This window comes from Eretmochelys imbricata, chromosome 6 (assembly GCF_965152235.1).
Source record: "Eretmochelys imbricata isolate rEreImb1 chromosome 6, rEreImb1.hap1, whole genome shotgun sequence".
NCBI lineage: Eukaryota > Metazoa > Chordata > Testudines > Cheloniidae > Eretmochelys > Eretmochelys imbricata.
The window spans coordinates 58,349,033-58,470,928 of NC_135577.1; the positions used below are offsets into that span (position 1 = coordinate 58,349,033).

Genomic DNA, 121,896 nt, shown 5'->3' on the forward strand with positions numbered 1-121,896 from the left:
GAATGTGAGTTCTTTTCATGCATCTTCTGGTTTCTGAGTCTTTAAGGTACACTTAGTTCATATTTTCAAGTTTTTCTCTGCAACCATCAGGACTAGAAACTTTTTTAAGACAGACAGAAAGCAATCAGAGGCGTTAAGGAAAATATCAAATCTCACAAGAGCTGACAACGCTGCATGATTTGTGTGCCCTTGTATTATTTTTAGGTCCTACTTTTTGACTAAAAACAAAAAGCTGCAACATCATAGTTATTTCTTGATACTGGAGTTGTAATTGTAGACTGCAAAAAAAGACACGATTGGGTTAAAAAAAACATACTTATGTCATTAACAACACCTGAGATTAATAAAAATTAAAGACTTTTAAATAACCAATTTTCTTTTCTCTACTTATTCTGGTTTACTTTTTATGTTTCTTTCAGTGTGGACAATGAGATTAGAATAGCCAGTTTCCTGGTTGTTTATAATTAGCTTCTAGTCAGTATCACTTCAGACTCTTATGCAGTAGTGCAATGTGGAGCTGTTTGGATTGCAAACATTACAGGAGAACATTTATTTACTTCAAAAATCTATTTCTGCTCGGATTTTCAAAATGCATTAAAGCATATTTATTGGTTGTAGATTTGTTTGTTTTAAACAAAACCTAAATTTGGAGCTAAATTTGACCTACATGTCTCTAATTTAGAAGAGACAGTTCTGAGATTTTGATATCACGTGCTCATGATTTAATGCTTGTAATTTAATACCCTTTGTAGAGCACTGTATGATTAGAGTTGTCTGTGAAAACCTTCCAAAACCGGTTTCTTCTGCTTAGAGAACGTTCCAGCTCTCTAGCCTGATACATGCTGTTAAATTAATCTCTCTGCATAAAAGTATCTGTTGTTTTTAATCTGTGTCTGAACTGAGTGTGTATTGTATTAACATTTCTTGAGTACAAAACACACTCCAGAATAAAATGATATATTGAGAACTGGCTTGGCTTTGGCTATATGTCTCCACCTGACATATTACAGATTTCTAGAAACAAACTGCCTGAGGCATCTTAGTATTGAAGTAGTTGTGATTATAAGCATAACCACCTCAGAGCTTAGTGGCTAACTTTGAAGACCTTAAAAAGAAGTTCTGGTAATGAAACTTCTTATACAAGAACAGCTTGGAGTCTCTACTCTTGGTATTTTAAGAAGAGTATGCACCTATTTTTATATGACAATCACATACCTCATCCAGTCCAGAAGTGAGTAAAAGCCAGGATTTAGATTTGACTATGAGCAGATCACTTAAGCCCAGATCCACAAAGCTATTTAGGCATCGACCTAAACCCCAGATTCAGACACCTAAATCCCAGTTTCAGGCTTCATTGCAATCTACAAAACCCGCAGTTGGCTGCCACTGAAACCGTAGGCGTCTAAACTCACTCCGAGACCAAATTTTTGCAATAAAAGTTCCCTAGGTGCCTACATTTCTGCCTCTGGCCATGGGTATTGCTTCCTCCCTCTAGCTGTCTGGATGCCTATCTCCTGGCATCTGTAAAACTCTTTAAGACCCTCACATAGAAGCTACTAATGTATAATTTTAAAGGGTTATAATTCATCTCTCATTTACAAAGAAAGACACTCAGTAATGGAGATAGACCAGAGTTACAGTATTACTGTATAGAAGGCCCTCACCAGTCCTATTATAAAATAAGAAGAAGACCTCCAGTCTCTAACACTTTGTTGCCCTTTTCTAAGAACTTTTTCCCAGAATGTCTTTTTGAATCTGGCCTTTTAAATATAGCAGAGTCAAGCAGCAACCTGCCCTTTTGTAGCCGGTTGAAACTAGTAGCTTCTGGATGTGTTTCTTTCTTTTTCAGCTAGTAAGTGCCTGTTATATTTTTCTTTCCTTCATGCTGAGATGGTCCATTCTTACAATTTCTTAGTGGGAATCCTATCAGATTGTCAAAGAGAAAACTGTACATTTTTGGTTCTTTCTTCCTCCTCCACAGATCTCCCAGGCAGAAAAGAAATGCCTTAAATGAAGTTTTGGTGGACTTTCTTGTTGTTAGAAGAAAAGGAGTACTTGTGGCACCTTAGAGACTAACCAATTTATTTGAGCATAAGCTTTCGTGAGCTACAGCTCACTTCATCGGATACTTCACTATTTCTGGAAGTCAGAGTCACAGAGACGTAATTGTTAGTAAATTTCATGCTGGTGAATAGTGCCAATTTGATAGTGGTGAAGATTTTAATCTTCTCTTTGTACCCAGAATGGATATAGGCTGGGTAATAATGATACAATTTCTTCCCCATCCATAAGCTGAAGAGACCACTGTGAGAGAAAGGTGATTCAGCCTCCAGGAAGTCATTCTGTCTTTGCCTTGTTTGTGAATGCAGCAACCAATGGGGTTAATGTGTAAGCATGTGCTCTGGACGAATATCCACTTGGATCTACACTACACGGAAAAGTTATATCCGCATTGGTCAGGTGTGTGAAAGAACACACCCTGACTGATGTAGTTATGCTGAAATAACCCTCAAGAGCTATATCCATGGAAGAGGGCTTCTGTCAACATAGCTATCCTCGTTCAGGGAGGTGGTGATCTTGCACTGACAGAAAAATCCCTTCTGTTGGACATTACACCAGCATAGTATCCATAGTGTGGACATATGCTGAGACCCCCCACTCCGCCTCTGACCCCAACTTATTTCACACAAGCCATCAAAATGGTAATGACTATCAGTAAATATCAGTCTAGTACCTGATTAACGCTGGTAACCTAGAAGTGAAAAACCTCTCAGCCATAACCAGCACCCTGAATTATTTCAGTTCTCCCAGGTAATGCTGTTAAAGGGAGAACAACCTCATTTACCCTCAATAGTGCATATAATTGGCATGCTAGCCAAGGATCAGTGCAGGTTAACTTTATATCTGAACCTGGTTTCATTCAAGTCAATGGAAATTCTACTATTGATTTCAGTGGGAGCAAGACTAGTCTCTTTATATACACAGAGATCACACTGACTTCAGTGAAAATACGATCTATTCCTTTGTGTTCTGAAAGTTTGGGCCTTCAAGGTGCTGCATAGCTTTTGGGAGGTACTGAGTGCCCTTAACCCAGACTTCATTCAGAGCTGAGGGTACTTGCCATCTCCCACTGTTGGGCCCTGAAAGCTGTTCAAACATAATTGTTATTAGGTTCTTCTTTGTTTACTTCAGTGTGCAAACTGTTTTCTCCTGCAGCCCCAAAGCTAAGTTCCAGTAAAATATTTAATATTTCAGTAAAATATTTAATGTATTTAATATCTAATACATCCTCTGTTAGGAGACTGTCCTGCTCCCGTAGGGCAATGCAGTTGATAACCTAATACTGCAAGGTCTTTGCCAACTCTAGCTACCTGGACCTGAATGAGGGCTGTTTGCAAAGCTTTTCTGAGAGCACAGGAGAAACAATGACACTTAGAGGTATAGTGCAGCACTTCAGAACACTAGGGAACCCATGGAGATGGTCAGGAAGACTGCCTAGGGAATCATTTTAAACAAATTACCACGGCTTAGTAATAAGTGAGGGGGAAATGGATTGGAAGAGGGGACTTTCTCTTCAGCAGGGAGGGGAGGCTTTTTGCAGGTGTTGCTCAAATTTCCACTGGATTCCTCCTATAATGATTATTATTATGATTATTTTCTATACAGGAAAGATCTCTGTCACAAGGATTTTACAATCTGAACAGGGAACACAGAGGGAAAGGGCAAGTGGCAATGAGACAAGAAGCACAAAAATGGGCAGTGCCATTTAGCAGCTGTCTTTATGAATTCCATATCTTAGGGGAAGTTTTTCATTATTACTTTTTCCTTTCAGCTTATGTAATAAATCATAGAAATGTAGGGCTGGAAGGAACCACAAGAAGTCATCAAGTGCAGCTCCCTGTGCTGTTTGTTAATCATCTTTACAAGCCCAATATTGCATATGATGCAAATTGTATTCACACATACACCCCTCAACACATAAACAGAAATTGCAAACCAGAGGCAGCCTACACTGGGATCTGATATATTTCTGAAGAGTCTGAAGGTGCTGATAGCTCGTGGTATTTCTTTCCCATGCTTATTTATTCAACTGCCTTAAAGTTATTTGTCATCAGAAGTTAGGGATAAAACTATAGAGCAGAATTATCCTCTTTGTAGGAGCATATTCTTGAATGGCTGGAAATGGGGAGCACAAAGCATACCCACAATCGGAGAGACCACAAAGTGATCTACATTTGGACTTCAGTGTAGCAATTTGATCCACAGGGGCCTCATTTTGTAAATTAAGCTCCTTTTGGACCTCAATTGATCACCTCCAGATTATATTGCCAGACAGCTGATTTTTTTTTACATTTGAGCAACATATTGGGGCCTGATTCTACCAACCATGCACACCGTAAATTCCCACTGAAATCAGTAAGGTGCAGAGGGTACAGATTGGGTTGTTATTTTTGTCAGAGTGCACTTCTTTATTCCCTTTTTTCCCCATACACTTTCTTTGTTTCTCAACTCAGCTCATCCTTTTTCCAACACACATCTGGGGATATTCCATAACGGAAAAGAATCTCATTTATCAGGACAGCAAAAAGGGAGGTACGCCAGTGTTTATATTGTCATCATAGCCCTGTTCACATACAAGCCTGTGGTCAAACCAGGAATTGGAAAACTAGTCGTCTATCCTTCCCTTCATCCTCACTATGTCCCACTTGGCATAGCAGCCAGGCAGTCTACATTGTTTAGTTTAAAATTTAATGTCTACAGATGGCTTTAGCGGGAATGTTTATTTTATTGACAAAATATGCTTCATGTGATTATTAAATTATGCCTAGTTCTCTTTCCTTTGTCATATTGTCCTTAATTTGTACACAGAGCTCCTGGCCATATAACACTTCAAATCTTTTTTTTTTTTTAATCAGCTTTGAATAGCAGCTATGCATTGCAATTTCACTGCAAAGTTATTTTTTCCAAGCTGAAGAAGATTCCAAAGAATCATGGGAATTAGTGAGGGAATATATGTACATGTCCCCGACTTGCTGAGTTTTGCTACTTGGAGGAAGATTCCTCACTTTTGGATTCACCTTGAGGCCATTAAAAAAAAGTACTTCCTTTGGGTGACAAAGGATTTTCATGTTTCAATTAGACACTTAAAATCACCTTCTTCCAAATGGCTGGCTTGATAGCTCCCCTGCCAGTCAGCATATGCTGCCCTAAGGGATATTTCCTAGTGTTTTGTCCGTTTTTCTTTAAGAATGTCCAGAGTGATGGAATTTCCACCAACTTTCCTTCAATAGCACTAAACAGGACCCAACAATGCGAATGCCTTTGCATGTAAATAACTTTACACATGTAAAGAGATCCAGTTTTAAAATCAATGGCCTCAGTCCTCCGAGAACACAAGCTTAATTGTATGCACTCAAATAGTCCCAATAACTTCAATAAGCACTCACAGTGCAGAAAGTTACAGGCATCTCTTATAAGGTTTTGCAGGATCAGCACGTAAAACAATAAAGTGTAATGAATGGGGGAGAGAATGTTTATCTTTTTCTGCAAACTTTATTTCAAACAGTCATTGATCTAAGACACCTCCTCCCCAAAAGTCACATGTGACTGTGAATATTTTTTAGAAGTCAAAAGTGGGATGAGTTTGCAAGGCAGCAGGCGACAGCAGAGACCCAGGGAGTAAAAGAAATGTGGAGCCCGAAGGGCACAGAAAGAAGCCAGAGAAAAGCCCAGCAACTCGGCTTTGCAATTTTTTTTTCTTTCCCCAAAGTTGCTTTTAACCCTTTTCAAGTCCTCCTCCTTTTTCCAGTTTTCGTGCCCATTCCTGCTGCTTTTCTGCTGAAAGTGCCGGATCAGGAGGGGGTGGCAATGAGGTTCTGGGCTCCCGGCTGGGCGGCTATTCGGAGGGAAGGGGGGAGCGCAGGGGCACTGGGAGATCCCCGGGCCCGGGCGGCTGCGCCTCCCTCCCCCGGTTCGGGGGGTCCCCGGGCTCGGCCCCCGAACGCCCCTCTCTTCCGTTCTCCATGTCATTTCCTGTGCTAATAAGATGGTGGTCACGGCCGGGAGGGAGGGAGCCGCCGCCGCCGAGCCCGGCCCGGCCACGGGACCCGTCCTCGCCTGGGACTAGCGAGCCGGGCTGGCCGGGCCGGCGGGGAGGGAGGGGGCAGCGAGCCGGGGGCCCCGGGGCAGAGCGGGCCCCCCTACGCCGAGGCGGGGCCCCCGAGCCCGCAGCGCCGAGGTGAGTCAGCCCCTTTGGTAGCCAAGGTGGCCACGAAAATGGCTGCGGAGCGCGGGGGCGGAGGGGGGCGGAGCGCGGGGACGGAGCCGCGCTGGGCGGGGGGCCGCGGCTCCCTGCGGAGGGGGCGCTGGGGGGAAAGGGGCCTCCCCCCACCCACCGGCCTGCCCCGGGGTCCGCGAGCGGGCAGGTAGGTGCCTCCCCCTCCCCTTCCCCCGGGCGGGCGCTGGGCTCGGCCCCCTCCTCTCCCGCCCGCTCCGATGTTGCCTTTTTTCTTGCCCGCCCCTTCCTCCCCTAGTTGTTACATTGTATCCGGTGAGTGACGCGGCCGCGGGCCTATGGGCGGTGGGGGAGGGTAGCGAGCGTTCGAGGTTGGAACGCGGGGGCGGGTCCGCTAAAGGATAGGGGGGCGGTGAGAGGAGGTGAGGTGCTGGTTTGGTGGGGATTGGAGTGGGAGGCTGTGGGGTAGTAACTATGTGTTATGGGGGTAATTGGTTATGGGCGGGGTGCGGAACATAGTTAAATGTTGTGGGAGAGGGGGCTGAGGCTATGTGTCGGATGAGGGAGTGTGTTACAGTCTCCCCCACTGTCGCCGCTTAATTTCTGGTTAATTTCTGTTCAGGTTCTTATACCATGCCCATCAGTGTCTTCCCCTAGTCCCCTTGAGCTAACGGTATAACTCAGAATGATACTGCTGGGTTAGCTTTGCATTTTCTTTGCTTGTTAAGGACCTTTCTGTGCTGACTCTGCCCATCCCCGAGATTCTGGGATGCACCACTGGGTAGTGTCATGCCTTGCCAGCATTTCGCAGCTGGCCTCCTCAGCTACTGCAGAATTTAAAATTTCATTAAGTAATTATAGCTTTCACTGCGAAGCAAACCTCTGAACCTGAGCAAATCCTATCTTATGTAAGTGCAGCTACACTGACATAGCAAATTCTGAGAGGTGTGAAATGGCCCCGTTTGTGTAAAGGTGTCATTGACTCTGAAGCCTAAGGATGTCAGTTTAAATGTCAGCAGTAATTACTCTATTGCTTACTGTTTTAACAAAAACTTCAGGCTGGTTTGAGATTATAGGTAGGGTGTGAGTAGTGTACTATCACTTCTTTGTTCCCAAAATAACCACTGTTAAATAGGTATGGCACAGAGAAATTCTCAAATAAAAAGTTAAGGTTTTTTGTTTTTGTGGAGTTAGATGTAGTGTTCCTGAGTATTGAGACAGCCATTGCAAATCCCAAACTTTTTACAAATGATCATCCAGCAATTGGCTATTCTATTTGCTGTTGATTATTCATTTATATTTCTGCGTAAACCATTTGTTGCCACTCAGGAAACAGACACAATATCATGTGGTTTTTGTGATGAACCACACATCATGCATAGCCCAAGTTAGCTGCTCACAAATACCCCAGAGGCTGAAACTTGTTCTCATAAGTCACTGGTCAGATACTTCCAAATAACAGATTTTCGGAAATCACAGTTTGGTTGTGAATGATTTGAAGCCAGAAAAAGTGTGAAATCTTCAACAATAAAATAGTTGCCGGGAATAATTCAAGAAGGCCTAGCTATATGCTTTTATAGTGCCTGGTAAATCCAGACAGCACACTAACACTTAGAAATAATTTACGTTTTCAAACCATTTTACAAAGTAAGCCTCACCACCCCGTACCCTCAGTAATTAAGCTCTATCCCCTACTAAGAGAAACAAGTTTCAGAAGTGAAGTCACTAACTCAAGATCTCACAGCAAGTAAGCACCAGAGCAGCCAGAATTTGAATTTGTGAAATCCCGGCTCCAAGTTCAGTCTATTGGATTCTGATCCATCCATATAGGGTGACCAGATAACAAATGTGAAAAATCAGGGTTGGGGGCTATAGGTGCCTATACACGAAAAAAGCCCCAAATATTGTGACTGTCCCTATAAAATTGGGACATCTAGTCACCCTGGATCCATGTATGTATTAAAAAAATTAGAAGTTATTTAAACAAGGATGGTGGGCCAAAATACAAGGTTAAAAACTTTGAACTTGGTGATCCTGTGTTGCATACTGGAAAAAGAAGAGTGGCTTGAAGTCAGAATTGGAAGGTGTGAAATATTGTTTAGGATTAAGAAGGTTTTTGGTACTAAAAATAAGAGTGGAGAGAGAAGACAAAGAGCTATGTAGTGCAACATATAAAAAACAATGTTATCAGCTGTATTTTGAAATCATTTAAACACCATAAATAAATTAACAAATAACTGACTCTTGCTACAAGAATTAGAAGTTATGCTGTTGTCTGGACAGATGAGCCCTCAAGGTATGTAATATGTTTGCTAAAAGCTAAGTCCATGTGGAGTACATTTCCTTGGGAGGAACTAAAACTTGTACTATCCAGGGATCTACTTATGTAAAAGAATAAGATCTGCATTTTCCATTTTGAGTCAAAGCTGGTTTCTGCATATTCATTTACCCAGTATTAATGTTAGTAAGGTTCACGTTGTCTGGTTTTAAAATTAAAACTGAGAAACACTCTTTCCCCTGCCCTAGATCCCCCACAGAGTGGAAATGGAAAAGTTGTTGCAGTGCTTTGCTGAAGTAGTTATTTACCATATAGAAAACTTTCACCTTGTTTGTTTGAGCTGAATGCATATTGTTGATAGGAGCAGTGAAATTCCTTTTATTGTTATTAAATCCTTGGGGCTTCCTTCTGACCCCCCCCAAGAAATGAGGACTACGGCTTCTCAGGTTGGGAGGAAATCAATACCTTTGATTCTCCAGGCATTCTGGTTGGGGAAGTGAGATAACTGTACCAAACCAGGATAGAACCCTGGTTTGTTGAATTAGGAAAGCTATAGTTCAGCCTCTACGCAAAACTCTTGGGCCCCTGTGTTCCCTTCCCTTTTCAATGACTAGGATCTTATATAAATTGAAGAGAAAAAAGGACTGACTTAAATAAAACAACCCAAAACCTATCACAGCAAATCATTGTTCCTCTAGCACTGTGAGTGCATAAAGTGTTTTACATTAGGTGCAGCGTACTTAAAAAATATTGATCCCTGCCCCAAAAAGCGGACAGTCCAAGGATCCAACCTGCTAAGCAGTTCCTGGGAAGTAAAGAAGAACTTCAACTCCCACTTGACTCAGTAGAAGTTAAGGGTACTTGGCACCTGACAGAAATGGACCCTAAATGTCATCTTGGTATGGAGTGAAATGTTACAAGGCAATGAAAGCAGGGAGGAAAGTGGCTCTATTTTTTTAAGCTCTCTAATGACATATAAAAATTAGGACAGAGCATTTTTGCTTCAAATTGAAGATTATGATCTGAAACAAAACACAATATTAGGACGTATGTTTATTTTCAGTCAAAGGACACTTGTATCTAAGACACTCTTCTCTGCTGGCCTACAAACAACAGTCTAGCATTTCCCTGAAATATAGTTCACACACGTATATCAAGCACAATATCGTCTTAACATTTCATGGATTGCTCTTTATCTTTCTGGTTCTGAGTCACATTAGCTGCTCTAAGGCTGGCAACAATCACTCGCTTTTTGGATAGTTTAGTCGAAAGGATTTTGGTGACAGTGACTTTTGCACTGAAAACTAGTTTTAAGAAAACTTGATTTCTGCAGTTAATTATTTTATTGCTTGCCATTTAATGTAGTAATGCAAGGTTTTTTTGTTGAGATTTTTTACTTTTATTTGTTTTTTATCCCCAGCAATAAAATGAAGGAGCTTCTTAAAATCTTCTCCAGAAGATTTGCCTGGAGAAGTTAAACATAGCCCCATATGCACCACATGAGGGGGTGCACGTACCTACCATTCAGAACAATCTATTGCTTTCACAAGAGAAGCCAAAATAAAGAAAAAGACACTTTGCTGAATATGTTGTGCAGCTCTTTGGAATCTTAAGAAGGTGGTAGTCCCTTAGATTCTGTTTGCCATTTGTCTAGATGTAATTCACATGCTTTCCCAGTGCAGAGTTTGGGTTCTCTCGTCTCTAATACTTGCCCTTTGGTTAACGTCAAGCTCACTGAGTAGAGGTTCTTCTGACTCCAGGTATGTGCCTCCCAAAGACACCTTGTCTGTTATAAAGGTAGTCTGTGCATTCAGCAACTGCCATTATTAGGCAAACCACAGAAACATTACCACATGGTAATATTGATTAGACTAGTGCCCACTCATTTTGCTAAGGTCTGTACAGGCACAAAATAAGCGATGTGTGTGTCCCAAAGTGCTTACAAGCTAAATCAACCTGACAGACAAGGGTTTGGAGGAGAAACAGAGTAATAGAAAGGTGAAGTAAATTGCCTCGATTACACAGTGGATCTGTGTTAGATCTGGGAATAGAAGCCAGCTCATCTGACTCCCAGTCCACTGCCCTATCTAGACTGTGCTGGCTTTGGTTGGGCTGCTTAGCTTTTCTGCATCTAATCACATTCTACCCTCCTTCTCGTTATATTTACATTTGCAACACATTCCACCAAAAAGGGCACTAACTAGTTTTTGCTTGAAAAATGAAGTCACCTCTGCAGCCCTGGCTTTTGGAATGAGAAGCGTAAGGCTTCATGGACCAAGGACTCCTGCACAATTATAGGAGGTTGTAGTGTCTCCCTTAGCATTGGCCTTTTCCCTAATAATGGGGCAAGTGGATGCTCATTTTACAGGCTTTGGCTCTTTTCCCCCATTTTCTCTCTGCTGCTGAAAGCTTTCCCCCTCCCCGTCCCGAGTGGAAAGGTTCCTTCTATACCGATGGTCCCTTTTAAAACTGCCCAGTGCAATGTTGTGTTTTAAGGATTCCCTCTTGGTTGAGCTCATGGAGGGAAGATTGGGAGCTGATCACCTGATTCCACGGCCTAGAAGAAACGTTAGAGAGGAGAACATGCTGGGAGAATCTTCAGAATAGAGGGGATCCCCAAGAGAGCAATCATACTGCATACTGAAAAGGCCAAATAGAGAACTCAGAAAAGCTCTGCATGTGGCCTCTCGAGGGACAGGGTGAGAACAGAGAAGTGGGTGAAAGAATAACAGAGAAAAGCACTTCAAGGGCAGGGAGCTTATGTTTTATTTGTTCTCCAAAGTGCCTATTTCATGTCAAGCACTGTATTAATAATAGGAAAGACTGGGTAGGTGAGAGAATGGGAAAGGAAAAGGTGGTAATTCTGAGGTGCTGCATGTGAAAATATTTACCTTTTAGAAATACTTCGTATATAATATAGACTAATGGAAACTGGTCTGTGAACAGTTTTCACACTTTAGACTGCTCATTAAGTAAGATTCAGGCTACAGCAAGGGGCAGTGTGGTGGGGTAAGAGAAGGTATTTGAGCTCCCAAAATCTCAAGTTCTTTTGGCTGAAAGAGTGAGGCTGTTCAGAATGCTGATGCTTAAACAGTTACCCTTAGGCTTCAGAGTCAACACCTCATTGAGAGGAATGGGATTCATAGACATTAAGGCAAAAAGGGCCCATCATGATCATCTAGTCTGACCTCCTACACATGCAAGCCACAGAACCTCATCCACCCACTCCTGTAATAGGCCCATAACCTCTGGCTGAGTTACTGAAGTCCTGAAATCATAATTTAAAGAGGTCAAGTTACAGAGAATCCAGCACTTACTCTAGTTTAAACCAGCAAGTGACCTGCGCCCTACGCTGCAGAGGAAGGGAAAAAACCCTGTCGGTCTCTGCCAGTCTCACACTTCACATTTCTCAGAACTATTGCTTAAAAGCTTCGTGTCTTCAGCCTCCAGAAGACAACATTCCAAGTGTTTCACATTCAAAACATTTTCTTTGCATTCAGAAGGTGAAAACATATATATATATATATATATATGTTTTTAAATGAAAGTTAAAATCTTCAGGTTTCAGAGTAGCAGTCGTGTTAAAAACTGATGGTCTCCAAAGAAATGTCAATGAAATATATACTACAGGCTACCATCTCAGTCCAATCCATAGGTCACAAATAGCTTTTTATAATGTGCCCATCGTCAGGGTATCTAGGTGTATACATCTAATCTAACTTCACACAAAAGGCATGCCTACACAGCAGCTGGGAGGTATGCTTCACAGCTCGTGTAGACATATGTTAGCTCTGCTTGAGCTAGCCTGAGCCTCCACCCTTGTTGGTGCAGCCATGCCACTATTTTTAGCACACTAGCTTGAGCTAAACTAGAGTGTATGGGTCTGTGTGAGCTGGGAACCAAACTTCTTAGCTGTTGTGTGGGCATAAGCAAAAGGACTAGTTTCTCCACCCCTCTCTCATTATGCTGCTGTTTCTTAGATTACAGTTTTACTTCAGTTGTCTGCCTGCGTCAGCAACATAGCCCAGCCATTCTACAGCTGCTATTAGGCAAACCACAGCATGCCCCATATGATGGTATTTATTTGTAATGTCAGCTTATACAGTGTGCCTGACAAAAATATTGTAGGCTTTTGAACTCTTAATAAAAACGTATCAGTAAAGAAATTAAAGTTGACGTAGTGTTTACCTACAGAGCTAAGATCTTCCCTGTTTCATTAAAAGCCTTGGTAAAAGGCTGGCAATAGAGGCCTAGCAATAGATTACTTTGGAGGCCAATGGATTGAATTTGTGTTGGACCAAGTTGGGAAGCAAATTACAGAATCAAGGTTCTCTGCCAAGTACATCATGTCCCCATCCCCTCTCTTCTCCAGTACCTCAGCTGGAGGTATAACATGCCATTGTATAACATGGAGAGAGGCAGATTTCTAGGGTATGTCTACACTAGGGATGTAAATATGGTTTGAAAAAGTACCCATTTAAACTATTAAAATTATATCAATTAACCGTTTAATTGTTAACATGACGGGGTCGGGGGCCATCGCCTGCTCCCACATGGTGAGGTCTAGGGTCCAGGCTGCTGCCAATCTGTTTTAAACATTAACTGCAATATATTAACAGTAAGCTAATACTTCTTCGTTAACTGTATAACCATTTGATATTTTGCATCCCTAGTCTATACAGCAAAGAAAATCCCGCAGCTGGCCTGAGCCAGTGGACTCGAGCTCATGGCTGCGGGGCTGTAGATTTCCAGGCCCTGGCTGGAGCCTGAGATCTGGGACCGTCCCACCTCACAGGGTCATAGAGCCCACACGCCAGCCCAAGCCCAGATGTTTACACAGTAGTGAAACAGCCCCACAGCCCAAGCCCTGCTCGCCTGAGTTGGCTGGCACAGGCCAGCCACGGGTGTCTAGTTGCTGTGTAGAATACCCTATGACACACAGGACCCAAAGCATAACAGGCTTTATCAGTTAAACCAGCAGTTTGAATTACACCTCACATTTAACAGAAAGTCGGTGTAGATCATAGATCACATGGCAGCCCCCTGGGCAAGATGCCCAGCTGAGCAAGTGGAGAACCATATTGTGCATTAATTAAAGCTTCAGAGTGGTCTTGACAGTTGGATTAGCCCTTGTAGCCACAACGTTGTGACCACTTGGGTGCTAACTAATGTGCCAGGTATGTCACATATGAAGTTCTGATGTCCCAAATGGATTGGAGAGCAGAACTAAAATAGAAAGGCATGCTGTCTGTCGTTACTTAGGGGCATCATCAGAGGTGTGTGAAGGGAACCCAAGACTGGTATAGCAGGGGGTGCTGTGGGTCAGAAATAATCTGTACTGGCAAAGCTGAGTGCCTGTAGTTTTGTGGATCCTGATTTTGGGCAAGCCCCTGTGGTTGGCTTAGCTCTCAAATTAATTGCCAAAGTCAGTGGAGGCTCATAAGGGTGTATCTGGGGTGATACATGAGTACAAACTGGTGACAATGCATGAGCTGATGGTATGAAACACTATCTCACATTTAGGCATTTTTTCTTACCTTCCACTGAAAGCCACACACATTTCTGTATGTATTACACTAGCATAAAGCTAAGTGAACCTATTTGTTTTCACTCCTATCTGAATTCATGAGCCAGGACACAGATATATGTTTGGGAATCCCACACTTGTGAACAATAAACAGGAGTGTTACAGACCTGAAACTTTTACAAATTCCTGATGAGTCCTATTTCTAAGTTCACCCACTCAAGGTCAGTAATTGGAGCTATTATTGCTAAGGGACACCAAATGTTTCCATGCTGACAATTAAAGGCAACAGCTGAAACACTGTATAGCACATTCGCTTTCAGTACAATGAAGCTTTATTTTGATCACCTTTCATACAAACTGTATCCTAAACTGTTGTATTAAGTTAAATAAATATAGTTGCAGAATCAAATAATAACTAATAAAACAAGAATAAATAACTAAGAAGAAGAAACTAATAAGAGAGGAATATGCAAGGGAGAAAATACGTTTTCAGTTGCAATTGTTTTAAGGATGAAAATTCTAAACTCATTTGTACCTTTCACTCTGGGTTCCCAAAATGCTCCTTTGATTGCTGGCTTCTCTTTTACACCTAGTCTGTGCAGCCTGTCTCCTTATTGTAGTCTGCCATTTTCTTTGGAAGAGGAGACATTTTGCTTGGAAGGTACCAGGACAGATGTTAGATATGGCTACAGTTAGTGATTGGCCTTTTAACCCACCTTAAGAAGCAATTACTGAACTCTGCCAATAAACTTGGAAAACTGACCTCAACAGAAATCAATACTGGTGATTGTTTCTACTCATTCATCATAGTACATTCTCATTATATAAATATATATTAGAGACTGCACATGTACTTGTTTCATGAGGGCTTGAAAAATCCACCTGCCTAGGCAAGTAGGAAGTGTCCCTGAATAGGTACCATCAACTTTGGCAGAATCTAAGCTTTCACTTTTTTAACTACTGAGTTTCTGTCACTTATGGTTATGAAGAAGATTTACAAATGTGAATAGCATGTAACCAAATGCATTGACATCTGCCTGAATTTTCATGGTACCCAGGCTTCTGCTTCTTATAGGTTTTGTAGGGAAGGAGGTATGGCAGTGCAAAAGTAACTTTCATAATCCTGGCTAGTAGGCAAAGTCCTTGGGCCATTGGGAACTTTATGAATTCTTCAAGCCTTGTGCATTGTTTAGCCCTCCAGAACCATCATTCATATATGGTTAAATATCCCTACCTGCATGGTGTGTTGCTTTGTTCCTTGAGAAATCTGTTCTGTATACTGTGGAAATGTATCAAAAGAGAAACTGACAGGATTCCAGTGCTATAGGGTCTGCTCAATACAGAGCAATTGCAGGGGTTGTGCTCTCTTTATCTTGTGTATCCAGAGGTTGTAACTGCTTATTGGATTGCTTTCTTTGTGGCATTAGCGCCAAGTAAATCAATGCTATTTCTTTCATGATTCTGTGGATTTCGCTGGTATTTGTTGAGTAGGATTATTCTGTGGTCATGTGTTTGAAAGGCTTTTCTGGGAGTTACTGGATATTCTGGGCTAGCTTGTGGGTTTCTGTGGTCAATGAGATAGTTTGTTCTTCTGAAGTATTGTAAGGTTTTTCATTAACTTTGCTATGAATTGGATTAAGCCCTTCAAGTCTTTTTTTTGTTTCCACTAGTGTGTGTTCTTAAAATTTTGTCCGTGTCATAAAGGAGCTGCAGCTATTCTTGCATAAACTGCTTGCTTTGGGGATAGAATGCACCCTCAGAACAGAGGTATGAGGGAATATAACTTCAAAAGTTCCCTGTCTCTGTGAGAGGCTCTGGGTTAGGGAATGCAGTGCCCAAACTTCCCCTTCTCTATATAGAAGGGAATGTGCAGATAGAATTATAGCGTTGATGAATTCAGCACACGGATATCTGATTTCTTGGCAGATTTGATCCCAGGCATAGCTGGCCTGCAGCCTACGCTGAGGAAAAGGCGGTCAAAATGACCACACTCAGGCAACATGGATGCAAGCTGTGTAACATGAACCCCTAACCTACAGGCAGCTTTACCAGCTCTGAATAATGTCTGTTGTACTGTGAGATCTTATCTTCCTAATGGCCTACAAGAAGGTACAAATGAGGAAGAACAAATATGATTCTTGCTTTGGTTTCCATTTTATAGAAGAGTTTATTTGCTCTTGTTATAACTGGTGCTATTGTTATGCTTTTAAAGAGCTGAGTGAGTTTGTTAGAATTTTAGAAATTCATGTCAGTTATGTCAGGAGTTTTGGTTACTTTTGCCCTCTTCCTTTCTAAAGCTACACCTCCCCCATTCATTTGGAGAATGAAGCTAGAGCCTGGTCAACACTGGAAAATTAGGTCGGTTTAACTATGTAGGTCGGGGTGTGAATAATCCACACCCTCTGAGCAGCATAATTAAACTGACCAAAGTCCCCCTGTAGAAGGCACTGTTTGTCAGAAAAATTCTTCTGTCAATCTAGCTACCACCTCTCTGGAAGATGGATTACCTACTCTGACGGGAGAATCCCTCCCATCAACATAGGTAGTGTTTACACTGAAGCTACACAGCTGTGGTGCTGTAGCATTTTAAGTGTAGACAAGCCTTAAATCTCTGGAAAGGAGGCAGCTGCATGATATGTAACATCCTGTAATATTGATAGTGGTTTTTCTTTATAATAACTGTAAAGAGCCTATCAAATATCATCATCCTAGAAGTCATAGATGAAAAAGCTCTGTTGGGTCCTACCCAGTTAATCTCTCTGGAGCCAGGAGTGTTATTCAATATTTATATTACAGTAGTGCCCAGAAGCCTGACTTGGATTGGGAGCCTGCTGCATGAGGTGCTGTATGAACAGAAGTAGAAATGGTCCCTGCTGCAAAAAATTTTAAATCTGAGAATTTTTTCCAACAGTACACTTTTGATTTGGGTGTTTGATAACCGCCCTTCTCTATATCTGTGTGTCTATTGCTATGACTAACTCTACAACTGTAGATGGTTGTGTAAGTGACCTGAGATCTCTTCCTACTCCTCCACCTTTTTAAGATGAAGGACTTGAGGTTGCAAAAGGTAAATTATATAGTTTACCTCTAGAGACCTCATTTCACATGATCATGAATGGAAGTTAGTTTTGTACTTAGTCTCTACTTAGTCCCTAGTGGGCATTTGTCTAGACAGTATGACAATATCATCAATCTACTTAGGAGAAGCCAAAGACTGAAAAAATAGGGCACACTCAGGGCTATGTACATTGTCAGAATTGTGTGGAATCCCAGCAGCGGTACATCTGTGGAGGCTGCACTGAAGTACATTGTCAGAGCAGCAAGATGGATAGAGGTGAATTGATCAAGCTCCATGTGGGAAGTTTTCACAGAATCTGCCAATGCTTCACCTGTCTCTCAGCTGTGCTCTGTCCATCCCTTTCATCAGCACTCAACATTCACCTGAATAAGGGAAAAGAAAATATTATTGATAAAGTAATGAATGGCTTGAACTTCTAGAAACAGAAAGAGTGAAAGGCTAACTCTTTGTAATTGCTCTTCAGAGGGACTAATACATATAAAACCTTGATCATTGCCTGGGTGTCCTTCTGATGGGCACTGGAGGGTGAGATGCCAGGCAGTGCTGGTACTGCGGGCAGTTCTGCCCATGACAGTTGGGCCATATGAATTATCTCTGTGCCTTTCAGCTAATTCTTTTCTGTTGATTTTCATGAATCACTTCCCATATCTGTGGGTAAGAAATTAAAATGGCAGTTTACCAGCTGGGATAGCCACATCTGCTATTTAAAATGGTATCTCTGGGGTCTGCTTCCTGCCCACACTCTTTCTTTTGGGGTAGATGTTGAAATACATCAAGAACTGGTGTCACTTATCTAGGTCATTTCGTGGGCTAGCCAGAAGAAGTGCACACTGAGTGAGTGTTTAGAACCTGCATGAAAATACCTTTGAAATGCATTGGAGATTTCATTTGAGAGGCAGAGAAGCACTTTGATCCTTGTCTATAACATGTTGGGTGTAATGTGTCAGGGTCTCAGGTTCACAGCTGGGTTGGTTGATGGAACCTCTTGGACTTGACGTGTGTGTTATAAAATGCTAAAGGCACTTGGGTGCCCTCCCTTTCCCCCCCAACACCCAGCGTAAGAATCTAGACAAGAGAAATCCATTACTCTAGCCCAGTTTACGGGTACCAGTCATTCCCTGATTCTGCCCCACCTTCCCAAAGCAAACAAACACAAACCCCACAGGTGAGAATGCTGTTGATGCTAAGGAACTTTGAGCCTTGACAATGGTTCATAGGGGAGGTGGTCAGGAGAAAACTTTTAGCTTAGGACCAAAATCTAAAACCCATATTGAAGACATTAATTTTTATGAGTGAGAACTGGCTGGACTCACAAAGATTAAAATTGGCAAGTGTTGCAGGAGGTATGTGGAGCAGTATAAAGACTAGTAAAACCAGATTTTCAAACAAGCTGAGCCTATTGGATGCCAGCTCTTTTGAAAATCTGGCCCTTACAGACCCCAAACATAACTTCCCTTTGGCTAATTGTGTGTCTATTGCCACCTACCGGGGCTGTAATGTGTGTGGTAGCAAGAGCAAGCGGGACATGTATTGTGTTTCAGGAATTGGTAAAACTAAAAGTGACACTGTAGTAGTATGGCTCCTACAGATAAGCAAAGCTGTGTGCAGCTATGCTCAGGACAGGGCATGCTCATCCGCAGGAGCATCAGAAGCTCCCTAGAATTTGGGGGGCCATCGGTACCCGAACTATGGCCCCGCCCCGCCTCTTCCCCCTAAGTTTCCACCCTCGCTCCACCTCTTCCCCTGAGTCCTGCCCCCTGCTCGCTTCTCTCCACCTCTTGCTTGCCGTTGAGGCAGGTAAAAAGTGGGAAGGGCTCCTTTGAGATAAGGTGACTCATAGCTTAATAAAGTAATGAGACGAGATCAGTGTGTATGGGGCAGGATGGCATACACAAAGTGCTAAGGTTTTCAGTTTGTGAGTTTGGGGTTTAAATTTAATACTGGAAGGGCAAAACATTTTAAATCTCAGTCCTATCACCTGCAACGAGGAGCTCTTTTCCATCTAGAGAATATGGTACCACCTTAAAGGGCTGTTCAGCTGGAGCTCTATCTTGTCTGCATCCCTGTGTTCTGTTTCAGTAGCTCAGGTCTATTGAAGACCTATCGTAACTGTGAGCCTAACCAGTGGAAAATAGGTAAAGGTCCATGAACTGTCACAATAACCTGTTATATAAATCCAAAGAGGAAACAAAAAACTAAACTAATTGAAACAAAGAGGATTTTCTAATATTATCCGGCTAGGACTGTATTAAAATTATGACTGGTAAACAAAAGAAATAAGGGATTGAAAATTAATAAACCAAAATTGGTGCTTTGAAAACTAGGCCTAAGTGATAGACAGAATAATAAGAGGATGGACCATTCCACCCATTATCCCTTTTCAGGGTGCTTTTTAAAAAAAAAAAAAGAAAAAAAAGCATGGTTGGTGGGGGGAGGGAAAAAACTTTTACCATCACTACAGCTGTGGAGGAAGGATTTTTGCTGTGACCTCAAACATCAATTCACTAGAAGGAATGGTTGCTGGTGCAACGATGATTGTCAATGACCCTAGCCTAATACACATGAGATCATAGAATATCAGGGTTGGAAGGGACCTCAGGAGGTCATCTAGTCCAACCCCCTGCTCAAAGCAGGACCAATCCCCAACTAAATCATCCCAGCCAGGGCTTTGTCCAGCCTGACCTTAAAAACCTCTAAGGAAGGAGATTCCACCACCTCCCTCGGTAACCCATTCCAGTGCTTCACCACCCTCCTAGTGAAAAAGTTTTTCCTAATATCCAACCTAAACCTCCCCCACTGCAACTTGAGACCATTACTCTTTGTTCTGTCATCTGCTACCACTGAGGACAGTCTAAATCCATCCTCTTTGGAATCCCCTTTCAGGTAGTTGAAAGCAGCTATCAAATCCCCCCTCATTCTTCTCTTCTGCAGAGTAAATAATCCCAGTTCCCTCAGCCTCTCCTCATAAATCATGTGCTCCAGCCCCCTAATCATTTTTGTTGCCCTCCACTGGACTCTCTCTAATTTGTCCACATCCTTTCTGTAATGGGGGGCCCAAAACTGGATACTATACTCCAGATGAGGCCTCACCAGTGCTGAATAGAGGGGAATGATCATGTCCCTCGATCTGCTGGCAATGCCCCTACTTATACAGCCCAAACTACCGTTAGCCTTTTTGGCAACAAGGGCACACTGTTGACTCATATCCAGCTTCTTGTCCACTGTAACCCCTAGATTCTTTTCTGCAGAACTGCTGCCTAGCTGCTCAGTTCCTAGTCTGTAGCAGTGCATGGGATTCTTCCATCCTAAGTGCAGGACTCTGCACTTGTCCTTGCTGAACCTCATCAGATTTCTTTTGGCCCAATCCTCCAGTTTGTCTAGGTCCCTCTGTATCCTCTCCCTACCCTCCAGCGTATCTACCACTCCTCCCAGTTTAATGTCATATGCAAACTTGCTGAGGGTGCAATCCACACCATCCTCCAGATCGTTAATGAAGATATTGAACAAAACCAGCCCCAGGACTGACCCTTGGGGCACTCCGCTTGATACCAGCTGCCAACTAGACATGGAGCTATTGATCACTACCCGTTGAGCCCAACAATCTAGCCAACTTTCTATCCACTTTATAGTCCGTTCATCCAGCCATTCTACTTTAACTTGCTGGCAAGAATACTGTGGGAGACCGTATCAAAAGCTTTGCTAAAGTCAAGGAGTAACATGTCCACTGCTTTCCCCTCATCCACAGAGCCAGTTATCTCGTCATGGAAGGCAATTAAGTTAGTTAGGCATGACTTGCTCTTGGTGAATCCATGTTGACTGTTCCTGGTCACTTTCCTCTCCTCTAAGTTGCTTCAGAACTGATTCCTTGAGGACTTGCTCCATGATTTTTCCAGGGACTGAAGTGAGGCTGACTGGCCTGTAGTTCCCTGAATCCTCCTCCTTCCCTTTTTTTAAAGATGGACACTACATTAGTCTTTTTCCAGTGATCCGGGACCTCCCCTGATCACCATGAGTTTTCAGAGATAATGGCCAATGGCTCTGCAATCACATCAGCCAACTCCTTTAGCACCCTCAGATGCAGTGCATCCGGCCCCATGGACTTGCAGCGGTGCATAGACAATCCAGGAAGTTTTTGGAAAGCGTAGGGGACAATTTCCTGGTGCAAGTGCCAGAGGAGCCAACTGTGGGGGAGCTTTTCTTGACCTGCTGCTCACAAACCGGGAAGAATTAGTGGGGGAAGCAAAAGTGGATGGGAATCTGGGAGGCAGTGACCATGAGTTGGTTGAGTTCAGGATCCTGACACAGGGAAGAAAGGTAAGCAGCAGGATACGGACCCTGGACTTCAGGAAAGCAGACTTCGACTCCCTCAGAGAACAGATGGGTAGGATCCCCTGGGGGACTAACATGAAGGGGAAAGGAGTCCAGGAGAGCTGGCTGTATTTGAAGGAATCCCTGTTGAGGTTACAGGGACAAACCATCCCGATGTGTTGAAAGAATAGTAAATATGGCAGGCGACCAGCTTGGCTTAACGGTGAAATCCTTGCTGATCTTAAACATAAAAAAGAAGCTTACAAGAAGTGGAAGGTTGGACATATGACCAGGGAAGAGTATAAAAATATTGCTCGGGCATGTAGGAATGAAATCAGGAGGGCCAAATCGCACCTGGAGCTGCAGCTAGCGAGAGATGTCAAGAGTAACAAGAAGGGTTTCTTCAGGTATGTTGGCAACAAGAAGAAAGCCAAGGAAAGTGTGGGCCCCTTAATGAATGAGGGAGGCAACCTAGTGACAGAGGATGTGGAAAAGCTAATGTACTCAATGCTTTTTTTGCCTCTGTCTTCACGAACAAGGTCAGCTCCCAGACTGCTGCTCTGCGCATCACAACATGGGGAATAGATGGCCAGCCCTCTGTGGAGAAAGAGGTGGTTAGGCACTATTTAGAAAAGCTGGACGTGCACAAGTCCACGGGGCCGGACGAGTTGCATCCGAGAGTGCTAAAGGAATTGGCGGCTGTGATTGCAGAGCCATTGGCCATTATCTTTGAAAACTCGTGGCGAACAGGGGAAGTCCCAGGTGACTGGAAAAAGGCTAATGTAGTGCCAATCTTTAAAAAAGGGAAGAAGGAGGATCCTGGGAACTGCAGGCCAGTCAGCCTCACCTCAGTCCCCGGAAAAATCATGGAGCAGGTCCTCAAAGAATCAATCCTGAAGCACTTACATGAGAGGAAAGTGATCAGGGACAGTCAGCATGGATTCACCAAGGGAAGGTCATGACTGACTAATCTAATCGCCTTCTATGATGAGATTACTGGTTCTGTGGATGAAGGGAAAGCAGTGGATGTATTGTTTCTTGACTTTAGCAAAGCTTTTGACACGGTCTCCCACAGTATTCTTGTCAGCAAGTTAAAGAAGTATGGGCTGGATGAATGCACTATAAGGTGGGTAGAAAGTTGGCTAGATTGTCGGGCTCAACGGGTAGTGATCAATGGCTCCATGTCTAGTTGGCAGCCGGTGTCAAGTGGAGTGCCCCAGGGGTCGGTCCTGGGGCCGGTTTTGTTCAATATCTTCATAAATGATCTGGAGGATGGTGTGGATTGCACTCTCAGCAAATTTGTGGATGATCCTAAACTAGGAGGAGTGGTAGATACGCTGGAGGGCAGGGATAGGATACAGAGGGACCTAGACAAATTGGAGGATTGGGCCAAAAGAAATCTGATGAGGTTCAATAAGGATAAGTGCAGGGTCCTGCACTTAGGACGGAAGAACCCAAGGCACAGCTACAGACTAGGGACCGAATGGCTAGGCAGCAGTTCTGCGGAAAAGGACCTAGGGGTGACAGTGGACGAGAAGCTGGATATGAGTCAGCAGTGTGCCCTTGTTGCCAAGAAGGCCAATGGCATTTTGGGATGTATAAGTAGGGGCATAGAGAGCAGATCGAGGGACGAGATCGTCCCCCTCTATTCGACATTGGTGAGGCCTCATCTGGAGTACTGTGTCCAGTTTTGGGCCCCCCATTACAGAAAGGATGTGGACAAATTAGAGAGAGTCCAGCGAAGGGCAACAAAAATGATTAGGGGTCTGGAACACATGACTTATGAGGAGAGGCTGAGGGAACTGGGATTGTTTAGTCTGCAGAAGAGAAGAATGAGGGGGGATTTGATAGCTGCTTTCAACTACCTGAGAGGTGGTTCCAGAGAGGATGGTTCTAGACTATTCTCAGTGGTAGAAGAGGACAGGACAAGGAGTAACGGTCTCAAGTTGCAGTGGGGGAGGTTTAGGTTGGATATTAGGAAAAACTTTTTCACTAGGAGGGTGGTGAAACACTGGAATGCGTTACCTAGGGAGGTGGTAGAATCTCCTTCCTTAGAAGTTTTTAAGGTCAGGCTTGACAAAGCCCTGGCTGGGATGATTTAATTGGGGATTGGTCCTGCTTTGAGCAGGGGGTTGGACTAGATGACCTCCTGAGGTCCCTTCCAACCCTGATATTCTATGATTCTATGACTTGTACTCGTCCAGCTTTTCTAAATAGTCCTGAACCACTTTTTTCTCCACACAGGGTTCGTCACCTCCTCCCCATACTGTGCTGCCCAGTGCAGTAGTCTGGGAACTGACTTAGTTCGTGAAGACAGAGGCAAAAAAAGTATTGAGTACATTAGCTTTTTCCACATCCTCTGTCACTAGGTTGCCTCTCTCATTCAGTAAGGGGCCCATGCTTTCCTTGACTACCTTCTTGTTGCTAACATACCTGAAGAAACCCTTCTTGTTACTCTTAACATCCCTTGCTAGCTGCAACTCCCAAGTGTGGTTTGGCCATCCTGATTTCGCTCCGGCATGCCTGAGCAATATTTTTACTGGTCATTTGTCCAGTCTTCTACTTCTTGTAAGCTTCTTTTTTGTGTTTAAGATCAGCAAGGATTTCACTGTTAAGCCAAGCTGGTCGACTGCCATATTTACTCTTCTTTCTACACATTGGGATGGATTGTTCCTGCAACCTCAATAAGGATTCTTTAAAATACAGTCAGCTATCCTGGACTCCTTTCCCCCTCATGTTATTCTCCCAGGGGATCCTGCCCATCAGTTCCCTGAGGGAGTCAAAGTCTGCTTTTCTGAAGTCCAGGGTGCATATTCTGCTGCTCTCCTTTCTTCCTTGTGTCAGGATCCTGAACTTGACCATCTCATGCTCACTGTCTCCCAGGTTCCCATCCACTTTTGCTTCCCCTACTAATTCTTCCCGGTTTGTGAGCAGCAAGTCAAGAAGAGCTCTGCCCCTAGTTGGTTCCTCCAGCACTTGCACCCGGAAATTGTCCCCTACACTTTCCAAAAACTTCCTGGATTGTCTGTGCACCGCTGTATTGCTCTCCCAGGAGATAATGGGGTGATTGAAGTCCCCCATGAGAACCAGGGCCTGCAATATAGTAATTTCTGTTAGTTGCCGGAAGAAAGCCTTGTCCACCTCATCCCCCTGGTCTGGTAGTCTATAGCAGACTCCCACCACGACATCACCCTTGTTGCTCACACTTCTAAACTTAATCCAGAGACTCTCTGGTTTCTCTGCAGTTTCATACTGGAGCTCTGAGCAGTCATACTGCTCTCTTACATACAGTGCAACTCCCCCACCTTTTCTGCCCTGCCTGTCCTTCCTGAACAGTTTATATCCATCCATGGCAGTACTCCAGTCATGTGAGTTATCCCACCAAGTCTCTGTTATTCCAATCACATCATAATTATTTGACTGTGCCGGGACATCCAGTTCTCACTGCTTGTTTCCCAGGCTTCTTGCATTTGTGTATGGGCACTTAAGATAACCCGCTGATCATCCTGCTTTCTCAGTATGAGGCAGGAGTCTTCCCTTCTTGCACTGTCCTGCACGTGCTTCCTCCTGGTATCCCACTTACCTCAGGGCTTTGGTCTCCTTCCCTCGGTGAACCTAGTTTAAAGCCCTCCTCACTAGGTTAGCCAGCCTGCTTGCAAAGATGCTCTTCCCTCTCTTCGTTAGGTGGAGCCCGTCTATGCCTAGCAATCCTCTTCTTGGAACACCATCCCATGGTCAAAAAATCCAAAGCCTTCTCTCCGGCACCACCTGCATACCATTCATTGACTTCCACGATTCAACGGTCTCTACCTGGGCCTTTTCCTTCCACAGGGAGGATGGACGAGAACACCACTTGCACGAGAAACTCCTTTATCCTTCTTCCTAGAGCCACGTAGTCTGCAGTCATCCGCTCAAGGTCATTCTTGGCATTATCATTGGTGCCCACAGGGAGAAGCAGGAAGGGGTAGTGATCCGAGGGCTTGATGAGTCTCGGCAGTCTCTCCGTCTCATTGTGAATCCTAGCTCCTGGCAAGCAGCATACGTCTCAGCTTTCCCAGTCAGGACGGCAGTTAGATGACTCAGTCCCCCTTAGGAGGGAGTCCCTGACCACCACCACCCATCTCCTTTTCTGGAGAGCGGCGGTCATGGAACCCCCATCCCTATGACAGTGCATCTCATGCAATCCAATCGGTGGAGTCTCCTTCAGCTCCCTTCCCTCAGATGTATCATCTAATCCACTCTCCACATTAGTACCTGTGGAGAGAACATAAAATCGGTTGCTCACCTGTATCTGCATTGCTGGTACATGGATGCGTCTCTTTCTTCTTCTGGAGGTCACATGCTGCCAATTTTCTTCACCGTCCTTATGTCCCCGGTGTGCAGCCTGCTCTGAATCTTCAGAACGTTGTGCCCGTAGAAGCATATCCTGATGTCTGTCCAGAAAATCTTCATTTTCTCTTATGCAACGCAGGGTTGATATTTGTTTCTCCAGACCTTGAACCTTCTCTTCCAATATGGAGACCAGCTTGCACTTTGTACAATCATACTCTGTCTTCCCCATTGGGCACAAGGCAGATGTGCAGTCTGATCACAAGCCATTGGAAAGCGGCACAAAGAAGGTGCTGCTAAGTGCACCCAAGTGACTGCAGCACGGTGCTGAGGGCTGATATACAGCAGTTAATTGAAAGCTGGCTTCCTCTGTCTTCATATCGTTATCCTGGATCTGAGAAGGAACTTTAAATCCCTCCTTGAAAGGGAAAAAGAGACAAGACAATGTCTGTTCACGCAGCCACGTGTCTGCTCCGTGCATGAGAGCAGGCAGTCTGACGTTTTTCCCGCTGAGGGGCTTTGGAGTTGTGGGTGTTGACCTGTCCTCAGGGCTTCCTCTTGCATGCAATCACTGGAAAGTTAAGTTGAATGTCTGCCCCAGTGCCAACAACATCACATGCCTCCCCTCAGGGAGGCTTTGTGGGAAAGAGCTCCTTACAGCCCTCTGCTTCCTCTACATTAGTTCTGCTTTTTCTTTTTGCTCTGATGCATTTTTAAAGCACACTCTTCAGGCAAAATATTTTCTGTTTCTCTGGAGAAGGCTGGTAGCCTCTATCTTCAGCCCAGGTACCTAGAATTGGTTATTAGAATTCTTTCCCTTCTCTGTGTGTGGATGTGCAGACAGAGCTCTGAGCCCCAAGAAATACCCAAGCCCATTGAGGGCAGTGACTTGCAATGTCTTGCTTTCCCTGGAATTAGCTGGGTCTTGAAGGAAGTTCTCTGTTTTGTTGGTTTGGGATTGGCAGTGTTTTATAAAGAAACAAAAGTGTCTGTGCCTAAAGATGCACTTACATTGTGGCTTCACCTCCAAAATCCACGGAGTATTAACTGATGAATTCTCAATATGAATCAATGATTCCTCCAGTTTAGATTGACAGGTGGGAAATTGAAGCTGAAAAATTGTGACTTCCTCAAAATTACAAAGAATATCTGTTAAAACTAGGAATACTATTATTTATTTTTATTGCAGTGCCACACACACACCCCAGTGTTAGACCGGAATCCCATTGTGCTGTGTTATGGACAAGAGTTTACATTCTAAGAATCCAGAACCTAATCTTGAATAGGACCCAGAAGTATTGTTTCTGATTCTGTGCTCAGACCGCTGTTCCTAGGTGGGCACTTCGGAAAGAAGGGTTCTGATTGACTATTGAATGTTGTTTGTGCAGAGATCAAGTGTACTGAGCCCTGGTTTACGCTACACAGTTAGGTTGACATAAGGCAGCTTATGTTCACCTAACTACATCAGTGTACACACTACAACCTTTTCCTGTTGACCTTTTCCTGTTGATGTAAGTGCCCTACTATATTGACATAACTCCACTTCCTGGAGAGGCATAGGGCTTATGTTGGTGTAGGTAGGGTGACACAGTGGCAATGTAGACACTGCATTACTTACATCAGCTGTTGGCTGTCTTGTCAATTTCATGACTCTGCTGAAGCTCTGCTCCCCAGCTGCTGCCAGGTGGCTTGCGCTGCCCCCGCCGGGTCCGAGCCCCCCTCTCCCGGGGCTCTCAGTTCCCTGCCAGAAGCATGGCTGCCAACCAGACTCTGAGCGTGGATCTCCCTACTGGAGGCAAGAAGCTCGGGGGGCAGCTGGGCTCCTGGCGGGGAGCTGCATAGAGCTGAGAATTCTGCCTCTCAATCCTCTACACTGCCTCTCTTCAGTCGGGTGGAAGGGCTCCCGGTGAGGATGCGCGCCACCGACAGAAGGAGAGTCGTGTGGACGTCAGCCACCACAGTAATTATTGCGGTGGCTGTGAGTTGACCTAACTTAGGTTGATTTAAGATTGTAGTGTAGACATGCCCTGAGTGTGGCATGAGTGTGATGATTTCAATCTGTGATGTAAAAGAATTGCCATGTTGGATCAGAACTGAGTTCTGTCTAGTCCAGTCTCCTTTCTCTGATAGTGGCCAGCACCAGATGTATTAGAGGAGGGCGTAAGAACTCCACAGTAGGCATATGTGGGGTAATCCTGATCCCTATCCTGATCCCTAATAGTCACAAATTGGCTGAAGCCCTGAAGCATCAAGTTTAATCCCCCTTCCAAAATTTTTCTTAGCATTAATTATAACAACTCTGAATATTCTTGACATCAATATGTATGTCCAGTGTCTTTGTGAATCTTCCTCAGTGGGATCCTGTGACAATGGGCTGTGTGAAAAAGCATTTGAATTAGCCACCTTTTAATTTAATTGAATATTCCCTTATTCTTGTGCTGAGACAGGGGAGCAGCATTTTAATTAAAACAATATGCCTCTAAGAGGGTGGTGGTAACCAATCCCCATTAATCACAAAGGGTGGAGAGAGAAGTGCCTGCTAGGCATAATGCCGTTCTGTTGGATTCCTGCATGCCTTTGGCACTGAGGACACGTGACTTTGTGTCATAGTACCCAAAGCATAGGAGGACTTCAGTGAGCCCATATCCTCACTCCACCCTCTGTGGCACACTGAGACATGGTGCAGCCATACAGCTAGACAAGTCATGGCTCATTGCCCACCTATAGACTTCTTCTGTTTCTAAGCATTATTTAAAAACAAGTCTTTGGTTATATAATCATACTCTGCACTACTATAGTGTCTTTTCATCTGATGACAAAGCATGTAGCCCTATATTAGCTTTTTTTTCTGCAGATTTTGTGTAGCATAGTCCTTCTGCCTTGAATCCTTATTCCCAGTGCCCCATGTTACTCTCTGTATCTTGCACCTAGACCGGACCTGTGATAGAATTACTATTGCCTCTTTGTCCAAGAAGGGATTTTTGTTTGTGCCCCAGATAGGTGTTTCTAGTGGCTGGATATACAATTCAGGGGGAGTGTTGTGATTTCTCCATCATTCACTTCTCTCCCTGTCCCTATTTTTTCATTCTCTTTCAGAACATGAGTGAAAACCTGAAGGACTGTTTGATCCAGACCCACACTTCGTTAGGGGAGATGGTGACAATAAAGACTGAGGCCTGCTCTCCGTGCCGGGACCAGGAGTATGGGCAACCCTGGTAAGAGACTATACCTCTGCCTAATATGTTCCTTCATCTTGTCTCCATTTCAGCCATAGGTTGAGATGGGTTGGATTGATGGTGCTCCCCTTGAGTCTCCCTGACCCGCAGCAGACATGGCAGATTTCTGCCAGACATGGTGGTTCTCCACCAAAAGCTCCCAGGCGATGTAAGCATTAGCCACTTGATGCCATTGGAGCACCTTGTTCTGGCAGGATAGCCTGGGGCACTATGTATCAGCAATTTAGATGGCAAAATCAAGTTTGACACTTTAGGCTTGGGAAGCAGGGTATGACTGTTCACACAGCTTTTGCCTCATTGTCTGTTCTTTTCTATTCTTTCTCCAGCATATCACAGTCTTAAGTTCTTTATTCTCTTGCTTTCTCTCCCCAGCTCTGGGAGGGCTGACTCTCAATCCATGGAAGTGGAGCCTAAGAAACTGAAAGGGAAACGGGATTTGATCATGACCAAGAGCTTTCAGCAAGTGGATTTCTGGTGTAAGTGTCTTATCAATGGAGGGAGAATTCTCCTGCTCTCTCAGTCCATCTGCTTCCCCCTGGATAGGAAAGGAGCGTCTGGGACAGAATTTACTCGTAAACCTGTCACTTTAGTTAAACTCCCGAGGACCCTGAAATACTTGGTGATGAAGCCGTCAGGCAGGGATTCGTGACAGCCAGTCTCCAAAGTTCTGGGTTTGTAGTGGGGCTGTGTGGAGAAATAGATAGAAAATGTGCTAGGGCCTCTGAAGCATAAGGATTGGGTAACTGTGGAGTTGGCCTGGCAGCCTAATAGAGAGCCTACAAAGTCCAGATTTATGAGTTTTGGAACCATCATTCTCAAGCAAGGGAGCATTGCATGGGTAACTCCTTTTTTCGTTCTCCACATCCTGGGAGGGAAAAGTGTCCTGGCATACACTTGCACACCCTGAGTGTTGTTGGCCTCCTAAGGAAGCCACAGCCCCTTCCTGTCACAGGAGAAGTATATGATGCTGTCTGTCGCTGAGGCATATGACAAAGGTAGTGGGATTATGTGGGCAAGGGTATTTACTGGGTGTATACAATGGGTCATATACCCAACAAGCAAATGAGAGTGCTGCCTCCAAGAGCTAGTAGTTTTAAGGTGTAAGACAGCACAGAATATGGCTGACATGTTCTCGGGAACAGGTAGGCTTTCAAGAGGAACTTGCAGAATAAAATGCTTGGCAAACTGCTCTGGGTGTAAGCTGTGACATGGGAGGAGCCACAAAAAGAGCTGTTGGCAGGGAGCTTGGGAAGAGAAAGGGTATAGGAGGGGATATGGGAAGAGACATAAGTGGGAGTAGAATTGTATACATCCTGGACTGGAAGGAGGATTAACTTGATACAAAAAGTGAGTGGAAGCTAGTGAAGGGCTTGAAGCGGTGGGGAGATGTGGTCAGAGCAGCAGGAGAAGAAGGCAGTCTTGTTCCTCTTTTAATGAACTGGCTTTTTGTGTGCACATGCATCCATATGAACACATTTCTGCCCCCTGCTGAATGGAGGCAGGACTGCTAGACTGTGTCATAGGCCCTGTATTGCTGAAAGATTCTCCCTTTCCTCAGTGGCAGGGTTCTTTGCTTTTGGAGTAGAAAAATGTGAGTTCTGTCCTTATTGTTGAAGGTTGTATAAGCTAATAATTGCTTTCAGATGTTGGCATTTCTGCCAATGGAAGTTTCAGCTCACAAGTTAATTCCTGTTTCCTCCAGTTTGTGAGTCCTGCCAGGAGTATTTTGTGGATGAATGCCCAAACCATGGTCCCCCCGTATTTGTGTCAGACACTCCGGTACCTGTTGGTATCCCTGACCGGGCAGCACTGACCATCCCGCCTGGCATGGAGGTGGTGAAAGAACCCAGCGGGGAGAATGACGTACGCTGTGTGAACGAGGTTATCCCCAAAGGTCATGTCTTCGGGCCGTATGAGGGGCAGATCTCCAGCCAGGACAAGTCAGCAGGATTCTTCTCTTGGCTGGTGAGTGTCCTAACTGCCTCCCTAATTGTGACAATCCAACCACACAGCCTAGAGCAGCGAGTTATGGGGTGATGGTACTAGCTCTGCTAAAAGAGTGAGTGCCTTTCTGTTGATATTCATTTGCAGCAGCTCCAGGTCCACCTATTGTAATTATTATTTTTTTAGGGATACAGATTAGAGAAGGGGGCTGGGAGTCAAGATTCCTGAATTGTATTTCCAGATCTGGGTGGGAATGTGGTCTAGTGCAGGACTTCTCAACTGATGGGGCAAAACCCACAAATGGTCCACAAAGGGGTGCCTTCTGGGTCACAGCCAAGGGGCTGAGAAAGCATCGAAGTCCAACCGTCACTGGAACTTAGAAGAAATGAATGAATAGCTTACTCCCTCTCCTCTGCCTCTTGCTGTTCTCTCTGGCATGCCCTCCAGCCAATCCTGAGGAAGCTCCTCAGTGTATCTTCCTCGACTCTAAGGGTTGGGGAGGATCACTTCTGGAGATTACAGAACTGTTTCCATGACCTCTTGAAACAGCACTTCCCCCTCCCCTGAACCAGAGCACTGTGAAGAGCGAAGGAGGGAGAAGCCCGCCAACCAAGATTCAAGAGTCCCAGCACTCCCTAAATCTGTCATCCACCAGGAGCAGCTCCACTACCACACACAGTCTTCAGCATTAAAAACCATCCTGCTATTATCCCAATCCCACAACACTTTTCAGCCATAAAGAAACCACAAGGTGGATTTGAGGTTGTGGGTATGAAACACTGAGAACTGCTTGTGAGTGATTAAACCTACAACCAGGACCCCCAAGTTCAGCTCACAGCTCTGCTATTGATATGCTTTGTGACCTTGACGCAAGGTCCTTATCTCTGTGCCTCAGTCTAGCCAGCTGCAAAGTGGGGATATGCCTCAGTTCTGAGGGAGAAGAGGAAGAGGGGCATTCAGTCTCTGGCATCTTAGCTGAGACTGTCAACAATTGTACAAAATAGTACCAGCTGCAGTGGTAGTTTTGTGCTGTGGATATTTATACACTGGACAATGGACTGATACCACCAAGCTCATTTCACAGAGGGGACCACAAACACATATCCAGTGGGAGCAAGCTAGATGCTCTACTGGTCAGGGCTAGATGTGAAACCATGACCCAGAGGTAAAATGCTTTATATCCCAGTACCCCCTGACCAGGAGCTAGAATGGAAATTTGATCTAGATGTGAATAGTTCTGTATTCCCTGATTCTCTCTGAGCCAGCCAGTCTTCCTGTTACTTTTATTTTATTATTCTACAGATTGTTGATAAGAATAACCGCTACAAATCTATAGATGGGACAGATGAAACCAAAGCAAATTGGATGAGGTGAGTCTGGCTCTCTTCTGACTTCCCTGAAAAGGGCTTATGATCCAGAGAAAAGGCAGGATGCGCTTCTCATCCTTCTGTGTGACAGTTACAAAAGAGGCCCTTTCTTACAGGATTCAACTCTTGTGTTCTTCTATTAAGTGCTCTTGTGAGAGTCCTCTGCTGTCAGATTGAATGGTCGGATCTAACGGAGGGAGGTGTGTGCAGAGAATGGCTGTTCTTTGTGATGAGCAAGCACAGTAAAAATAGTGAACAGATATACGCTTCCCCCTTCTTACAAACATTAACAAGTCTCACTCCAGTTTTCTTTAATTTTTTTCCCCCCATTTTACTTTCCAGTGTTTGCAAATAATCTTGCAGAAAGTATTCCATATTAATTTTATCCTTTCCCATTTTCCAGACATAGAGAGAGAGAGAGAGAGAGAGAGAGAGACTTTTTCCTTAGGTTTCTAATGGAGCAAATTCTGCTATGGCGCTCTTCTGTTTGTTTTTCTTGTTTGTGTCACTAGTATGATTGATTATATAGGTACAGCTCATGTTATTGAACTCTACTGGCTGAGTGGCTTCATAGCATCAGAACACAGAGCAGTGTAGGTACTGGACAAAAAGTGGATCTGGTTCTTGAATGGAACAGTGAGAAATGAAGATGTTTAGCATTTATACAGCACTGTTTAGTTTCAGAGTTCTTTACAAGTATTGATGTACTCTTTGCAGCCCCCTATGATGTTATAAGCAGGTAGCACTTACTTTGTATAAATTGGGAAGCTACTCCAAAGAGGTGAAGTGGCCCAAGGCCACGGATATATCAGTAGCAGAGTTAACAGAGGGCATGAGAACTTGTGGATTTCTTGCTACTTCTATGTTCTTACCAATCAATAACACTGCCTTCAGTGGTGGATTTTTGAAGAGCTAGATAGATGGTGTCAGGAAAGCATTCCAGACAAGATCAAAATAACTTTGGGGTTAATTGGATTGTTGACCCAAATTAATAGTTCCCTTATTAGCTTCACCAAGAAAAGAGGCGTAGTGTGGAACACATATGGAGACACTACAAAGGCAACCAATCCAGCCTATATTCTGGCACTGCTCTTCCTTTTTGTCTGCTTGCATGAATGGAGGGTGTCCTGACACTTGTATCCAGGATGCCAATGAGACAAGAAAGGCTGGAGTTCTTAATACTGTCATGTGGTCTTCTGTGTGTCTTTACTCCAGTAGGACTGATCTCTAGTCTGGAGTTATGTAATTCGTGGAAAAGAGAAGGGGTGGGAGAAGGAATGGATGGATATTTGGATGTAGCTCTTACAGCAAAGATTTCAAAGATCAGAAACCATAGTAGAGATTTCCATGGTCAGAAGCCACGGAGAGATTTTTCTGCTATTGTTACCATTTCTCATAACCCAATCAGGGGCAAAAGTGGGAGTAGAGAGAATATGGTCCCATGAAACAAGAACCTTATAACAATATCTTCCTCCTGGATTTGACTTGCATGGCCCTACCACTACCAATTTTCATGGTGGCCCTATCCGGGACCAGTTACCAGCACAGTGCCATCGGACAGAATGACCTCACAGGAACCTTTTCACAAAGCAGCATTTGCCTTGGTTATGTCCTGATGGAATGGCCAAACCATTCTGCTCAGCCTGGTAGAGTGAGTAGACTATAAAAGGTTGGATGGAGAGAATCGGAACAACAATGGAGATAAGGTGCAAGTAGGGTGACCAGACAGCAAGTGTGAAAAATCGGGACAGGGGATGGGGAGTAATAGGCACCTATAGAAGAAAATGCCCCAAATATCAGGACTGTCCCTACAAAATAGGGACATCTGGTCGTCTAGGTGCAAGAGGGTCACCAGACTCCTTTAGGGGTTGTTTATTGGGGGACCCCAGACAGGTCACACACAAACTGAGCTCCATGGAGTGAAATCTTTCTGATCCTTCCACACAGAGCCTGGAAAAAGTGCTTCCCACAGTAGTAGTGTGGGGACTATGACTGTATTCATGCTAACAAACATGATGCTACTAAAAAGGATTGATGGGGAAAAGTTTTTGTGTATTCAGAAACTTTCAGATTGGGTAGGCATTCAGGATCCTGCCTTAGCATCTTGCCCCTCGTGGATATTATCCCCAAAAGCCATACTTCTCGGGATGCTGTAGCAGCATCTGGAAAAAGAGTAGTGCTGTCCTTGCCATTGCAAAGCGTTCGCTCTCTGTGAACGGAGTGGGTCTGCTCACCAGGACGGGGTCGTAGGTGAACAGCAGCCTGAGCTGATTCATCATTGTATTGTGTTGTGTGTCATTTTACGTGTCTTTGACCCACCCAATCTGATCATCTTTATATTCCTAATGAAATTTGGCACCTTCCAGTTCTTACTCTTCGGGGAATCCAGATCCTCTTTAAATAGGGCAGTGGCTAGAAGGAAAGGAAGAACACAAGACAGGGCAAGTGACAAGCAGCAGTTAGGTGACATGTACAATGTTGCATTTTTCCTTCTTCTCATGCTTAATCTCTGAGAAGCTCTTGGAGCTGGGCTGCATGTTGAGATGGCCACTGATCCAAGAACCAGTCACTGTAACAGTCTCCTCTTTGCGTAAAGGGTTGTTGTCTCTAATACTGTGTGGAACGTAGTGGTTTTGTTTTTAGGGGTTTGTGTGAACCGTTTCCTCGGTCTCACTTCACATAGGGACTGGCTTTGAACAAATGCCTGGACTCAAACCAAACCTCAGTCAAAATTCCTATGTTGCCTCCAGCTTTAATAAGAACCCAGGAATCTACCCTGATCCCGAATCTTACAAGGGCTCTCACAAAACCCAGAACCAGCCCCATTGTATTGGGTTACTTTTGGGATGTGGCAGAGACACTTCATACAGCTCTTGGTGACCTTTGTCATAAGGGATGAAGCAGGGGACACGTCTGGAAAATGGAACTGCCTTTGAAATAGGGCAGGAAGCCCTTAGGACACCCTTCTGGGTGACTCACCATTGTCCTCATTGGAAGATGGTGAAGGGAAGCATCTGGAGTTGTGGCAGTATCTAAGGGGATTATCACAGTGTGGTGTCTCATATGTGAGAGGCCTAGAATTCCTGTGGCAGGTTACAGTCTCCAAGCTGTTGCTAGAAAAGAGCACTCGAATTCTCAAAAACTTATTACCTGGTCCAAATCCCCACTCTGGGGATAGGAAAGTCTTAATTTACCTCACCACGTGCATATATGTGCATGGAACTGTCTGTGTGTTTGCTTTTTTAAGTTTAGCATTGTTGGTGCAACTCCTTGGGAACATTTTCCTACCACGTTTATGATGGCCGCATATGCACACAGTTGGGATGGGTTTGTAATAGCACTATCTTACTTTCTTCAGCCCTTTGGGCATGGCTGGGGATGGATGCCTGGTTTCAGTGTCCATGCTCGTTTAAGTTGGGTTGCATACATCCATTTCTGTTAGCTCTCAGCATGTGGGACCTGAGGGCTCTTATGGGTCCTCCTGTTTCAGTGAATTGCTGTGAAGAAGTAAGAAGTCATATAAAGCAGTATCACTCTGAAACTCTGACGGAGCCACAAGCTCCCTGCAAACAACAATCTAAAGTCACTGTGCATTTGCTCCTCAGAAGCAGTGTAGAGTGTAGGTGGCTTTGTATTCAGAACGGTTCTGTATATCACACATTAGCAATTCTCAAATACTCCTTTGCAACTGAAAGTGAAACTTGTACAGCTTTAAGCTGTCTCTGGGGCCCTGCTCCTTTTGAGCTAAGGAGTGAATTCAAAATGATGGATGGGCTGTTATGACTCCTGTGGGCAGGGTCTGGCAACACCCCACATTACATTCTGCGTGGGCCACAATGCTTGAAAGTTAAAACCTTCTTCCATTCACACAATAGGTGCCAAAACTAGAGGCCTGAAGAAGCTCTAAAAGGCAAAACACTAGGTTTTAATACCGACCCAAAACTCCTCCCAGGCTCCTGGTAACTATCACAACACTGCGCGAGCCTCTCACAACCCTGTGGAAACCAGGTCTGCTGGGAACCTGACACTTTCTGGCTTCATGTTTTGACTTAGTATCAGGCCAGGCTTCCCAGTTTTTGTAGAGTTTTTTGGTTTTTTGGTGTTTGGATTCTCTTAAACTGCAAACTGAAAGGAAAATTCGACTTTGATGCACAGACTCAGAAGGAAAAATTGGTATGAGCCCCTAGGACCTGAAACTGCCACATCTCACTTTAGCTTGTGACTAATTCACTGTGCAATTCCCTGTATGGCATTAGCCGCAATGGCAAACTTGGGACCCATAATTCACCACTGGTGCAGCTCCAGCAATGACAGAAGTTGTGAAAGCAGTAATGTAGACAGGGCTCAGTCTTGTTAATACTGTCAGCTTACCTTGCTCAGAGCAGCTCCCAAGCGAGTTCTCTGTTAAAATCCCGCCGGCTTTCCCTTTGTAGAGAGATTATCATACTGTTACCCTTTTTGACCAGAACAGTTAGCCAGTACTGGAAATCTTACTGGTTGTTTCAGTTAGAAGAAGAAATTGATGATGTCGTGAGATACTTGTTTGATACAATTCTGCTTATTTACAAAGAATGTGCATAAAGTCCCAGTTTCCCTGAACACAGTAGGAATCATACAGGAGACAGTTTCCTTGCAAATATTCCAGTCCTCTTTTCCCAGCCAGCATTCTGCCCCAAAGCTCTCTCTTAGCTTTCTCTCAGGGTCACGCTACATGTTCTGCTCTGGCTGTCGGCTTTCTGCTGCCTTCTCTGAGTGCTTCTGAGGTGTTTCTGGAATCATCTGTGCACAGGCAGATGTGTACACACACACACAACTCCACCAGAACAATACCCCACCCTCAGTATTTGCATTCAGCCTCCAGTAAAACCCCTCAGCCCACATAGCCCACCTCCTGACCGGCCTTTTATGTGGCCTGTGTTTTGGGCAGTGGCTCCTGTTGTTTCCTGTTCCATAAAGGAGCTTAACTGCTTCTTTCCTTGATCCTGAACAAGGGCGGCTGTTGTGCCTTCAGTGAAGTTTCACCCCTCCCTCAACATAACAGTACTAAGGAAAACAAACAAATACACCTGAAAGGGGTCCACTTATTTTTCCATATGTTTTTGTCATAGTTTGCATTTGTCTAGTGCCTTTCATGCCGATGTATCCCAAAGTTCTCCACACTGGGAGGCAGCACTTCCTGATAACTAGTGCAGATTACAAAAATGGGACATATTACCTACCCCTTAAAATGTATCTTGGGATCTTCAGTGTCCATGCCGCGCAGACAGGACCTTTTGTTTCAGATCTCCTTCAATTAACACTCCCTCCCTCCCCCCCCCCCCCAACTGCGTGACATTACCTATAACTTCTGATTGAACATATAGTGACACCATGCAGTAACAATATAATTAAAATTAGGCTTTTTAATGTGTGGTCCCAGATTAGATTAAACTTATTTTTAAGGACACTTTAGATTTTTTTTCATTTTCCCCCTGCCGCCACAGTGCTACTATAGCACAGAGTTAAGGTGGTTTGAATGCTCTAACTGGGCATTTCCATACTTAATATGTTTTGATTTCTTTTAATTTTTAGCATATGTCTGAATTTCCTGGGTTTTAATTGTTTGATTTGGGGTTAGTTACATCATCACTGATTGTTTTTACCTTAAATTACAGATATATATTTCCAAACATTACTCCATCTTGATGTAGATTTTTGTGAGAATTTCCTTTTTTAAATGATCAGAAACTTCATACATAGATGCTGAACAGGAAATCTAAAGAGAACATTATCATATATTTTTAATTATTGGAAGATGTGTAGTGTCAACCTTAAATCATGTTTATTTGAAATTTTGAGGCCAGAGTCACCTATGTGTTCTGACTGCTTTACTCTGCTCTGGAATAACACAAAGCACCCTGAACATACTGGTTAGGTAAGCTGGGTTTACAGGTCCTTTGTATTCTCAGTGCACACCTGTTTCCCCTGCCCCTCCAGTCTTCCATTCTCCTGCACCCACCAGGGCCAGATTAACCCATCACTGGGCCCTATGTAAACATACACTTATGTGCCCCTCTCTGCACATGAATAATAAATAGCCATAAAGTACACTTGCCATGGCTGGGCTGGCTATGCTGTGGATCCGCCAGGACCAGTTCTCATAGTGTTGCTGCTCACTTTGGCAGAGGGACAGCCGGGCCAAACTTGGATGAGTGGCATAGTGACCGGGCACTACTCAGTGAGTGTACTGTACGGCTGTTTGTTGGAATTCTCTGAAGTATAGTATTAGTTAACTACACTGAAGGAGAAACTTTCACTTAAGAAGATAATAAGTAAAAAAATTACTATTAATCAGTTCTTAAATTTAAAAAAAGTATTCATATGGTAGCCTGTAGATAAGATTTCAATGAGTTTTAACCGTAAGGGAAATTGAGTCTGCATTGTGTTCCCTTATTAAAATCATTTAGAACACACAAGTAAGGTCAAGACACAGCATACTTTTTTAAAGGTCCCATTTTTTAATTGTTACTTCATAAGCTAATTAATGGACTTCGCAAATTCTCACAAAATTCATTCACTATTCCGTGTATTGGTGAGGATATGCTGAAATGTTCATACATAACAAAAGGCTTTGAATCCCTGCTTTGAACTCAACTCAATCTTAATTGTGGCGTTCAACCTAGCACCTCCATAATAGTCCGAGTTTCAAGCTTGAAAGTTACCTTTTAAAAAACAAAATGGCCGCCCTTTTCTATCTCGACTGAGGAATATTGAAAGCTTGTTGTGGGTGTGGGTGGAATTGGTCCCACCAACTCCGTCTTGCTGGAAATCAGCCCCAGTGCAGCACTGGTCACGTGGTTGGATGTGGGGGGTGTGGTACTTGGCGTTGATTTCTTTTTACCCAATTGTGCTTTGTGGGATGTTCAACCCAAGGAATATGACTGAACGAAAGAGGAAGCCCAAGTTTTCCAAGGAAGAGCTGGACATTCTGGTCACTGAGGTGACCCGGAACGAAGCCATGCTGTTTGGGAGGGAGACAATGCGTCTATCCCATGCTGACAGGGACAAGATCTGGGAAGGCATAGCCAGGAAAATCACATCAGTCAGCCAGGTCCCCAGGTCTGTAAAAGACATTAAGCACAGATGGGACGACATGAAGAGAAGGACCAAGGACAAACTGGCATTCATGCAGAGGTCCCTCTCCAGCCCTGGCAGCACGGGGCGGCCCTCGGCCATCGTCCTGACCGCCCACGAGAGAGCCATCGAGTCGACGCTGCATTCGTCACACCAGATGCACGGCTTCCGGAGAGCGGATCTGGACGTGGTTGACAGCCCATCAACGAGCTGTAAGTATCTCTACATTAACCTCTGTTTTATGTTCACATATCTCAGTTTTGACGCAAAGGTGTCATTTGTGTATGATATGAGGTGTTGTACCTTCCTGCTCACTGTGGTGTTGGTCGCTAGTAGGTCTCTATTGATCATGGTGAAGTGAGATGGAAGCAAGTTTCCCCCATCCCATATTAAATTTTTTTTTTGCGTCAACTTCTCCCAGCCTTTTGCCCTATTGTGTCTCCCCCCTCTTATGATTGTACAGTGATAAGGTTCTGCCTTTTTAAGGGGTGGACAGCAGCTATCGAAGCCTTACGCAAGCCAACCAGGTATGGGGAGCTGGATGCAACTACTTCCAGTGGGTGGAAAGACCGTTATGAAGGACTAGGGAGGGTTCCCAAACATGCATCCCAGTAGGGAGGAGACTCTCACCAAATCCCATTACTAATGGATCCGCTGCACTGTAATCAGCTTCAACAAGGTCCTCTTTTTATGGTGACTATTGACACTTGTGCTCAGGCCATTGTGGGCTTCTTATCTAGTGGTTTGAGCGTTCAGTGCAAGTAATATCAATAGAAAGGGCATCTTAATGATTTGTTTTCTTTCCTGAAACAGAAGATTGACTCTGCTTTTTAGTTACGCTTCTTATAGTGAAATTCACTAACTCCTTCCAGCTCTGTAGGCCTAAATTGCTTTCTACTCTGTGTTGGTTTGGTTTGTTTTTTTGCCTTTACTTATGAATTTTTCTGTGTGGATGTGGCACTTGCTTTGCCGTAAGCCTATGGAGATATGAAGTAGGGAAGGAGGGATATCTGTTATTCTGGAAAGTAGACTAAGTATAGTTTCACTCTTGGTGTTCTCCCACCATGTTCTGTCTCTTCCCTTAGTGCTCTACCAGTTAACGTTGTTAATAGAAATGCAAGGACAGAATACTAGCACTGGCAAAGTGAGGCTCAGTCAGGGTGTGTCTATACTGCAAAGAAAAACCCATGATGCTGAGTCTCAGAACCTGGGTCTAGTGACTCAGGCTCACAAACCTCAGGCTGTGGGGCTAAAAATAGCCGTGTAGACATTCCTGCTGGGGCTGGAACTTGGGCTCTGAAACCCTGTGGGGGGGATGATCTCTGTTTTTCTGTGCAAGATAGACATGCCCTTAGATAACTCCTTGTGCCTACCTTTGGAAATCAGTAATCTATCTTTCAGAATCAGAAGGGTAATGTGCACATTTATATGGGGTTTCTAGCCTTTATCATCCAGAGATTCACGTCTTAACTGATAGCCTTTTTCAAAATAGTTCATATGTCTGTGTGAGAATATCAGTAGGTAGCTAGAAGTATAAGGCATTATCATTATATTTGTTGTACATATGCCCATGAACAGGGTTATCACGAGATTTTTATTGCAATCAGTGTCATTACAGTGAAGTGGGGTTTTCTTTGTGTGGCTATTTTTCCCCCTGCAACAGTCTAACATACCTAATTAACTTGGGGTCTTGTTGTTTTAAAGCAACATTACCAAATTACATCCCTTGGCACCAAACCAAAAATATTGCAATGCAAGTCAAATTTGGCAAGGACCAGGTGCCATTATATAAAATATAATATAAGCAATAGTACATGACTAGGTGTTTGTCATCAGATATCTACACATCTCTGGTGAGTTTTGACACTAGCCTGAAGGCCAGCTGTCTTAATTTAACCAGAACATGCAATTTTTCTTATTTAGCCGTGCTTTTGGAGAAGGTAGGTCATCACTATTGTTTAAAATTATTTTAGTTTCTGGTAACAAATCCTGACCCATGTGGTTATACTGGATAACCTCTCAGGTTGGATCCCTCCTCAACTGATTGGGTTCCTTCACATTTGTTGCTCAGGTGCTAATATTTGCTTTACATGGGCAAGCACGTTTAAGTTATGCACCAAAAACTGTATCTGGAGGCTTGTCTCTAACGCTAGGATAGTGAAGAGAGAACTTTCCAGCTGCTCTAAGATCTCTTGAAACAAGTCATGGGAGAGAAAGTTTTGCCGTAATAATTTGCACTTCTTGTTCTGTTTAAAGCTGATGAAGATGAGGAAATGCCAGGCCCCTCACAGGAGCACCACTTCTCATCACTGCAGAGGGATGGTGAAGAAGCCAGCCAGCTCTCTGGGCCTTCTCTCCTCCGCACGTCTTCTTCATCTGATCAATCTGAAGCTACCAACCAAAGGCAGGAAGTGCAGCACTTGTCCCCACATGCCCAGTCATCCTACCAACCCCCTCACCCACGCACCAGGAGTCCGCCCCTTTCTAGCTTCGATCGGCAACTACTCCATTCCCACACCCAGCAGACAGACCTGTTTAGGCAGTTCTGCCAGGAGCTGGTGGCTATCCACAGAGACATGGCGGACAGCATGCATGTGATTGGTCAGAGGATGACTGACCTGACTGGGCAAGTCAGCCAGATGTGCCAGACCCTGACAGAAATCCGTGATGGGGTCCAGGCTTTTCATAGGGTGCAGGACCCTAATGCCACCCCAAGGACTGTCCTGCAGGCACCCTGCTCAAGGAACCCATCTGAGCCCCATGCAGAGTCCAACCAAAGCCCCCCAAAGCAGCCTGCTCCTGCACGGACTACCAGGTCACAAAAGAGAAAACACCATTTTTAATCTGCTTCATGTTAAATAAAAGAAGGGAGGTCCATCCTGAGCTGTTGCGAATTCACAGGGCCTCCACCCAAGGATCAGTATTACATGGTGAGGAGCAGCAGGCCCCCCTTACCTGTAAAGCAGAGTTATGGCAGCTGAGTAGTAGGCCTGGCCCGATGGACTGACAAACAGGTGTCTCAAGCCTTTTAGAACCTGGATTGTAGGGAAGTTAAACCTCAATTCTTTTGTCTTGTAGCTATTTCGAGCCATCAGGGCCCCCTGTGCTTAAGTGCTCTAGAGGCTGAGAGATGCAATTAGACTGATTTCTTTGATCTTGGAGGATGCCTGTGAAACATTATTAGGGCAACATATTTGCAAACTTCCTTTAAAAACCAAACCACAAAATATCCCAGCCTCTTTCCTCCCACTATTATCCTGCAAATTGGCATATGTGCTATGCAGATTCTTAACTAAGTGATGCATCATTATAGCTTTAAAGGCTGTAATTGCTCATTAGTTTATCTTGTGCTCTGCAATAATGGGAGATCAGGGCTTACTGTAATAATTATATGCAGCTTTGGGAATGGGGATATAAAAGTGCAAATGCTGAGATGGGAAGAAAGTAGATGCAGAGAGAACCTCCCACCCACTGCAACTTGGGAGAGACTGTCCAAGCATTGTTTGACACGGAGGATGGTTCTCAATGTCCACTGAGAGTAGGATAAGAAATAATCCAGTTTAGTTTGCAGCAGAGGAAAATTTAGCTTAGATATTAGGAAAAATGTCTTAACAATAAGGATAGCTAAGCACTTGAACATGCTTCTAAGGGAGATAGTGGAATTCCCAGCACTGGAGGCTTTTAAGAAAAGGTTGGATGATCACCTATCTGGGATGGCCTAGGTATAATTAATCCTTCCTTAGCATGGGAGGATGGACTAGATTACCACTCCGTCCTCCCATGATTCCATAAAACCCTCAAAGATGTGGTGTTGCACTTGCCCAGAACCCTGCAGTATTGCACGCACTTGCACAGCAGGGTTTAATCCATCTATTTCCTTGAGTGTATCTGAGGCTCTGTCTGCACGTCACAGGCAGGGTTAAACATGGCTAGTATTTGTTGTGTGATTGTGGCCAAACAGGGTTGTACCATGTTCCTTTCTGGCGTGTTATAACCTCTATTGTTTTTGTGCACCAAAAAATGAGCTAGGTATTCTACAGAAACAAGTAAAGACAGAGTGCCTGATTCCGATCTCATGTACACTAGTTTTACATCAGTGTAATTCTATTGACCTCAGTGGAATTATTTACAATGGGGTATCTTAGGGCAGAATTTGAGGCATAGTCTCTGCCCTGAAGAGCTTACAATCTAAATTTCCTGATAGATATCTAAGCTAAAACCTCAAACACTTTGTTTCTGTCCAGACAAGCGAGAACGATGTTTCAGCATTTTAAACTTTGTTGTTGTCCTAGGCTCCCTCTGCCTTTACATGTATAATCTTGGTTTTGAAACTGCGTTTTAGCACCCTCATCCAACCCGGCTACAACACACCTTGTTGAGTTGAATCCGCACAGCAGTTTTTTCACAACACAATTGGGTGTTACCCTGGTTTCCACATCCTCATCTGTCATGCCACCTCAGACCCCAGAAACATCTGGCCAGTTATCCCTGTGTGCCAAGAGGACATTCACACAGAGCAGCACCAGCAGCTTGTGAGCCTGTGCTCTCTGGGATGTCCTACTGTTCATAGAGCTGGGTAACAGGAGAATTTTCCAAACTGGAGACACGAACAGACTTGGGGGGTTCACATCTACACACAAGTGTTACTACCTGGTTGCACAGAGATAGCACATGTTCTCCTAGATCTCTTGAAATGGTGACACAAGGTTAGCTGCCACAGTTACTAACTAAGTACTAACCATGTTGAGTATGTGAACACAAATCTGGTTTAGAGCCAGCCTTGTCACAAGCCAATTGCAAATTCAGCTAAAGATTGTGTAGGCAAAGCCTTAGTGGACAGGGAACTCGGACAGCACAATATGTGAGACCTACTTTACTGTTCTGAAACTGTTAAGAGTGTTTTCTTCTTTCAGCTGTTTGCCATTTCTCTTCTAAAATATACTGTGAGAATTGTCTAAAATACTTCAGTTCAGTGTTACTGCAGTGGTTGAGCCATTCCTGGTGTGTGTATTTTTATTTTACTGTCCTAATACAAATAGGTTAAATTTTAATTGCTTGAGAAAGCGCTCTAGTTCAAGAAAGCCAAGGTCTGGTGAGGAGAAAACCACCTTTCTTCTAGGAATTAATCAACTTTGGATCTCATAGAGGAATTTCCCCAGAGCATCAAGGCCAGAGCAGGGCAATGCTTGCTTTCCTTTCTATTAGTCTGCCATTTTGCTTCAGTTGCAATATTTGTATTCTGTAGAAAACTACTCTTTTTGGTTTTTATGGTGGGGGAATGTATTTGGTCTCGGCTGAGGTTGGAGAAACTTTTCTAATGTGGCTTAAGGAGAAACTGAGAAATGGCAAATGTTTTAAAAAGCTTGTATGAGTAAATATGGTGCTACTGCTGAATATTATTAGTAACATTCTTAGTTTATATTTATTATAATATTTGGTCCATGCCAATGTCTTGTTGATATAACTGCAAGATTAGCCCCACTGGTTATGTTGTCCTTGGGGAGCTGCCATGGGAACTCTCAAAGCTAGACAATGGAGGCCTCAGCTCTGCAGCTGGTAGGCATCCACAGTTCCCAGTAACATTTATGGTGGTTATGGGTACTCACAATGTTTTAGAATAAAGCCCTTAATCTATAGAAGCACTTAAAGAGCGATGACCGTCAGAGGTGGTTCTAGTCCTTTGGGGGCCCTAAGCAAGAATAATTTAGGGGCACTCCATTACCTCTTACTGACTCCCTAAAAATACTAACTGCATTATTTCTGCAAACCAAAAAATGTACCAACACAACACATACTAATATGCTTGTTAAAATCTCCACATTAAATAAGATGAATAGTATTTTGGGGGTAATACTAAATGGGGGGCCCCCATTGAGCTGCTTGGGGCCCTAGGCATTTGCCTAGTCTCTTTATGTCTGGAGCCACCACTGATGACCCTGTTTTCTGTTCTGCTAATGGGACAGCCTAAAGCGCAAACCCCTGAAACATCAGGGCTCAGGGGATTGCTGACGAGAAAGGACCACATATTATAAAATCCAATGACTAGATTAAGTTATATCCCTGAATTTCCTCTGTGGGGTATTACTAATGGGCCCAGTTCCCGGTGGGAATTGTCTGCCCTTGTAGACCCTCAGTGAAATGGTTGCTTTGTACTGTCTTGCAAAGGGCACTTCCTCCTGTGCACATCACACTGACTGGTGGTGGAAGCCTGAGAAACAAAGTGCCCGTGTTGAAGCATATTACTGTGCTTACGCCAGTATTTCCATTTCTTGTATATGCTGGAAAAATATTTCTTTAAAAGTATTTTGTTAAATAAATTACAATAAATATATAACACTTTTAACACACATGCTTGTTGGGTCATTTGTCCTTCCCACTCCATCTCTGCCTGGATTTGTGCCAGGGAGCTAAAGTTAAAGATCTGGTGTATGCAGCCATCTCAGAAGCCACATCCATTTGCTGTCTGACATTCCCAGACATCCCAGGGCTGCCAAATGTCACAAACCTGGAGTGACACACGAGCCTTTGGCAGCCCTGTCGCTTGTGGCTGGGCTGCAGGTAGGCACCTCCTGTGGCCACTGAAATGGAGGCAGCAAGCTGCCTGTTCCTCCTGGGTCTGCTGTGGCGCCTGCCTTCAGGCAGCCAGGTGGGCTTCTCTCTTCCCTCCCCTCGGGTTCTCCTGGCACCAGACCAGCACAGAGCCCCCAGGGAGGAGATAGTGCAGGTAAATGGGGCGAGACAAAGAGAACAGGATTAGGGAGGCTGAGGGGAGAGGGGCAGAATGACTGAGGTTCCCCCACAACAAACCTTTTCCAGGGCTTCCCAACTGTCCCACAACACACACACCCTGCCCTCCAGTGGCCTGTGGCTCTCTCCAATACTTGAATCTCCACTGGGTCCCCTTGTTCCATCCAAATCCCCCTTACTTCTGAAGTGTGTGAGAAATAGCTACACCAACCACCCCTGAGCAGGGAGACCTGAGAGCTTCTTGGCCTCTGGGAGTCCAGAGTCAGCTGTAAGAGAGAAGCGGTGTAAAGGGAATACAGAATAGCGTTTAGCCACTAAATGGAAAGCACATACTGCAGGGCCAGCTTCTGTGTAGCTAGGATCACTGCTGCTGCCCGCTTGCCTCTCCAACAGCTAAGGAATCAATTCCAGTCAATACACACCAGCAAGAGCGGCAGGCTCCCATGTCTCTGGGCAGTGCAATATCTGAACAGTGCTGTCGATCTGAGACCTGGCATTTTGCTGGGTCGGAATAGACTGGGCAGAGTCCTTGTCAGCATTTGAAGAGGAGTTTACTATGACTTTACACTTTGGCTTCTCTGTCCCAGGGCATAGGACAGCTGGGAGACTTTATGACCCCTGTGAGAGCTAAAATTCATTATTTTCACTTTACCCCGTAATCTGCAGGTACCTCTTCAAAACCCGAAGCAATTGCAGATGGATGGGTTTGACTGAGTCACATGTCTATGGTCACCAGTATCCCTCTCCTTTTGGAACCTCACCTCACTAATATTGCTGGGAAACAGCCTTAAGGTCTTGTCAGAAATTGTACCAGTGTCTATGTCTTCACGAGAAATGCTGCAGTGCTACAGCTGCCCTGCCCTAGTGCTTCAGTGTAGATGCTCACTCCCATGCCAGGAGGAGCTCTCCCATCACTGTAGTTACTCCATCTCCCTAAGAGATGCTAGCTAGATAACACCGGTGGTTAGGTTGGCTCAACTATGTAAACAGGAGGGGGGATTTTTCACACCCCCTGAGCATTGTAGCAGGGTCAACCTAACTTTTGATGTAGATATCGTTAAATTGCTTCAACCCCGTCATGTAGACAGTCTTAAATTGGTTTGAGCACCTTAGGCAGTGTCTACACCTAAAACGTAGGTTGACCTAGCTACATCACCCGGGGATGTGAAAAAATTTGCCCCCATGAGAAATGTGGTTGAGCTAACTTAAGCCTTAGTGTAGACACCACGAGATTGGTGGAAGAATTCTGTCAGCCTAGCTACCACCTCGCTACAGTGATGGAAAAACCCCTCCTGCTGCTGTAGCAAATGTCTACAGTATGATGCTACAGCTGCAGCACCGTAGCTATGCCACTGCAGTGTAGACGTAGCCTTACATCAGTTTTAAGATGATTCAATACTGTTCAAAGGCACTCTTAAACAAATTCAGAAATCCCTACACAATGGGGTTGTACTGATCTTAACTACACCAGTTCCTAAACAGGTTGAATTAAAACAGTGTAATTTGTATGTGTAGACCAGGCCAAAGACACTGGCTAATTGCTAGGTGGTTAACAGCTGGGAACTAACCATTTTCCAAAGTAGGTATGGGCCACTAGAGAGCTGTCTGCACAGGAGCAGGGAAGGCTGGGAGATTGGCTTCAGTAAGGTCTTCTGGGAAAATGCAGAATCACCTAGCCTTTCTTCCCAGCCAGGAATTCTCTGATCACAGAATGTAGGAATGGAAGAGAGCTCAAGAGGTTATCTTAATTCAGTCCACTGCATTGAGGAAGAACAAAATATTATCTATTCTAGATCATCCCTGACAGGTGTTCGTCTAACTTGTTCTCAAAAACCTCCAATGATGGAGATTCCACAACCTCCCTACGTAATTGGTTACAGTCCTTAACTACCCTGACAAGAAGTTTTTCCTAATGTCTAACGTAAATCTCCCTTTCTACAATGTAAGCCCGTTGCTTCTTGTCCTGTCCTCAGGGGATAAGGAGAAAAATTTGTCACCTTCGTCTTTATAGTAACCTTTTACGTACTTGACTGTTACCATGTCTCTTCTCCAGACAAACCCAAATTTTTTCAATCTTTCCTCATAGGTCATGTTTTCTAGACCTGTATTCATTTTTGTTGCTCTCCTCCGGACTTTTTCCAATTTTTCCACATCTTTCCCAAAGTATGGTGCCCAGAACTCCAGTTGAGGCCTTATCAGTGCTGAATAGAGTGGAAGAATTGCTTCTCGTGTTTTGCTTTCAACACTCCTGCTAATACATCCCAAAATTATGTTCGCTTTTTTTTGCAACAGTATTACATTGTTGAGTCTCATTTAGTTTGTGATCAACTATGACCCCCAGATCCTTTTCTGAAGTACTCCTTCCTAGGCAGTCATTTCACATTTTGTATTTATGCAGTTGATTATTCCATCCTAAGTGTAGTACTTTGCATTTGTTCTTATTTAATTTCATCCTATTTATTTCAGACTGTTTCTCCCAGTAGATCATTTTGAATTCTAATCCTATCCTCCAAAGCACTTGTAACCTCTCCCAGCTTAGTATCATCTGCAGACTTTATAACAGTACTCTTTATGGCATTATCCAAATCATTGATGAAGATATTGAATAGAACCAGGCCCAGGACAGATCCCTGCAGGACCCCACCGGATATGCCATTCCAGCTTGACTGTGAACCATTGATAAATGCTGAGTATGGTTTTCCAAATAATTGTGCACCCACCTTGTAGCAGATTCGTCAAGGCTACATTTCCATAGTTTGCTTATGAGAAGATCCTATGAGACCGTATCAAAAGCCTTACTAAAGTCAGGATATATCACATCTTCCGCTTCTCCCCCATCCACAAGACTTGTTACCCTGTCAAAGAAGATACTAGGTTGGTTTCATATGATTTATTTTTGACAAATCCATGTTGACTATTACTTGCTAGGTACTTACAAATTGATTCTTTGATTATTTTTCCAGGAATCTCCCTTGCCATTTAACCATGCTGCCAGTTCCAGTGTTTTCCCCCCCTCCTCTCATGGTTCCCACCTCAAGGGGACATTCAGTGACAATATAATTTTAAACTTGTGAAAGGAAATACTTCTTTACAAAATGCATAATGAATCTGTGGAACTAATTGCCACAGGATATTATTGGCTAAAAGCTGGGTAGGATTTTAAAAGTTTAGTTATATGGATGAGAACATCCACATTTACATTAGATTGGAAAAATATAAGGGATACAAAGCCTCCTGCTTTAGGGTTTAAACCAACCACTAATTGCCCAAGGCTAGGAAGAAATTTATCTATGGGCAGATTATCCCAGAACTGTCCATTATGGGGTTTCTTGCTCCTTCCTCTGAAGAATTCAGTACTGGCCACTGTCAGACAGCCTGAACTAGATCCACCACTGGTTGGATCCACAATAGCATTTGCTGTATTTCTCTGTATTTCACACATACACACCACTAGTTCCCGGTGTGATGGAAGGTCAGGAAATGGCAGTCAAGGTAGGTTATATTGGAAGCTGGGCTGGGAAGAAACAGTGTGCAGCCAGCACTGTACCTGGGAGGGGAAGCCAGGCTGGCAAAAGAAAAGTGGGTGGGAATTGTGGGTCCTTACTGTACCTAAGGATCAGGCAGAAAATTTGAGAAGTTTTGGGGGTTGGCAGGCATAGTAAGCCATGTAACAGGAAAACGTGGCTTTAACATTATCTTGTTCTTGTGTGACCTAATAGAAAATGTTACCAGTTCACTCTCACACAAAGCTGAACCTTACTGAATTCTCAAAATCTCTATGACAAATCTAGTTATTGGGCACATACAACATTATCCTGCCCTACAAGATACTATCCTATAAATATCAGTGTTGTTGGCTACTGGGTTGAACCGTGCACATTCTGTAAAGTATGAATGCCTTTGTGGAAGTTGTTAAATATCTAAAAGTAATTGTGCTTGTGTAGAGGAGCAGACTCATCTCATCAATGTTCTCACTCAACTGGGAGGCTGGGGATGAAGAGTAGCTGGAGAATCAGGCCTTAACTGTCACTGGAACATTTCCGTAGTTTTGCTTGTGCTGGGGCAAACGTTCCCTGCACTCACTTATGCTGCTCAGGTGGACTAACCACGGAACAGATCATAGCGAAGCAGCATATCTCCTGGGTGCTCTAGGCATTGTTTTTTGAATGCCTGAATAGGTCAACACAGACATGACATCTGATGCACAAGCACAATCCCTAGTAGCCTCCTTCCCAGTGCTACGTTGCTGTGAATGAGGGCTCACTTTTTCTGACATATTTATAAAAGGCTAATTAAAAAGTCTCGTAGGCTGTTCGTATTATTTTGCTGGTGGGAGTGATAAAGGCTGTTGTTTGCATAATTACTGATGACTATAGACCATTGTGGGTACTGTGTGTAGCACAATAGTATATAAAACATAGCTGATTACAGTCAAACGGGCAGTTGGTTAACATTAAAACCAGAGCTGATTGAAACTCATGCTGTCGGAGGCTTTGCAAACCTGTTTCTTGTATTTACAAAACTTGATCAAGTTTGTGAACTTTTCCCCCTGCAATTTTGTGTGTGTGTGAGAGAGAGAGAGAGAGAATGTGAATTCAAGGAAAAATATACACATTTCTCTATCCAAAAAGAAGTTGTGCTTGGAATTAACAATGATTCATACAAGGCACAACGGAAGGAGATTGTAGAAGGAGGCATAATGGCTGCTCTCTCATACTGACATTGGGGTGATTGTGACATGGAGCCTTCAAAGCTGAAGAGAAGAGGAGTAAGAAGGGGAGAAGATGTTGTAAATTATAATAAATATATAGTTTTCAAATAGCATCAACCAGTTTTATATGCACAGTATTCGGGTTCTGCTTCTAGTCCTATATGCCTACAAAAAGTACTTAAGCAGCAATGGATAGGACCCTTATGGCTTACAGGATGCCTTTCTTTCCTCCTCCAAGATGAAGAAAAGGAGGCGCTAGCCTGACTATTCTATTCTAGACTATTCTGACTATTCTATACTCTAAATCTGTATATTATCGAGATGCATGTAGAGGATGGGTTGACTAGCAAGATTAATTTCCCACTGCGCTGAAATTGGGCTTCTGGAGAACAGGAAAAAAAAATCTCATTGTTGAACTTCGATCTTTCAATCAAAAGTCATTAGCAGGTCGTTAGCCTGTATTATTGGATTTCAAGCATTTTGAGTTTCTCTACACTGTATTCTTTTGTACTGGATACCAATGAAACTGCACACGTGCAAAAGCCACCAGTGTAGATGATCTCTCAGTTTTCTAGACTGCAATTCAAAATGTTTGGCTCATGCACTCATCATCAGCCACCATGATCTTCCCCCTTTTAAGTACCCAGGTACTGCTTAACCAGCAAGGGAGAAGCTAAGAAATATGGCTTATCTTGAAGGGTCAAATGGTGTTTGAGCAGCTGTTGGTGGGAGGCCAGGATTGGTGGGAGGCCAGAAGGTTCTGTCATTTCCAAGACTCCTGGGGTGGAACAGGGGGTCGCAGAGTCCAGGAAGACCAGAGTCCAGGAAGTCACCAATTCTGTTTAACACATTTTAGGCAAGAAAAATGTCAAAGGTGAGTGTGTGCGTCACAAGCACTAGTACTGATAGTCCTTCATACGGCATGTATATTGTGACATAATAGAAGTAGTAACAGTTGTTACAGTAATAGAAGTAGTAACCTCCCTTCCCAGGCTGAAACAGCTGCCACAGACTCAAGAACCTGTTTAATAGTCCTTAGGTATCCCTGTTCGTATTCTTGTATCTATACACTGACATATCATTGTCCATAATTCAATGTTATCCAATCTTGCTGGTTCTGTGGCTGTCTTTGAAGATCGTTCTGGCATGACTGTGGATGTGTCTCAGTTGACTTTGATAAGAAAGGGAGGGGGCACACCTCCACTGAAGTTTATGATTCAAGCCTACTTTATCCTCTCCCTCAGGTATGTGGTCATATCCCGAGAGGAGAGGGAGCAGAATCTGATGGCCTTTCAGCATAGTGAGAGGATTTACTTCCGAGCCTGTCGGGACATCCGGCCTGGGGAGAGGCTGAGAGTCTGGTACAGTGAGGATTACATGAAGCGGTTGCATAGTATGTCCCAGGAGACAATCAACAGAAACCTCACAAGAGGTGAGTTCCTTCCTTCACATCATCCCTTTTTTCCCTTTCTGTGATCAAGCTTTGTGCACCAAGTGCTTTCGATCGAAGGCATAATATAAATAAATAATACTCAACCTCTATACGGAGTTCTGAACTTCTATAACCAAAGTCCACTGAGTGCAGAGTCCCTCCTGCCTGGTTCCCTGGGATAGATATGAGTTTAAAAAAACCCACACGTTTTGGAGTGAAGGATCACAGAAGGGCATTTTCACTTCATGTACTGTAAGAAACTGAAACAAAGCACTGGGATCTCAGAGCTTTCCCTCTACAAGGCTCTCTTTTCTGAAGGCTGCTGAGCTGGTGGCTCTCTGAAGACCATAGATTCCAAGATCAGAAGGGACCATTGTGATCATCTAGTATTTGGATGGCTCTGTGTGCATGTGAAAGGGATGTTTCCTTGGTGTGTTTTGTATATGTCTGCTTTCCTGACATAATTTCTCTCTTTCTTCAGTGAGTCAATTTGGGAATATCGCTGCATTGGCTAGAGGCTCATCAGACATACAGCTTTACATGTCTTGTAATGCATATGGCAGGCTTTGTAATTGGCAGTGGAATCAGATTATTTTTTCGTTGGATTAGTATTGTTGTCTTATTGCAGGAATAGCCACACTGGAACAAATGAACTGGTCCTGCATTCAGTTGCCAGAGCATTCAGAGATTTAGAGGAAGACAAAAACAAAACAAATCACAAAACCTCTCATGCACCTGATTGTCTGTACAATGCAATGACACAAAGGGGACCAAGGGAATTTATTTGCAAGCCCAGCCACAGAATGGCAGGGCCTCTGAGAGGCAGCCAAACTAAATACAATTTTATAATTAAAAAGCCTATGTGTATTATTGCACAGCTGCTGCCTTGACTTGGTAAAAGGTGTCTTCTGTTAAAACATGGGTAGGGCAGAACCTCCTGGAAGATCTGTTTAGTCTGTCACCCTGGTTTTTACGCATGGGAAATATGGTATATCAATGATAATATTTGGTGAATATGCACTTATTCCATGAACAATTATATTAATAATTGTACTGTATACAAGCTTATGGGGAGTTGCTTTATCCCACACATGTCGCCAGTTGCTCAAACATTTTGAAACTTTCAGAAGATACTAAAGGGAAAGACTATGTCCTGGGTTTCCCACATGTCAGCTGGCAGTTAAGTGGTATGCCCCAATGCTTGTCTGAGCCTGAATGCCCATGACACAGGTTCTGGAAATCAATAGCCCTGCCACACAAACACCACACTTGCATTTAGACCTTGGATTGGTATGAATTCAGAGATTAAGTCACAGTGCACATTGGACCAGAGTGAAACTATGTGTGTAGTGAAGAACTGGGTCTGCGTCTCACCATCCTGCTGCATGATCTTGTTTTAGAAGAAATTGAGATGGTTGAAAAGGCCTACCGAGAAACCTGCAGGTATCTCTGGCAGCCAGTCGCTCTCTGCAATGGGCTCGGTATTGCAGAACAGAAATGGAGACGTTGCAAATACTGAGGCCTTGTCTACACTACAGGGGAAATTCGATCTAAGCTACGCAATTTGAGTTACGTGAATAGCTCAAAACCGCATAGCTTAGATCTACTTACCGCAGGGTCTACACTACGCGATGTCAATGGGAGATGCTCTCCCGTCGATTCCCCCTATTCTTTTCGATCCAGTAGAGTACAGGGGTCGACGGGAGAGCGATCTGCGGTCAATCTAGCGGCTCTTCACTAGACCCGCTAAATTGACCGCTGATGCATCAATCGCTGCTCATCAATCCCCCGGTAAGTGTAGACAAACCCTGAGCATCACTTGCAGACTTTCTTTAGAATTCCCAGATTTTACAGCATCTGCTCTGAGGGCGGCTCTGGAAGGTGCTTCACCTTGCTGATCAGTAGAAAATAGAAATCTTTTAAATAATATTATATTTAGAAGCATACCCAAAGCGTGCACAGTCCTCTACAGCCTGCCAAGTAAAAAGACAGACTTTGTAAAGTCCCAATAAGTAACAAAGCTGCTATTATTTTTCATTTTGTTTTTATCATCAGAGTTTCTGCCTTAAGACCTATTATATAAGGGTTTTTCATGTGGTTTAATATCTTTATAGGGGGCTGAACCATTTACTTAATTATAAAAGAAGTAGGATCAGTCTTAAGTCACTTCCTTTATTTCTGGCTGCAATCCTCCACTAAAGGGGAAAAAATAAGGTAAAATATTCAAGCCCTTAGAAACGCCCTGGTGAAATGCATTGAAACATAGGCTATTGTTTTGGTTCATACAAGACGGCAGGTGGGGATACAACCCTAACCTAACAACCTGGCATGAAATTGGTTGTCCAGTCCAGCCCTCCATATAGTGGAATACCCTGAGTGTTTTGAGCCTTGCATCTTTTCTGCATTCTTAGCATTGCTTTCCTCAGAAAGACCCTAGTAACTCCTACACTGTAACTTATGAAAGCATGAATATGGTTTAAAAACAAAAAATCAGCATAAAGCAACCTCTTGTTTGGGAAGTCACCAGTGCTTGAAGTTATTTACAAGATAGAAGAAAGATGGAAATTGAACCAAACCTATCATCCTTTGAATATCCAGGTAAGGAAATCTGGCTATTCCCTTTGTTTTAAGCAATTAATTATTTGTATAATGTTGCTTTTATTTTTTAATTTTGAATAGCGGCCACATTGTTAGAATCCATTGGGACAAGATGGCTGTCCCAACTTTGGACGGCAGTTTTAGCTGAGTTGGCAACATGTACCACAGGGTTTAAGACTGCAAGTCTTTGATCTCTTTGCGCTCTTGTCTCTGAAAGAGCCTCAAACTGAAACAGAATGAAAAGGCCTTCCAAGCTTTCTGTTGTGAAATGGGCAGACTCTGGGGTTCTGATGGAAAACTCTGAATCTCAAGCTTCATGTGTTGTTCACCTGATACCTTTTACCAAGTCAAAGTAGTCACTGTACCTCCAGAAAGGCAATAGGTATTTGGGCCAGAGCCCTGGATTCCACTGTGATCAGTGATTAATTCTGTAGTCTCATTCCAGCACAGGTTGGTTATACCTGTTATGTTCGGCAACATGCCTATAGTTTTTCTTCTCTTAAAAATGTATGGGTCCTAATGTCTTCTTCCACAGTATGCATCTGATGAAGTGAGCTGTAGCTCACGAAAGCTTATGCTCAAATAAATTGGTTAGTCTCTAAGGTGCCACAAGTACTCCTTTTCTTTTTGCGAATACAGACTAACACGTCTGTTACTTTGAAACCTGCCTAGATACTGTCTCTCCATTTTGAAGGCTTGCCCGTTAGTAGAGCTCCTCTTCTTCTGAGTCCTGATTTCCACTGAATTCTTTTAGTTCCCTTATTTGTAATGCAATCAACAAATATGTAGGGATTTGGCCTGCTTTTTTCTTTTCTTTTTAGTTTTGGATTGAGGAATATTTCATAGTTCTCTTTGATGATCCCCACCCCTCACTTTCCTTTCTAGGAGATAAAAAATTACAGAGGGAAAAGTCAGAAAAAAATATGGAAAATCAAGAGGATATGAGAGGCCCCCTCCAGCTCACCACGTTAAAGCAAGGGAAGAGCCCCTACAAGCGCAGCTGTGATGAGGGGGAATCCCACACCCAGATGAAGAAAAAGAAGATAGATCTCATCTTCAAAGATGTCCTGGAGGCTTCCCTAGAGTCAGCAAAGCGGCAAGAGCACCAGCTAACAACAAGCACACCCCTTTCCATTAGAAAGGCATCCAAATACCAGGCCGAAGACATCTTTGAAAGGTGTGGAGCTGCCATTCGACATAGCTCCCCAAACTTTAGCAGAAACCAAAATGAAGGTGAATGGAAGGTCCCCCATGGTTCCTCTTACAGTGCGGCCAAAGAGATGGGCCTCCTTGACGATGAAGATGAAGAGCCTCTGTCACTCAAGGCAGAAAGCCCAACTGAGCTATCGCTAGCATCGACTCAAGGCAACTCACATGAAATCCCCACAACTTCCTTCTGTCCCAATTGCATACGATTGAAGAAGAAGATCCGTGAGCTGCAGGCTGAGCTAGACATGTTGAGATCTAGCAAGTTACCTGAGCCACCTCTTGTACCACCTCAGGTACCCGAGCTCCAAGAGTTGTCTGACCCCACAGGTAAGTCATGCAGAATTAGAATGTTCTTCAAACCCTGCTTACGGAGAGTAATGGAGTTACTATCTGCTGTGTATGTCTAAAATGTTTTACTCTGAATATTATGAGGAAAGCCTTGTTTTATGGAAGCCTGCTGAATAGGTTTTGCAGGGGGAAGAAGCAGTTGCTGTGTGTAGAATAGGAAGACATGGTTTGGGGAAGATTCTGTAATGATGACATGCTCTATTTGTTTCTATTGTAATCAATATGCTGTCAATAAAAAAACGGAATTCCATTGCAGCTGGTTTGTTTGCTGTATTCTTGACGCATTCTTTTTTTTCCAGCAGAAGCACCAGGAAGCTCTGCTTGAAAGTCTGAATGACTTGAAATGCTGAGTCTGAAATATACTAGCTCACTGCATGTGTATAAAGCATAATGAATTCTTTGCCTCCTTTGGAAGCATTCATTGTTCACTCTATGGCCTTAATGCAAGTGTGTGTCCCTTTCTGAAGATGTTTCATTTCCTCCAGGAACTTAGTGACTTTCTCTCCCAAAGCAGTATGTGGTTTACCTTATACATTGCGCTAGTGGCCAAAATGTCATACCATTTCTTTTTGTCCAAGGTGGCCTGATGTGTAAGATTTATACGAGAACTATGTTGATTTTTCTTTCAAAAATTGTATTCAGAGGACCAAATTCTACTACCGGTGTGCAACCAATGAAGGGTAGAATTTGGGCCAGTTGTTCAGACAATATTCTCTGTTATCTTTTGAATGTTTGCTGCATCTCTGAACTTTGTAAATATCTTTTCTTTTTCTTTTAAGCTTCTGAAAGCATCATCTCTGTTCCCACAATCATGGAGGATGATGACCAGGAGGTGGACTCTGCTGATGAATCAGTGTCCAATGACATGATAGCTGCGACAGATGAGCCTTCGAAGATGTCTTCTGCAACTGGTAGGAGGATTCGACGCTTCAAGCAAGAGTGGCTTAAAAAGTTTTGGTTCCTGCGGTACTCCCCTACGTTGAATGAAATGTGGTGCCACGTCTGCAGGCAGTACACGGTGCAATCCTCTCGGACTTCAGCCTTCATCGTTGGCTCTAAGCAGTTCAAGATACACACTATAAAGCTTCACAGCCAGAGCAACCTTCACAAGAAGTGCCTGCAGCTCTACAAGCTCCGGATGCATCCAGAGAAGACGGAAGAGATGTGCCGAAATATGACCCTGCTCTTCAACACAGCCTATCACTTGGCTCTGGAAGGCAGGCCCTACTTTGACTTCAGGCCTCTTGCGGAATTACTGAGGAAGTGTGACCTCAAAGTGGTGGATCAGTACATGAACGAGGGAGACTGCCAAATCTTAATCCATCATATCGCCCGGGCTCTACGAGAGGATCTGGTAGAACGTATCAGGCAGTCTCCCTTTCTCAGCATCATCCTGGATGGGCAGAGTGACGACTTGCTTGCTGACACAGTAGCCGTTTACGTTCAGTACACGAGCAGCGATGGACCTCCAGCAACTGAATTCCTGTCTCTTCAAGAGCTGGGCTTTTGTACGACAGATAGTTACCTCCAAGCATTAGACAGGGCTTTTTCCAGTTTGGGAATAAGATTGCAGGATGAGAAACCAACTATCGGTTTGGGAGTAGATGGTGCTAACGTTACTGCCAGCCTGAGAGCCAACTTGTTCATGACCATCAGAAAGACTCTGCCTTGGTTGCTTTGCTTGCCCTTTATGGTACACAGGCCCCACTTGGAAATTTTGGATGCCATCAGTGGGAAAGAACTTCCATGTCTGGAGGAGCTAGAAAACAATTTGAAGCAATTGCTCAGCTTTTATCGTTACTCTCCCAGACTGATGTGTGAGCTGAGAGTCACTGCTGCCACTCTTTGTGAAGAGACAGAGTTCTTGGGAGACATCCGAGCAGTGAAGTGGATCATAGGGGAGCAGAATGTCCTCAATGCGCTGATCAAGGATTACCTTGAAGTCGTGGCCCATCTCAAAGATGTCAGTGGTCAGACACAACGGGCGGATGCTTCTGCCATTGCCTTGGCTCTCTTGCAGTTCCTTATGGACTACCAGTCAATTAAACTGATCTACTTCTTGCTGGATGTGATTGCTGTGCTTTCGCGCCTCGCCTACATCTTCCAAGGTGAATACCTCCTTGTGTCACAAGTGGATGACAAAATAGAGGAGGCTATACAGGAGATCAGTAGGCTGGCAGACTCACCTGGAGAGTACTTGCAGGAATTTGAAGAGAACTTCCGTGAAAGCTTTAACGGCGTTGCTGTGAAAAACCTGCGAGTGGCTGAAGCCAAATTCCAGTCAATCAGAGAAAAGATCTGCCAAAAGACCCAGGTAATCCTGGCCCAAAGGTTCGATTCCCGTAGCCGAACATTTGTGAAAGCGTGTCAGGTGTTTGATCTTGCAACTTGGCCCAGAAACACAGAGGAGCTCATGAACTATGGAAAGGAGGATATGGTACAAATATTTGAGCACCTGGAAGCTGTTCCATCATTTTCAAGAGAAGTTTGCAGAGAGGGGATGGACACCAGAGGGAGTTTGCTGATGGAATGGAGAGAACTCAAGGTGGATTATTATACCAAAAATGGTTTTAAAGACTTAATCAGTCACATTTGTAAATACAAACAGAGATTTCCACTCTTAAATAAAATAGTTCAGATCCTCAAAGTCCTTCCCACCTCAACAGCCTGCTGCGAGAAGGGGCGCAATGCCCTGCAGAGAGTGCGCAAAAACAACCGCTCTCGGCTCACTCTGGAACAGCTCAGTGATCTTTTGACGATTGCCGTTAATGGGCCACCCATTGCCAACTTCGATGCCAAGCGAGCACTAGATAGTTGGTTTGAGGAGAAATCAGGCAATAGTTATGCACTGTCAGCAGAAATGCTGAGCAGGATGTCCTCTCTTGATCAGAAGCCGATGCTGCAGAGCATGGACCACGGCTCTGAATTTTACCCTGATATTTAGGAAGGAATGCCTCAAATTCTGAAAGCTGTTGAATAATTTTTTAGTCTATACTCTAAACTTTGATATATTATATAAAATATATATATATATATATATATATATATATATATATATATATATATATATATATAAAACTCACACTGAAAATTAAAAGTTAAGGCGATGTGCGTCTGATAGAAGCTAAGTGGAATTTTAAGAAAGAGACAATATTTGAAATTTACTGATGTCTCCAAACATGGCAGCTGCAGCGTAGGTGGCAACATTTCATTTGTCAGAAGCATGTGTTGGGGCCATACTCTACATGTTCAAACCTAACAATCAATCTATAAGCTAGATGACGGGTCTCTGTCAACCTCCTCCTCACAGTTGTTTTCCTTGTGTGCGTGTGGGGTGGCGGGGGGGGTACCCCCCCTTTCTTTTCATTGTTTAGTCTAGTTATTGAGCCATTTGAGCCATTCACTGATGGCTGTCTGATTTCCAACTGAGCGACTTGTGCATGTGTGTTGGGACCCCTCCCCTGCTCCCCAACTTCACCTTGTTTTCTTGTTTAGAAGTGGAAGCTTTATTCACTTATGCAGAGTGTTGGATATTTTTTTCCCCCTATTTTAAGAACAAATGTATCAGCTAAACTGTGATGCCTGTTTCTCAGTCCTCCCCACTGGTGGGCTGTAGAGTAAGGCAAAGCTTTCAGGTCCCCTTGTGATAACCCCATTACCGGTCAGACATATTATAACAATGTCATGTGCAGACTGTAAGATAGCATAATGGAGAAAGCATGGGGAGTTTTTTGCATTTATATTTTTACATTGTAGGAGATTAAAAAAAATTATACAACTGTTCATTCAGAACCAGGGCTGCTGTGGAAGTGAGATGGCCAATGAGTCAAGACCCATCAGAGGGTGGAGATTTCAGGGCTTAAAAATTATATTCTGATTTACATTATTTATACTCTGTCTTTATAATCATAGATTGTTGTGGTTTTGGTTTTATTTTCTTGAATGAGTGAAAAAACACCTGCGCTAATTCCATGGCAGGGAATATCAATGCAAGATCTATCTTGGGTTATAATGGTGTGATGATGTCTTTTTAAAGGTTCATGTATTCTCTTGTGACCAAGGTGACATGTTTCACAGCATGGCAGAATGGCGACAAAAGGAAGAAAAATGCTGTACTTCTTCCTGTGAAATAGTTTGTCCTTCCTTGAAAGGGCACGAAGTCCAGCAGAAAGGTGGAAGTAGCACTTTCACCTTGAACTGCAAATGAGTTGTTGTTGGTTTTTTTTTAACAGAATCACACGCTCACACAATTATCGCTTCAGGTTAGAAAAGAAAAAAAAGAGGTGCAAAAACTCCCCAGATGCTAGTGCCTTGCCTTGCTAATGTGATATGGGCAGCACCAATCTGACCAGAGCATCACGGGAGTTGAGACCGTGTTGTCCAGAAGAATCAGGCTGGCATGTTCCCAATTCCCAGAGGGAAACGTCTTGTGCCAAGCTGTGTTGTTTGGAAACATGATGGTGGTGTCTGCAACACTGAACCTTTCCTTTCAACCGCTATCCTTGGTCTTGGTGCTAAGATATCTCTAGAACTGTTGCTGCTAGTTGATAGTTTTTCATTTATATAAAAATATATATATATATATATATATAATTATTTTATTTTTAAACTTTTTTTGTTTTTAATGGTGATGTAGCATGTTTTAAATCAGTCTCTCTTGGAGTCACTTCTGCTGCCAAGGTTCGCTCACTGTCTTCCCCAACAAAACACACACCACTGCCTGGATCCCGCCACACCGTTCAAACTCATCTGTGCTGAACAGCGGCACACAGGTCAGGTGGAGACATTCTGGCTCAGCTCCTAAGCCCAAGGGAAACGGCAGAACCTGTATGTCTTGATGGGTTTAAAAGTGCATCCCGTCTATCCGTACATTACCCCTTATGGGGTGCGTTGAGAAGTGGAGTTGGATACTGTTCGAAGCATTAATTGTGATGACTTACTATGTTCCTTACCCTAATCCTGCCACACATACTATATAGCAAGGATGTTTAGCTGGTCACTTTTGAAAGGGTTAAAATAGACCAAGGAGCCTCTGAATTCAAATAGTGATATGTGGGAGGGAAGCAATCCAGTTTGCAGCACTTAACTCCTTCCTTTCTGCCCCTCCCATTCCCCATACAGTATATGGAATGAGTGTGCTAGTGCGGATGTGCCAGAGTGAGCTTGATAGGTAATGTCTAGTGTACGTCAAAATCACCATTAAGAATCAGGAACTGGAATGTTTCCCCCTGGAATCCCCTTAGAAATCAATAAGTGAGTCAGGTCATGACACTGTTCCATATCAGCACAGGGGAAGGCAATGTAATACCTGGCAAGTGAATAATGGTAATAAACGGCTGAGGTACCTTTCACTCCCAACAAAGCCTTGCATCAGGATGACTCGTCCTCCCAAATGAGGAGAGCTCTAGACCAGAGGCCCAGTGGAATTGTGCAGACTCAAATAGCTCATTGCTTAGCCGTCAGAGGGGAAGCTCTTGCTAGAGGCCCAAGGTGTTCACAGCCCCTACTGGCCTGGGAATTAAAAAACTGCGCGTTGCACTGTCATAATACCATCAGATCAATTTCCTTTTGGGGGCTGTTCTGCCACTTTTTTAAATTAAAATGTGAGAAGATAAAAATTGAAATCCCCAAAAGAACCACTGTGCCACTCCTGAACTCTGAGCGGTAGCCGGACAATGTGAACTGGGATGCTGCAGGGAATTTCTCTTTCTTATGGCACACAGGTATCCAGGAAATCTGCAGCAAAGTGAATGGTAACAGTAGAAAAAGTGCATGATATAGACGGCTCTGAGCATGAGGGAGACTTTAAAGACAGCTTACGCTCTTCCCTTTTTGTGCTCAGCACAAGAACTTGGAAGATCCAAGTGTTCCACACTCCTCACCATGAAAAATCTGTGTATTCTATTTGCAATAGAAATAAGTCATTTGGCATATGGTCCTTTTTCAAACTGGAGCTGCAAACTCTGTGGCTGTCTTTCTGGAAAGGTCCATCCCCAAAACAGTTTTTAAATAGTAGAGCTGACCTGGTCCTTGTTCAAACCAGTGTTAAAGCCACAAAAAAGCCTGTTTACAACCTCTACACTGAGTGTCCTTACTTTCTAATGTTGCAAAAAGGCAGTAAGGTGGGTAGCACCAGAGACTGGCTCAAAAGTGACTCTTGTGACCATCACGATTTTGTTTTCAAATACAATTCATCATTGGTGACATCTCTCATAACAAATTCTCAACAGTAGATTGAAATGTGTATAGGGTTGCTTTCTCTCCATTCTGTCTGCAAAGCAGCGAGGGCTTCTCTTGCAAAAAATATGCCCCACTTGTGTGTCAGTGATATGAGTGACTCCCAGTGGCTGGATCTGCTGTTTCTGTCAACTGGAAAGGCAAGAGATGCCTAGTATTTAGCTGTGAAAAGCAAAAAGTGTTCAGTCCAATAACTAGCTGAACCACACTTACAGAGATTTATTTCATTATAATCTTTTTAACTGTTGATTGGACAGTTTCTCTCACAGGCGAAAGAGGCTGAAATGTGCTGGGTTGTAGTGATGACTGAGGGACAGCAGAGGGTGCCAGTTCACAACATTGGTTGGGTTCCAGTGTAACTGTAGCAGCATCACATGGTGTACTACAGTTCAGAAATCTGATGTTAGATGTAGACATCTTGGACAAATTCCTCCTGAGGTGGGGAGAAGAATGGGATCCGGTTTAAATTATTCCCCTCCTGCTCCATTTTAACCAAGAGGTGATTGTTTTGAATGTGTTGCTCATGGTATCTTGAACGTCTTCAAGAGCAAAGAAAAAATGGGTTTGTTATTCATTGACTGAGCTTTGCCTTTTTTCTTTTCTGTCTTCTTTAAGACAGCTGACCGTGAATGACATGCACTTCTCCAGACCCTTGGTTTTGTAGCCCTTGGGTTTTTTGGTTCCTGAAATCCTACCCTCTTTTTTTCTCAGGCTTCTCTACTCCTTTATCCTGCTTGTTGGCAGACGTCCACTAAGCACACAGATGTTTTCTTCTACAGAGCTTGCCAGTGGCTGCATGAAGTCTAGGCCTCCTGGCCACTAGGTTGAACGCAACAGGGACAATCCTAAAGGCACAGGAAACCAAAGCTCTTCCTGTACTAGCAAGAGTGCAAGGATTACTTATGCATGCTACAAGTATCATGCACCAAATATGCAAGAGTGTCCCTAAGAAGGCATTGTCCTGGAATGTTCTTTGCATTAAACCTTGAATTGATCTCTATGGTATGCAGGTGTACTCCTTGCACGTTTGGTGGTATGGGTTATCAGATGCTGTTCAGGTTCTAAATACATTTCTATCCCACAATGCAAACTCAGCCAGTTCGCCACTGGGATTCTTTGAAATTACATATCTTTCATAACTTATTAATATTGCTATTTGCTCGACCAATGGACAGTTTGCTTGGCAAACATTCAGTAACATCTGCTTTAGCCAGATTCCTCTCCCAACCCCATAAATAGAGGTGGTAAAAGTGAAGAAATGGTACGTTGATCCCCCAACCATTGTACTGTCAATCCAGTAATGCCTATGCAATTCCTGTCTCCCTTGGAGACATGTATAATGTGTGTGCATGTAAGCTAGTGTATGTATACAGTACTTATGCATACAGTCTATATATTGTATATACGCACATCCCAGTACATTTTCACACAGCGTAAGAAATAAAAATCACATGCCTATATATCTATAAATAAAATCCTATATATTTATATATTTCTATGTTTTGAATAGATATAAACCTATAATATAGATATAGAATCAATTGCCCTTGTATAACCCTGGCCCTGTGTTCTAGCGAGAGGTATGTAATACGGAAGACTGAGGACTTCAATACAGCTTTAATCTTATGCTGTGGAGGTCTACATTTGTGTGTATAGGGACTTTGCTGTGGTTAGGACAAGGGGGTTCGTTCCTTGTATGTTAAATAAGGTGCTAAATAAGGCTTGTGGAGCTGTAGTATTGGGACTGTGTCTTGGTGTCTGAGAAAGGTGAACGCCTTTGTCTTCTTTTGGATAAGCATACCATAGCTCCTGTGTACTCACACTTGGGCTGATACATATCTCACCCCTTTATGCACTTTTCTCTGTCTTCATGGAGAGGTTAGATGACCAAGGATCTGAATGCAGTGAAGATGTGGCTTTCTGCTTCACCTGGTTGGCATTCCTTGGTGGCCACCGACATGCAGTAAGCTAGTCCAGCACAATACAGTGGAATTTGTTTATATGTAGTGTATGTTGCACACAGCATCAGCCAATGTTTTAGAGATGAGGTTAGACTAAAACGAGAGCAAGAGAAAATGCAGAGTTGGTGCAGTCCCTCTTGTATAGTCAGAGATGGGAGGAATGATGTATGGAGCGGGAGTAGAACAAAAGAAAATGGACCGTGAGTTAGGAGTGATAAAGATGTGTGTGTTCATACTGAACTGGAAATCACACCTGTAGCTCCACCAAATTGAGCCATTAGGCCACTTCCCTTACAGTGGACCCAATGAGTGCAACTGCACTGATGCTTCTCGGCAAGTGCTGTGTTTCACCAAGGGCAGCTATTTCTCAGTTGTTAACTAGCCTGACTGATTATCTAGATGGCATTCTTGGTGGAGAAGGGAATTATTTGGTTAAGTGAAGGACACTGTAAATGACACATGATGGACACTTAAGCCAACAGACAAGGTGCATTGACATTGCTGAGTTGAGCCATTCAGGGGGCTCAACCCCGCACCCACTCTCTTGAAAAAAAAAAAACAAAGATAAATATTTTTCTATGACTGGCAGTTCCAGCTTGAGGACTTCTTGGTGGATCCAGGACACAGTTTCCATGGATTGACATTTATAGAGTGTGTGCTGATGTCTGCGCCCCTTTCCCTTCTTCCTCTCTCCACATGAAATTGCTGCTGTGGACAGAGCTGTGCGTATTACACTGGCTTGCCACTTTTCATGTGAGGCAAGGCAGGATGACTAGAGCAGCTTTCCTCTCAAAGGTAATGGATTCATTGCTGCTCCTCCCCGAGAGAGAGAGCTGTTGTAACTTCAACGGAGGAGAATGGAGATTTGGCTTTCCAGCTCCAGAGTCAGCCTAGCAACCACTTAACTTCTTATGTTTGTTTTAATTTTTCATCTCTTTTGGGAGGAGGGAGAGTTCAGTGCATTTTAGCTCTGACCATTGAGTGACTAGTTACACTGGTATTGCATTAGCAGATGCTGTGCAGACTTTCCTCATGCAACCTCAATCCCCTGCTATCCTGGGCCTCTCTCTTCAAACAACTCTGCTAATCCGCCTCAGTCACAAACCTGCCTTTCCTGAGTCTCTCTGAACTATGACTGCCAGTTGTGCTGAATGGCACCCAGTAAACACATACAGCAGAGAGAAACGAGTACCAGTTCCTCATGGACCTCATGGATGGTTTTCCCACCCCTCATCTTCTGAAAATGCCACTGACATTAAACTCAGTTAGCAAACCAATCCCCAGTCCACATGCTGCCAATAGAGTATTTCCTGCCTGGCATTGGAATCCTTTATGCACTGCACCTCATGTACAGAATGCTCACTGGACTGTGCGGAGGAACCACGTCCCATATGCTGTACTATGTTGTGATTGGAGGGCTATTAGGGTTCCTGTCATTCAGGCATCCTCAGAGACTCATCAACCATACATTTTTTGTTTGACTTCCTACAGAAAACAAAGTCTCTACCTTCCCCCACCCAAAGCACAGCCCTGCTGAACTGTTTGTTTCAAACACACACACACACACACACACACACACACACACACTGAGAGAAAAAATATCTAGAAGTCTATTATTACATATGTATTAATATGTTAATATCACACTTTCGGAGAACGTTAAAATGTTATTACTTTGCAGACTATGCTTTATAGTACCTGTGTGAAAGGACCTAGGACACTGGATACGAATAGAGCTATGTTGATATATCATAGTATGTACACGAGAACTTTCCTTTTGTCATATTATCCTTCTAATGTAAGATGATTGTTAATAAAAAACATTTAAATTTATCAGGTTGGGTTACTTTCTCTTTATTTTATTATTTAAGGCTAATAGAACTTAATTTCCTAAAGGGAGGGACACCTAAACTGCCCCCAAAAGGCCTATTTTGGCAACTTGCTAGGAAGGCACCAATAATTTGCATCCAGTCTATTGCTTCTTGAGGATGGTCAGCAAAATTGCTTCCTTCTGCTGCTGCATCACTTCAGCTATCACAGTCTCTCTGTATTTCTTATATGGAGTGCCCCAGCCTTCCAGTGTTTCTGCTACAGTTGCCTTAATTGTGAGACCTTTATTTCAGTCACACTGGTGCTTTTCCTGTGTGTTACACAGTACCCAGCTCAGCTGTCTCCACATATTCACAAAACGTTGGTTGGATTTGGCTTGCAGAACAGAATCCCATTTCAGACTCTCCGTGCTTCCAACATAGGGGAGACCAGACTCTCCCACCCTCAAAAGAAGTTTTGTTTTATTTCAGGATGCTCCTTCTTTTAAATTGGTGTAGTTTTTGCATGAAGTTTTTGTTAAGGCCTAATCTACACACAGAGCTGCATAGGGTAAACTAAAGTTGCGATTTTAAACCAGTTCAGTTAAACCAGAGCAACTTTGTGTGTGGACAGTCATATCAGTTAAAACAATTGCTCAAGTTTTTAAATCCATATAAGTGCTTTCACACAGGGGTTTGTAATGGTTTAACTTAAACCACTTTTTAAACTAAGTGCAAAGTAATGCACTTTGAAGGAAATAATTGCAACTACTCATGCATGTTTCTGAGTTCTAAATAGCTGTAACAACTCAGGGCAAGTCTACATAACAAAATTAAGATAACCTAACCTAAGTGACATCAATCTACAGCCACTGCAGTAATTGAATCAGTTTTACAAGTCCACACTACGCTCCTTGTGTTGGTGGTGCACCTCCACACCGGAAGCGATAGCACTGATTTAACTGGGGCATTGAGGGACAGTTTCTGAAAGGCAGCAACAGTTGCTGTAAGCAACACAGTGCCTACACTAATACTACATCGACCTAACTACATTGACTTAAGTGCTACGCCGCTCATGGAGGTGGAGTTACTAACTCAGTGTAGTGGGCGAGTTATATCGGTGGGAACTACATTTTAGTGTAGGCGCTTACAGAGTTAGGTCGACGTAAGCTGCCTTACGTCGACCTAACTCTGTAGGGTAGACCAGAGACAAGTAATTGGGCACTAGGCGTCGTTGTGAAGAGTTTAAAAAAAAGGCAGCAAAAAGGATGTATGAAGAACAGTTTAGAAATGATAATGTCATTATATAAATCAGTGATACAACCTCACCCACAATCCTACATTCTGTTTTGGTCACCCTGTCCTAGGATATATCTGCAAGAGTCCACAGATTGACCATATCAGTGGTGTGCACAGAGTTCTTTACAGATTGAAAAGATTGAAACTATTTATTTTGGTGAGTAAACAAATAAGGATCATATAAAAAGTAATTGTATGGAGCAGGTAATTCATGCACTTGTATTTACCCCTTCTTATAATGCAACACAAAAAGGGGCACTCAAATGGAGACAAAGGGGCAGCAACTGTAAAAAGGGGACACTTTCTTATACACCTGCCAGATCCTAGATTAAATTGGCTGCTTCCCTGATTGGTCTGGACCTGTTCTCTTTCTGAATATCTGTCTAAGGCTGTGCCTACACGACAGAGACTATCCTGGCATTTCTATGCTGGTGTAGCCATGCTGACATAGCCCTGTAGTATCGGTGCAGCCTACACCGACAGAAGTGATTTTTCCATTGATATAGGAACACCGCTTCCCTGAACAAAGTTAGCTACATCGATGGAAACAGTCTTCTGTCAACATAGGCACTGGAGGTGAGGTCGGCATAACTATGTCAGTCAGGGGGTAGTTTCTTCATACCCCTGACTGTGACATAGTTTTGTTAACCTCACTTTTAAGTGTAGAACAAGCCTAATTTCTTATTCCCTATGAGTCAGCATCCTGGTGGATGGTGTCTCTTGAGAAAGGAAAGTTACTTATCTGTAATGCTGCCTCAATAAAGATACTGTTCCAAGTGGATACCCACCTCCTCTCGGAGTTTGGGGATTATCTTCTTTTAAGGTATATCAATGCTTGCATCTTGCTTTTTGGGGGGAGAAGGCGTTGTTCTTTTTGTTTCTTGTTTTAGTCCTAGTTAATCATTTTGAATTGTCCTGTCATCCTGGGAGCTTCATGTCTTGCACAGCAGAAGGAACTGACTAGAAAGCCCAAAGAGCAGCATTTATGCCCAGAGTGGGCCTGGATCACACTCTGCCCCATAACTGCTGCCATCAGGGGGCCAAAATTCTTTGAGGAAATTCCACCTATTTCAGATGAAGGAGCAAGAATTGTGTGATACTGCTTCCCTCGTGATCGTATTCAGACAGGTCAGTAGCTTTCCCATTGTACTTACCTAGCATTTATAAAGCTCTACCCACATAAATAAATAAATGCCAAAATTTTCAGAAGTGGCTGCTGATTGTGGGTGCATCAATTTTGGGGTGTGCAACATGAGACACTTTGGAGCCTGATTTTCAGAGGTCATCGGCCCCCCACAGTTCTAATTGAAGTCAATGGGAGTTGCAGCTGCTGAACGCCTGTGGAAATCAGGGCCAACAGTGTCTCAAGCTTGGCACTCAGAATTGTAAACATCCAAAATCAGTGGACACTTTAGAATATTTTGGCATAAGCGACTTGTTCAAGGCCACCAAGCGAACCAAGTTTTACATTAATTTGCCCTTCTCTGGAAGCTTTCATCCTAGGCAACTCAAAGGATTTTTTAAAACATTAATGAGCCACCCAGCACCTCTTTGAGGTAAGTAAGTATTCATCTTCATTTTACAAATGGGAAAACAAAGACAAAGGCTAAGTGACTTGTCCAAGGTCTCATTGGAAGTGGTCAGTGGAAGGGGCAGTGATAGAACTCTGAGCGCCTGAGTTCTCTTCACCCTGTGGAAGCGGTGGCAGCAAATCAGAGCAATGCCCCATCTCAAACCAAGCTGATTAAACCAATTTGTGAAATACAAGTACAGGATGTGAAATGAACTGGTGAGTCTCAGTTTAGTTCCTAGCAGCCAGGTGTCCATGGCACAAAAAATCACTGCCACAATCAGCTGTAATTGGATTCCATCTTGGGAGCTCAGGCCAAGGTCTAAATGGGCCATAGAAGCGGAGCATAGGGGATGCGACAGTATGTAGAAGGGAAGCTTGCACTGCTGGTTACCTACTTTGTGACTAAAGGTAACTTCAGTCTCAAGGGCTGCTGATTTTAATGCCTTTAATAAACACCAACTGTACATGAAAATAGTGAAAGGCGCAAAAGAGAAAACAACTGTTTGTGATAGTTCTGTTAGCATTGAAGCCACTGGCAAACTCTCTCTTATCTCTGCTGGTGTCATTATCACTGTGCATCAAGATGGCTGATGCTGGCAAGAGGCTCTGAAATGCTGGTATCTAGCATCAGAAAAACAAACCTGCAGCTTCTTCCTGGTGAGGAATATTACATATGCCCCTGAGGCCTGTTGCAATGCCACACTGAGGGAAAGGGTCAGCTTGCTTTTAAATTGACCCAGACACACAAGGGAGGCTGTCAGCACTTCTTTGGGTCTATTGTTAACTGTCTCTTTTAATATAGTAGGTGAAATGAAGGGAGCAGTGTGTGCCTATGTGGGAGAGAGGCAGTTAATGGGTTAACAGTTTTCTCTCTGCTCTTCCTTCCTTTAATAAACTTAGATTTCCCTAGTCAGCTCACTTTTTAATTTCCTTTTGGTGTGACTATAATGCTGTAAGTTTCCTTAAATTCAGCAGGGCACCTCAGGACAGGCTCTGTATGAGGAGACTGAGTCTGCAATAATGTGTCTGATTCAGTGAGTTAGGGGCTGAGAGGGAAGGAACCATGGTGTGACTTTCCTATTAATGAAGCAGACTGGTTTCTATGGAGATGCCTTGCTCTCCTATCAGTCGCCATCTCCCCCTCCCCCTCCCAAGGTGTCTCAGGCAAGCAGTGGCTGAAGGGAAGCAGGCACACACCACGCCCAACACACAGCTGTATTCTCTGACCTGTCCCCAGTGGGCTCAATAAACAGATCCCTCACCAAGGGTGTTAAATTGCAAGAGCAGCCTTCATGGGCTGTGCCACATGGCTGTCTGCTTTTGGAGATACTGAGCTGTGGGCGAGAGGGAGCAGCAGATGCCAGTTCTTGCAGACAGAACAGTTACCACATGAATTGTGCTGCAATCCACTTACAAGGGGGAAGGGGGTGTCTAAAAATAGCAAATATCTGACAGAAAAATCAAAGGCACCAGGCTGCTGTAGAACAGAATGTGATGACTCACTAGACTTTTCATCACTCTGAAGCCCCGGATTCGAAGCCCATTTTAGTCCAAGTAAAATAAGTTTGCTGGCCTCAGATGGGTGGCTGTCCATATTCCTTACAGCTGCCTCATGTTTCTGAGTGATTGGGACACTCAGCAGAGTGGCCTTCAAAAAAGGAGAAGGAAAGGGCTACAGGTTGGGACTAAAGTGATCCAGGACTGGGAATCACATGGAGTGCTGCAGGTCAGGTTTGAGGGGCAGGTCAAGAGCAGAGATGTGTGCATGAGGGGCTAGGCATACTATAGCAGGGTGTCAGAGTAACAGCCGTGTTAGTCTGTATTCGCAAAAAGAAAAGGAGTACTCGTGGCACCTTAGAGACTAACCAATTTATTTGAGCATAAGCTTTCGTGAGCTACAGCTCACTTCATCGGATGCATTCTGTGGAAAATACAGAAGACGTTTTTATACACACAAACCATGAAAAAATGGGTGTTTATCACTACAAAAGGTTTTCTCTCCCCCCACCCCACTCTCCTGCTGGTAATAGCTTATCTAAAGTGATCACTCTCCTTACAATGTGTATGATAATCAAGGTGGGCCATTTCCAGCACAAATCCAGGTGTGATGCAGGGTGTGATGCAGGTCAATACTGAGGTGCACTGCGTCCTGTGTTGGCCATGGGGACATTGACAGAGCTGTGGAAGATGCTGAAGGATTGCAATAGCAGAGGTTACTGCAGAGACCGGATTGAGGTGAGTCAGTAGAGTTGTGCTAGAAAGCCCAGGATTGAAGTAGGCTGCAGGTCTGGGTTGTGGTGTACTTGCAGACCTATATAGATTCAAGAGCATTGGAGAGACATTTCACAGCCCCTGTCTGACTCTGGGCAGTGCTATCAGTCTTCAGTTTTCATAATCACCAAGATTTAAATGAGAAAATGTGAAGTAACCTGCGCAAAGTTTCCTAGGGATTGGGTTGGCAGGGAGGAGTAGTCTTCAAATCCCTAGGTACTCTGCGGCAGGTTGGTCCCAATATCTATGGCAAGGGCCCTGGATTCTGTTATGCTCTGGTGCAGCAGGCTGGCAATTCCATGACAGCTTAATTTTAATTTTTTTATAAGGAAGCTTCCAGTAAATTTGATATGAAAATAAACACCCACAGCAAGAGCGGGACCTGTGGCAATTTTTGCTGCTATTGAATACACCAGACCTGGGTATCACTGACTACTTCAGATGTAACCAAGTAGGTGAGAAGGAACTCCCAATGGCAAATTGCCCCAATCTTGTTTGGAAGTAAGGGTATCCTCAGAACCTCTCCTCTTCTTCCTTTATAAAAAAGGGATTAAGTAAAATTGGCCTGATTGACCATCTGAGCCTTTTACAGGTTGGAACATTTTGCTGATCTCCTTTGTGACACCAGCCCTGTGGGGGACGCCTGGGAGACATACTATACCATTTCCCCACCACATTTTAAAATTATCTTAATCAGAATGATGTCTCTACTGTAAATTGAGCTGTACAGCTTCTCCCACCTTCTCTCCCAAAACTATTTCCTTGGCTCTTTTGCTCTTCTCTCTCTGTGACAACTCGTGCTAGTTACAACCTTGAACACCAGTTGGTGCCACAAGTCCTCCTTTTCTTTTTGCAGATACAGACTAACACGGCTGCTACTCTGAAACCAGTTCTAAGTGGATGACTCAGAACTCAATCTCCTGTGTCTCAGTCTTCCATCCTTTTGTCTCCCATCTCTCTTGTTTCTGCTCGCTCCCTCTGAGACGCAAAGGACACCTCCTGTGCTCTTATGGACTTGGTATTTTACTGAAGTGCTAATGTTTGAGAGGAAGTCAGCACTGAAGGGGTTAAAATTGGGGACAGGCCCAAACCAGAACCTCAAATCCACACCACCGTTGGCTGTTCTCAAAGGAAAAGGTATTATATTGGAAATGCAGCTCCCCTAATCCCATGCACCAGTTAGGGTATTCAGATCCAAATTCACCTTTACAGTTTTGATTCACAGTCAGCTCCAAATACCATAAAAGGCCTAATTTCCAAATCCTATCCGCTCATCCCTTCTCATCTTTAAGTGTGAAGTAATATGCATTGGAGAACATAATCCCAATAATACATACAAAATGATGGGGTTTAAATTAGCTGTTACCACTCAAGAAAGACATCTTGGCGTCATTGTGGATAGTTCTTGGAAAACATCCACTCAATGTGCAGCAGCAGTCAAAAACTCTAACAATGTTGGGAACCATTAGGAAAGAGAAAGATAATAAGACCAAAAATATAATAATGCCATTATATAAATCCAAGGTATGCCCATAGCTTGAATACTGCATGCAGTTCAGTTCATCCCAGTTCAAAAATGATATATTAGAATTGGAAAAGGTTCAGAGAAGGGTTACAAAAATAATGAAGGGTATGGAACAGCTGCTATATGAGAAGAGTTTAAGAAGCCTAGGACTGTCCATTTTTAAAAAAGAGATGACTATGGGGGATGTGATAGAGGGCTATAAAATCATTAACCATGTGGAGAAAGTGAATAGGGAAGTTTTGTTTACCCCTTTGCAAAATGAGGGGTCAGCCAATGAAACAAAAAGGCAGCAGGTTTAAAAAAAAAAAAAGGCAGTACTTCTTCACCCAATGCACAGTTAACCAGTGGAACTCATTGCCAGAGGATGCTGTGATGGCCAAAAGTATAAATGAGTTCAGAAAAGAATTAGATAAGTTCATGGAGGATAGGTCCATAGTTATTAGCCAAGATGGTCAGCGGTGCAACTTCATCTTTTGGGTGTCCCTAAACCTCTGACTGCTAGTTGGTACTGGATGATGGGATGGATCACTCAATAATTCCCTGTTCTTCCCTCTGAAGCATTTGGCACTGGCCACTTTTGGAAGACAGGTGACTGAGCTAGATGGACCATTGGTGACCAATATGTCTGGTCTTATGTTCTTCACAGCTTCACTAAAGCCTCTCCAGCACTGCTTTTACATTTTCTTGCTAAAAAGCAAGACAGGAATCTTCCTGTGTTTGGCAAAGGTGTGACCCTGAACTCTATCTCACGCCACAGCATAACCTTATGCCATCTATGTACTCAGTGGTATAACTCAAAAGGTCTTCCTCAGATTTCCACTGACACACCACAAAAATGTTACACATCTGATTTGTGAGTTAGAGGCATAGGGGACAATTAAATCCCACAATTAAAACAGACACTATGTTCACAGTTTGGAATTATTTATTTACTATTGAAGATTTACATTTGTGCTGTAATGTCCAACATGATTGAAAAATCTCATGCTCTTCTTTTGTGCTTTGGACTGTGAGTACAAGGTAGACAACCAAAAGCTGGTTCTGTACAATAAAGACATCAGTGAAAGGGGCTGAGTAACCAGAAGAGCTTGGTCCTTCCTGTTGGAAGGCCACATGTCACCATTTTTCTGTGCTGTTCATTGAATGCTAAGTATTATTATTTCCGATAGCTCGTCACTCTGTTAACTTTCTTTAAGAGAACAAAATTCTGTTGTGATTGAGCTGAACTTTAAAACATGTAACATGTTCCATCTCAGCTCTGTAATTAGATCTAATCAGACCTAAACTGACATTCACAAAAGTGCAAGAAATGAGGCCAAAAGTTCAGTGCCTTTGGTAAATTTGTCATAGCGCTAGTAAATGTCATTGTGTTGAACTCTAGCCTCTGTTACTGATGTGGACTGTACCCTATTTTCCACCTCATTATTGAATCACATATGAATCATGCATTTGCTGGTGAATATCAATTGAAAACTTGCACTACACAGTACATAACAGAGAACCAATGACTCTTTACATTGTGAAGTGGAGGTAATTACAAGTGAGTCCAGTATGTAGTTCAGCTGGACATAATAGAAATCAAGTAATGCTGGTTGCAATTGTAAGATAACTGAATTTCCTGTGTATCGTTTAATGATAAAAGAGGGGCTCAGTCTGGAATCTCAGATCCAAATCCCAGGCAAACACTGGGAAACTTGAATTCAGGCCCTTCAGCTCTTGGGCGTATCTCTCTAATGGAGCCAAACTACAACCTCCTCCCATCTTGAGGAAAAAAACTTTGTATCTGGTTCCAGCTTCCTGATGATGGGTAATAATATCAACACTTCTCTAGCTCCTTTCCTCGGAGGCTTTCCAAACATTGGGCCAGATTCTCCTCTCACTTATACTGGTGCAAGTCTATTGACTTTAATGGAGTTGCACTTCAATGTGTGAAAGCATAAATGAGTCCATCAATTTACTGAGCCTCATGCTGACCCTGGTGAGGATATATAGTGATCACTTCATTCATCACTGAAATGAAATTCCTTCGCATATCAAACACAGCATTTGTTTCACAGCAAGCAACCACACTGCTAAACAATTTAGGACCGGAAGTTTGAAATTGCAGTTTAGGGAGGACAGGATGTCGCTGCTACATCATTAGAATTGGGCAGGGAGCCCAAATAGAACACTGACTTACAAAACATAGCATAGAAACTTTAATAACTAACAATTTTTTCCAACTATCCTCCCTTACTTCCATGCTGGTACATTGATTCAGCGCTAACAGACAAAACAGAACTATCCACACAGCTGGGATACAGCACCCTACACTTAGAGTACATATGGTAACAGAATAGATGGGGTTTTTTTTACATACTGATCACAAGTCAGGTTCTGTAGTCCCAATACCCTTTTCATGTAAAAAATCCACAGATGGGAAACATATATGACAAATGGTACATATGGAATTAGGGAGCTGCATTTCCAGTGCTGTATCCCCTCCTCCATGCTACCCCACTATTTCCACAATTTCACTCCCCTCTGCACTATAAGGGACCATAACAACCAGTTTAATTAATACCACCATGTTTGAATTGTGATAAATAACTTGATGACCTGGATTTCTGGTCATAGAGATATCTGGTCCTTCGGGATCTCCAGTGCTAGCCAACTATCCTAACACCATGAAAAAATGCCTTATCATAAAAATAAGGCAGATTAACAGCACTCAGAGGAAACTATAGAGGAAACTGAACGTTAAAATCAGTTTGCACAGTTAAAACAAAACAAAAAAAAAGTTCCAGATCTGTAGTAAGTCTACAGCCAAATTATAGATACTGCAAGAGGTTGGGATCAAACATCCTGAATGATACTTTAGTCTTATCATTACGATAAGTTAACACTATTAATTCATGGTATATTACTGTTTATAATTATAAAACAATGTAAAATAGAGGTAATCGGAGGCTAAGATGTATGGGGTAAGATTCACCAACATGCAGCCTCTTATTTCAATCAAGTCTATACTTTGATTTAAATAAATGTTCAATTTTATTATACTGCTGTTGATATTATAGGCATTGTGCCATGTAAACTGGAATGCACAACAGTGTGGCTAACACAACTTTTAGCTGTAATCCATTTTTTAGCATCTCCATGAGTCTTCCTCCATCTTGTTCAGAATTTTGGCTCTTGCTTCTTAATTAAGCAGCAATCTTCTGTAGGCAAGGGAACGAACTGTGAATAATATAGGTTTGAAGTGACCAAGCCTTATCAAATGTGGTGGAGATTAGGTAGTTGTTAATATAAATACTTTGGTTTTCGTAGTTTTACTCAAATTTAATGGTGCATCAATTCGATCATTGCTAGAATTAAGTGGAAACACTATAATTTTAGTCTCATGTCCTACTCTTACGTATTCCAGAGCTATGGACAGTATGATCATATCTTTAGCCCCTTGAATGCCTTGTCCCCATGCATGTCTCTTAAAGGTGAGCCTGCTGTTTGCAATGGAGTGGCAGGACAAGCAGTGAGCTCATAGGACATAGCAATATCTCTGTCGACGATACCCCTTCTGTATGCCAAGACACAGAAAGGGGAGTAAATAATTACATTTAAATCAGGCCAAATCTCAAAAGCACAAGAGAAAGGTGATGGTGAGTTAGTGGGCCAGTGAAGAGAAAGTCATTCAGTCCTGAGATGATGTAGTACCTGGCAGCCTTCTGGGCTGCTCCTCTAGGCAGTGCTGGTAACTAAGATAGGGTTTCAGTATGGCACTCAGCATCCAACCCAGACTGTTGGTGAAACAATCCCATGTAATTTACTCAGTCTCATCTGCTTCCTGGAACATAATCAGAATATCCAACACCTGTTCACCTCAGAAATTAGTCTATTTCTAAGCAGAAAGGATGGCAGTAAGTAGAAGGATTTGTGGCAAGTCATTGGCAATAACTGGATAGAACACCATCAGTGATTTTTCTGAATTGTAGGATGGATCACCGTTCTGTTCATTCCCTCTGGGGCACCTGGCATTGGCCACTGTCGGAAGACAAGTTACTGGGCTAGACCCAATATGGTCTGACCCAATATGGCCGTTTTTATGTTCTTATGCCAATGACCTGCATGTGAGAGACAGAGAGGAGAGCTCCCCCAAGAACACTGGGAGAAAGAGGTATACACTACTTATATATATAGATTTGGGATAAGGGACCTTGATGCTGTCATGTTTTCAATGGCTTTTAGCAACCCTAAATCCAAGGTATCAAAAACTACAGCAATGAAGGAACAGGAAGGAATCCAGACACAGGGTTTGGCAGGTGCTCACTTCAAAGGCTGGGTATGTACAGTACACTCTCAGAAGAATACCTGTGCTTCTTTGCCTCTCTCACTCTTTTTATATGATCTACTCTCTCTCTCCCATCTTTCTCTGTTTTTCTCGGTGTTCCTCTACTGTCTTTTTCCATTTCTGCCTCTTTTTCATATCTCAGGAATCAGTTTATTTTTGCTGTTTTTGTTCCATATGACCACATAAAGCAATATGGAAAACATTGACTGCAAAATGGACACAACTGTTGCAGAGACCACCACCCCAATGGGGGCTTTGGTGATGAAGGTTTGTTGACAGGTCAGAAACCTGGGACTGAGTTATAACCTTCTGGCCCATCTATTTCCATTACTTGGTTTTTTCACAGGAATAGAGACAGATTTTAAGTATATACCAGGGGAAAATGATAGCGTGTGTTAGCATCTCTAATTTGGGGAGGTCAAACTATGCAGAGAGCCCAGTCACTTCCACTAGAGAACTTGGCTACCACATTCTGAGATGGGAGAAGGCCTGAGTTTTGAGCCTGAATTTTACATTCCCGAGAGGAGCTCAGAAATCCTGTGTTTCTGAAAAAAGGTGTACAGGGGCAAAAAACAAACAAAAGGTGGGTTGTGCCTTTTTTTCCATTTTGTATTCATAGAAAAATTCTTCTTGTACGTATTAACCTTAGAAATGTCAATCTGCGCATCCCTGTTTTGCTGCAGTCTCTGTAGTAGAGCTAGACACAGACAGGGAGATCTCTCTCTGCCATTAATTGAAGGGCTAGAGGTGTTAACTCTTTAACAAAGAGTTTTTCTTCCAAATTGTTTGTCAAGTGTTTGATTTTAAAAATGTTAATAAAAAGACAAAGTGGTTTGAACACTGTGAATAAAACTCACTTTCCCTCTTATTTAATCAGGTTTCCCTTCTGTGGTATGCTGTATACCTGCTAGCTCTCCAGTCATCTATAGAGTCTTCAAGGGAAAGCAGGGTAGATAAGACCTGAACATATAAAATAAAAAACAAGCAGAAAACTAAATAAATAAATAAAAACCAGGCCTTCTTTCTTCATCATAAAGCAGTAAATAAGAACACAAGCCCATTTCCCCCCCCTTTCAGCTCACCTTTAACTATAACACATACAAAAGCCTATCTGACAGTCCCCATTTATTTTCACCAGCAGCTTTTCAGTGTCAGAATCTCGTCCTTGTAGAAGTTAGAGGTCTGTTGGGGTCATGCATTCCATCCCTAGGAGAGAGTTCAGGACTCTTCCCTACAATGTACGCTTCAGGACTGTGCCTGGTCTAGCTTGAGAGAGTCCTTGTGGCAGGAAACCCGAAAAAGGCAGTGTCCATAACAGAATGCTGTGATTGGTCATTTTGTGGATGGGTGTGGTTCACAGTACTGCAAGATGAAATATAACTTGGCTTACTCCTCCTGACTCAGAGACCTCCCAGTATGAAAGGCAGTTGGCTGGTCATGACAGAGATTGCCTGGCTACATATGAAGTTGGTGCCACATGGCTATCTGCCTCCTGGGGTTCCTCAGCATCTCCTCCCAGTGGTTCCTCTCTGTGCCTGTGGCATGCAGACCCAGGCTGCACTTGCCCAGTGATTGGCTCTGCCCGAGGCCGTCTTGGCTTAGCATTTCCAGCACCACACTGGAGGTGTGTAGCAGCTCTTGGGGCACTTCAAACATGATCATCTCATTCCAGACTGGGTTGATCTTGTGTTTTGCATGCTTTGTCTGCTTCTTCAGTTTCAGAGACTGGTGCTTCAGGATCACCTTGACAGATACATCTGCATGGGAAATGAAGGAAAGAAAGACACCACAATGATGAGCACAGGACAGGCAGAGAGCCATTAAAAGAGAATCTGAACTAATGTCTATGGACCAAAGGAAAAGCACATGAGCAACTTCTAATTGTTTTCTCTCTCAAAATTATTTTAGTTATTTTTGCTTTTTAACCCCATTTTATTAAGCCCCAGCTGCACAGGCAGATGTTATAGAATATCAGACACTACAACCTCTTCAGACTGAGATCAGCATCTGGATCTAGAGCACTCCTTTGGAGTTCAGGGAAGTTGGAATCCAAGGCTTTTGTGTACCCTGGGATAGAGCTGAAGGCCCAACATGGAGTTTGGGACACAGATCTGGGATTGGATTCTGAACACCTCCAAAGTTTGGTGTTTCCATCCAGTATTCCATCCACAAAAGCAATGGGTCCCATTTCCCTGCATGGAAAGAACCTGCAAAGGGAAGAGGAAACTGCTGAATTCTAATATGAATTCTTTTGCCAGAGTGGATATGGCTTGTCCCATGTTGGGAGAATCCTATGGATTCCTTCCTCAACCTATAGATCCCATGAGATCACAGGAGGCAAGAAGGATTCACGGTGATGACTTTTGCCTCCCTTCTATCATCTGGCTATACAGGTCTTGCAGGTGCATGCTTCCAAAGACTCTCCCACTCTTCCCATAAGGGGATGTGATGGGAAGTTCTGCAGTGCAGAGGATGAAGCAGTGCAAGTTAACGTAGCCTCAGGGTTGCAGGTTGGAGGGAAGTCTTGGAAGACTATAACTGGCTCCCTTTCCTTACCCTACTCCTTGAAGGCCTTCAGATGGTTCAAGGGCAAGAAAGGATCATTATGCCAAGCAGAACTCCCCCTTTCACAGGAGAGTGTGGCGAAGTGGTCTGAAACTGTTGTGCAGTTCTTTAGCAATATAGTAGCAGGGCTTCTGGCTCTTGCTGAACCCCCTCTGCTCCACCCTCTCCTTGCCTGTCCTGAAACCACACCACAAAATGCAGTCTTTGCCACCATTGGTTTCTATCTGTAATTGGACCATTAATGGTCGTAGAATGATACAGTTACAATGAGTAGGCAGATGAATATATAACTATGTGCTGTGTAACTAGGATATGACTACCTTAATTTATGTGCAGGATTTCTAGATATGGGGATGAGGGGCATTAGATTACATTGTGACTGTATTGACTCACCATAAATCAGGTCACCCTCATTCCATTGTGTCCTATAGAAATTTGCCCAATTCCCCTGTTGCTGTTCCTCACTCACCTTTTCCCAAGAGATCTTTAAGCTGTTTGAAATGGAGATTCTTGGCTTTTATGAGCACCACAAGCAAGCGGTTTGCTGCTGGCAGATAGCTGATGGAGAGGAGTATCTCCCCATAGCCTGCATCCGGCTCCTAGAAGTCAAGAAGAAAAGCATGAAAGAAAGGCAAGTTCAAAATCCACTCTTGTCCATACCATTGAGCAATGTGGGGCCAAAGATCAATGAGAAACTCTCAAATGCAGCAAGTCACGTTGTCTCTGGATCCTAGCCCTATTACACAAGGATCCCCGGTTAGACTAGTTGAGGTCTGATGGAATGAAGCAGAGAGTAGGCTCTTGGACAGAACTCATCTGAAAGGAAGTTCACAGTAGTGCTCTCCTCACTGATTCACCTGACTGTGTGGGTTAACCCTTTCATTGCTGCTGGAAAATAACTGTTTACTATGTCATTCAGTGGGACATTTACTTGAGAGAATGGAGAGTCAGGATGTAACAGATATTGTATGCTGGGCAGTACCAGAAAGATGTAAACAGAGAAATGTAGCTGCATCCCTTAGCCTTTATCCTTTTCTGACAGATTATCTTGCAGCTGCCTCTCCAGCTGATTCATGTTTCTTGCTTTGATTATTTCCTTTGGCCATTTGTTCCTTATATCAGCTACCCTTTATGTGAGAAAATTCCATCTAAACTTAAGTCCTGGCTTTAAATAATCCAGATGTGCTATCCCCAGAGAAAGAGAAGAAAATGCCCATGGGTACCACAACACTAACTTACACTCATACACAGAATGAACCAGAGCTAGTCACTTAAGCTTGGAAGGGTATTTTAAAATATATATATTGTCATAAATATAAAGGGAAGGGTAATCACCTTTAAAATCCCTCCTGGCCAGAGGAAAAATCCTTTCACCTGTAAAGGGTTAAGAAGCTAAAGATAACCTCGCTGGCACCTGACCAAAATGACCAATGAGGAGACAAGATACTTTCAAAAGCTGGGAGGAGGGAGAAAAACAAGGGGTCTGGGTCTGTTTGTGTGATGCTTTTGCCGGGGACAGAACAGGAATGGAGTCTTAGAATTTAATAAGTAATCTAGCTAGATATGCATTAGATTATGATTTCTTTAAATGGCTGAGAAAATTAAGCTGAGCTGAATAGAATGAATATTCCTGTCTGTGTGTTTTTTTTGTAACTTAAGATTTTGCCTAGAGGGATTCTCTATGTTTTGAATCTAATTACCCTGTAAGGTATTTACCATCCTGATTTTTACAGAGGTGATTCTTTTTTACTTCTATTAAAAGTCTTCTTGTAAGAAAACTGAATGCTTTTTCATTGTTCTTAAGATCCAAGGGTTTGGGTCTGTGGTCACCTATGCAAATTGGTGAGGATTTTACCAAACCTTCCCCAGGAAGTGGGGTGCAAGGGTTGGGAGGATTTTGGGGGGAAAGATGTTTCTAAACGACACTTTCCTAATAAAAATAAACCCAGATAAATGTTTGGTGGTGGCAGTGGAAGTCCAAGGGCAAAGGGTAAAATAGTTTGTACCTTGGGGAAATTTTAACCTAAACTGGTAAAAGTAAGTTTAGGAGGTTTTCATGCAGGTCCCCACATCTGTACCCTGGAGTTCAGAGTGGGGAAAGAACCTTGATCTATAAATATGTGTGTGTGTGTGTGTATAAAATCAGTACTTGTGCCATTTGTTTTGCTTTCTTGGCATGTCTACTCCCAAATCTGTGAGCGATTCCCTCTATTTTCCCCAAGCTCTGGTTTCTTTAAGGTAGATGCTCTGAATGATCCAACTTTCACTTTACAAGGCCACCATTCTTCTCTGTATTTATTTTCTGCCATTAGTGATTGGCTTCTTAGCCTTCTGGCCTTCCTCTCTCTTTCCCTCCCTCTCCCGCCCTCCATGTATACCTGTAGGCAGAACAAGAAGAAAATAATCATGCTGACAACTGATCTTTCCTTTGAAAATGACATCATTTAGTGGTGGGGAGTCAGAGGAGTGAAAGAGAGAGAATGTGTGTGTGCACAGAGATATGAAAGGGGAAAGCAAAGGGGTAGTAATTATTCACTCAAGTAGTACCAGCTTGTGACAGAAACCTCATTTTAATGTGCGGTTAATGGTCCAGAAAGGTCCTTGAAAGCCACTGTTCAATTGAGTGAATTCCCTTTGGACTTCCCAACAAAGACTAGAATCTTTAGGAGAGAGTTCCCTTATCCAGGACTTTTTTGTCCCTTCCTCTCTCAGTTCTAAGTAGGCTATAAATATTTCAGATTAAGTTTTCTGCTTGCTGGCTGCGGTGGATGTGAACAGACATTCATTAACAACAGATTTACTCTCTAGAAAATGTTGCTGTCATAACTATCTGATTGGAATGACTCATACACAAACCAGCCAAGAAGTCATTTCCAGAGAAACTCCAAACTCAGATTAAGCAAAGTCCTCAGAAGAGCCAATGTAAACCTTTTTCCATGAACTCAGTTAACATGTGCAGGCAGCACTGAATATCTTGTACCCATACACCTTTTGAAAAAAGTGTCCTAAATCTAAATGAATCTAAAGAGAGGCAGTAGCCATGGATTCTAATCAGATTCTTGATGATGGCTATGTCTTCACTGAAAATATTATGTATTTACACATGAAGATACCTCTCTCAATGTAAAATCCCACTGGCGATAAGGCACAGGTGTCTCTCACCTTAGCGTAACTAGTTGAGGTACCTGCACTAGCTAAATCTAGGAAAAAACTGCTCTGACTTGTCTTCACTAGGATTTCACATCAAGAGAGCTATCTATCTCAATGTAAACACACAGGTACACACACATTTTTCCTCCAGTAAAGACATAGCCAATGACTTGCTCTGCAGCATTGGGGACTGACTATTTGGCCATCCAAGTATTTTATACAAAATAGAACAATTTTGACAGAAGAGATTGAGAAAGCCCTATCCCAAAATACCCTACACCACTGCAATTAGGACACTCTCCTAAAATGTGGGAGACCCAATTTAAAAACCCTGCTCCTGTGACACCCCCCCCCCCGGCAGTTTTGTGAATCTAGTTCTTCATTTCTTTGCTTTGTATGTTATAAACTACCTGGAAATTAAATGAAACAGTTTGTGTCAGGTTGAATGAAATGTTTTGTTCAACTGGAAATGAAATTTTGGTTGACTTTTTTGATTCATCAAAATTTTTCTGAATTTTGGGATTTAGTTCAGGTAGAACCAATTTTTTTTATTCAGTTTTTCAAAACTGACAGTGAACTAAAAAAATCACTTATTTGCCGGACTCTAATTACCCGCACCATGAGATTTAATCAGTTAATAATGTTCGTGAAGCACTTTGAGATCTTGAGATGGAAGGTGCTATGGAAGCATAGAGTATTAAACCAGTGGGAAGAGAGGAGGACACGATTAGTGGTACCAGCCTAACACCTGCAGCTTTCGTAATGTGGTGAACATTGCTCTGAGCCAGCAGCAGCACTCCACACATTTCCGAAGAGCAACGACATCACCCAGCCAGTTGTGAGCTCCCCTCTCCGTTCTTATATCTGTGTAGGAGCATTCCAGAGAGAGTGGGTTTGACATTTTTGCAGCTCATAGCTTTTCAAGGAAATATCAAACTTTAAACAAATCCCAGCAACATTGTTCCTGGATGTACGCTGACAAAAATAGCTCCTATTGCTCTCTGATCCTCCCTCTCTTGCTCCCTCATTCCCTCCTGTCCTGGCTCTCAATTAATGATTCATGACTTGTATTTAAGCTGGCTGTGTAATGATTGGTTCACTGAGGTCCCTGATGATGCAAATAGAGCTTTCACTGCATATCTTTCAGCACAAACTGGGGCACTGTTAATGTTAACCTACTCCTCACGGGTTAGAAAAGGAATCAGTCTTGCCTTATCAAGTGAGTGGCTGTAAAGATCGACCATGGCAGAGGGGACAATACGTCTAGGGCCCTGTCATCTTGAAGATGTATTGGTGTCTCCTAATCCTATATACAGAGAGCTTCTTGGCACCTTTTGTATAACAGCTATGGAGCAGATTTTGGCCTTGTCTCCACGGAAAAGTTTTTTCAGTATAGCCTTTGAATTTAGACCAATACAGTTATACTGATCTAATCCCCTGTGTAAACACTTTTATTCCAGGAGAAGTGTGGCTTGGCGGTGAGGGTGGGGTCTCATGTCCCTGGGGGAGGGGTAAAGTTAAACCGAAAAAAGTCATTCTTAAACTGGAACAAGTGTGTCCACATTGTGTGTGGGGTGGGGGAGGGAGGGTGGGGGTTTATACCAGTGTAATTGGTGAAACTTTCCTCTGTAGCCAAGGCCAAAAACACCATCTGCTAAACTGATCCATGGCATCCATCTATTCCTACCATCCATCTGTCTATCTCAGGGTTTTCTATAGTGCTCATCACTGTAGTATGTGAGTACTGTCCAGGTAAATTAGCATTGTGGGAAACTGGTGATGCAGATTCCAAGTTCTATGATTCAAGTAAAATCACTGTGTAGTCCTCAGGAATTACAAGGCCAGGTGCCACAAGTACTCCTTTTCTCTTAACGCCAGATTACTTATTTCAGGGTTCAGCAACACAGTCAGGAATGCTTGTCCCTTGCTGTGTTGTTTGCTCTGTCCAGAACACTGGTTCTGACTACCTGGGTACTATCTCAGTCCTGTCTCTATTTGATCCTAGTGAATCTAAAAACTCACAAGTGCTCAAAATTCATGTGGTACTCACAAAAACCCAAGAAATAATAGCACTGCCTAGATTAATGCAAGGTGGAGGCAGATGTTGTTTCCAACATGCAGCTTCACTGATGCATTTCAATCCTAATTTGCAGCATTCTCTGTATTCCACTGCTTGCCGCACCTTCCCCACAGCTCTGCAATGCATCTCCATCCTGAGGTTTTAGTTGGGAGCAGTCGGTGATGGCTAGTGGTGTTCTGTTACTTTCTTTACCCAGAAGTCACATACTATAGAACAGGCCCAACGAAGAAAGTAACAGAACACCACTAGCCATCACCTACAGCCGTCAACTAAAACCTCTCCAGCGCATCATCAAGGATCTACAACTTATCCTGAAAGACGATCCCTCACTCTCACAGACCTTGGGAGACAGGCCAATCCTCGCTTACAGACAGCCCCCCAACCTGAAGCAAATACTCACCAGCAACTACACACCACACAACAAAAACACTAACCCACAAAAACACTAACTAACAAGCCCTGCAACAAACCCCGTTGCCAACTCTGTCCGCATATCTATTCAAGGGACACTATCATAGGACCCAACCACGTCAGCCACACCATCAAGTCTCATTCACCTGCACATCTACCAATGTGATATATGCCATTATGTGCTAGGAATGCCCCTCAGCCATGTACATTGGCCAAATCAGACAATGTCTACACAAAAGAATAAATGGACACAAATCAGACATCAGGAATTGTAACATTCAAAAACCAGTAGGAGAGCACTTCAATCTCCCTGGATACTCAATAACAGACTTAAAAGTCACCATTCTTCAACAAAAAAAAACTTCAAAAACAGACTTCTATGAGAAACTGCAAAACTGGATTTAATTTGCAAACTTGACACCATCAAATTAGGCCTGAATAAAGACTGGGAGTGGCTGGGTCACTACAAAACATAATTTTCCCTCTGATACTCACACCTTCTAGTCAACTGTTGGGAATGGGTCACATCCATCCTAATTGAATTGGCCTCATTAGCACTGACCCCCACTTGGTAAGGCAACTCCCATCTTTTCATGTGCTGTATATTTATACCTGCTTACTGTATTTTCTACTCCATGCATCTGATGAAGTGGGTTATAGCCCATGAAAGCTTATGCCCAAATAAATGTGTTAGTCTCTACGGTGCCAGAAGGACTCCTCGTTGTTTTTACTGTAGTTCAGTGATTGATTATCATGTAACACAAGGAGAAAGAAGGGATGTGTAGGTGCTGGGACCTATAAGGTTAGGAGCTGAGTTGGAGCACTTTGATTACTTGCTGAAATGGTCAGATATTGAGTTGTGCTGCTGATCTTTTGAAGTCATTGGAGTTGTGGAGGCTCATCACAACTCAGAATCTGGCCCAGTGTAAATGCAGACCTGGTTATTACATGCCCATTGAAATACAGTCATATTGAAATAAGCGTCTCTAACTTTGGAAACTAACTCTCGTTATATTGCCTGAGCTACTGATAAGTATTGATGTGATACCTTCTCAGGGGTCTTCAGTTTCTCCCACTGGGCCATTCTGAAGGGTTCCCCCACATTAGCCAGGCTCAGTTTAATTTCCCCAACAATGCTGTGCCTAGAGAACCTGTCGCAGTTCCTCAAGGTGAGAGTCAGCATCCCTTCTAGCACCTCCTCCTCAGCTAACGGGAACAGCAGAGCTTCCTCCCAGATGATGTGGTGCACTTTCTTCTTCAGCACTGTCTGGGCCCCTGTGGTGCCAGACTTGCTCACCAAGGTGCCCAGGATGTAGCAGTCACAGCCAGCATCCTGGTCCCCTATCATGCTTCCATGCATAGCTGGAGGACAAGGAGAGGGAAGCTTGTATTAAAAGAAACATCCTACTACAGGGCTAGGTATGCAAGGGCAGAAGGCTGTGGGGCCTTTGCCTGTCTCACTATAGTCATAAAATAACATGAGCTGAACAGACATCCAAGATGTTGCTAAAACCTGCTGTTCCTTCTAACTAGCACTGGAGAGACCAAAGTCCAGGGCCCAATGTTATTTATTTTTCCTTCAGCATGTCCAAGAATCTTATTGTCCTTGTCCTTCAGCAAAAGCACAAGGATATTGTTATTGTCTGGGAGATTTTGCATCCCACTCAAGAAAATGTGCATCGCTCAAGGGCACCGAACCAGTAGCCTGAGAAGACACACGAGATATTTGGGGTGGGGGGAGGGGAGGGGGAGAGAGGATTTTAATTTATCTTCACACTGGATCAGAAAGAGAGCCTCATATAAAATGCATTAAAGGCTCTTGGTCAGTCACAGAAGCTAGAGGTGTACAAGGCTGCTTAGCACGTCTAGTCCATCCCCTAGGGACCAGTGCGGTATGTCTCTAAAGTTCATTCCCAAGTGTTTTGTCCAGTCTTTTTGAAACGGCTTCTTTGGGAGACCATTCCACAGTCTAATTGTTCTCAGTGTTAGGATTTTCCTCCTGATATTCAGCCCCAGATTTTCCTGTTCTTTATTTCATCTTGAGGCTGAAAGTTCTCAAATGAAAAACGTACATAAAATATCATTTCACATTCCATGAACAGTGACAAATGAATCTATCAGCCCTCCAGGCCAAGGGCTGCAGCAACGTCTCTACTCCTCAGCAGGGTAATGTAGCAACAAGTCCTCTTTGTGACTGCAAAAGTCAGTGTGCATGACTGTCCGTGGAAAGATGCCCTGCTACCCACTGGCTCAGCAGCTGAGAGCAGTCAAGTCCTTGACACCCAAGAGACTCCTCTGTCTCCTTAAGAGAGTAGAGCTCCTACTGAGCTGACAGGGAGAGCACAACATGCCTATGAGAGCTCACTGAACATGCATGACAACCTCAGAAAGAAACTCAAGGCTGTGGGCTTGTTGCTGGCAGCTTGCCCAGCATGATGGCTGCAATTTAACACCCCTTCAGTCCTTGCTTAGGAAGGTGATAGCTGGGCTGGTTTTTGGGGGGACTCATACTATCTGTGAATTACTCACTCAGCTCTGCTTTACACACCCCAGGAGGACTGTGACTAGCAAGCAGAGGGTTAACAGGGTTCTATCTCTGAGTAGTAGTGCAGCTCCCCCAACTGCCTGTCCTTAGTGAGATTGCCAGAGAGCCTGGTCATATGGCTAGGCTCAGCTGGCGGGAGTTACCTTATCCACAGGGTATATAAGAGGAATGTGATTTAAACATCTCTTCCTCCAATTTGGCTTGAGTAAGAGGGTTGTTATATGTAGCGTTAGACCTTCCTTTTGCTAGTCGAGCTGTGTGAAGCTCTATAGATTTTCCTGTCACTTACGTGAATCATAAATCCATGAACTGGTTTGTCCTTCATCTGGATTTGCTTTACAGGACCAGACAGAAGGGCTAAACAAAAAAATGTTTGACTAGAGGGGTGGGAGGAATTTGGGGGTATTGAGCCTGTCACCTCATTGGGAGCATCTCCTTAAAACAACAGTAAGACAGAAGGATCCTTACCTGCGCACCTCGAACATGGGTGGAATAGGACAAACTCCTGATTCCCTCATACTGCCTTTGAACACACAAGCTGTTGCTAAACCATGGTGCATTCTTTTCAAGCAGTGAAATCTCTTGGCAATTCTAGTTTGAAAGCCTCATAGCCAATAAAGTGTCCCTCAGTTCTGTGGGGACATGTTGATTATTATGTAGGAGGTGAAATACTTTGAGTCAGAAAGTATCTTGTATCTCTCAAATAAAGGCTTGTTTATATAAAATAGACAGAATGGGGAGCCACTTACCTTCAAGAAAGGCCACACACAGCTCAGCTTTCTGTCCATCATATCCAAGGGAATAGTGGAGTTCAGGGACCTGGTTACAGCTGGCTGCTTTCTCAGGGTTCAGGTGCTCAGTGACACACACATCCTGTACTGCACCTGGGACTGAAGTAACCCAGTTAGCAAGGCTTCATTCCTCATCAAGCCAAATTCACCACCTGGCTTCACTGACTGTTCTGTAGTACTGCCCTCCCCCTCTCACTTTCCACCTCCTTCCAGATGTGGACAAGCTTCACTTTCTGTGTGCTACCTGGGCTTTAGCCATACCTCTCACTCCATTACCAACCCATGGTAACGACACAGGTGCTTGCTCTTGGATTTCTTTTTCACATATTCCCTGAATTAAACTGTAAGATTTTTGGGGTAAGGACTTCACAGCTGAGTCTGATCCCACTTACAACGCTAACAAATTTTACTAAAGCTATTGGAATGAATTCAATCCTTTTTAGGGGATCCTCTTTTCCACACTGATGACCACTGTTACCTTAATTCCCACAGAGCCTGGCTAGGTTGAAAGTGGTGAGGCTGGAAGGTTGTGAGGCTGTTTGGATTGGAGTATATATTATGTTAATTACCTCAAGTAAAGCAACAGGCAGCACTAAAAAGGAAGCCACGGTATTTTATTGTCAGATACTGGTGCATGCAGTATCAGTTTGGATCAGGTGCTGGAAGGCAGCAATGGTAGGAGGCTGGGACTTATTCCCCAAGCAAATGCCAATCAGAGTCAAAATCAGTGTGACATGGTATACAGAGGAGAAAGCAAACAGTTCTTGTTTTATTTTAATAACACTTGACCTATGGAATTAAGCACAGCAGGAAGCCAGAGCACTTGTGGAGCTGGTAGTGCACAGAAGATAGTGCACTGATACACACACCTCAAGCTCTGGTGCCAACCTATGTGCAGCCGTCTTGCTTTAGCAGCCCAGTCCTATTGCCTTCCTTCTGACGCTGTAGGCTGATGCTTAAATGCTCACCTCCCCTTCTTTCCCAGTGTGGAGGGGTTGGGAGAGTGGCCCTCTGCCCAGAAAGAGACAGAGAAACTGTCAAGTACAGCCAAGTGATTTTTCAAGTTAAAAATAAATCTTTATATAAACCATGCATGGAGTTCATTGTGCCCACTGGAAAATCCCCAGGAAGACTGTATTAATGTTATAGCCACCAGGATCAATTGTGCTATTAAAAAGGCAGCTCAGGAGGTAAAATCAATATGGGCACAGAACCATCACAAGCATGAAATGCTGCCAGATGCAAACAGTTAGAATTAGACTCTCTAAGGTCAGAGGACTCTAGACTTAAAACTATTCAGGGCACTGATGTGTGCCCCTGCTTCACTAATGGAACCCGTTGATGGACTCCATCTCTACTTTATCTTAACCAACCACATTTAAAATGATGGTGGACAGAGCAAGCCTCAGGTGGTTTGCCAGCTGAGCACATTTGTGCTGGGATCATTGAGAGAGAAGAACTATGGCGCCCCAAATGGTCATTTTTACATCTACCATTCTGATTATAACTGCATTTTAATCCTGTGTACAAGTCCTATGTTGCTTATCAGACAGCTGGGCACTGAAGCAGTGGATCACCAGTCTGAAGAGGAAATGGTTCCACTGGACTTGGAAATGCTCCTACCATTTTGAGGGAGAACAAATAACTCCTCATTGACTTGTATCTTCATTCTGTTCTGATCCTGAACTTCATCTTTTCCTCTAGTTGGCTCTTCAGTTGACTTCAAGGCATAATCCACATAATTAACAATTTCTGGGGCAGTCATGACTGGCTTTGGGCCATAGACGTTGGGAAACATCAGGAGGGTCCGAGGCTGGATGGGTTCAGTAGTCTTCTTAATGCTGAACTGAAATAAAGATCCTGTTCATTATTCTGTATAGACTAGACTAATGCTACCAGCTTGCCCAAGACCAGCTGAACCCAGACCAAGGGAAAAAATGATCCAGCCAGTCATTCCTAATGCCATTGTTATTTGGCTAATTGAACTCACTGCATCTTCTCAGTTTGTGTCCTCTTCAGACTCACCCATCAACACATTTGTTTGCAATAGAAAAGGGAAACTTTCCCATTTGTTGATTTTCCCCTCCCCCTTCACAGTAGCAATACACCCCTACTTTATATGTCTATGCCAATTCCTTACTAAGCTCAGATGTTATGAATGGAGCTGGGTCTGTGCTGTGACTGTATGATCCAAAGAAAGCCAGTCATCAACCAGGCAGACTAGTTTTGGTGCTTGGAGGAGTGCCCACACTACCTCCTTGGGAAAGTGTAGTAAACATTTCCCACGTTTGCCAGCCACAGCCTGACAGTCACACCTCCCCACATGTTTTGGGATGTCCAGTGCCATTGGCAGTGCTGTGTTACTTTTTCTGTCACTGGACTCAGGAAACACAAGGACTGGGATTGTGACTGCCCCTAGAAGTGGGAAGGCTTATTGCACCCTAACAGGCCAGACCTAAGAGTCTAAAACTGTTCTTTCACCAACATGCTCTGCAACTATTGAATCTTATTATCTCTGTGTTCAGGACAGCGATGGAAAAACTTCTTTCTTGTCCCATCTACAGCCAACTACCTAAACGTCTGTTCTCTGCTTCTGAACATTTATTTACCCTCTCTCATCTAAATATTTCCTGTGGTTGGAGTTATCATCTGCTGACTATGTTCTGATGCTTAGTTTGAAGCTCAGAGGCCTCTGAGTGGCTTTATCTCAACTTCAGTAGGAATTTTACAATCAAATTGCTGGCTGTTGTGAAACTAAGTTAATGGAGTTGCAGCTAAATTGAGCCAGGAAAGCGAGTAGCAAAATAACTTCATACAAGCAGCAAAGGAAATATATGTAATGTTTACTAAAAAGAAAATTTCCATGAAACTGCTTAAAGGGTAACAGGCTTAAGAGGAGGTCTGGGGGCAAACCTGGGGAACGGTGATCCAGTGGACTGTCAATAAGTAAATTGCAGTAGCTTTGAAAATACACAGAGTCCATAGTGAGAGGCAGTGTGGTCTAATGGATGGTGCACTGGACTAAGAGTCAGAAAGCCTAGATTTTATTCTAATCTCTGTCACTAACTGACTGTGTAATCTTGGGCAAATAACATTACCTCTTTGAGCTTCTGTTTCCTCTCCCACATGTTGTCCATCTTATCTATTTAGACTGAAAGCTCTTTAGGTCAGGTAATGGTTCTTACTATGCATTTGTCATGTCTAGTACAATGGGGCTGTGATCTTGACTGAGATCTCCAGGTGCTATTGTAATATAAATAACAACAGTTTGGCAGTAAGGATTTTGAACTCGAGATAGGCCTGAGTCACAAAGTTCAGGCCTAGGTTTCAGAACTGTTCAGATTTTGTTTAGCTGATTACACAGAGAGGGACCAGTTGCAAAGTTTGGAGTGGGGTCAGGTCCATCTCAGTTTTAGATCAACAGGCCCTGCCTTTCTCTCAAAGCTTCATGGGAAAATATTAGCAATACTGTCCGCTGTATGATGTTTTTTTTTCATTTCCCTTGGAATCATCAGGCAATTGGCTACTGATTCTGGTTTATAGCTCACCCAGCACCATAGTGTCTGAGCACTTTCCAGGGAACAAACAAGATGACAGCATCAACAAATTAAGGTAAAAGTTCCTTGATTAGATGGACCGACATTTTGGTCTGATAGATCAGAGTTCGTTTTATGATTTCAGTCCCATGCTGATTCACAAGAATCAACACAGAGTACAGAAGGATAGTGCGAAAAGCATAGCAATGAACTCAGAGCTGTGGGATTGTTGCTATAGCTCACCCAACATAGGAACCCTTCATTGAGAAGGAGAGGCCGGTGAAAATTCAGTCAATGGGACATTTAATTCCACCCCCACCTACACTCTAAACATTAATCCCAGCTATGTGTAATTTAAATCACTCTGTGTGAACATATATTTGGATTTGTCCATGGAAAAAACAGAGACTGAGTAGGAGCTACCCCAACTCTAATCAGTTTGCTTTCGTGCTTCTAAAGCATTTAGAAGATCTTGTGTGAAGGGTGCTGGAGAAGTGGAAAAGACTGTTTTATTGTGAGCATGCTGTCATGGAAGGATCTCTTGTCCCATTAACTGCCAAGCTATTTCATTTTACGTTTAGAGTGAGAGAGCGAGAGCAAGACAATATTCTTAATTGTAATTAATGTTTTTCCATTAGTTACTTTGATTCATATTAATAATGAATGTGGATGGTGCCATGGGCGAAGCAGTCTCTTGCGTTAGAGCTTTTTACTCCTAGACCTCATGTCCTTAGGGCATATTCACATTCCTCAAGGAGCAGCTCAATAGTGCAAAAAGAATAATGTAGTTTGGTTTTTAACCACACTCTGCATGTGATGCCCACAGAATCATAGTGACATAGCCATTAGCAATGGAAGAGTCCTATTAGGTCATTGCCTCCATCTCCCCAGGTAGCCAGTACCGGATTGTTCACTATAGTCCACTATCAATGCTCTCTCCACTCTAGTTTATGACCTCTGGTCTATACTCTTAGAGAGAAATTCACCCCTCTGATGAGGGCCAGCCCTGGCTGTAAGTGGGACTTACACAATGAGTAAGCCTCTTTCTGGCAAAAAGGAGGGAGTGGGATTTCACTCTTAGAGATTTAAACATCAGTTCTGAAATACTTAAACTTGAAATAACAGGTTCAAATCCCAGCATGGTCAGGTCAGACTTTCTTCTTTCTAAAGTAAATCAAGTGTGTTCTGTGCAGTTGGCAGGACCCTCTGGGCAATATCTTGGGGAAAAAATGGCCCTGTGTTGCTTTACATAGACATTAAATATCCTATGCCATGGAGCTTGTGACCAACATCGCCTCTTCCTTCACTCTTATACAAAGAGTGCTCTGCAATAGCTATCCACCTGCCTGCTGCCCTCCAGACCAGAGGTGGCTGCATTTCAGTGGTGTATGTCTATACTACATGAAGCAGCTGAGGAACTTTTGAGATGAAAGATGCTATACAAATATGAAGTATGGTTATTACTATCGCTTCCCCTGCTTGCTAAAAGCCCAACACTTAGTCAGGAAATCCATCAGCACACAACAACTAACAGCTTCACTGGGTTTACATAATACGTTCATGTCTGCTCTTCAGAATTAGAGATGAGAGACATATGCAAACCAGTGGGGACCAATTCACCCCCTCCTCCAACTGCATCTGCCTCTGTTTATTGTTCATGCTGCCAGCTCTGCTTCGCAAGTGCTGGCAGCTTATACTCTTACTGAGCATTGCCTGCGGAAAGTCCCTTTTACAAATCAAACTACAGCAGCAGTCTTAAATAAAGTGAAGAGCAAGAGAGCGTAATCCATTCTATGTGAAATAAGACCAAATTAGATAGGACGCTGCTCTTGACCCTTCTGTGTTCCTCCTTGACATTATTAAAACGCTGGCCTAGATTATTTCCCTGGCTTATCTTGTATCTGACTCACAAGCAATGCAAGCTTGTGATTGTTACTGTCTCCCATGCTCTGAGGTTTTTTCAAAGTGACAATATAAAAGCCACCTCATTTTACTTGTTCTGTAGATATATCTTTGTTTGCACAAGACCCAATTCTGTTTATAGGTGCTTTTCAGAACTCTGGGGCTTTTCTATACAGCAGACATAGAGCTTGTCTACCCAGCTCTGGCAAAGTGCACTCGAGAGGTATGATTTGTAGAGTGCTCTAACATGTGGTGCTCTAACTGCCCTATGTGGTACACCATGGGAGGTAACTAGTTCATGCTGATGTATTCCCATTTCAAACAATGTTAAGTCAATGTTAAAGAAAACAACATAACCGTGGATCCAATATAGTCTAGCTTCCTCTCTCTTCCTCAGAATCCCCTGATACTGACAAGCCTCAATAATAAAGCGTTTCGAGCACTGGCTAGGTAGGACATACAGTGTATTAAAGTTGCTTTTTGTTCGTGGATGAAAAAAAAGAAGGATTGTTCATAATAACAGACACAGATGATGTACAGCACTTCACAGACATAAAACTAGATTTGAAATTAATCTTTACAATGAAAATGGAGTACTTTTAAATTGGAGACATTTTAGGGAGTGCATGTTCCTGGCAATAGGTTCCTTTTAATTTGGAAAGAACTAGCAAACATATGGAATATGGGTACTAGGGACATTTTGCACCTTCAGTGACAGAATGCTCTGTTCATCTTTCTGGAATTCTTGCAAAAAAAAATAATAATTAGATACTAACTATAATACCTAACTGATGATGAAAACATTAGTCTCCTCCTAGTGCTCTAGGGTAATAATGTTGTACTAAAAGCTGGGTGAATAATTTAACAAGATATTGGTCACATACTATATTAAAATATTGCAAGCTTTGCTAAATTAGTAAATATTATGAGAGCCTGAACCTATGAGGTTCTGGGGACCCTGAGCACAGTTTGATTTCAGTGGTAGACCAAAATGCACTTCAGTGGTAGATCTGAACGCTTAGCAATTTGCAGGATGGGACCCGAAGGGAGAAGCTGCAGAAATGTATTAACACTTTCCAAAGGCTTTTCTTAAAGTCTTTCTCAAGATGTTATTCAAGAAAGTTGGTTACTCAAAGGGTGAAGTCATATGAAGAATTAAAAATTGGTTTAGAGCTAAAACAATAAAAAGTAGCATTAGAAAAGAAATGGTCTTTGTGTGAAAAAGTGGATAATGGAGTGCTCTGTGGATAGTGTCGTTCAATATATTAACAGTCTGGAAAACAGGTGAAAGTGATGCACAATAAAGGTTTGAAATGAAATTTTTCAAAGCAGCCTTGGGGCATGAGCACCCAATTCCCATTCATTTTTAATTGTATACTTTGAAAATCTCAGCCTTGCTGCATAGTATTGTATCAAAGAGCAAACTGGAAAAATCAGCAGATAATAATCTATTAGGTTAGCCAAAGCTAATGAGAAACCTGAGGAGGACCTAGGAAACTGGGCAACACATTAACAGATAAAATTCAGAATAAATACAGGCAAATCTCCATTGGAAAACACACTCTACCCTACTCACTGAAGGGTTCAGAAATAGCCGTAATGTCTAGGGGAAAAGATCTAAGTTCAGTAAGGGTATCTACTCAATACCCAGTGGCAGTCCAAAAGAATCAATAATATGGATATGTGTACCCCACAAATGTTATCAGCTTTGAGAGACAAGGTGGGTGAGGTAATATATTTTATTGGATTGACTTCCGTTGGTGAAAGAGACAAGCTTTCGAGCTACACAGAGCTCAGGTGACCTGAAGAAGAGCTCTGTGTAGCTTGAAAGCTTGTCTTTTTCACCAATAGAAGTTGGTCCTATAAAAGATATTACCTTACCCACCTTGTGTCTCTAATATCCTGGGACCAACATAGCTATAACACTGCAGATAATCGGCTTTGGCCATCTTGTCTCAAAACAACTGCAGCAGAAATATGGTGAGACTGGGACTATTTACTTGGGAAAGAAAAAAAGAGTCCATTATATAGGGACTGAGTATGCACTAATGAATGGCCCAGAGAAAGCCAATTAGAATTCCTACTGCAGTTTTCAATGAAACAAAAATAATAGAGCAGTCCATGTAATTTAAATGCAACTGAATAAAGACTTTGTTATACAATATATCATCAGCTTTTGGAACTAGCTGATGTAGCATATTATAAAGGCAACTTAAGGTTTAGTAAGAATGAGAAAAAAATCATTCAACCCATATAAATGAGAAAAGTGTCTACAGTAACACGAGCTAGGGTAAAACTTTCAGTGACCATCAGGCTTTATGTTCCAGACCTGAGGTCATAATCAGCCAAGGGAAAAAAGTTTTTAAAAATAATTCTCCTCAAGGTTCAGTATTGAGTATTCCATAATTAGGTGCATCAGGGAAGTGTTACAATTTACTGCTGATGCATCTGGCCACTGACAGGACACAGGAGTAAATGGACCATCAGCCTGTTCCAGTCTGCCAGTCCCTATGCTCCTATTTTGATTGAACCCTTTGAGCAATTAAGTCAGATCACCAGGGATATCTGGCATTTGCAGCACTTCAAAACAGCTGTTATAGTAAGTGAAAAGAAAAAGAAAAAGCAGTAGGCATGGTGAGAAAGTAGACTCTCCACAGTTAAGGTTGTTACTAGATTCATATTATAAACCTTATTTTAACCTCATGTCTTAACTTTCCTAAAACTTCATCTGTTTCACATGTGGAGGAGGATTGTTTTCATAATAAACCAGCTATGTACACAGAAGCCTTTCCACTATACTGCTGTAGCCATAAGTGTCTGTGTGTGCAGAGAGAGAGAGAGAGAGAGATTATAAAAGATTCTGACACTATTGATATTCTGCTCCTACTCTGCACACAACTATGTTCTGACTGCTTCTTAGTAGAGTCCAGGTTTCTGTTCTAGCCAAATGATTTCCCTTGGGATCTAGCCTGACAATTCGAGTGGAATTTCAAATCTTCTTTTTCTGTATTTTTGCCACGAGGAGCTTTCTCTTTGGTAAAAGGACCGCTGAGTTGACTGTTGCTTTGTTCATTTTGCAGGTCGCCTGAGTCTCCCTTCCCCCACTGAAATGTTGCTACATCCTGAATCCTGCAAACAAATAGGATGTGATAAATCACCCACCACAGTCTGGCATGGACTTTGCATTCCTGCCTTCTACACTTACAGAAAAGTGGCAGAGTAAATCAGAGAAGGTAGTTTACCTGCTGGACTGGCTGAAGCGTACTGGGCTTAGCATTTTCACTGTCCATGTCTTGGTCCTTTCCCGAGAGTCCTTTCCTAGGTTGCCTGCATTTGCACAAACAGGTAAGACCGCAGAGGGCAAGGATGCTAGTTGCAGTCCCCAAGGTGGCACCCAGAGCTATAACTGGGACAGACAAAACCATTGTCTCAGGCTGCACAGATGTTACGCAAGAATCATGCGATTCTTCTTCTCAAGCAGTATGTATTTCATTCATTCCCTTTCAGAGTTTAGTCTGGTTTCATTCACTTTGAAGTAAGAAAAAGAGTTTCAATAACAGCAGGGAAAAGAAGTGACTCTGAAGAGAGAAATAAATTATTCCAGGTTTGCTAGGCAATGAGGCAGCCTCTCCAACCTGCTGATGGAGCTTCTGGTTTTATGTTCCTGGCCAGGCAGGGAAAAACAGAAATAGTAGTGGCTGTGGTGCCTGCAATCCCTTTACAGCCGCAAGCAGGCAGTTTTCATTGAAGCTTGTTCTCCAGCTCCACGGGGAAAAGTCTGATGTGCGATAGAGGGAAGACGTCAGCAGAAAGGGGTGGGCCCTGCAAGCTAACCCATAGAGAGAACGTCCAAGTGTTGGATTAGCTCTTTAGCAGGGTTTGGGAGGGCTGAGTTTTTAATTCTCCGGGGGGGGGGGGGGGGGGAGAATTGAGTTAGGGGTTTTTTTACTTAAAGTTAATGTAGTGGTTGATGAAAAGTGCCAACCTGATAGCCCTGGAGACTGGCACAATGAACTCTCTATAATAAGGGCAAAGCTTGTTTGTGTGGGAGACAGAAGTTCTTCTCAGGATCCAGCCTGAGACAGTAGAATGAACTACCCCAGAAACCAAGGGCCACCATAAACCTCAGCACCTTCCTTTCCAAGTGCAAGGCACATTTGTTTCACCTGCCTGCTTTAACATAAACACATCTATTCTATGTGTGTGTGTGTGTCTGTCTGTCTATCTGTAATGTATAAAAATAAACCCTACCAAAACAAGACATTCCAGTGCACACGCTTCTCCCTCTGAGGAGAGAACAAACATGACAGGTGTGTAGTCACATTGCTTAATGCCCTACTGGAAGGATCTCAGGTACTGCAGTGACATGTGTGACACACAAACCTAAACAGAGCAGAGAAGGGCTATGCTTCCTTTTACTGCCCTGCCAGCATTCCTCATCCCTGGAAGGATCCCTTCTTGAGATGATAGGGCAATTAATTTTCAGTGTCCCATTCAATCCTTGCTCTCTCTACTGAGACTGACATAAAGAGGGAAAATTAGTGCCACCTCTAAGGATGTTTTTGGTAATATGGACACCTGTCCCTACAAGGACTGGACCAAGATCAAACTTGGCCCTGTACATATTGATAAAACTTTTAAAAAAAAATGCTGAAACCCCGTCATTCTGTAAAACTGAGAATTTAAATTGATAAAAATAGAAAAAAAAGACTTGAAAATAAACATTGATATCCATCAAAATTACATAAAAATAAAATTCAAATTCAGCCAGGCCTAATTCTAATGGATCCTTGAAGCTTTCCTTTTGATTTCCTCTTTGCACTGCCTCACATTCATATTAAACAGTGTGTGAAGTTTCCTGGGATCCTTACGGCTGCTCCATAAAGACAGGAGCGCAGGAGCAGGGAGGCTGGTACAGGGTAAACAACATTGCCCAGGAGGTTCTGTTTTCTTTTACCTCTTCCAACAGTCCTAAACAAAACTGCAACAGTCAAATCAAAGGCCTTAGTGATTGGGAATCAGTCTTCAAGTCCCAGAGCAGAGAAGTGCTGTGGGTTACCAACAAGGACAGAACTGAATACTAAGGCCATGTGTTTCAGCTGTATGTCTTCACTTTAAATCAAGGCTTTCCAAGCAGCCTCATCTCCAGCTGCCCTGATTGTGAACCCTCTGAAGCCAGTACCATACAATTTTTGGCTGCAGCTGGTTCCCTAGGGGTTGCCAGTGGATGGCAATGTATGGCAGCTTTCTATTGTTACAACTTCTTCCCCTGAGTAGACTTTCCTGCACTACTGAAAACATCTGACAAGGCAGAAGTCAGCACACACCCTGGGCAGTGATTTGTATCTCTTTATCAGACAGCATGAAACAGATGTGGTTTCCTTAAAAAAATCAGATTAACACTGCGAATCTCACCAGAGAGAAGAAATTCTATAAATGACACTCCACAGTTATACACAATAGGGGTCAACTCTCTGTACTGGAAGCTAATGGAGATTGTCACAGGGTCACTGGCCCCTTTAAATGAAGCAGGTCCAGCTCCCCTATGCCAGTACAGGTGTCCCCAGTTTGGCCAGTTAAGTGGGTGGGGTAGCACTTAGGATTATATGGGATCAAGGAGAATCAGAGAAGGAGGAGGCTGTTCCTGAAGGAAGCTGTGTGAGGTTTGTGAAGAAGGCTGAGGAGAGTTGAAGATAGCAAAGGGAGTTGCTTGCTGATTTACAAGTTTGTGAGCCAGAACTGAGGGCTGAAGGGAGGGTAGTAGTGGAGGGGCTTAACTCCTGATGTTTCCATTCTGGAGGGCTGAGGGCCAGGGGAACAGTGGAAGGGTCTAGCTGTTGACCTATCTGAGAGAAGAAGTTAATGTATCAGGGATGGGAGGAAGTATGATAGAGGATGAACTTCCAGCAAAGAGGCTGGGTGTATGTGTTCTTGCTTGGAAGAGTAGGGTTGTACTCCACCTAGAAGAGCTGGGGTGGTCCTCCTGACAGAAAGCCAGGAGAGGAGCAAAAAAGAGCCTACCATGTAATAGAAGATGCTGGAGTGTGGTATGTGCTATGTTGATGGACTGATGTCATGGGATTTAAGGACTCTTTGTGCTGTGGGTGACAAAAAGGCTGCACTGGAGCTTTTGTTATGGATTATCTGCACTATGTCTTTGTAATAAATCCGTCACAAGGAGGCAAGAGAGCGTGTCTTAGAGGCCTGAGAAGGAAAGTGGGATGGTAATGCTGGTATTGGGATACCCAGCCACAAGGCGGTGCTTGGGAAAGGGGCGGGGGGGGGACAGTTCACCAGGATATGGAACTGTGTTCTGTGATTGATTGTCTTAGTAGTTATAACACTAACCACTGATTATTTTTTTTCATGACTGAAGACAATGTACATGGACAACTGAGAGACCAGTTGGCTGTGAACTACAATATTTCAATTTCAATCAAGGGTCTGTGCATAATGGCACATTAATATAAGCCTGAGAATGTTCCTGCATTAAAAATAGGATTGGTAGATTGATTTTCTTTTGGCATGACAGCCCTAAAGCAAAAATAATGCGAAGGTTTCCAACATCAGCTGTTGGACTTAAAGTGAAGCAATCAATAGAAGTTCCATCAGCTCAGCATTAACTTTCAGATGTTTCTGTGTCCATCAGTCTTGAGCTCCAGACAGAGCCAAACAGGGAGAAGAGACACCACCAGAACAGAGAGGTAAATCCAAATCTGGTCAGCATGAAAAAGCTGACCAACAACAGAACTGCCACAAGGCAGCTTAGGGATGTTGAAAAGGACAGAGCCACCAGTAAGACCCAGGAAACTCCTCAGAAAAAGAGCTCTGTTATGAATGGAAAAGACACATTCAGCATAGATCAAGAAAGGCTTCATTTCAACAAGACCGTTCATGTTCCATCGGTTAGCTTCCTCAGCCTCCTAAGAGATTGATCATGCACAGGGCAGGTTTGGAGGGTTGTCTATATAGGTGTAAAGTAAAAAGGGATAAGCAAAACAGAGAAGGTAAGGGAAGCCGGTCCTGTGTTAATGTTGAGAGGCCACCAAGCCCGAGAGGCACCTCATTAGCCTGGGTCTTATTTAATCTCTTGTTACCTCAGATATGCCCATATGGATAACACATGGTAAAAGACAAAACATAGCCACTGGACACCATTTGGTGCTTGAAGCTCTTCCAATAACATTTTGAGACTTTCTGCCCATCAAGCAGTGTGGAAAGGCCCTTCTCTGAATTAAAGAAAATAATTGCTAGTTGCTCGCTAGTGCAATAGTGACAAAACATTAGAAAGCTTTCATATAATCTGTAAGTAACTGCATTGTACTGGTGGTGGTTGGTGCCCTCTCAGAAAAGGCACTTACTGCAATTGCCAATGAACAATGTAAACTGCTCAGGAACTTTGCACCATTAACACTGCCACTAGAGGCCACAAAGTAAGCTACCAAAATCCCTCACTAGCACAAAGATTACACTTATGCCTGTGTGCAACAGGGTAGAAAGTTTGTTCTGTTGACCCACCCCATTAGCAGGGGTTGGAACACTGCAGGGGAGATGCTGACCCATTGTGGCAGGAGGAAATGGGATTGGCATTTCAAACAGAAGGAACTAAGGTCTGGGGAAAAGGTCTTTTCAGAAAAACCCTTGCAACAATCAACTTGGGGAGAAAACTCAATAGCAAGGCAACAAAAGCACACACCTTAGCTTAAGTAAACAATGAAGCCAAGTCCCAGAAATGGGATAAGCCTGAAAAGGATCATGGTCTAAAGGTGCAATGCATAATTTCTTTGAATAATTACTCATTCAAAATGTCAATTTCAGATGCACCTGTCCGTTGCACCCGATTACTTTGCCCAGGGGCTATTATTCCCAGGAAATTGTCAGTTATACTCGTATCAGTGGCAAGGAGTAGAATCACAGAAATGTAGAGCTGGAAGGGACCTCAGAGGCATCTAGTCCAGTCCCCTCCGCTAAGCCAGGATGATGTATACCTAACCCACCACTGGCAGGTGTTTGTCCAACCTGTTCTTAAAAAATCTCCAAGGACAGGGATTCCACAACCTCCCTTGGAAGCCTAGTCCAGAGCTTAATTGCCCTTATAGTTAGGATTTTTTTCTAATATGTTACCTAAATCTCCCTTTCAGCAGATTCAGCCCATTACTTCTTGTCCTACCTTCAATGGACATGAAGAACAATTGATCACCATTCTCTTTATAACAGCCCTTAATATATTTAAAGACTGTTATTAGGTCCCCTCTATCATTTCTTTTCTAAAAAGTAAACATGCCCAGTTTTTATGTTGTTCAAGACTTTATTATTCTAGGAGAATTTCAGTTACTAAACTAAAATGTGTTGCTGGAAGCATCTTTCAGTTTTGGCATTACAAGGTCCTTCTTCATAATGCATCACCTTTATGTATTAAGCTTTGGCTCTTGCAAGTCTCATTGCTCTATAGCAGCTAGTAATGTCTTAAGTGTATGGGGTTTTCAGGTTGCAGGTGAATGTAGTATTATTATTATTATTATTGTTACCAGTTAAAGGACAGAAACTCTCTGGCTTTCAGTCCAGAGCTAGAAGGAAAGTATCTGAGGAGCGTTGTTATTGATAGTCTGGTTAGTAATAAATTCTGACCTGCAAATTATTGGCTGCACTAACATACTCACTACTTTTTCATGAGTCCTACAAGAAATTGTCCAGCTAATGATAGAGAAGTTAAAGTTGAGGGACAAGCAGGTATAGCTTTTGTGCATTTCTTTAACACCAAACAATATCGAAATGACAAAAGTGTATGTAACAACTTGTGTTTAGGGTGAGTGCATCCTTCTCCATAGGCCCTTATATGTTGTTTGTCTTCTAAGACTGGAAACTCTTTGGGACACGGACTGTATCTTCCTATGTGTGCATGTAAATCATGCCTAATGCATTGTGAGCACTACTAGAATACAATAATTCATTGAAATATTCCAAAAACCATTTTAATATGGAGATGCAGGAGCCAGCCCTGAAGTCACTGCACACTGTCACTGAGCCAAAGACAGATTTGGGACTGGAAGGAAAGTGCTTCTGACCCCTAATCTTTGTCAGAACCACTGTTTGTGCACGGAGGTATAAATCTCGTAAAATGAACAGATTTAAGAGAGAAGCAAAGATTGTTTTTCAAAAAGTAAGCAAACTGCAGAGATCAATTCAAAGAAAAAATTACTTCAGGGTTATGAAGAGTACCGTGTAGATCCTTGAGACCGATTCTCCTGCTGATGTAAAATGGTGCAGCACTGTTGAAACCCAGGGAGCTGCACTGATGTACACCAGCAGAGTATCTGGCCCTTTGTCTTATATACTTCGTGGTGAAAAAGATTTAGTGTGTGAAAAGAGAGTGTTAGATATTTGTAAATGATGTAGGGCTTATTTTATCTAAATGAAACTTTTAAATTAGCCTTTCCTCAGAACAGAGTCTCCCAGGTTTGGGAATCTCAGGAAAAAAAATTCATAGTACTTGGCTGTTTCAGGGAGAGGTCATGTGGCTCATTATCTGAAATTGCTGCAAACATGACTGCAGCGCTGTTCTTACATATACTTGGGGAACACATGAGAATTTCCTGGGTAGAGGCAGTTTCTTTAATCCCCTTCCTCTCTCCCCATAGTCTCACTGATTTCATGTCAGCTCTCTGATTCCCATATTTACAACAAAATTAAAAGCCTGGTTTGTGGCTGCTGCCGCCACCACCACCTGTCACCCCTTCGGACCATGTGTAAGTACCTGCTAAGGTCTCACATGTTCACCAGAGACACTTGATCTGTGAAATGTGGGTTTCGAGCCATTCTATTGGTGAGCTGATCAACAGACGGTAAGCTAGGAGTGATGTCATTTGTGTGTCAGGTGTGGAGGCTACGGCTGCAGCTGTGACTGTAGCCATTGGAGTTGACATGAATGGTTTTTTGTTTTTTGTTTTTGTTTTTTTAATAACCAAAATATCTTCAAATCAAGAGAGAGCTCCAAACCCCAATCCAGTTTGTGAGAAACTCAGCTGCTGTTACCACAGGGTGCCCACGGGAGATTATAAAAGCATTAATATGTAAGGCAGACTTTAAAGAGGAAAAAAATCACAATTCTACTGAAAGCAACAAAAGAGCCATCTGTGTTTGCACAGAAGAAGTCAACCATGCTTTAGAAGGTTACTTCACAGCATAAGGGTACAGTACAGCAGGAAAGTAACTCCCACGCTTCACAGGAAGAGCTGCTTCATGAGGCAATCTTTGCACTGCAGTGTTAGGCGCCCCCAAAAGACAAGTCACCCTGGGCTAGGACAGAGCTGAGTACAAGTTGGGAAAACATGTCTGTCTGTTGCAAATGCTTCTCATGGCCCCATTTCAGGTAAGCAAGTGCTTACACCCATCCCAATTCAGGATAGCTGTTAAAGATAAGCACAAGCTCAAGTATTTTCCTGAATTGGGACTCATTTTATTGTGGGCATTTGGGCACCCCAGATATTTGCTTTTCCACCAAATTCTACTAAAACCATGTTTCTGCACTGGAAACCTGGAAAAAAGCAAGTGTTTGAATGTTGGGTTTTGTTTGTTTTTTTCTCCAAAGCTACCAATATCTTTACTCAAACTATTTTTTTTACTGCCAAATATCCCTATTTAATTTGAGAATCAGCACTTTTCTCCTTTATTTATTTTATTGTTTTTATACGGAAGGTCCCTTTTTCAAGTGGAAAAAATTGAAATGAGTTTTTTCTACTTGTTTTTTTTTAAACATTGCTGTTCATAATAAAAATGAAGAAGTCAAATTGGGAATATTGTCCATTTCATTGTGAATATTTTACATGACCAGATCGCAGATGACACTTAAAAAAACAAGGCAGTTTAATTTTGAACCTGATCACTTGCATCTTTTAATCACATTTTGCTACTTTACTGTAATTTATTTTCCCAGCCGAAAATATGGTCAGTAAAACCAGGCATTGCTGATCAAACTTACACAAACAAATCATTTGTTTGAGCAAACGGACCATAAAGGGTTTTGTGCATATAAATCCTACTATTCATGTGTGTATTTGAGTGTGTAAAAATAACATGCATATGATTTTCACACTCAAAACAGAAATGGAAGAGAGTCTTAGCTTTTTGGAAAATATGTCCCAGATTAGTAACAAACTCTAAGAAGCCAGATTATTTCTTTTATCGTTTAACTTTTTAAATTACACTATCTTTAAAAACCTGAAAAGGTACTGAAATATGTTTCCTACTGTAACACTTGTAGAGTGGATCAGCTATAAGATACTGCCACCCAGAGGTGAGAAACAGTATTTTTCTTACATCTTACACTAATAGTTGATGATTGATAAATATTATATATACAATGCTATAGGTGTACGTGGTACTGTACAAATACATGAGATGGAAAAACTAGATGCAATTATATAAAATTACATGCAAAAAGATATTAAAAGAATGTTAAGATTAAAAAGTCACATGCTCCAGAGTTAAGAGATTCCAGAAATTAAGATTGCCTGTGAAATCTTAATTCAGCTCCCTTGTGAACATGTATTATGATACAGTCTTTAATTACATGTTCACATACAGAGTTTTCCACATGATCCCTGCATTGTTCAGTGCACAGGATAGACCTGCTCAGGGATGAATCTGTGTTTTGTAGTGACTATGACAGTTGACGGTAGTCCCCCCAGCCCCATTTGTTACAGAAGTTAAAAGGTGTACAGTGAATGAGGCAGGGGACTCTGGGAAGGGAAAGGATAGTCCTAGTTTTGCCGCTCCCCGTGCTCCTCCCCTCTCTCCACTGTCCATTCCCAGTCCCAGTATTGTTTCCCTAGTCCCTCTGGCTCCTTGTCCCAATCTACCCCCTACCTCACACCAAGGTACAGCTTTTGTGATCTTTGCATTTGAGTCAGGTTGTTTCCTCCTCGTTCTGCCTAGGTGTCAGCAGGGAGAACATGTAGAGCACAGGAGAGACCATCTTCCTACTCTCAGTTTCAGGGGCACTACCGCAGCAGCAGCAATTTCAGAGAAAGTCCTAATACTCTTGGCCGTGCACTGCCCTGAACTGGAGCATGCTCAGTGCAGATAGAGCCTTGGGAGAATTTAGCTGTCAAAGCATAACAAATCTCTACTGAGCATGTGCAAACTGGGATTTTTTTCCCCCAAAGGCTTGTAAATTGGCCAGTTTGGGACAGTTTTTCACCAGGACAGGAAAAGGCATGTCCCTGACACGAAGGCAATCCTTCCATTTTATCCAATCCCACTCCAACACTCAGCCAACTCCATGCCAAACATCGAGTCTTTGCTCCAAAGCACAGAGGTGCTAGAGTTTCTCAAATAAATGTTTGTAAGTATGTTTGTAACATAGGCAACATATCTATTTTGAACAATTAAAATAAAATCACCCAGTGACAGACACCCATCATGAAAAATTTTAGTCCAAATCATTACGGACGGCAAAGTTATAAGCAACTGAGACTAGGAACTTATGAAGGCAAGTGTTGCAGATGCTTAACTATAGACAGTGCTGCCAACTCCAGAAAGAATATTTCCAACTACAACTATGTAATGGAATTTTACTTCTACTAATCTAAGTTCCACTAACTCTTCAGAAGGAGGCCCCAAGCTCAACAATGTTATCTCCGTCTTGTCTAGATCAAGCCAGAGCCAATTAGTTCTCATCCAAACCTCAGGTTCATCAAGGCCAATGGTTCTCAATCTTTTTGGGTTCAGGAATCATTTGTAAACTTGCATGGGCTGTTGTGACCCAGTAAATAGCATTTGTGCAAAAAACATCTGCAAATGTTACTAAATATTTCTTACCCACAATATGATATACACATTATAGAATAAGTACTCAATATGCCGTGCGTACCATAGCAGCAGCTCCAGTCCTGGAGTGCTGGCTGTGCTTGGCTCCCCCATCCAGGCATTGTGACCTCCAGGGTTGTAGCACTGCTCAGGATTAGCCAGGCCAAACTTGTAGTGAGTAGCACCATGACTTAGTCCTGGGGTTCCCAATGTTTTTCTTTCTGAGGCCCTGCCCAGCATGTTATAAAAACTCCACAGCCCACCAGTGCCCCCAAACTGTTTTTCTGCATATAAAAGCCAGGGCTAGCATTAGGGGGTAGCAAGCAGGGCAATTGCCCAGGGCCCCACACCACAGTGGTCCCCGAAAAGCTAAGTTGCTCAGGTTTCAACTTCAACCCCAGGTGGCAGGGCTCAGAATCCCACGTCTTCAGCCGCACACAGAGGGACTTCAGCTTTCTGCCATTGGCCCCAGCAAGTCTGAAACTAGCCCTGCTTGGCAGCCCCCCTGAAACCTGCTCGTGCCCCCCCCCAACCCCCCGGGAGACCTGGACCCCTGATTGAGAACCACTGACTTAGTGCACAGGATCACAATGCCACTCTCTCAAATTTGACCTGGCCAGCCCTCTGTCATCATGTCAGAGGGGTGGCTGGGTCAAACCTGAATGGTCTGCAATCCCATGCACAAGGTCACAATGCCTGGAGCAGGGAGCTGAGCCCAGCCAGAACCGTGGGACTGGAACCACAGAAACCATCAGTGCAGGGAAGGCTCTGCAACACCCCTCACTCATGGTCTCCCACACCCCCTAGAGGCAGGACCTGACACCTCCCTGTCTCCCCGCAAAATCCCCCCTATGCAACCCTTTGACACATTCTGGCAACCAGAGCCGTCCCTTGGTTGGGACGAACTGGGGAGACTGCCTCGGCTCTGCAAAGTATGGGGCCCTGCAGGCCGGTGCGATTGGCCAACACGGTTGGTCCCAGAAGAGACAAATCCATCACTTCCGCCCTGGGCCCGCACCCCTCTAGGGATGGCCCTGCTGGTAACCCAATTTTGGGTCATGACTCACAGGATGAAAAAATCCTAATCTAGGCAGCGGGTGATTTGTTCTCCTGCTGTTGCTGAGCTAGACTATGTCTGCACTAGCATTTTTGTGGGTATAACTTATGTCACTCCGGGGTGTGAAAATACACCCCACAGAGCAACATAAATTACACCGACAGAAGTGCAGGTGTGGACAGAACTATGTTTGCAGGAGATGCTCTCCCACCAACAGCTACCGCCGCTCGCTGGGGGTGGTTTAATTATGTCAATAGGAGAGCTCTCTCCTGTCAGCATAGAGCAGCTACATGAGCAACCTTACAGGGGCACAGCTGTTTCAGGGTGCTTGCTGTAAGCTTGCTCGTGGAGACATAGTCATGATGGAGATGCAGAGCTGGCTCCATCACAGCTCATGTCTCCAAAAGCTTGTGCTCAAATAATGTGTTAATCTCTAAGGTGCCACAAGTACTCCTCGTTCTTTTTGCTGATACAGACTAACACGGCTACCACTCTGAAACATGTCTCCTCACTAACTCTCCCTGCAGCTACACTTTGCACAGGCAGGATTGGCAACACTACCAAATTAATGCGGTGTGGCCCCCACCCCTGAGAAAATACCCTCTACGGGGCTGCCTTCAGCACTTCCCCACCTCCTAGGAAAGCACAGCCAATCAGAGCTGCTTCAGGAGGCAGGCTGCTCTCTCTCTCTCAGAAGGGGAGAGAAGTTTTGGGGTGGGGAGAGGGAAGGGAAGAATGAGCAGCCACTACCATTTTCACAAAAGGGGAGGAGGGAGCAGAAAGAGCCCAGCATCTCAAGGTGGCTCTGCTCCCTCCTCCTCCCTCCTTTCTTGCAAAATATGTCAGTCTGCCCCCTGCTCCCCCACCTTTCCCCCTCACCCCCCAGGCTACACCACCAGGTATGGAAAGGGGGCAAAGGACACTCTGTTGGTGCTGCCCTCCTCCGAGGCCTAGGAGGGGGTGAAGATTCTCCACAGCTTCAGGAGGTGCAGGGGTGTGCTGGGGGCAGATGTGGGGCTGGGAGCCTGAGGGTGGGGCAGCTTGCATTATTGTTGTGTGGCTGAAACTGTTGTGGGGCTGGAGGTTGGGGGCAGATATGAGGGCTGGGCAGACACAAAATGAATTGATTTGGGGCTGGGAGTGCAGAGTTCCCTTTGGGGGCGGAGACGCAGCTTTCAGTGATGCAGTGACCAACGTCCTAGTGCTCACTGTAAACTGGCAACACTGATTGTCACACACATTGCAGGGGAGGGGCAGTGGACATTCAAAAATCAAAAGACAGCTCTAACAGCACTATTTAGTCTTCAGTTTTAAAGATCTCGGGATTTTTTTGCACCACTCATTATTCTGAGGAGCCTGATTCATGATTTGGAACTTTTGGGATTGCCATTACTGAAGAGCAGAGGTGACAACATGGACGCATGCGAACCTCTTAGGAGAAAACAGTGCTGGTGCTATCCCATTGGAGGCGCTAGGCAGATATTCCCCTCCTCCCCAACACATACTGATGATCAATAGGGGGCCCCTTGAGCTGCTCAGGGCCCTAAGCAATTGCTTAGTCTCCTTATGCCTAGTACAGGCTCTGGGAGAAAATCCTCATGATGGGAGCAATCATTCACAACTATCCTTTGGGTTCAGTCAGAAAGATAGGAATGGAGTTGCTTAGGAGCAGCTCCATCCACAAAATGTCAACCAATGGTCGGGTGACCAGATAGCAAGTGTGAAAAATGGGGATAGGGTGAGGAGTAATAGGAGCCTATATAAGAAAAAGACCCAAAAATTGGGCCTGTCCCTATAAACTCAGGACATCTGGTCACCCTATCCAATGGTCAACGATCTCATAGGCTGCCTACACATCTAAAGGCATCAGTGTCTAGCACTAAACTTTGGGGCAGACAGTAAAGACCAGCTTCTCACCAGCACTTCTTTGTTACACTGTCCATGTGAAGTCCCCACCCCATACCACGGAATGTCCCTGAGTGACGGAAAACACAGAGGGTGACACAATAAACCCTATTTCAACTTTAACCTCCATCTCCTCTCTAGAGTTCCCATTAATCATCTCCAGAGTTGCTAGAGTCAAATTTATAAATGGGGATAATGCTATTCACCTCCTTTGTAAAGTGCTTTGAGATCTGCTGATGAAACATCCTATATAGGAGCTAGGTGTTGTTATTGCTGTGGTGTTAGTGAAACACACTTCCTCCAGCATTTCTGGCATTTTGCCCATAGGGGCAACTTCTATTGTTATCACAGTGGGAGCCATCCTTGTTTGGTGAAACACTGACATTCTTTAATGTGAATTCAGCCACTGTGACATATGGATGGCACAACTGGGAAGAGAATAGCAATTTTTCATAGATGAACCAGGCTTTTTAATTAAAGGCAGAAACAGCCAAACTGAAGCAGGTACCAACAAATGCAGGGTATCCTGCTAGAATCTTTAAGTGACACTGATAAGAAACATTCGTGAAAATGACTAGAGTATTTTCACTAGCTGAGGTGAGTGAAATGCACTAAGGAAACAAGCAATTTAAAGGATGAAGAATTAATGGATTTATTATTTGTATTCCAGTATTATCTAAAGACCTCAGATCTGGATCGGGGCTCTATCCTGCCAGGCACTGTACAATCATTAGTTCCTTATTTTGTAGGTGTAAAGCTGCCTGTATAAAAAGCTGGCATCTTGAAAGGAAATGTTTTGGGGTTGAACGCTTTGTGCAATGCTCTCTGGGCTCTTTCTGTTTCTTTCCTCACTTCCCCTGAATCTTGGTCATCTTCTCCCATTGATACAAGACCTTCCTGACTTGGAAAGATCCTGACAGGAAATTGCTCTGGTGAGATTTATATCTAGTCTGTGTATTTATAGAGAATCAGTCATTAGATTATTAATTCCACGCTTGCCTGAGCAAAGGGCTTTGTTCCAGAGGGACTGAGAAAGGGCGTGGGAAAATATGAATGGGATAAGAAGAGGGAGATAGGACATAAGACTGAAGGAAGAGGACCCAGAACTTTCTAGTCTTGTGAGAGTTCAGAAATGTCCTTGCTATTTTTGTGCTGTTGTAGTAATTTCTGTCTGACCTGTAAGGCTGCTTCTACTACTGGAATGCTTGCAATGTTCTTTACAGCACAGCTACTGCACACACATTCCAATAAAACCAGCTTGTACATATGATCACGTACACAGACATTCCAATCAAAAGGAGATATACAGGCAATATAAACACTATTCCACGAAAATAGTCTCCTTAGAAATCAGCCCACCTGCAACAGGCTCTTCTTCACACTCTGATTCACTCATGGTACTAGAGATGACATGCAAAGGATGACAGTAATTGGTGCACTATTAGTTTGGTCTTCCCTCTCACTCCAATGTAACCCTATTGACCCCAACAGAGTTCCACTGGAATAATTCAGAGCAGGAATTTGTTCCATTAACCGCAGAAATAAGTACACACTATCTTTAACCTTTCACATCTAGGTCATAGTTCAAATCTGTTCCAAGCCAAGTATGGCACATAGTTGTTACTGTGAGATGGTTGTTTGGTGGCCTGTGTGAAATGAGTTGGTGTGTTTCAGTGCAGTTCCTGAGTTGACAGGTGTCCACATCATAAAACACTTAACTACACAGCTGGGACCCTTACTGGCAGCCTCCGCAGAGAGGTCTAGGACTGAGTCCTGGTCTACACTACAGAGTTAGGTTGACACAAGGCAGCTTATGTCACCCTGACTCTGTAAGTGTCTATACTAAAATTTCGCCCCCACTGACGTAACTCACCTGCTGCACTGATTTAATAACTCCACCTCCATGAGCAGTAGTCAGTATCAATGTAGTTAGGTCAACTCAGTGTCAGTGTGGACACAATGATGCTTACATTCACTGTTGCTGGCTTTTAGAAGCTGTCCCACCATGTCCCATGCTAACAATTCAATTGGTGCAAGCACTCCTGGTGAGGACATTCACTGCCGACACAAGGAGCAAAGTGTAGACACACACAAGTGATGTAATTACTGTCGTAGCTGTATGTCAACATAAATTAGGTTGACTTAATTCTGTAGTGTAGATGTAACCTTAGTGGTTCTAGAAGTCCAATCAGCATCATGGTTAAGGCACTCTAGTGGGAACTAGATGTGTATGGGGAGCTTGTCCTATTGCTGTCCTATGCTGTACCTGTTCTGTAGCAAAATAAGTTCTATTCTATATTCTAGTCTATGTAGATTTTTAGATTGCACTCATCACTGCAGTATCCGAGCGCCTTCCAGTAGTGCATTAAGCAATGTGACTACACATGTCATGTGTTGTTTGTTCTTGTATCCTCTCCCTAGAGGGAGAATCATGATGAATGAATGTCTTGTTTTGGTAGGGTTGTGGGTTGGGGTTTTTTGTTGTTGTTGTTGTTAAATATACCTGTTGCTATGTTCTTATATTAGAGATGGCAAAGTCAAAGAAATGTGCCTTACACTTGAAGTGGAAAGTGGTGAGGTTTCTGATAGCGCTTAGTACCTGCGGGAGATAATTCTGCAGTCTCAGACTGCCCCCTGTCTCCCACACAGACAAGCTTTACTCTAATTGTTGAGTTCCATTGTGCCAGAGGAGCGAAGTTGTAGACAATAGTCTTTGTCATGGAGCGTTAGATGGTCTTTTAGCTCAGCCTGGTGCAGGCCATGGAGACCTTTGAAGGTATGGACTGATTCAAAATTCTATGGGATGCCAGTGTAGAGAGAAGAGGACAGGTGTGAGGTGCCCACAGTAGCCTATGTTGCTGAGGAGATGCTTTACAGCATTTTTACTACTTGGAGTTTCCTAAGTGCTTAAAGTTTCATACCCACGTATATCACATTGCTGTAGTCCAGCTGAGAGGTAACAAAGGCATGAATAACTGAGGCCAGGTCGTCATCTGTCAGGATGGGAAGGAGTCTCTTACTCAACCAGAGATGGTAGAATGCATTACTTGCAACCTTTGCGATATGAGACCTCAGCGTCAGCAAGGAATCCAAGAGTACTCCTACACTATGGACTAAAAAGACCATTTGTGGGTATGAACCTTCCATCAAAGAAGACTGTAATGTGGCTCTAAACTCCTCCAAACACGTTCCTCTGCCCACCTCTATTTTGATTGGGTTCAGCTTCAGCTGTTCTTCATCCAGTAGCTGATCTCATTGAGGCAATGGGCCATCTCGTGATGTGGTCAGATGTGGTGAAAGATGGGTAGAGCAATGTATATCTCCATATTGCTGGCACATGAGTCCCTGCCATCAGACCAGTTCACCTAGCGGTTTCATGTAGATGTTGAAAAGGACCAGAGAAAGAACTAATCCTTGTGGAACCCAACAAGTGAGGGGTCTAATGTGGGAGGTTCTGTTTCTCATCACTACTCTTTGGGTGCATACCGCTGAAGGACTCAGATCATTTTTGCACATTACCCTGGACCCCTGCAACCTCTTTCAGGTGAGACAGCAGCATCTCATGGTCAACAGTGTCAAATGCTGCGGAGGGGTCCACGAGAATAAGAATGGATGCCTGTCCTCTATCCATTGTCAGGAGAAGATTATCCACCAGTGCCACTAATGCAGTTTCAGTTCCATGTCTTGGCCTAAATCCAAATTGTGCCAGGTCTAGAATTATGGCTTCAGTTAGATGATCTTGTAGTTGATCTTTGGCTAGCTTCTCTGTGATCTTGCTCGGGAATGACAGGTTTGGTGACAGTTGGCTAGGACTGAAGCATCCAAGGTGGATTTCTTCAGTGTTGGTTGGTACTTCAGTCTTCAAGGCGCTTCGGTCTCCATATCTGTCAATACTGCACCTTTCCCTAACATGAAATTCACAAGGATATATTCAATTTAAAAGAGCCCTCAAAATGGGGGGAGGGATAGCTCAGTGGTTTGAGCGTTGGCCTGCTAAACCCAGGGTTGTGAGTTCAATCCTTGAGGGGGCCATTTAGGGATCTGGGGCAAAAATTGGGGATTGGTCCTGCTTGCTTTGAGCAGGGGGTTGGACTAGATGACCTCCTGAGGTCCCTTCCAACCCTGAGATTCTATGATTCTATGATTCTATGTACCCCTCCTGTTAGCCTTGGAAATCCCAGTCAAAACAAACATATGTGTAGATATTACCCATGTAACCCTAAGAGGAACAGTTTCCAACACTTCTCACCTTAAATCCACACCTTAAATCACACTTCACATTTGAACTGGAGTTAAAAAAACAATCTTGAGTGCTCTAGTGTGCTCCCCTCTCCCCCCTGCAGCCTTGTCACTTACAAAGGTCTTACTCTATGTCTACACTACAAGTGCTACAGCAGCATGGCTGTAGTGCCATAGTGTAGACAATCTTATAGAGACAGAAGGGTTTTTCCATCTACATAGGTAATCCACCGCCCAAAGCAGTGGAAGCTAGGTCCACAGAAGAATTCTTCCATCCACCTAGCTGTGTCTATACCAGGGGTTAGGTTGGCTTAACTACAGTGCTGAGGGATCTGATAAAATTAGCTAGCCTTGTAGCTAGGTCAATGTAAATTTTAAGTGTGGACCAGGCCTTAGGGCCAAATCCTGGTCCCTTACACAACTCCTGGATAAATGGTCTTTCAGCTAAAAACATTCACAATGTGTGTGTGTGGGGGAGCGGGGAGAGAGGTTTTCAGGGAAGGTTTCTCTCTCTAACAGCAAGTTATGGAGCAACCATGGGTGTAGTTTAAAACCATTATTTCAAGCCCCTCTACTTTTACTCCATCTTGGAGCCCTTCCTGTACTATCTCCAGTCTCATGAAACTGCTTTGCTTATCTTGCCCAAATCTCAGAGCATTTACTCCATCCATATACTCCTTAATGTCCCTATGGCTTGTGATACTGTCAGTGACACCCTCCTTTTTGAATTCTGTTCTCCCTGTGCTTTCATAACTCTGTCCTCTCCTGGTTCTTGTACCCACTCTAGAGATTCCTTTTGCCCTCCTCTTCTCCTCTCTCCCACATGCCACAAGCTTCCCTCCTCTTCTTCCTCTACACCCTCTCTCTGGATGTTCTCATCCACTCTCACAGTTCCAGCTTCAAGCCAACAACTTACAAATATGCATCTCCTCTTGTGACTGGTCTCCCTCCCTCCCTCTTGTCCTGCACCTTGGGTCATTGTTCTGACATCTCCTGAATGTCTCAACATCAACTTAAATTTAACATGGACAAAACTGAATTCCTGATCTTCCCTCCAAAGCCCTGTCCACTGCCCACAATTCTCTGTCGCCGCTCATCATCCTTGTCATTCAAGCCCATACACTGGGTGTCATCTTTGACTCATCCTTCTCCCTACCCTACATATCCAGGTCATGTAAAAAATCCCATTGCTTCTTGCTCCATAACATTTCCAGATTCCAATCTTTTCTTACTGCCCACACTGCCAGACTCCAGTGAAGTGCTCATTCCACTCAGGCCACTTCATGAGCTTATCAAACTGAAAGTTGTGAGAAAAATAAAGAGGCCTGTACATGAAAACTGAACTCTAAATTCGTGTTTTTAGGAGGAAAAGGTTTTTTGCTCTTACAGAGTTAGAATTAAAGACTAACCTTTCACCCAAATTGTGGCAAAGTTTGTGAACTGTGGGTTAAAATGCTGTTCAAAGTTGAGACACTGAGAACCAGATAAAAGGGAAAGTTCACCACCTGTCTGTAGAACAGGAACAGTTGCATAATCTCAAGGGAAAGGTACTTTTCTCTGTGTGTGACTGGGTGAATATGAGTGATTGTTGTCCAGAACGTCACTTCCACCTTTTTGCTAGCTTTGCATTGAAGTAAACGTAGAATCAGTATGTTTCAATTGGATCAGTAGGATCAATTGTCCACGGAGGAGCGGGAATATTCATGGTGTACGGACGGGTCAGCGTCCTACACAGCTCAGGGGGCCCGACAGTGGCGGGCCATAGCCTATGCCCCCTATGCAGACATCGTTGCCATGGCTTGGGGAACGGCCAGCTCCAGCCAATGGGCCAAGTTGCGGGCCGCCACCCTAGTGATTGAGGGTGCCCTGTCATGGGCGTACCTATATACAGACAGCTGGGTACTGTATAAGGGCCTCCGAACCTGGATAACTGCATGGGAGGCGAAGGGCTGGGAACTCGCAGGCCGGCCCCTGTGGTGAGCCGCACTCTGGCAACAACTGCTATGCTACGCCCGGCAGGCCCCTCTGGCCGTGCTACATGTGGACGCCCACACTAAGGCTAGCACTTCTGTGGCCCACTGGAATGTGGCGGCCGATGACATGGCCCGAGGGGAGGCCTTGCAGCTGGCAGAGCGGTACCATGTGGAAGGAGGCCACTGCGGAGCACGAGTAACGCAGTTTGCGGCCCTCCGCCAAGGCGCCTCCCAGCCCTTGGCGGCGTGTCGAATGATTCGTGCCAGCTGTCCGGTTTGCTCCCGCCTGGCGCCCATTGCCCTCCCGGGACCGGCCGGTAAAGTCCATCGAGCTACTGACCCATGTCAGGATTGGCAAGTGGACTATATTGGCCCCTTGCCTCAGGAACAACGCTGGCAATATGCCTTTACGGCTGTCGACACTTATACCAGCCTTTTACTCATGTATCCTAATGCAACCGCGGCCGCAGCCACCACGTTAGCTGCGCTACAGCAATTATGCTCCCGCTACGGGACTCCACGCACTCTGCAGAGTGACCAGGGAACCCACTTCACAGCCCAGGCGGTGCGGACCTGGGCCGCAGACGTGGCAGTAGACTGGCATTGCCACCTGCCGTATATGCCCACGGCGAGCGGCCTCATTGAATGCCTAAATGGGCTATTGAAGGATCAGATCCGCTGCCTTACCCCCACCCATACGCTACGCGGTTGGTCGGGGGTACTAGACCAAGCTGTCTGGCTGCTAAATAACCGTTCCCTGGGGGGCCAAACGCCTTCCAGCGTCTGACCTTGTCCCCTGCCACACCGACCTGCCTACGAGTACACCTCCTCCACCGGGTGTGATCGACCCCACGCAGGGTCCAGTGACCTTACATGCGCCACACTCCTCTGCCCTGCAGCCCCGACAAGAGGTGGGCCCTCGGCCTGCCCAGTCACAGCTACAATGTGAGCCGCCCGGCTTATTCTTCACCACACCGTTGGTCCTGGGCTTGCGGTTTCATCCCCCATATTGGTTGAGTTCGGACCGCTCGTTGGGCACCCTCTTTTGTACTAACGTCATAACTGAGACGTTGCAATGGGAGCGAGGGGAGGCCCTGTGTAAACTCTTTCCTTTGCCTCGCAGAGGTCTGGAAAACCATGCCCCGAGCAAGGCCGAGTGGCACGTGCTAGCTAGCATGTAGTGGACGCTACCGCAGCGAAAACCACAGGCCGCCGTGGTCCTCACCACCGGGGAAGGATGGGCGTACATACTGCCGGAGGGAGAAGACTACCCCCGTATGGTCTCGCTCTCCCGCTTATCGCGGCGCTCTCTCTGAGTCTTGCAAGAGGAGCTGCAATTCCCCTTGTGAACGCCTGGCTGGTATTAGCCCAAAGTGTTGTTAATGCAACATCGTTTTGCCTACCACATACGTACACCGTGGGTGCCTTAATGGAAACCTGTTTCATTGGCGTCTGTACAGCACCGGCCCTTATGCAGAACTATTCCTTGCTAAAGACGATTGATAAAAATATCACCTATGCGGACTTGTACGCCTTAGGTCCAGCCCAATATAACCTGGATGCGTCTATGTATTCTTTTCGTCTTGCCACTGTGACTATTGCCCCCTCCTGTATCTCTTTTGTGAACTCCACAACAATTGGGACAAATCTCACAAACATGGACCTGGTCTGTAATGGTAATGAAAGCACTGCTGTTCCATTTGCATATGGGCATATGAAATTGCCTATAGGATGGTTCCTCTTATCTGGCAGGGCCGCTTATACCTACATTCCAGCCAATAGTTCAGGGGGCCCCTGTGCTCTTGGCCGAGTAGCCCCCCTTATTTTTCTGCATCCCTCACAGTTCCCGGCCCGCCACAGGAGAGATACCATCCCTCTCGATTCCTCCTGTAAGTCTGATGTAACCTTATTTTCTGAAGCCGAGGCAGCAGCTCTTGCTTTTTCGTTAATTGGCATTCCCAGGTTGGTGGTACACAATTATCTTGCGGTGGAGCACCTTGCCTGTACTGTTGCAAAAGCCGTTAACCTGACCTCTACAGTCCTCACACTCCTTTCACAGGAGTTGGGCGAGGTACGCCAGGGGATGTTGCAGAACAGGCTGGCTGTTGATTATTTACTACTCCGACATGGCCACCAATGCCAAGAGTTTGTTGGCATGTCCTGTTTTAATGTAACAGACGCCGGGCCCTCCATTGAGGCCGACTTACACCGCCTCCGCCAGTTGGCGGAAGGGATCCGTCAACAGCAGGGGGACGCCTGGCTCTGGTCCTGGCTCTCCTCTTTACAAGGTTGGGCTGCACACCTTATCCAAGGCCTCTTTTTGGGCCTTGTGTGCCGTTTTAGCTTATATTTATGCTACCTTTGCGGCCATGGCTTGGTTTCTCAATGCTGCACGCGGCACCCACGTCATAACCTATCCTTGTGCTCTCTGACGTCGCTCGAGAAAGTGAGGGGAGGAGCGTAAGGGACTGCGAAAGACTCTGTGACGGCCTAGCTAGGGAAGAATGCTTTCTCGTGCAGACGGTTACTATCGGTCAGGGTTGGACATGAGGAAGCGGTCGAAACCGGTCCTCAACCGGCCTTGACTGCCTCGCGTGGCCCCTTGCCAGTAAAGGAGCACAACCCCTTAGTAATTATACGTGAGCTGATAGTGTTAAGTGTATACTAATGCCTGCTATCCACCCCTTCGTTGGACTCCGTCCCAGGCATTGCTCCGGTGCGCGGGGCTCTCCGCCTCCGTGACAGCAACGCTTGGAGTCCCCGTTGCGGGCGTGTCACTTACCTTCAATAAAGCCAATAATTCGCCGCTCTGCCGTGTTTGAGCCTCGCTTTTTCGGAGCACCCCTGCCAGGCCTCCCGGGCCTAGAACAGAACACCCCAATAGACTTCTTGTCTGACCTTGGGCAAGTCACCTAGTTTTGATTTGCTTCGTCCCCCTTCTGTAAAAGGGGGATAACAATACTTCTCTGCCAGCGGGGGGGTTGTGAGGATGAAAGCTTAGATGTTCATGAGGCATTGAGAAATTATAGTGGCAGAAGAAGCCATATAACTGAATAGATCATAACAACGGGAGGCAATTTTTTTATTTCTTGAAGAGTTGTTGGTCCTCACTAAGTGAATAAGGGTGAAGAGATTTTCATACACAATATTTTAAATATTAACTGGGGAGCTCCGGGTTGTGGATTTTTTGATTATTTGTTGTTGTTGTTTTGTGTGAATGTTGTATGTCATCAACAAGGGGCTAATAACATTGGCCTGTGTCAGGCACAATGTAGGCTGCAGTTGTGCAAGCTTCCCCCCACAGCTCTGCCCACACATTGCAATGTTGACTTTCACCTTTCTTGCTCTTCTAGTCCTGTCCTGCAGGCCCTCCACACTACAGCTCTGCTAATGCTCCACAGTCTTAATGTACAGCAAACCTGCTATTCCAGTTGTATGTCTGTCCCACAGAGCTCTGCTGATGGACCTCAATCCCAATGGGTAGCAACCCCTACTGTTCCATTTCTGGGCTCCACAGACACAGCTCTTTGATGGCCCTCAGGCCTGACCCATAGCACCCCTAGTACTGCAATACTAGACTTCTCCCAAGTAGTTTGTGCTCATCTTCTAACAATTGCCGCTGAACAGAAACTAATATGCCGACTGTTCTTTGTCAATTCCAGGAATCTAAACTCTATTAGTCACGGTCAAAAGCATCCAGACCACACACAGATCTGTTATCAGTATGTTCTATCTAGGCAGGTGACTTCTTGAACTGAGCTCTTCTGCAGACTCAGGAAATGTTAGGCAGACACTAATTTGAAATTTGCTAGGCCAGGATCAGCCAAACTTTCTTATGTCAATCTCTTGGTTGTTACCAGCTAAGGCTCTGGACTGGAGCTGTCCAATGAAGATTAGGGATGCCTATGATGTTCAACTTTGAAGCAGATCCCAACCTGAACTTCCCCAATATTGGCTGCACAATTTTGTCCTGGACCCTTTTTATCATCTACTGCTGCATTTAGTATCTGATATATCCCTAGGCAAAGTGATGTATGTGTGAGAAAGGTGAGAAAGAACTATTGTGATATAAACTCTGCTGTAGGAAAATACAAGAGTTTTTTGTGGGGACTCAAACGAGGTCAGAAGCAAGAGGAAGATCTGTCCAAGCTGCTTTCCCTGAAGGCATAAAGGAAACTGCAAATTGCCTTCTGAGTATAGGAAGCAGAACAGCGTGCTAACCAAGTAAATTGATATAAATCACCATGATGCTCATATCACTGACATGAGCTGCCAGCAGTGAAATATAGTAAAACTAAAAACCTCTCATCAGCAGGAGCTTCCCATTGAGATATTGCAAAATCTTGTAGTGAGGAGCAGGCAAGGGCAGCATAACTAGGAGAACTCCAGACAGTGTATCACAGCAGGTCCACCAAAGAGAAATGTCAGGAATTTGTCCAAGAACCCCTACATGAGATCTGTCCCTAGAAGTGATGGTATTCACCTAGCCACTAACAGAAAGGAACGTACCTGTCCAAAAGCAAAGCCCAAACTTAAACCAAATATGTATCTAGGAATTGATTGCAAACAGTGCTGAAAATCTGGTGGAATGGTATTTTACAGAAGTCAAAATCTGAAAGTCAATTAACTTTGGATAGTGCAGTGCAAGGTACAAATGCACTGAGAAAGTTGGCTGCCTTGGTGAGGATAAGTTCCAGGAAGTATGTGGCAGTAGCTGACATGATGGGCAACTGTGTTGGAATCAGACAGGAAATCAAAAAGATAATGTTAGAATATCTTGAAAGCAGAGTAAGCTGCCATCTCGAGAAGACAGGCTCTCAACTAAACTCAAGACTGGGCTGGAAAGTCTGGATCAAGAGTCCGGAGTGTTTGAATTCCAGGATTCAGTATGATCCCAAGTCTACTGCCAAGAGCACTCACTGGAAATGACATACTGCAAGACATGTTAGGAGAGTAGAGAGAGGATCCCTCGGAGAGATAACTGTGTACTAGTGGGCAAGAAGTACAGAAGTTAATGAAGAGTAAGATTGATAGGAAGTGGTGTCAAAGAAGTTGAACTGAGAGAACTTGGGGAAACTGGGATGATACAGATGTTAAACGAATGCTGGGAATGGCCATACTGATCCATGTACATATAGCATTCTGAACTCATTTCAGGGCAAACCAGGAACTTCCCATTTGTTTAGGACCAGTGTTCTAGAAAAATCACATTGAAGCAGGGCTAAAAAATGGGGTAACTGAATACTGGAAATCACAGAAGTCATCATGCTGGGGCATCTGTCTAGATTTAGAAATCCAGAGCCAGTCAGGGCCAAATCCTGTTCACTTTACACGTGTGAATAATCTCAGGAACTTCACTGAGGCCAGCTGAGTGAGTAAGGCAAGCGGGATTTGTATCTTTAAGTATAAAACAGTTACAAACCTGAAGAAAATCCAGCACAGATTGAAGAGGGCCCATGGTGCTGAAGATGAC

At 43.7% G+C, this 121,896-nt stretch overlaps 2 protein-coding genes across 7 annotated transcripts; one reads left to right on the plus strand and one right to left on the minus strand.

The window, feature by feature from the left end:
* The first annotated feature begins 6,058 nt into the window (after positions 1 to 6,058).
* PRDM11 (PR/SET domain 11) lies at positions 6,059 to 59,435 on the plus strand. Of its 5 annotated transcripts, none has more exons than XM_077818580.1 (8): positions 6,059 to 6,238; positions 28,853 to 28,971; positions 29,365 to 29,468; positions 30,695 to 30,957; positions 32,239 to 32,306; positions 52,119 to 52,306; positions 55,790 to 56,440; positions 57,241 to 59,435. In XM_077818580.1, the coding sequence occupies exons 2-8, from the start codon at positions 28,856 to 28,858 to the stop codon at positions 59,403 to 59,405; spliced, it is 3,555 nt and encodes a 1,184-aa protein (XP_077674706.1). In that variant the 5' UTR covers positions 6,059 to 6,238; positions 28,853 to 28,855; the 3' UTR covers positions 59,406 to 59,435. The 5 variants fall into 5 exon arrangements, with proteins under 5 accessions (XP_077674706.1, XP_077674708.1, XP_077674709.1 ...); XM_077818582.1 differs by lacking the exon at positions 6,059 to 6,238 and adding an exon at positions 6,296 to 6,550; XM_077818579.1 differs by lacking the exon at positions 6,059 to 6,238 and adding an exon at positions 27,623 to 27,716.
* A 19,482-nt stretch (positions 59,436 to 78,917) lies between these two features.
* Positions 78,918 to 97,914, minus strand: SYT13 (synaptotagmin 13). 2 transcript variants are annotated; one of them, XM_077820199.1, is made up of 6 exons: positions 97,685 to 97,914; positions 90,628 to 90,850; positions 88,963 to 89,097; positions 86,717 to 87,030; positions 80,497 to 80,626; positions 78,918 to 79,219 (listed from the first exon to the last, which is right to left on the minus strand). In XM_077820199.1, the coding sequence occupies exons 1-6, from the start codon at positions 97,865 to 97,867 to the stop codon at positions 78,918 to 78,920; spliced, it is 1,287 nt and encodes a 428-aa protein (XP_077676325.1). In that variant the 5' UTR covers positions 97,868 to 97,914. The 2 variants fall into 2 exon arrangements, with proteins under 2 accessions (XP_077676325.1, XP_077676323.1); XM_077820197.1 differs by having other exon boundaries at positions 88,963 to 89,103.
* Between the last annotated feature and the right edge of the window lie 23,982 nt (positions 97,915 to 121,896).

Excerpts from the sequence above, each read along its gene's own strand:
- PRDM11 (XM_077818579.1), top strand. The coding sequence starts at position 27,669 with ATGCGCGCCACCGACAGAAGGAGAGTCGTGTGGACGTCAGCCACCACA. Across the intron at positions 27,717-28,852 it reads TGTGGACGTCAGCCACCACA|AACATGAGTGAAAACCTGAA; the intron begins GTAATTATTGCG and ends ATTCTCTTTCAG. Across the intron at positions 30,958-32,238 it reads CAGGATTCTTCTCTTGGCTG|ATTGTTGATAAGAATAACCG; the intron begins GTGAGTGTCCTA and ends ATTATTCTACAG.
- SYT13 (XM_077820197.1), bottom strand. The coding sequence starts at position 97,867 with ATGGTTTTGTCTGTCCCAGTTATAGCTCTGGGTGCCACCTTGGGGACT. Across the intron at positions 87,031-88,962 it reads GTGTGTGGCCTTTCTTGAAG|CTATGCATGGAAGCATGATA; the intron begins GTAAGTGGCTCC and ends CTTGTCCTCCAG. Across the intron at positions 79,220-80,496 it reads TAAAGATCTCTTGGGAAAAG|ATGTATCTGTCAAGGTGATC; the intron begins GTGAGTGAGGAA and ends TTTCCCATGCAG.